Consider the following 144179-nt stretch of genomic DNA (forward strand, 5'->3'; position numbering starts at 1 on the left):
AAGTTCTTACATCTTTCAACACCTTCAGTGTCAGTGAACTTTGCTGATTCGGGGTGCTTGCTAGAGTCAAATAAATCATCAGAATGAATGCCATACGTATATTTGCTTATTCGCTCGGTAATTCCCAATGGTTCATGACCAAACATCACAGCTCCCTTAAGAACTGCCAGACCAGCATCATTAGGGACGATCATCTTTAATCCAGGGAATGCTTGTTTCACTGCCTTGTTGAGCATTTTCGACTCAGAAAACCCTCCAACCATCAAGATTGCTTCGACGCCTCTGTTTTCTCGTTTTTGCAAAACAACTTTCACATGTTCTACCGTGCTATCGATGGATTCTTTGAAGAAGTTTCGGGCAACTGCTGGGTCCATTTTCAGCTTATCTCCCAATAGGGACACCTTTAAGAATAGAGGTAACACAAATCAGGAGTTTTGTTTAAATTGCAAATTCACGCCTGTAAGACATGTTTTCCTAAACGTACATTGCTGTATGAATTATGCGTTTCCGACATACACAAACCGATAGGCCTGAAATTATGAAATATAACGTATTATTTTTATATTTTTAAATATCTTTGCGTGCTACATATTCTACGAGTAATAATAGAAAAATAAGTAATTCACTTTACCTGCTCCGAATAGGATGAATGGTCCACAATTTCCTTGAAATCTTTGTTAAGAAGTTCTTTGACAGTTGTGAAAAATGCAAGCGGCATGCTCATGACGACTTTCGAATCCTTGTCTGGGTCAATGATTCTCTTTTTAACCTCGAATCGTCGAAGAAGATCTAGGTAATCATCCAAGTGGTCTTCTTTGAATTTGTTGACGACAGTTTTATCTAAAATTTCAATTTTAGCAAGCATATCTTGAAGATTTTACATTGAAATTAAAGCATATTTTATTTTGTTTAATATTCGTAATTATTCAATAATACAATTGTTAACTGTTTAAATATAAGTGTACATTTATTGGTTCATATATTTGTTTATCTTAGCAAACAAGTAAGTACTTCCTGACATCCCTTGAACATATGTTCAACCAGCTTTTGCAAAAGGCCAAAAAGGGTCACTTGCTCTTTAACAGGAAGGGTAGGTAGGCTTTTTTAGGCATTATGTAAGAACGTTATTGACAGCATTGGAGAATGGCGTAAAGTCTTCTTCCATACAAAGCTTTAAATGATTTAAACTAAAAAATTAAACACGCACTAATATTTCTTTTTAATTTCTTAAAAATACCTGTCAAACAAGCTAGGAATTCTTCAAAGGAATCATCAACTTTTGTCCCACCCCAAGCGCCACCACTCGCCTTGTACAGCTCTTTGACGTCACCGGATGGCGTAATTTCATGAACAGTTATGTCGACAGTTCCACCTATGTATTGTAATAATACAATATTAAATAAATGTTATATGTGTGCATAAATGATTTACGTCAAGAGACAGTTCGCGTGAGAATGGTTAGCGTACACGACACTTTACATGCGAAGGGTAATAATAAGAACGGCGATTTACAGTAGAAAGGTTAGCGTAGATAACATTATACGTGAAATGATCAGCGAAATAAACTGATGTGAAGAGGTATGCACTTGGTTTCTTTAGATTATATCAGTAGTTGACCCTTTGTTTAGTTTAGGTCCAATAATGTAAAAACGAGGAACAGGTAAATCTACATTTCAATAAATATATTTAAAAAAAATGTATGTGAATTGTCATCCACACCGTAATGTCGTATCTTTAAGACGTTGCAACAAACCTCCAGCATCAAGCACAAGATACTGTTTTCCTGCTCGCAACGATCCCAAAGAGAGTTCATTCCCACTCCTCTCAACCGGAAGATGGCGACAGAAAAGTGAAGCAGCTTCCGGCTCAAGTGCAATAGACAGCATACCCGATTCTATACCCGCCTATGTACCAATAAAGTTCCTTTTCCATTAACTTATCTCCGAAATTATGACAAACAACCGAATTCAATTCCTAAATTGTAGTTTGAATTGAGCACTAGGGCAACCGACTGATATGTACATGTAACAAAAAAGATTGATCATTTATTTTTCATTTAAACAATGCACGTCTATTATGTTACCTTAATATGAAAACTGGAAATGCATCATATGATATACTTCTCTATATATACCTCCATTTTGTCATATTCAACAAACTTCACAAAAACCATTTCAAAATTCAACAACAAAACTTAAAATTTACGTTTGTGTTCGTCGGCTGCCCAAAGCTGAATAAGCTTAAACCATTGAATTTTGCACGAAACCGGCGTCTATTTTACTTGCGTCACCTCTCGGAGATATTTATCAATACAAAGGGAAAATAATTTTCTACTAATTCATTGCATTCAAACTTAAAAGATTTTATTATGATAATAAGTTTATGAAGCACTGCTATTCCATAATCACTATTTTAGGGGGAGACCAATACAAATAGTGTTGCCACAAATACATATCAGACATTATTTAATGTAAATTTCCACATTAAATTATTTCATCAGCTTTGATTTGTCTTTTTTATAACCATGGTTTATGCTGATCATTGATTCCCAAAAATTTCCCCGAAACTTAAGAATAATGAGGAAATGATATCAAATAGTTTTTCAAAACGTTACATAGAAGTAAATATGAAGGGTTCAGAAATTATACAGTATTTTTTGCTGCTCTTGAATGTTTTTCAGTCGAAGGTGAAGGTAAATAAGCTGACCCTCTACATTTGGATATTCCCTCTTACCTCTTCGGCAGCTTCCCGCATGAACTGTTTAGCTGCATTGTCCCATATGGCCGGGACAGTCAAAACCCAGTGTATTTCTTTTTGTAACACTGCGTCCGCTATTCGGTCCTTAGACACAGACAATAAATCATCCTTCAGATACCTATAAAAACAAAAAGTGTAATTATAGAATGACAATGTTTCAATTTGTTGAACACTTCTGTAAGTTATGGCACTGGACACACTTGAAATACAATGTAGCCTCCAACTCCGATTAAATATAAAAATGATAACCGGTTTGTCAAATATTGTCAAATACATTGGGCTGGTTAGAGTGGCCACACTAAGGAGTAACAACTAACAGCGTGCGCCCCTCTTCCTGGGAATCAAAGAATTAGGCCCGAAACATGGCGTGGGAAGAACAAAGTGGCTTAATTAAAGCCTAAGCTGATGCTTTTAAGTGTATTTTATCCATTTATTTATTCAATATTAACTTGAAAAGTTCACTCAACAAATTAAGGTGAGGCACTGCGCCCTCTTGTTGCGCTTCTAAAATATACTCTTTAATTTGTAACTCGGCTGTAGCTGGACAATAACTTACTTTATGGCCAACGCAAAAACGGTTCTTGCCAATAATTTCCGACCATTTTCATCTTCCAGTTTCGAATTTCGAATGAGTTTCTGAAATGAAATGAACGTGTGGATTCACATTGATTTTTCTTGTTAGTTCGTGAATATCTTTACCAACAATCGACAATTCTGGTACTGAGTGCAGACTTAATAGAGTCATAAACATTCAATATTGTACACGTTATAAATAATTTGCGTAAAAAAACAAACATATAATACTGTTTTTGGATCTAATTTTTACTCTCTGTTTTTCTTGTTCGTTTGTTTGGTTGATATTTTTCCGTTGAACAAACAGTAATTTTTTGGCTACAGAGTCTGTACCTTTTGTTGAAACTTTTTTAAACGGGTAAAGCAAATCGATCTTTACGTCGCATGAAACAGTAACGATATCCCAAAGCATTTGTATAGATTGCAATGATGTATAACTATACAATTCTTGTCAAGTTGTACCTGTTTCCATAATTTCATTTTGAACCTCCTGAAAAAATACCAGTCATTATGTTCTTCTTATTCAATAAGATCTGCGTATTTGGTTTCAGCATCAAAACCGAACGAATGCAAAGTTTTCCCATCGGGCTTGATCAGAACACAAGTAGGGCCTGAAAAATTGTTTTCATGGCAAATATGGCAAAATGTACGGAAAATTGAACCCCTGATCTTTAAAATATCTTTGAACAAAGGAATACATACGCCGAAACAATTAAACGTTTAATAATATTGCAAAAATAAAGATTGTATACATGATATAAAAACCTTTGATAAACAGTTTTAAGTTTCAGACCTTATTTGACTCTATGACTCTATGTTTCCAGGTTATGATTTTAATCTCTAACCTTAATTATATGTAGGTCAAGAATTTCAAATTAGGGAATATATATATATATGTATATATATATATGTATATATATGTCACTTCATGCGACGTAAAGATCGATTTGCTTTACCCGTTTAATATATATATTCCCTAATTTGAAATTCTTGACCTACATCGACATTCAAACCATGTGAAATAATGAACTCATGTCAAACAATAACATAACACTCAAAATTAATTGGTACCTTTTTGCGACTCGTGTCCTTGCCATTGCTTGGCGAATACTGACGTCGGGTCGCTGTCATACTCATACCTGAACGAGAACGCCCAGCTAGAGTACGTTGTCCCGAAATCGATCGCTGCTACCAAGAGGTGTTTTGACTATTGAAAAACAAAATTAAATGATTTGAAATTATCCAATGCTTTAAATTTAAAAATGTAGAGACAAGAACGGAAGACCACCGTATAAATCGGAACAGAAAACGACGGAAGAAAAACATACATAGGACTGGAATTTAATTGTTGTCGACTTCAAAATATCATTTATGCTTTTTTTTTAAAAACAAAATATGAATAATGTAGAATAGTTGTTCTAGAAATTCACTAAAATTTATGTCACTTAATGTTTGTTTTGTAATGGCGCCTTTGAAATGCAAGACATGTCTCGACTCGGCACTAAATTCGCCCAAATACAGTCTTATTTTCTGAAAATATATTTACTTCCTTGTTATTGAAATAGTTATTAAAATCTCTTTTTTCTTGTTCAGTGTTACAAATATGATGAAGAGGTCTATATTCGATAATATATCACAACGCATTTTAATGAATTGATTTAATTTAATGAATAATGCAAACTCCCTACTTACCATTTCGGCATTCACCTGCGGAATGAATATATCTTGAGTCTCGTTATTCCACGATTACAATTTACATCCGGGTTTGGAAAACTCGCTATCGGAATAAATAACAAAACTGAAGTGCGCGTAATCTTAAAAAAGCTCATAAATTATATGAAATGAATACGCACGTTTGCAAACTGGGTGTACTGGGAGTTTAATCAAACTATTATTATGTCAATGACTAATATAACGCTCGTCCACATAAAAATATGACTCGTGTTTCATCTGTTTGTACATAATGTTTATTTGTATACCTGCGCGGTGCAATGATATTCATACACTCTTATATGAATAAACCGATAGAACGCAGATGTAAAACAGGGTAGAACAAACTGCCCTTATTATCTTTTGCGAATATTGAAATGTCTGTACAAATGTCGTCGCTTCAGTGCTGTATTGTTAAATCTGCTGAAGGCAATACATGAGAATGTTATGTTATCATTTTCAGCTTTCTCTAGCCATGTTGTTATTTCCTTGTATAGGGTTTCTTTTTTGATTACTCCAAAACGCAATTGTTTTTGGTGCTTAAGTGTTCTTAAGTGATCAGTCGAGCAGCGATCCTGTAAATTGTTGTTGAACCAAATGTGATGATGCATCTGCATGTACAATCGAAGTATTTAGAAATGACAACACAAACAGTCATTTATTATAAAAGTGTAATACAGTACCAACATGTTTCATATCAAGCCCCTTCACCGAAATTTAGCGGTTTCGTTATGTTGAACCCCATAATCCATAATATCACGACATCCGGTCATTATTCTTTATAGAGAGAGATGGTTTATTTTGAATACATGTTCAATAAGCCATATGACCCGTGAGAAAAACAAAATACACGATTTAACATTTACAAATGACATAGCAAATGGAGCACGTAAGGCTTATTTAAATTTTACGATAGATTTTAAAGGTAACGAAGGACATGATAAGAGACAACGTAATACTTAAAGGTACAGAACGATATCATATACGGAGAAGGTGTTCATATTCCTATATTACTACATACAGTGTCAACAAAGTGCAACATAGAAATCTTAGAAAAGTGAACTCTTTACACATTGTACATTTGCACATTTCAAAAACAAAAATGTCGATCTTCAATACATACAAATCAAAGGACAAATTTACCAATACATATAGTGAAATGTAAGGCAACATATTAAAACAAAAAAAACAACAACAACAAAAAACAAAAATGAAAAAAGAAGGTAGTTTATCTTTGTAATCTTTTTCTAAATTTAAAAGCCTTATCTATGTATGTGCATAACTTTCTGAGTTGAGTAATATTAGTACTTTCGAAGAGTTGTTTAAGTTTATACATACTTGGATTGGACCAATAATATTTTGCAATGTATCTTTTACGGAGTTCAGTATATAAATTACATTCTATCACAAAGTGATATTCGTCTTCCAATTTATTGCATGCAATGCACTTTCTTTCTTGACGTGGAATACAGTTGAGACGATGCCATCGACCTTTTCAATAGACAGATTATGAGATGAAAGAAGTAACCTAGACAATTGCTATGGTTAAACTATTACATACGTTACATTTTAAATAATACTGAAAGCCAAAGGAAACAATGGATTTAAAGATTATCATGGTGTCCCTTGATAATGGCGGACGTGTGTTTAAAAACCAGTAAAAGTTAACAATGGGTGTAATTATTGCAGTGTATAGAGCTCGCATTGGATGTTTTGTGATGCCGCATAAAGTGAGGTGTAAAATGAAGGGTATTATTGTGACTAGAAGTGCATGTAGTGGATTATTAAGACTTGTTTTGGCGTGGTCAATACTAATTGTGGTGGGTGGAGACGTGGAACTCTATCCGGGACCTACACCAGGGCCTGCCTCAGGGTCACAGCGGGCTACTCGACAGAGCACACTCTCGTTCGCATCCGTAGCCGGTAGCCAGGATTATGACCTCTCGCGCGGGTTATTCTACTATAGATAATATTTTCTGTTTGCAATCAATGATAACGAAATATACATCAAAGTCTGAGTGGGGGAGGTTTTACGTATTGTTTGTCGACTTTAAAAAGGCATTTGATTCGTTAGTTCATCAACAACTGTTTACTAGTTTGGTAAGTAAAGGCATTCGTGGAAAAGTATTAAATGTTCTTGTATCAATGTATGCAAATTTGACCGCGCGCGTTAGAGTAAAAAAGAGAAATTTATCAGAAGCCTTTACTTGCAACATCGGTACCAGACAAGGAGATTTGAGTTCGCCGATAATTTTTAGTCTATATATAAACGACCTCTGTTCTTATTTAAGGGAAAATTTTAATAGAGGAATTTTCATAACAAATGATATCCACGACATTATAAGTCTGCTATTCGCTGACGACGTAGCAAATTGCGCAGAAACCGCGAATAACTTACAATTGCAACTTAACCGTATATCGGAATATTGTGATAACGCTGAAATGACTGTTAACTTAAAGAAAACAGAAATAATTGTATTTCGAAACGGCGGTCCGTTGAGAAATTATGAAACTTGGCTATACAAAGGTCAACATGTCAAGGCAACCTCCATGTATAAATATAAGGGTCTACTTTTTACCCCCCAACTTTCTTGGTCAGATGCAAAATACCAGTTAACATTGCAGGCCAGGAAAGCAGTTTTCGCTATCAAATCTTATGAAAGACCGTTTGGTCGTTTTAATAACAAGGAACTTTTTAAACTGTTTGACTCTATGGTGGTCCCCATTCTGACATATGGAGCGGAGATCTGGGGTTGTAGTAACGCCCCTGAAATCGAACGAGCTCAAAGTTCGTTCTGTAAAAATTTCCTCGGTCTAAATATAAGTACTAATAGTTGTATGGCACTAGGTGAATGTGGTCGTGCTCCACTTTGCGTGATATATTATTCAAAATGTATAAAATACTGGTGTAAAATTCTGCATATGCAAAACCATCGCTACCCAAACATTGTTACGTTATGTTAAAACGTCAAGACGATATTGGAAGAATAAATTGGGTAACAAAAGTTATTATTATTATATGTCATTATTTCAGTATGGATTTGGCTACGTCTGGCTATGGCAAGACGTAGGCGACATTAATCCTTTAACGCGCAATTTAAACTTCGCTTAATCGACTGTATGAGTCAGGGATGGCACGATACAGTTAATTCATCTTCAAGATGCGATCTCTATAAACAGGTTAAATCCTTACTAAATACGGAAAAATATCTTTCCATAAACTTGTCACATAAATTTGTCCGTGCGCTCACGCGATTTAGGTGTTCAAGTCACCGGTTAAATATCGAAGTTGGCCGACATCTTAACATAGACATAAATGACAGAATATGTGCGTCATGCTTTATCAACGAGAACAGGCTTTTATTAGAAGATGAATTTCATGCGTTTTTCATATACCCAAGGTTCTCTACTGTAAGAAATCAGTTTTTATTTAGCTGGTACACGGGTCGATCTGACCTACATGCCTTTTACAGACTCCTAAAGTCAGATAATAGTTTTGTTATTCGACAAGTGGCAATATTTATTTTTTACTTATTAAAAATGGCAGATTGAAATTTGTAAAAAAATTGTATTAAGCAATGACACCACTGTATTGTAATTAATGATGTTTATATTATAGTATGTATTTTGGGCCGGAGGCCTTTATGTACTGAATAAAGTTGAGTTGAGTTGAAAGTGCTGCGTGGTGAAATTTCAATTCTCGCGTTCCAGTTTTGTACATTTGTATCACACACACGTTGTTTAAAAATTCTTACAAAAACATTTGCATCACCAACACCCTGAGCTACCCAAACTTTATAAAATCCTAATGATGACAATAAATGTTGAAGTAATGTTACCCACGACACCTTATTTGGAAGCAAATACGCATCAGTTTTTAAAACTTCGTAGACAATTTTACAATACTTTAGGTCGTCACTAGTTAGAATCTTTAGCCAGTACTTTACAATTCTAATACATCTATTGTATGCTAAATCAAATCGACCGAGTACACCGTAAACAAAATCATTCTGTGAACAGCGTTTTACCTGAAGAATGCGTTTGCAATACAGTGTATGGATACGTTCGATAGTATTTGCCTTATGAAAACCCCAAACCTCGCTAGAGTAATTCAAAATAGGTACAATCAGCTTGTCAAAAAGGTCGAGTCTGTGTTTCACGCTCACGTTAGGAATATTGTATAAATATTTAATACAACCTAACACGAGATTTAACACTTGAGTACATACTTTTCAGAATTGTCATCATTTTACCGCGAATACCAAGTTTTATCAGTTTAGACCAAAGACTATTGCGTTCAACATAATTTAAAGCTTTGCTAAAATCTATGAAACTACAATACATCTTTTTTACCCTGATTGATCATAAAAATTATATATATTATCAGTAGTGCCCATTTCACTGCGAAAACCAACCTGAGCCTCGATGTAAACATTGTAATTTTCAGCCCATGATGTCAATCTGTTATTAAGAATGCGGGTAAAAAGTTTCCCCAAAACACTCTATAAATTAATACCCCTGTAGTTTTCCGGGTTAGGAATAGATCCTTTCTTATGTAGTGGCACTATATAACCGTCAGACCATGTTTCTGGAAAATGTCCAGTTTTGAAAATAACATTATATAGTGAGTGTTAAAAAGGGTGTAACACGGTGTTTCCATGTATAAAATATTCATTTATATAATTATCTGGACCAGCACTTTTACTGAGTTTTAATTGTTTAATACATTGATTTATCTCTGCTATACTAATTTCAGCATCTAATTCCAAAAACATAACTTGAAGTTCGTCGCTCATTAAAATACATGATATCCTCATCAGCCTGGAAAAATGGGTCGCCAGGATTGTTAACTGCTTTAAAATACACTTCAAAAGACGACAATGGTATGTCTGGAGGTTTTACATGCGCTGACTGTTTCAACATTTTCCAGTAAAGTTTAGCGTTATTATGTCTATATTGCTAGTAAGTGTTTGTTCTGTCGACGAGGTATGTTTTCTTACAGGATTGTATAGTACATTTGTATTCCGACCGAGCTTTAACAAGAAGCAATCTATTTTCATTTGAAGGACAATTGCGATATTTGTTTAAAAATGTTAAAAATATGCTTCTTTTTTGACAACATTCTTCAGTAAACCAGGGATTATTTCCGGGCTTTGTTTTATTTGAGTTGTTAGCATTATGATAAATAGAAGTTTTAAAAACGACCATCAGTAACATTGTTCATAAGCTTGGAAAATTGTGATAAACTAGAATCTACGTCACTACCCGTCGAACAATTATTCGTAAAAAGAGTCAGTTCATTCAGTTCAAATACATCGGTGCTAATTGCATTTATAAAATTATTCGTAAGATTAACTTTCCACTTATATCTAGAATTAATCTCTTCATACTTATCATTTTCTACGGTCTGATCACGTGATAAAGCGTCAATGTTAACGGTATTTTCAAATGCATACTCAATTAAACAATGATCAGATAAGGAATTTAGATCATGAACTGTAAATGAAGTAATGCAATCAAACACGGATTCCGAAACTAAAACATAATCCACTAAACTGCATCCTCTCGACCCTACGAAAGTAAATTTACCAATCCCCGCGTCCTCGCCACAACGACCATTCACTATGCGTAAACCTGTTTGTTTACAAAAATCTATAAAAGCAGTACCGTTACCATTGGTGTGACCTTTATCTTGAGAGAATCTAGGACGAGATATGTCAACCGTATAATCGTCATGTAGTATAAACAGGTCATTATTTAATTCAAAATCAATACAATCGGAGTTATCCGATGTACGGCTGTTAAAATCACCAGACAATAATATATTACACTGACCATCCGTAAATCCGTAAATGCTACAGAGTTTAACAATCTATCAAAAACATTTTCTAACTGTAAGTTAAATCTTCCGCTACTCTCAGGTACAACATAACATAAACCGATAATTTAATCATTATCTAGAAAGAAAATATTGCTGTCAAGCCGTATCCATAAAATGTCATCTTCACTTTGGAAAAAACAAACTTTTATCATTGACATATGTATCTTTTACATAAATAATTATTCCACCGGAATCACGTTAAGAGTTTTTACTTTTTTTTCCTATTTAAACAAAAATGCTGAAAGTTTTGTACATTTAAATCAATAGAATCATTAGACCATGTCTCAGTTAGCATAACTGTTATTTTTTTTATCAAATATGGAAATAATTTCAGGACAATGCAGTTTGTTACAATATTTAGACACTAAACACTGTACATTAAGGACGGCTATTTTAAGGTTAACCTTCTCCTGCAATTCCTAGCCAGAGTCAGCACCTCCTAATGCCACAGATTCACCACCAGGGGCAGAGTTAATGTTTGTACCCGGAGTATGTTGAAGGTTTACACGGCGCGCTGAAACTGACTGTGTCCGACGTGGACCCGGCTTACGTCTGGTCGTTGATCTAGGAGTATGTGAACCATCCTTACCCGGCTGGGTTTTAGACTTAAAAGTTGTGAGTTTTGTACCATTTTGTTTAGGGGCGTCACGTGTTTCCTTATGTTTAAAGAGTGATGGTACAACAATATCACATGGCTGCGGAAAGTCGGTCTCCATGTCTTTTTCGTGACTTTTGGATCGTGCCGTTGGAAAGGTTACATCAGGCGTAATTTGGGCTGTATGTCCTGAGGCATCAGCAGACGGTATAAAAAGTGACTCATTTTCTGCTAAAAAAATCCCGCTTCTCCTATGTAATATTGACCCGTGTCTATTAAATAGTGGCTCCGCCCTACAGAACCAACTATTTAATATAATACTTTAGAAAAACATATACAAGCACAATAAGTCTTAGTACTACAACTGTTACTACTGCAGCTATTGCTATTGCTACTACTACTATTACAACTAATAGTGATAAGGATGATGATAATGATGATGATGATGATGATGATGATGATGTTGCTATTCCCACTACTACTACTACTACTACTACTACTACTACTACTACTACTACCACCACCACCACCACCACCACCACCACCACCACCACTACCACCACGCTTCTTTCGATTCAATGCGCACCATATATTTGTCATTGTCACGTTCCGTTCGCACACAATTTAGTGCGGTTTTCTTGAAAAACAACAATTAAAAGTCATTTTATAGCCTTTATAGGCATCTTTTAAACAGAAAAAAAAACGAAAAAATTGTTTGTTTCATATTACAATGAAACAGACAATTATCCTCTACATAAACCCTGACAAATATAAATAAAAACCTCAAAATAGACGAGAAGGCAACGAATCATTTTGAAAAAAATTAAATCAATTTGCACAACTGACATGGAAATAAATGTGCTGAATAATTAAAAGTATTTAAAAATTTAAGACAAAAAACATAGTCATGTTAAAGCCTAAAGAAAGCTTTCTTAAATTCCCATTCATGATTCATTTACAATTATTTCATTCAGTTAACGCTATGCAGACGACAGATCTGCGCACAGTGTGCACGTTTTGAGCCCATGCATAATATTTTCAAGCCATGTATCCCAACAGGTTAAAAATACGACAGTGGGGAGTAAGAAACCAGTGGGATCCCAGCAACGTACAGCACAGGGGATCGAGAAACAAGACACGGCGGCTAAAAATAGCTCACCTCAGTCTGATGTGTCCGAATAGGCCAGTAGTGAGGAGAATTGTGGGATCAAATTTTGTTTATTCAATGTACAAGGTTTAATTGGTAACGATTTAACAAATTAGACTCAGAAGAAATGATTGCTTTATTAAATGAAAATGATATTCTCTTATTGACGGAAACATGGCTAAATGATAGTTATAACTGTCAGGTAAAGAACTTTCATTATTACCAGTTGAACAGACAAAATAAACATAAAGGTGCGAAACGCGATAGCGGTGGTGTAATTATTTATATACATGATAAACTGAAAAATAAAATTGAACTTTTTAAAACCACATGTGACAGTGTATTATGGTTAAAACTAAGTAAAGACCTGCTCCAGTCTGACGGGGATGTTTTTCTATGTTTATCTTACAATGTCCCAAGTGGCAGCAGTAGGGAGTTATTTAATGACTTAAATATATTTGATTTAATTACAAATGAAATGCATAATATTGAAAATGATTTTGAAAACTGTGTTTTCTTTGTTTCTGGGGACTTCAATGGGAGGGTTAGCGACAGACCAGACTTTGTGGAGGATGAATATCTTCACCTGATGGACCTACTGCCGGATGATTATTTGCCGGATGACATTTTACCTAGAAAAAAACAGGACAAAATTGTTAATGAGTATGGAAGATGTTTACTTGATTTTTGTAAAGCCACTGGTATGAGAATTTTGAATGGTAGGACAGATTTGGACAAGGATTTAGGAAAATTTACATGCATTAATTCACAAGGCAGTAGTAGTATAGATTTTGTTATGTGTAAAAGTGATAATTTTAATATTGTTAAAAAGTTTATGTTAATGAACCAAATATTTTGTCAGATCATTGTGTGGTTAACTTTGTTCTCACATCTTGTTTTAAAAGTAATGGTGACAAAGCATGTGAAGAAGTCTTAGTTAACAATTATTTTAAGTATGCATTGAAACCAGAGAGAAAAGAAATGTTTGCTAATACTTTAAATAGTGATAATGTGACACAGAAGCTTTTAACCTTTTGTGAAAATACAAATAGAGCAGAATATACTTGTGATGTTGACAGTAGTCTCTCAGATTTATGTAATACTGTTGATGATATTTGTGTACCTTTATTAAAAAAAGAAGCTAGAAGCTTGCAAAATAAAGTATCAAGTCAAAATGTTAATAAATGTTTCTTTGATGTTGAATGTAAAGATAAAAAAAACCCATATTTTTATAGATATTTGAATACATATAGAAATGTCCCAAATACAGAAAATAGAAAAGCTATGGTCCAAGCTAGATGCGATTACAAAAATACTGTCAGAAAGAAGAAATTTATATATGATAGTAACCAGACAAAAAGGTTAGAATGTGCTAAGTTGTCAAATGCTAAAGCCTATTGGAGACTGTTAAAAGTAAAAGTTAGTAAGCAGTTCTCTTCAAAATTGTCAGCCAATGATTTTTTGGCATATTTTCAAGCTATTAATGACCCAGACTCTGTGTTTATTCAACCAGATGAAGATGTGTAATATTTTGATGAAAGATATTTAGATGGTGAAATGCAGATAATGTTTGAGCTAAACATACCATTTTCATGTGAGGAGATTGTTAAGGCTTGTAAGAAGCTGAACTGTGGTAAGTCAGCTGGACCAGACTTAGTGCTAAATGAATTTTTGAAATATGGTATTGAGTCTGAACAGTTTTTGTCATGTTTAAGTACTCTTTTTAATAAATTATTTGAAATGGAATTACTTTCCAGAAAAGTGGTCTGAAGGATAGTTCCGTTGCATAAAAAGGGTGATGTAGTAAATGTAAATAATTATAGAGGCACTACTTTGTTAAGTACACTTGGGAAATTGTTCACAAAAATAATAAATGATAGATTAAGTTCTTGGGCTGAAACATATCATGTATATATAGAGGCACAATCTGGCTTCAGAAAGCAGATGGGAACGATAGACAATGTATTTGTGTTACATGGTATCATTGAGCATTTGTTAAACAATAAGAGAAAATTATTTGCAGCCTTTTTTGATTTTACCAAGGCGTTTGATTATATAGTGAGGTTTAAACTTATACAGCTTGGTGTTAGAGGAAAAATATTATATATAGTTCAGTCAATGTATGAGAATGTTAGATCTAGGGTCAGATATAAAAATGAATTAAGTGATGACTTTCCTTGTGTGCTCGGTGTTAGGCAGGGCGAATCATTATCGCCGTTTTTATTTTGTATGTATCTAAATGATATAGAAGAACACTGTATGCTTCATGGTTTTGAAGGGGTTGATTTAGATATGTTAAAAATGTTCCTGTTGCTATATGCTGATGATATTGTTATTTTATCAGAATCTAAAAGTGGGTTACAAAATGGATTATTACTGCTAGAAGATTATTGTAACAGGTGGAAACTTAGTGTTAATATAAATAAAACAAAGGTGATGGTATTTAAAAAAGGTGGCAATGTTAGAAGAAATATTAAATTTATGTACAAAGGACAAGAACTAGAGATTTTAAAAAAGTGTACTTATCATTGTATTTACACCTGGTGGTTCATTCAGTACAACGTTTGAAACCTTGTCAGGGCAAGCTATGAAGGCATCATATAAGCTTATTTTAGATCGTACTAAGTTTCCTGGTATATCAATAAGCCACTATTTGTCATTATTTGATAAACTTATATACCCAGTGTTGAATTATGGCTGTGAAGTCTGGGGGTTAAACGATAGCGTAAAGATAGAACGAGTTCATTTGAAGTTTTGTAAAGAGATTCTAGGTGTAAGAACCCAAACTCAGAACAATTTTGTTTATGGAGAACTTGGAAGAACACCATTAGTCACTTGTAAATCATGGGCAAAGAGCGTTAGAGATATTTTACAAACATTAGGATTTAACGAAGTTTGGTTATTTCAAACTGTTGGTGACGTTTATAAATTTATATATGAATTAATGCAGCGACTGCAAGATGTTTATGTACAAAACTGGTTTGCAGAAATTAATAACTCATCCAGAGCAAAATCATACGTGCTGTTTGCAGATTTTAAGTTACAATCTTACTTGTGTGATGTAAATATTGTAAAATTTCGGAAATCCCTTACGAGGTTAAGACTCTCATCACATAGACTAGAAATCGAGGCCGGTAGATGGCATAAACCTGAATCTATACCTGTTAGTGAACGAAAATGTCAAATTTGTAATATCCTCGAAGATGAGTTTCATTTTTTGTTAGAATGTACATTGTATAATGATTTAAGAAAACAATACATCAGTAAATATTATTGGAAAAGACCAAATGTACTGAAATTTGTTGAACTTATTGCTAGTGATAGGAAAGCTACATATAGAAAATTATCGATGTATGTACATAAAGCTTTTAAATTAAGAAATACTTTTGTTTATATCTAACATATGTAATAAGTTTATATCTGTATAACAGCCACTGTCTCCTCACTGTGATAATATTATAGTATTATATATATAATAGTTTGAATTATATAATAATATAGTGTTATATATATATATATTAAAGTTTGAATTATATAATAATATAGTGTTAGTTATTGTAAAAAAATAAATAAAAAATAATGTATCTATGAAATTGTATTTGACCACTGATCTATGAATTGTCATGATATATGTATATATGCAAAATTCTTGTATGCTCATGGGCCTATGGCAATTTTGCATTTAAAATAAACTAAACTAAACTATGTATTAATATTGTTAGGCTTAGCCATTTACCAGATTTCCTAACCGATCCCATTTTTGCACTTGACCCGACGTTTTGTATTTTCACCGGACATTTTGTTTTCATTTTGGGTATATCTTATTAGTAGCATCGTTAAATAGTTGTACACACCCACGCGGCGGGAGTACAATCAAATGAAACTCACACTAGGTCTGATGGTATGTCTTATAGCATCGTTAAATAAACATAAACAACCACACGACGGTTGTACAGACGATGGAAAACTCACACTGGGTCTGATGTCATGTCTTATGGTATCGTTAAATAAACGTACACCACCACGCGGCAGTACAGCCGATCAACATGGCAGCAGTGGTAGCAGGGTTACAAAAAATGACCCGCTATAAGTTATATGATTTTGCAAAAGGACATAATTCAGTTCATATACTACTCAAGTTTTTGTTTGACAGCAGTCTCTTGTTATTGCTTAACACGATACTTATCATTATATTGTCATGTTTTACGGTTTGAATAAATATTAGTTGATATCAGATATCTTGGCACTATTTCAAGATTTTACCTATCGACACAAACACACTTATTTGTTATTTATCTGAAGCAGGAAGTTATTCATTCAGTGTAATGTCACTCAAGACAAATCAAACAATTATTATCGAGTAGTGATAACAGTTTTTGGAACATATTTTTATGGTATTTAGTATTCACTTATTAACTCTTATAGTGTAGGAGAATGGCGACTGGAAAATCGTCTCTTCTTGTTGCTGCGTTCGATTTTGGGACAACATATAGTGGTTATGCGTTTTCCTTCAGAGATAACCCGCGTAAAGTACAAACTAATCACACCTGGTATTCGGGAGGGGCTAGCAAACTGATCTCTCTCAAGACGCCGACAAGCGTGCTTCTTAATCCAGACGGAGAGTTTGATTCATTCGGGCTTGAAGCTGAGGACAGCTATGCGAGTAAAGCGGAAGACGACGAACACGAAGGATGGAGATTGTTCCGGCGTTTTAAGATGGTTCTGCACAATAATCAGGTGTGTATAATAAATAAGTATTTGTAAGAGAAATGTGATAAAAATCTGGGCCTTATCGATATACAAAACATCCGACAATGCAATTAAGATAATAGGCCAGAAGTCATAAATATGGGCTAAAAGAAATTATTCATCCAACGTTTGTTTTATAGTAAAAAAAACCCGAACCAAAACACATTAAATGTGTATCTAAAATACAAAAAACTCTTATAACCAAGTTTCCCTTTGCGTTTACAAGTTCTAAAATCAAGGAAAGGGGTTTGCAGTCTTAGTTCAAGGTGTTTTAATTAATATACATGCGACTATTTCCAGAACCTTTCGAGGGCCACTACTGTTGAGGACTTAGACGGCAAAACACATCCTGCAATGCCTATTTTTCCATGTCGATAAAGTTTCTACAGACACACTTGCTAGAGTCGGTCGAAAAACAGATCGTAGGAATACGAGAAAGGGACATTTCGTACATTATCACTGTACCCACTATCTGGGATGACAATGCCAAAGAATTTATGAGGATGGCTGCTGAAAAAGTAAATCCACTTGTTCTCAGCAAAAGTGTATCACCTATGGTTTAACAATACTTTTTTCTCCTAATATGCGATAAAAATCATAATATAAGTGCCAGTAAACAATAGAAAAATCTTATCATTGTGTAAGTTCGATTTCAGAACAATACATGTGCTTGGCTTATAGCCTGACAATAAAACCAACCTCTCTTGTGATAACTAGTGTGAACTTTAGTGTTGTAATCGTGTTGATTCATTACGAAGTGAAAATTTAACATATTATTTAAAGGCAGGTCTTGATGGAAATCGACTGAAACTTGCCCTGGAACCGGAAGCTGCCTCGGTTTGGTGTGAGACTGTCGGTGTTGACACCAAAATTGCACTAGCTGATCCAGGCACTAAGTTTATGGTTATCGACTTGGGAGGTGAGAAATTGTAGTAATACCAAAACTTCTGACAGCATAAGCAAAAATATGAAAACATATATAATGAAATTGTTGAATAATTATTTGACGAAAACGAAAAGAGGTTAGAAAGAACTAAATCTGATTGATACTTTAGGTGGCACCGCAGACATATCCGTTCACGAGAAAAAAATCGACGGAACTCTGAAGGCAATACACAAATCGAGCGGTGGACCATGGGGTGGCGTATATGTGGACGCTAACTACATCAGATTCCTTGAAAGGGTATACATCGATCCGACCTGTCAATCAGACTAATCATTATTGACCAATGAGAAAGCTGCATATTATTCACCGAGTCCCGTCCGCCATCTTTACCCACACTCACAGCAGCGATAACTGTTGACAACCGGAAATTTTATTGAAGTTTTAAGACTTATTTGTGAAAATGGTTAAACGATGTAGATGGGGAATATGTTATGCGGATGAAAGGTATCCGGAGGGACTAAATGGAGGCCGATTTAAACGATTTCCTACCTATAATCCGACATTGAAAAGTGCAAATGCTGGATTAAAGCCTGTGGACGGCCACACGAGAAACTGAATGTTAACAGGATAAACCAGCACGAAGATGTCTGCTCGAAGGTTAGTAAATTAAAATTTGGTTTTATCGTAAAACGATCAAAATTCAATCATTTCAATTAAAATTCTGCATTCTGCAAATGTTTATTTTGTTTACTTTCTTGTATCCTAAATATTGACTTCCATGATCATGCTAGTTGAAACCTTAAACAGTTTCCATCAGGTAAAGAATGTGTCAAGTTTAAACTACTGTTTTATTGTATAATATGTTACTGACTGGCATTGTGGAGTCTTGTCACACTAATTACATTTTACTATTATGCATATTTAAGCACTTTCATGGAGGAAATGGACCATCTAAAGAGTATCCTGACCCATTATCAGCTGATGGCTGGAGAATAACATCTTCAAGAAAACTCCACACAAAGCGGTCACTTGGAAAGGAAATTTTTGGCAGCATTTATACACAAAATGCAAGTGTATGCATTTTATACAAGATATCACATGCCTGTACGTTAGAGTTTTATTTATCTTTATGGAGTGCGCGAAAGATTGAATAACATGTACCATGTAGGATAAATTGCAAAACTGAGACTGTATTATTTTGTAGACTTCTACTGCTTGAATGCAAACAAAAGATACGTTTAAGGTTAACCATTTTGAGACTACATGCAAAGGCCACTTAAATCTACCTTTGGTGTGCTTATACAAGGGTTTGAGCTGCGTCCAGAAATAATTTTCCCCCATTCAAACAAGGGTCATAATTCGTTAATAAGTTATGGGCCTTGATGTACAGGTTGGTATTGCAACACGCTTACCAAGTTCTAGATGAATATATCCAATGTTTCTTTTAGTTCTAGCCAAGCTATATTCTTGCTCACCGACGGAGACACCAAGGCCATAACGGTACACCGTTAAATGCCACTGTTCCTTTTTCAATACCAAACAACAGCATTATAGTTACATATATTTTAATACAAGTATTTGGTATGTTACAGAACAAAACACTCAAAAGAACTGAAGAGAACATTATTACACGGAAATTATTCAGTTTTTTTGTGTGTAAATTTGCATATAATTATATCAACTTTACAACAATTTCTTTCAGAGAAAAGCTGGTCCAGGATCCTGCAGACACTGTACAAGGAGTAGAAACACAGACCGAATGTCCATGTAAGTGAAACCAACACTCTAACAATGCCTGTGATCGTGTTGTCAGTTCTATTTTACTTCGGTCTTCACAGGTTGTGTGGTAATTTAATGGTGTGAACTCTTTCGGTAAATCAATAGGTGCTGCATTTCAATCAGAGGTATTCCCACACTCTTGAGAAATGGTAGGAGTCAGTTTTAAACATCTTGTCTTAAATGTAAAATTTATTAAGTATTTATTTTCAGGGACATCACCTTTGGATATGTTTGCATTTACCGCTCAGAATCTTCCCTAAAAGAACAGTTGTCACAAAAAGAAGTTCAAGTTGAAGAATTACAGTTTGCACTTTCATCAAAGTGTTATGAAATTCAGATTTTAAAGCAACTGGTGGGAATATTAACAAACTTTAAATGTCGATATATTTCTGCTCAAAGAAGCAAGAGTTAAAAATTGTTTAAATACTATACAGGAATCATATGATTTTATTTCTGCTTCTTTGATATAATTGAATAACTGTTAGTTTGTTTATGTTTGGAATAAAGCATTGTAAAGTGAATTGTGTGTTTGTAGTTCATTTATTTAATTAAATTTAAAATTTGGTGTGTGTATCCATCTGGCAAAGGACAGGTTTCCTTTTCCGACTGTGCTACTATGACTTGGTTCACTCTAACTGGCTTGATCTTTGATCCCTTTGGCACATTCCATTGTTGGGAAATACTTGTGTAACTTTGTTGATCAGGAACATGGGTGAAGTTGTACAAATTGAGTTCCTGAAGTGACTTGATTAAGCCAACCACGTGTGAACAATGACCGCTCAATCTATAAAAAAATGAAAACAGAGATTGTTGACAGAAGTTGTCAAAACAAAAGCATGATATCATGCTGTGAAATTGGCATGTGTTTATCCTACACTGACCCGTGAAGTATCATTTGACTTTCCAGATGTTAAATGTCTAAAACGAGGCAGTAACTAGAAATATGAAAACCAATAAATTGAAATACAACATATAGTATATTACTTCTTTCTCTACTCGACGACTTGCAAATATTTTTTTTTCGTTTTCCGTATTACGGCATGAAATGTAAAAGACATGGCGATCCAAAAGAGCTTATATTACACAATGTATATTTAAGAATAAAGCTACTGTATAATATTTTTTTTAAATACAATTGGAAATCCACATACCCTGCCTTTTATGAGCAATACGTATATCGTATGGAATCCCTCTCCACATCGACACTTAACATATGAGGCTTGTCGTTTTTTCTCATTGAAGGCCAGCATCTCGCGGTAACATGGCAGATACTTTCCTCTTCCAAAACTTTAATGTCATGAATATAACCTTGTAGAAAGTAATTTAATCCCTTTTGTAAGACCTTTCCCTATAATTTGGCTTTACCTGGTAAATATTTAACTGATATAATGTCCGGAATCTTCGCATGAGAATCGGATTTTGATGCTTTCGTAGCAGCGAGAGCCGCCATTTTGAATTTACGCTTGGGGCGCGTAGTAACAATATCTAAGGGGGCGGAGCTCATCTTGGCATCTCGGATCGATGTATTCAGTAGGAGGGCTATAGCTGATCTCAAGAAAAAGGAAATGTCCGACTACTTTGACGTCATCAGAGAGTTTGATACAAAGAAACGTTGCTTCAGTGAAAAGGCGAAAAGCAAAATTACGTTCAAAATATCGGCAGCTACAAGGAATCTTTCAGAAAAGTATACCGGACAGAAGCTAGAGCAAAGGATAGAATACCTTGGATTTGGTGATGCAGTTGTGTTGAAAGGTGGAGACAAGTTGCGGGTTGAACCAGACATCGTCCAAGCATGGTTTGACGACCCAATCGACAGACTCATAGTCCACTTAAACAACATACTCTGCTTACCAAAAATGAGTGCTGTTCAGACCATTGTGTTGGTTGGTGGTTTTGGAGAGAGCGCGTACGTACAGGACAGGCTTAGAGCTGAGATTCCGGGCACGCGTTTGTTTGTTCCTGGTGAGGCAGGCCTCGTCGTGCTGAAAGGCGTCGTCAGCTTTGGACACAACCCATCGATTTTTTCATCCAGAGTAATGAATTACACGTACGGAGTTGCTGTCAATATAATTTATGATGAGAAAATACATAGTAAGGACAAAAGGTTCTTAGCAAACGACGGACATTGGCGTGTACATAACGGAATCGCCGTTTATGCTCGTGTAAATACTGAAGTGCCCGAAGACCAACAAATTACGCAGGAGTTCATCCCTAAAATTCCAATCTATCGAACAACACGGGAGAACTCTTTATACGTGACCGAGTCCGGCTGTGATCTTCTTGCGGAGTTGAAAACTTCCCAGCCACGGGGAATTCCTCTCTCTGAGCTTAGATACAAGACTACATTTATGTGCGGTGGGACGGAACTCGCTGTAAAGTTTCGCGTAAAGAAAACTGGACAGGAGAAGATATTGAAGTTGAATTGCTTGAAAAAAGACATTTCCAATAAATTAATTCTGGATAATGAAATCTTGAATAAGGACTTTGTTAACCTGTCCCAATCAGCTCAATGTACAGTATAGAGCCGATGACCCATACCCATCCGTAGTCCGCATCTGTATTACGCATCCGCATTTCAAAAAGGAAACCAATGTCAATATGTCTTGAATAGAAAAGGAATATTGTATTTCAAAGTGATAAACAGTCTTCAAAAAGTAATTTGGTTTAAAAAAATAAAAAGTGTTTATTCATATTTACATACACAAATGTTTGATATGCAGTTTTACGTCGGCATTATTAATGGTTATTCCATGTAGAAAACAATCCGTTCTTAGTGACCACTGCTATATTTAAAAGTCTCATTCTATGTTTGCATTGCTTAATCACAAAGCACACTGCTCGATGTTTGTTGATGTGGAACAGATGCACATGTATGAAAATAATAACTAGCAAGTTTGTTTACACATTTTATGATTAAATTATCCCCCATTTATTCATTATTAAAGTGTTTTGGGTTGGTTATGGAGACTGACCCAATCCCCCCCCCCCGAAAAAAATAAAAATGTTCACAACGCCGGTAAGGCGGCATTCACAAGCTCTGTAAAGACTACTCCAAACTTAAGAAAGTGGTACGCGGTGAGCAAAAACTTAAAATGAGGCTAATGCGGTGCGCAGAAATTACCAAAACATGTTTCGGTTGAATCTGATAAAACATAGCTAAGTTAACAGTACGGAATGGGACGGTTGTTAAAGCTCGCTACTATAAGCTTTTACATTTGCTTGAATTTACAAAGCTGTGGACTGACTGATTCGTTTAAGATGCTTCGAGCAACTGTTTTTTGATTTTCAGCTTTTCTACAAATATGGACGACTATAAGAATAGAGGAAACAGTTATCATTCTTTAAGAGTATCGTTTGGCTTGTATGATCTCCTGTCAGATGTAAATTTCGGTATGATTAACAGGTGCCCAATGAACATAAAAAAGATATAATTTATTTTAAATAGATAAGTCAATGTGTCGCCGTATCACCCATGAATGAAGTAGAAAAACACAGACCAAATTTGCTAAAATTGTTTTTAACGTGCTGAATTTTACATGTGAATCTAAGGATTAACAATAAATTTCACCGTACTGATTTTGAACACTAGGATTATTTTTTCTCCCGCTTTACTAATTTCATAATGTAGTCGTTCTTTAACTGTTGTAAAAAGGCACTTGTCATGCTATATATTTACTTTTTTTGACTCAAACTGTTTAAGAAATTCTATATTATCATTTCATCAACGTCAATCTAAAATGGACACAAATATGAAAACAAAGGCATGCAACATCCTATATATTATGACAGATACGTAACGCATATAAAACGAACATTTATTTATATAAAATACTTAAAAATAAATATATGTTTAACATTTGTTCATCGTGTTTTATATTACTGGTTATGTTTGATTTTTGTTTTACTATCTCTTTTACAATACAAAGTATTGACTTCTTTATGCAATAGTAATAGATTTTCACAAGATTACCGGTCAAACAATCTAACAACTCAAAAGACCCATCAACCTATGCCCCACCCCTAGGTCCAGCATTCGTTCAGTTCTTTGATGTCACCTGAATCCGTAACTTCGTGCACCGCTATGTCGACAGTTCCACATTGCCATATAAATATTTTTTTATAAAATGTTTTGTGTAAACGATTTTTTTTCGTATTTGTGTTATCCCCTCATCAATGAGGAGGAATATGTATAATGTTTGTCGGAATGATCGTCTGTTATTTAGTCGGACGGTAGAGCATGTCTGCAAGTTCCGAACAATAAATATGCCGAACGAACGAACGAACGAACGATTGAATTAATGGATGAATGAATGTACGAATGAATGAACGAATGAATGAATGAATGAATGAATGAATGAATGAATGAATGAATGAATGAATGAATGAATGAATGAATGAATGAATGAATGAATGAATGAATGAATGAATGAATGAATGAATGAATGAATGAATGAATGAATGAATGAATGAAAATGAATGAATGAATGAATGAATGAATGAATGAATGAATGAATGAATGAATGAATGAATGAATGAATGAATGAATGAATGAATGAATGAATGAATGAATGAATGAATGAATGTAACGTCCGGCGGCTTAAATTCAATAAACGACAAAATCTCTTGCGGCTATTCGGATCATTAGCGTTGGCCAATTGCATGACATATCTGAAGTTATACACCAACATCTAATTCTTAAATCGACGATAAAACTTTTTGAATATAAAATAGCAATGTATATATATATATATATATATATATATATATATATATATATATATATATATATATATATATATATATATATATCTTGTGCTTACAACTTTCACTCTCCCTTCTCATTGGTTAATGAAACGCACCTAGTGAATATACATTTGTATATTTATGAAAAGGCGACCTTAATTTCATCGTTTCTATTCGTGTCATTTTCGTTTAAAGATTAATAATTTAAAGTCATGCTTTTCTCAAAGTTGTATTGAAAGTCAATAGAAATGACAAAACTTTCACTGGTGAAACTGGAACACAATAGGATAGGAACATAATCGTGACAAATATAAATAAAAAACAACATAGAAAAGAAGGAAAGGAATCATGTTGACAGTTAAAATCAACTTGCCCAACAAACTTTGAAATAAATACACTGAATGATTTTATTTAAGAATTTTTAGAAAGTGGACGGTCATGTTTAAAGCTATAAAAAGCTTTATCAAATTCCCACTGTTTCATTCACAAATGACTCAATCAAAAAACGCATTGACAGACAATCGATTTGCGCACAGTGTGCACTTTTTGAATTCAATACTTTGGCTGGGAACCCATGCATTCGTTGTTCAAAATATGTATTAAAAAAGTTAGGCGTAGCCATTTTTTTCCGATTTCCTGACCGACCACATTTTTTGAATTCACCTCGAAAATTTGTACTTCCGCCGGTCATTTTGTTCTCACCTTTATTTTTTTCTCATTATACCCAAAAGGATTGATCTTTCAGTACTTTCTTGCACTGTAAAGAGGTGTAGTGTTTTATGAATCTTTTCAGTTAACGTTGACTCAGACGACAGGGCGACAATTTCCAGTGTGAAAATGATATTCAGATAAAGTATAAATTAGTATATACATTATTTAAAAAATCCTGATCTTCACACCCTACTCATTTTTTTGTGAAAATCAAAACCAAATTATTTGTTTGGCCTGATGGGAGAAACCACAATTTGTTTTATTTAAGAGTTGCTATTTACGCCATCGTCCCAACTTATTAAGTATTCAACATTTAAATCCGTCAGGTGTGAGTTTTGTGTCAAAATGGGAGACTGTAAACGTTTCTGTAAAATAGTTTCTGTGTTTCTTATCTTAGTGGACATCGCAGTTGGTTGGCTGAAATTCTATGAACTATTTCTCGAAATTGATGAAATTCAGAAAAATAGCACATTGCATGGTTTGGAGATACCTTGTCGAAATATAAATGCATATTGGAAATGGACAATTCCGTTAGAATCTCTTGGAACTTTTCTCAATTTTGTGGAGATTTACTACGTATCTCGCCATACCAAAGAACGGCAAGAAGAGAAATTCAAACGTATGTTCAGCTTGATTGTAGCAATTTACATACTTTCCGTTTTTCCTTCGTCTAGCATCGAAATTGCGTACAGGACAAATTGCGTATGTGCGGCACCTATAACCCTTACTGGATGGAGGAAAAACGTCACAGATATATTCAGAGTGCTCCTCAGCGGAGTAGGAGTCGTCATCCTACAGTTGATTTTGCAGTTCGCGAACATCTTCGCTCGTCTAAGAAAGACTTGCAAGCTTTGCGACACTGCCTGTTTGTGTTGCGAAGTAGATGACAACAACGAAGATAGAGGCTGCTACATTTTCTTCAGTGTGATCCTGTTTCTTGTGTATCTTGCTTTCTTTACTGCAGAAATTATCCTTATTGCGTGTGGATAATTAGTTCGGGAATATTTACCAGAGGAGCTTAATATGTTGTGTAATGTAAAAAAAAACACTAAACAAATGATATACACGAAGTAGGTCAATATTTGTTCTACTCTGCTAACTACGAACGATTGAGCCTTTTATTTATTGGTTGTTATTTTGGTTACCATGCTTGATGCCAATTGTCGACCGTTGCTAAACTTTCTCAACACAAGTATACGAAGAAACACTCTTGACAAGAAATGAACACTAGTAATGTTTGGGAATGGATTTTAATTTTATAACATTCAAACAACTGTTCATTTGTCAAATATATATTTACAGAAAATAATTATGTTCATGGTGATTTATTTTTGTACTTCGAACAAAATATGATATATGTAACATTTAAAATGTTGCTCTTAAAATACTTGGACAATAAATTTTAACATTTTGTTTATTATGATATTAACACTTCTTTTAGATTTATAAAAATGTTTTGAAATTAACCGTGTATTATTATGCACTAGTAGTTATGCTGGAAATAAAAAATTAACTAGAGTTGTCAAATTTGGCCTCTTCTGTGCGTCAGAAATTTTAATATCGCTATTTTATATTATACAATATAGCAAGAGAACCATGGTATGTTCTTTCACTTTCTTTAAAGTCGTAGATCCGTCGGATCGGAATAAGGTGCTGATATCTTTGACCGTCAATCCGCGTGTCTAAGGTTCGATCGCAGCCTCAAAATAAATGTATTTGAACTTTTTTTCCGGGATGGACTTTAAACGGAGCCCTCGTGTCAGTTCCTTTAATTACCTCTGGCAAGCTTCGAAGAACAGGCTAGCGCTAACCGGGGATAAAGTATTTTGTGTACTTAGCCCCACATTCTAAAATAACTGATATCATCATAGGGGCCGACGTCCATATTCAATTAACGTATACATACATCCACGCGGCAGACGCACAGCCTAACGACTTAACGTTAAAATCTTGGCAGCCAGTGTAATAACAAATGACTGACTAAAGAATAAATGTCATCGATCAATGCAAAAGAAATATTAAAAATAGACACAATGAAATCCATGAAACACTCGGAGTTTTGTAATGAAATGCATTTAGTGTAATACTTCGTAGTTCATCTACCACGGTCTCAAGTGTTATTGTATTGCTATCTTATGCTATTTTGCGTTATCATATATCTTGACTCGAATTCAAATTTTTATATAAAATCGACATTTTGTAAAAACACACAAACTAATTTTTAATCTGAACCAGGAAGTAATCTTTTCCGTGTTAAAACAAATGTGAAGAACAATATAATTATCATCTTATTTAACTAATATTTTCCGATCTCTTTACATAATCACTTCATATCATCAATTGCTATAGTGAAGAAACATGGCGATATTGAACTCATTATTTGTCGTGGCTGCGTTCGTCTTTGGGACAACTTACATTGATTACGCGTTTTCTTTCCGATATGACTCGCTCAGAGAGCACACCAATTCTTTCAGAAGGTGATGGAAAACTATTACCAATTAAAGCAACGACAAACCTTTCACTTGACCCAAATGGCAATTTCAAATCTTTCGAATTTGAGGCCGACGACAGGTATGACATTAAATCACCTGACGACAGGCACGAAGGGTAGAGATTTTATATCAACACAAGGTAGAGATGCTACCGTAGTTTGGGTTCAGAGGAGAGGCGCAACCGTTGCGTTATTTCAATATCGAAGAGAAATAAGAACACCAAAATGTAAAAACTGAATAAAAATAATGCCAAATAAGTCAGGGGAGGACTCCCTTAGCAGCCCCCGCCGCATTCTCCATCCCCTTAATATTTAAACTAAAAATTCCAAAAAGGAGATTTGTAACAAAATATGTAATAACTCTACCCGCTCTCTGGGATGACAATGCCAATGAGTTCATGGGAAGGATGGACGAAGAAGTATCGTATTTCCCTTTTCACTAAATACTACTAGTCATGATACCATATTTTATATAATTAAAAAGCATATTGAACGTCAAACAATACCATGCAAAGCGCGTTGCATCAACCAAACCTAATTATTGCTTTTTAAGTGCGATGTCAGGGTGATCGAAGATAGGTTCATTAGATTGAGTGCGTAAATTAACATTGTTTTCGAAATCACACGAACTGTTTGTATAGTAATACTTATATAGATGTCTACGAGAAGAATTGGATGGCACGCTGAAGGAAATCCACAAGACAAATGTTGGGCAATTGGATGGCAACCATCTCAAATTCCGAGAATATATTTTTGGTGCAAAGGTTATTAATGCCCTTCAAGCTAAAGAAATTTGTGAATATAATTATGACCTTGGCTTTAACTTCACTCCGAAGGACAGAGTAACGTTAAAACTATCGGCACATTTTAGAAAGCTTTGTGAGAAATACACCGAAAAGCAATTGAATCACACAGGATACAACGGCTTAGGTGGTTTTCAATGTTCAATAACCATGAAGACATACCCTGCGCCCAAAATTATGAAATAGATAACTCTATGAACGAAATTCGGGGTATTTCCTTAACAGCCGCCATTAAGCACGTTACGACATTTGCAGCGAATGTTAATTAATCTGAAAGAAAAGTCAATCTTCATTGCAGAACAAAGTTTAAAATAGCAGTTTTATGGGTTTTAGTCAAGCATTAAGATTTCACATTGGTCCAAGGAACTAGCTATTTTGCATGCATAAATAATTGCGTCGATTTTTTCCCCATTAGGACGATATAGAGTGACATTGACCCGTGTCCATACCTCAAAGGCCAAGGACACACGAAACATTTAAAGGTTAGGGTACACATGCTTGTGCCCGCGCTATAACGTACATTTGCATTGATGTTATACCATACAACTTGGTACAAATGTCGTCCTCATTCAGACTGTGTGCAGTGACCTTGACCCGTATCCGTATCTCCAAGGTCAACGTCACACGAGACATTTAAATGTCAGAGAACACTTGCTTGTGCCCCCGCTTAAACTTACTTATGCATTGATGGATACCATATAGCTTGGTTAAAATGCTTTCCTCATTGAGACCATGTGCAGTAACCTTGACGCGGGTCAAAACCTCGAAGGTCAAGGTCACACGAGACATTTAAAGGTCAGAGTAGTAATGCATGTGTTCGCTCTATAACTTACATTTGCATTGATGGATTACCATATTATTTGGTTCAACAGCTGTTCTCATAAAAACGATGTGCAGTGACCTTAACCCGGGTCCATATATCAAAGGTCAAGGTCACACGAGACATTTAAATGTCAGAGTACACAATTTAAAGTGTTTGTTAATTGAAAGTGTTAAAACAAGTTGCACATATTGATACTTTGCGCACTCTGCTGGGCATTATCATTAGTGAAACCAAGTTTAATATCTTAATAAACAATGGACACTATTGTGATAATATATTTATATCATGTGTTCATGTGTTTTCTCTTCAAATGCACTAAAACAATACTATACACACGCATATATATATATATATATATATATATATATATATATATATATATATATATATATATATATATATATATATATATATATATATATATATATATATCACTTTATCGAAAAACTTGTTATTTCATCGATGTAATAATACTCATTTCCCTTCCTTTTGAGGCCAATAAAACCTTGCCATTGATCTTATCTACACTACACACAATCTGAATTATTGTCACAATTTTTACAAGTATTATTTTATAACATGTTCATATTTCCAAGAAAGTTTAGGTTACCACTCAAACAACTTGTATTTCCTATTTTCCCACTCTTGACTAATGGTAGTATACAATTTCGGTCAGATTTAACGTACCAGTCAGGTTCAGAGAAAAACTTTTATAAAAACAACGGTGGGGGATATAGCCGCGCTTTGGACTGCCTTGTTAAGAAAATAAAGATTCAATGATTAAAAGGTACACTAAAAGATCGCCTTATGATTTGTGAGTGTGTCTACAAGAACAAACCATAATTTAAACACTGATTTTCCGCCCAACTACAATGACTGCTAACATATTGTGTTAAAAAGAACATAAGATATAATGTTGAACCTAATGTCACTAACGTATGATATCAATATATGTATTTAATACCATTCTTATGATCTTAGACTACCATGTTACATTTCAGCAAAATAGTTTATGTATTTAGATATTTGACTCTATGCCTAAATTTCGTCATACAAACGCAACATAAGACAAAAAGTCAATCGGAATATGCGATACTTTTCCAGTGGCTTTCTCGGTACATTCGACGTCTATTTCGGTCCCTCCAAATATCATTCTTACTAAAACCTCGCGCCCACCTCCAGTACCAGTCATTGAAATGTCACATTGCCCAACCTTTCGGCATCCAGGATCAGTAACTAGTAGTGGAGTTTTATTTTCTGTCGCGAATACCTCTATTTGCACAGTTGACGTGTGACTAGGTTTTGTGAAGTATGTTTCTTCAGACTGGGCCTCTCCGACTTTCAGCGACTGTCCCGCCACAACATGCCTATCAAAGAAATTCTGACATCTATCAACACCGTCAGTGTCAGTGAATCTAGCTGATTCTGGATGGTTGATAGGATCAAACTCAGGATGCAATGCAATTCCATACGTATATTTGCTTATTCGCTCGGTAATATTTCTGGGCTCATGTCCAAACATCACGGCTCCCTTAAGAACTGCCAGACCAGCTTCATCAGGAACGATTATCTTTAATGTTGGAAACGTTTGTTTAACTGCCTTGTTGAGCATTTTCGATTCAGAAAACCCACCAACCATCAAAATTGCTTCTACGCCTCTGTTTTCATTTTTTCTCAAAACATCTTTCACAAGTGCTATGGTTCTTTCGGTAGACTCTTTAAAAAAGCTTCGAGCAACTATTGGATCAATTTTCAGTTTATCCCCAGTCAAGAACACCTTTAAAAAAGCAAAAACGCAAATAGGGAGTGTTGTTTGCATAACAATTTTACTCGTTTAGGTTGATAACTTCAATTTAGTACGTTTCTTGATAAATAATAGGTGTCAGTCGGTAAACTTCAAATTGATTCGTCTGTATTTGTTGATATAGTAATTTCTTGTTATTCATGGAAAATCAAACACAAGCGTTTCATTTTCTAAAATGTAAGTCACGTGCAGAAAATAATATTGGTTACAAAAGGATAACAAGCTGCAATACCATACCGAATTTGTATAGGTTGACTTTTTCACCACTTTATTGAAGTCTTTGTGTAGGCGTTTCTTAACAGTTGTAAAAAAGGCAAGTGGGATGCTCATGACCATTTTAGTATCCTTGTCGGGATCAATCTCTCTCTTCTTAACCTCAAACCGTCTAAGAAGTTCTATATAATCATCCAAGTGATCTTCTTTAAACTTTTTGACGACACTTTTATCTAAAATGGACACTTTATATTTAGAGATGCAACCATGTATTTTTAAAGTGTAAGTTATATATAAAAAGTAAAAAAAAAACACGTAATGTTTCAAAAGAAAACGTTTCATATTTAAACGTTTCTGCGTCAACTGATATTTATCAGTAGATAAATAAACACGCATAGAAAGGAAGTGACGCCAACGTCATACGCTGATGAATGACAGCACGTGCCAAAGCAGCAAAACTAATGACATTGATAAAACATTCATATGAAATAGGACCAAAAATATGAACGTAGAGGTAATATGTAAGTGGTTTGATAGCCTATTAGAGGGTGTGTAATAACAAACATAGTAATAGACATACATAGTAAATTATAACATATATGTGACCCTATTAAATATCATAAAGAAATGTATTATTGAGGATATCCGGAATCATAGACTTAAGTTTTGGTATCGAAAATGTCCTTTGAATAAACGGCCTAGCTTATTATTAATTACATCTATTGAGAGAAAAGAGGTATAAAACTTATGATCTTAAGACGCAAAGTGTGTGTGGGTCGGGTTAACATGTGAAAGTGAATTGATGAAACATTTTCATATAAAAAATGTTTGCATTTACTGTACGAGAATCATTTTGATTAGTTTGCCGGACATATGTTTAATTACATTTGTTGCATGTAACAACCTAAGGAAAATTTGGTTTATGAGCTAAAGTAGGCTTAACATAATGTAAATAACTGACACTTCATTTATCTGACAATTTCAAAAGGTCCCACTATTTATGTACTGTACCAATGTTTGGTAATAATGAATTTAAGCATACAGTAAAGTTTATAACTGAATTATTTTTTTTTGTAGTAAAGAAGGGGTAATCCTGTGATATATTGAAGTTTTGCATATGAAATAGAAACTTATTTGTATTTGTTATTTCTTTTTGAAATTAACGTGTTCTTTTTATTGTGTATTAGTTCTTAGCATTTTATGTATTTTATGTTTTATGCTGAATTAATTATTAAAATTTGTTCCATTACATTCGAAAAAATATACACAATCGAATATTATAGAACTGAAATACCTGTCAAACAAGCTAGGAAACTTTCAAAGGAATCATCGACCTTAGTCCCACCCCAAGCGCCACCACTCGCCTTGTACAGCTCTTTGACGCCACCAGATGGCGTTACTTCGTGCACCGTTATGTCGATGGTTCCTCCTGTTCATTGCAAAAACTCTATTCCATATATTGTTATGTGTAAACATGAATTAAGGTACACGTGAGAAGGGTTAATATAACTGACGGTTTATGTGGGATGGGTTATCGACACAGACAAACGTAAGGTAATGAAGAGGACGATTTATGTCAGAAGAATAAGCTTGAAAAATCGGATTTGTATGAAAGGTTAGCACAAAGTCAGATAAAGGGTATACAACGATTTACGGAAGGACAACTAGCGAAAAATTGTAGTTTAGAACAACAAACTGATTTGATAGGAGCAAGTACGGTTTGTTCACACGAACGTCTCTGTATTTCATGCAAAGTTCACCATAACTGATATTCCAAAAATGCAACAAACCTCCAGCATCAAGTACAAGATATTGTCTTCCAGCTCGCAGAGATGCCAGGGAGAACTGATCCCCACACTTTTCAACCGGAAGATGACGACAGAAAAGTGAAGCAGCTTCCGGCTCAAGTGCAATGGTGAGCATATCCGGTTCTATTCCCGCCTGTATATCAATTAAGTATTAACAATTCATCAAGTACGTCTTATGCCAGGAAGGGGTATTCTCCGGAATAATCATATTCCAAAAGTATGGAACCAGCATACTAAGTTTGATTGAAAGAATTTAATAACAACGATGGCACCATTTTATTTGTTTTCACAAATGGATACCAACGCGTATATTTACCCCCAAAAAGGTCACAAAACTTCAAAATACGTTTGTATCAGCCAGTTTGTTTTATTTACTTTATTCCCCGAAAAAAAACATGTTTGCAAAATAAATGTAAGTCGGTTTATCCGTTGAATAGATATGCGGTTAATAGATGATGTGTTCCTCTTTGAACACAAAATTGAAACTTTACTGGTATTTTATCATACTACCTCTTCGGCAGCTTCCCGCATGAACTGTTTTGCTGCATTGTCCCAAATGGCAGGAACTGTCAAAACCCAGTGTATTTCGTCAGGTAACACGGTGTCCGCTATTCGGTCATTAGAAACAACCCATAGGTCTTCCTTGAGATATCTTTTTAAACACAACAGCATACTTGCAAATATACAGTTAATATAATAAAAAACCCACTTTATTCTAATTGGATGAATTGTGCTGTATAATATGACATATAACTTGCGGTTGAAATATACTTGAATGTTCTGCATCCTCCAAATTAGATCGATATCAAAATGGAAACTTTAAGAACAATACTACAATAAAAACTACAGGGACAAGCCCAGTAGTCAAACATTCAAAAATAATCCCTGTAAAGAGACAAAAGGCAAAGGCCTTATGGCATAACACTAGAGAGACAAACGTATACACACTACATACAACAATTAGGAAAAGCAACAGAAAGAACATATTACACACTCATAAAAATAGCTTTACCGAGTGGTCGGACGGTCAGTGCAATACGAGGCTACTGGAACAAGAATCTACTGGGGGCTTAAACAGTTTGTACGGCCATATCCTCACACTTGTCTCAATATTTATTCATTATTACAACAAAGAAGTAGATACACACACGTATAAACACCACATACACCAATCCAAACATCACAAACATACTACACACGCATCATAATATTTTAAATAATGGGATTACTGCCTTATTTTCCGACATTACAGATTGGGGGCAGGAATCTACTGAGTGCTTAAACTAGTGAATGGTTATTTCACATTTGCCCCGACAAGTTAGTTTGAGAACAGTAACCATTTTATCATTTTTTAAAGTCATTCAGAGATATGATATAAACATAATGCAAAATATACCTTGATAGAATAGGTGTATGTCTAGTGTGTTAATATGTTACCTTACAAAGGAGAAACCCTTACTTTATGGACAACGCAAAAACGGTTCTTGCCAATAACTTCCGACCGTTTTCATCTTCCAACATCGAATTTCGATTGAGCTTCTGAAAAGAAAAATGAGTGAATGTACAGGCAATGATGTAAATTGTTCTTCGTCTTTTAGTGTAAATTTTGAAAACCACTCGTATTGTTGTCATTGTATAAGTGTTCCGAGTACCTGTCGATTTAAAATAAAATAGAACCCATATTGCTGTATTATTAGCTAATTGTTACATCCCAGTGTCTTGTCTGATCCATTTTCATGCTGGTATGTGTGTTAATCTGGGACTATCTTAAAAATTTGATGGAGACCTTATAGCAAATGAATCTTGATTTTTGAATCTTTATCTTTGAAACTTAAGCTTTCTCTGTGTCACTGTGTGCAGACTACTATGCTTAGTTTTGGCATTACTGGATACACTTGCTACCTATTCCGCTGCTCGTTATTTTTTTGGAATGGTTAAAAACTGATATTCGATATTTGGTTTGTGTTTCGCAAATTAATAATTTGATTCTTTTCTGTTTTTTTGTTACACTTAGTACCATGCTTTTCAGTATTTTCGAAATACGAACCAAACTAAAAAGTTAATTGAATTTAAAAATCGTACAAATCACCAAATTAATGATAATGTTCAAAAACATTAAATGTAAACACTAAAAAGTATGTGTTACTACACACACATGTCAAGGAAAGTTATACCTGTTTCCATAACATCATTTTAAACCTTCTGAAGAAGTACCAGTCTTTATTTTCGTCTTCTTCAATAAGTTCTGCGTATTTGGCTTCAGCATCAAAACCAAACGAATGTAATGTTTTCCCATCAGGCTTGATCAGGACACAAGTAGGGCCTGAAAATAATAATGTTGTTACGTTGTGTTGCTGAATATTCGATAAAAGGGCATTGCAAATTTAACCGAAGGTCCATTATGTATGCATGCACTTTCATTTCTTTTATTACTTCAACCTACATCGAACTCCAGTCAATGTTTTTTGAATGAGCTTAAAGCTGTCTACATCTGAAACGCTTAGATAATATTCAAAATAAAGTGTACCTTTTGAAGATTCGTGTCCTTGCCATTGTTTTGCGGAGACTTTAGTTGGGTCGTTAGCGTAGTCATACCTGAACGAGAACGCCCAGCTTGAATAAGTAGTCCCGAAATCAATGGCGGCTACCAACAGGTGGTTCGACTATAGAAAATAAGATAAACTAATTTGAAATCTCCAAAATGATTGATGAAATGGTTGTGTGATTGATTCATTTCCGAATTATTGCCGTTGTTGGGAATCACAAATGGTTCAAACAATTTCCATATAAAATTTGAACAGAAATCCGAAAACCATTAGTCCGAGAAGAAAATATACACCCGAAGTGTTAAAGCCCATTTTACATTCAACCTACTGTGATTTTGTATGGAATTAGCGAGGCTGAAACAGAGGGGGTCGATATATGATTGGAACAGGTGGATATGAAAGTTGCATGGAAGAGTTCAAATATATTACGACCACCGCACGAAATAGCAAACAACATTTATTAACTGTTTTACATAAGAAATTTCAAAGACGTTATGCGACAAATCGAACACCTAGAATAAAGAAGAATATCCAAACTCAAAAAAAAAAAATATCTATATATATCCAGTTATTTTCATTTGTATATATAATTTAATCCGCATGAAATATCTAATACAATTTATGAGCACTATTTAAAATCAACATCACTTTCAGAATAATGTTCACAGAAAGCTAAGATGTAATCCTCAACTATAAATTATCTATCAAACATTTTATCAATGTCCGTACACTGGTGAACAATTTTTTAAGGAAACTTCAATTTTATCAAAGACTAATGATGCGAATGAGTTTCTCATGTGTATCAAATAAGAATGTTCCAGAACATATTGAAAAAATCAATAACTTTCTCTAATGTTTTAATCTGTTTTCTTAAACTGCTATTCGTGGTATAAACAAAAAATGCTAAATTTTATTAACAAATCATGATAAATTAGGAAAATAATTCATACTACAGATGGTTTTTTAAATATACATGTTATAGAAACGAATATTGAGAATTATTGAAGCAAATACTTTAAGTATCAATATTAAAGATAAACATATTTTAAGTGTGTGTAATAAACCGTGGGGAGTGTATTCACTAAAGTAAAAGATAAATGAATATGAAGAAGTCGAATAAACTTCAAAATGTTGAGAACAAAACAAGACACATTTTCTTTAATGATGAGTCATTTTTTTCCAGCTGTGTTAAACTTCTTAAAAATGTAACACGCTGGTTGTTCAACACAATTTTGTTCTCTTCTATCAATTAACCAGATGCATCATCGTCACTGGGATCTACAGCCAACTTAAAATAGTTGTCGACGTCTGGTGTCAAGAGAACTTGTGTACTCATAAATATTGCTTTCAGTCTGTCAAAGTCATTTTGACAGTTGTCATTTCAAATGAACTTAGATCTTTTCATAGGCCAATTTGACAAAGTTTTATCAAATACTGACAAGTTATTAACGATTTCTGGTAATAACCAGTAGCATGACAAAATAGCATCAGTTGTCTTAAACATGTCTTAAACGGCACTGGAAAATTAGAAATAGCTTTTACCTTGGCAATGATAGGTTTGACTTGACCCTGTTCCACAACATATCCAAAAATGTTACATTAGCATGACAAGGTTCACTTGTCATTGTACAAGCGTTTATATATAGGTTACAAATAAGATAAAAGAAAAGGATTCATTTAGTCATTATTAATAAACATAACTGATGTATTATACAAATGTGTCATGTAGTTTAAAAATCTGATTAATTTGCAAAATGGTTAAATGCAGCATCTAATAAAAGGAATTCTTCATGAAATGGCATTTCACATAGGAGATTATGAAAAGATCAAGTACACTTAAAGTATATGTCTATATTGATACTAAAGAATCAGTGATGTTTGCTTACATTTTCTCAATTGCAGCAGTAGTTCAGATTAAAATATAACAATGGACTACCAGCTTTAATAAACAAATACATGAAATACCGAAACAATGGTACATATTAGATTAAAGATATTAATCATTGAACTCTTTAATGAGAATCAATATTTTATGAAGCTCCATGCATCATTTCTATGACAAGTTGAAATTGACTATAAATTCCTTAAGTGTCAGCGTGAGAAAAACGGACGATGCCATTAAATTTTATTCAAAGAGATTTTTTGGTATTTTGTTTAAGCAAGTTTATTTTCTTGTCAGTTTATTTTTGTTTTTAAATTATTCAGATATATTGTGCCATTATTACTTGCATATTATTGCAATTATGTTCGCATTTTTCTGCGGTATTCGTTGACCGTTTTGTATGAAGTAAAGAGTAACACCCCTGAATTCAGAATAAACCTACCTCTTAACGTGTTGCACGTGTTTTATTGATTTGCCACGGAAGTAACTTATAAATATTTTGTACTATTTTGTTGAATATTTACCATGTAACTTGTTGGACCGATTTAATAAAATATGTCATTAACTCTGCCTTTTAAAAATGATACAAACAATTTTATTAAAATGAATTGTGGAAGTTCAATTTTTTTATGAAAAAATACCTCCAATCTGACAGCTGTGCGGGAAAATGACGTCACTTTATTGCATTATGGGACAGTTTGGTAAAATTTACCCGGGTAAACTTTTACCCTAACCTGGTAACTTTACCGCCTTGGTAATGACTTTTATATAAACGCATTTACCGCCATGGTTATATTACCACGGAATTTACCGGTGGTTTTACTTACCGAGGTAATTATTTATCATTGTTTATACAATTGGATGCATGTGTTACAAAGGATGACATCTTGTTAGATCGATTTATAGGCGAAACTAGCAAAAACCCTTTTAGAATATCAAAGTTTGTCACATATTTTGCTCTTCCATTTTGTCTATGCAATCATAAATACTCTGTAGGGGAAATGAGTCACATATTTCGCTATACGGTTATCTGTGCATATTCGTTATTGCATTAACTTGATTAGATTAAGTTATTATCCAACACTTGTTTATCTTTGCCTAAAGCCCTTTCAAACACAGTTGTATTTTCAGGATCATGTGTTTGTTTCCTGCATTAATTTGTGACTTTGACGAGAATGAATTATATATATTGCAAAATATATAGAAAAAAACAGCTTTTTATCTGATTCTTAAATGTCAACAATCCTACTACATTAAATGAGATGAGATTCGATGCCCAAAAGACAATCTCAATTTAAAAAATATTACATTTCTGAGAGCATATTTACTTCCTTGTTTTTAAAATAATCATATCATGTTCTTGTTTTCTTTTGTCAGGGTTAACAATAATTCAATTATGTTAATACCTAACTATAAGACTATAAACGTTTTATCGCGAAATAAAGATATTTAAAACAATATAATGTAATATTACTTACCATTTCGACAACTAACTTTCCGAACTAAATACGAGTCTTGTCATGTTATTCAATGGAGACAATTTACATCGAGGTTAAGGTAATGCGATATCATATAAAACAAGTGTGCGTTATCTTAAAATAGCTAATATATATATATTGTACTTTAGTATGTAAACTTGATTATGTGTGTAACAATGAAATGTATATGTTTAAAATATGACTAATCGTTAATAAAAAATGCATGTTAAAGAGAGAGGATCTCAAATCGTTGTTTATTTTTCGTTTTTAGATGACGAGTTTAATAAATTTGATGTAAAATGAATACGAGTTTGAGATTCTATTTATCACATAACTCATTTTTGGCCAAAATCTAGTTTCTTCAATACACATAATCCGCGTCCTTGTAAAATTTTACTTTATGTGTTAAACTGCTGCTACATCCGCAGGAAGGAAAATAGTCCCACATAAAAACAGTTTATTTACAACAAAAAACATTTTCAAAGTTTTCGTTTAAAAAAGAAAGAAAAAAAAGCTTCTTTATCAACTGCAACGGGATGTGAATACTATTTTATACTAACCTACAATAATTAAAGTGACACTCTTATTTAAAAAAAGTTAAAACACATGTATAACAAACATCAATTTTGATAAACCTTTAACTACTTACTAAATAATGCATTTATGGAAAAAATAATTACTGCTAACAAGATTATAACCGTGTATTTAATACCTGAAAACGCAAAAATATTAAATGAAAGCTAAAAGATTTACTGCGGTCTACTATAGTCTCAAAAAGTAGAAATACTGTGTTTTATGCTCATTTCTTTCAAATTAAACTCGGTATCCTGTATAATAACCATTGTTTTCGACATTTATTTATCCTTTTAGGAATATTAAAATAATATTATTAATTGTGGCTTATCTTATTTGGGAGTAAGAGCGCATATTTAAGTTATTTTAAGAAGAATTTTTCAGGTTCTCTTCTAGGCAAGCATTGTTTATATAAACATATACTTGTTGTAATTGAAGAACTGAGCTTATTCCAGAACGCATTCACATCCAGGCGCTGTTGTGTAAAAGAAATGAAATAGTGTAATGTGAGTTAAAAGCCATGAGCAATGTATACAAGATTGCGCTTTTTCAATTCTCGTAAAAATATAGGATGGAAGGTTTTCCATATTTTCGCTATTTGAAAATATCTGTAAAAAATAACATAACAAGACTTTGTTTGTTTGATGGTCTTAATCATTCGGCCACAAACGCATTTATTGTCAAAGAACTGTATCGTGTAATGTATCGCACTGCGCGCGTTCACGTTTGTTTTCCACAAAGAAACATGCTAAAGTAAGAGAAACAATAAAATTATATTTTGATAAACGCCTTTTTTCAAACGGTGAGTTTATCAGGATAGTTTAAAGACACTTGATTCAACAGCGTAAACATACATAACACTAAGAAAAACAGAAGCACATGTACAATCTAGAGAAAAGGATATGAACGAAAAATAAACTGACTTTAAAAGGTCTTCTCCAAACCTTAGCAAAAGTATATAGTTAGTGACGGACATGTACAGTGTACAGCTTACAGTGAAGATGACACGATGATATTGATATTGTAGTGTTATCTAAGTTAATTGTTAAACATGATTTTGCTTTATTTAATATTATTAAATATTTATAGAGAAATTATTTACAGACGACGTACACTGACAATATAGTTGTTAAAATTTAAACATTTTTGTGTAATAAACAATGTTAAAGTTATCTTAGTTTATTTTCAATAATCGAATACAGAAGTCGTTGATTCTGCTCGAGAATAGAATGAGAAAGTTAAAGAAGAAGAAAGGGGAAGAAGTAGGAAGTAGGGTAGGGAGGAAATGAAATATTTCCAGTGTCAAATATTCTACTGAGTCCTGATTAATTATGTTGAATATCACATATTTACAGAAAGGAGACAATTCAGGGTGGGGGTGGCTAAAAGTAGTTGGATGTGACTCTTCAATGCCTATCAAATCTTTTGACATTTGAATAAAGAGGTGAACTGCATCGAACAAAGTCAAGTCTTATTTTGCTCTTCTGTTAGGGCAGTTTCACCGTACAGTAAATTGCGAAGCGAAGTCTCCTTTGATTAGATTAAAGAAGACATATAGGAATATAATGATACGTTGTCTCCTGAGTTCCACACGAGCAGAGGGATGAGGGAACAATATTTTTAATTCAAAGCTGATGGTTCAATGAAATGCATTTATTCTGTAAGAGAGTGCGAATGACCTGTTATCGACTTTTTCCATAATTAAACAGATTATTTGGTTTTGGATTATCTGACTTAAAGTAAATTGCCAATTCCCTTCATCAGAAAGAAAAATAAGTGTTTGTGAGATTCAACAAACGGGATATCAGTGTCAAACATGTGCACAGGCGGATGAATGGGTTTGTTCCGATTCCCAGGGGTGACCATTGATTCAGATATATTAGGATTGGACTTTACAAGCCACTTATCAGTCCTAATAGATTGTTGTTGATGTCTGTCAGTAGTTTTAAAGCTTGAGTCTGGGGGGGGGGGAACTATAACAAATAGACTTGTATCACGTATTTAATATATCGCCAATATAAACAAGAAACAAAAGAGGGCCCAAAATTGAGCCCTGAGGAACTCCAGCTTCGATTGATTTTAATGCTAAAGTGGCTCCCGGAATTACCACACATTGGCGCCTATTTTCTAAGTAGTTGGTGACCACAATGGCTTTAAACTGAATTTTAAGGAAATGCATGGTTGTCATATACGTGAAACGCTAGAATTGCATTTTTCCAATCTAGAGTGTTTACATTGAAATGTATATGGAATAAATTAAAACTGATTAGTAAATGTTATGCTCATAAAAACGAAATTCAAACTAGCTCGAAATAAAGAAACATAATTCAATTAAAAGCCGCTTGTTCACCAAACCGTCCGTCAATGGGAATCATAAAACCACACAAAACGGTAAAACAATCAATCATTTTAAAGAAAAGGAAATATAAAACAACGCTTTAAGATCGCTCATTTAAGTGATTTACTATCAAAATAGTTATGCTTTGGAACAAAATGGAACCCGCGAAAAATCAAGTTGCATTCGAATACACGTTTACAAAATTTATTGTCGAAAGGATGACATGAAATTGAGCCGACTTGGCATTACAATGATCTCTGGCAAAGCGTCTGATCACGTTCACAGAGAGATCCGATCTTACATTGGAAACGAAATATTAAAACGAACTGCTTGTTCATTTTCACAAATGCTTAGAAGAAATATGCATTGTATACCTTGAATACCCCCATCGTTTTGTGTTCAAATGCAATTTAACAAAGTTAACGTTCTGAAATGATAAGTATTTGCTTGTCTCATACAGTAAACATGTTAGCAAAATTTATATTCTTTTAAAAATTCGTAATAACGTGTTATCAGAAATAAGATGACGATAGTACCACTTGCACACACAGAGGCTAACATATATATGACAAAAAGTCAATCTTTATATGCGATACATTTCCAGTTGCTTTCTCGGTGCACTCGACGTCTATTTCCGTGCCACCAAATATCATCCTTACTAAGATAGGTCGCCCGCCTCCGGTTCCAGCCATTTCGAGGGTATATTTTCCAACTTGTCTGCATCCAGGATCAGTCACAAGAACTGGAAATTTATTTTCGGTTGCAAATACCTCAATTAGCACAGTTGACGTGTGGCTTGGTCTTGTGACGTATGTTTCTTCAGACTGGGCCTCTCCGACTCTCAGCGACTGTCCGGCTAGTACATGTTTATCAAAGAAGTATTGACATTTATCTATTCCATCAATGTCAGTGAATATTGCTGATTCTGGATGTTTGGTAGAGTCAAAAGCAGGATGAGTTAAAATGCCATACGTATATTTGCTTATTCGCTCGGTAATTCCTCTGGGATCATGTCCAAACATCACGGCTCCCTTGAGAATTGCCAGACCAGCCTCATCAGGGACGATCAACTTTAATCCAGGAAAAGTTTGTTTAACTGCCTTGTTGAGCATTTTCGACTCAGAAAACCCGCCAACCATTAAAATGGCTTCCACGCCACAGTTTTCACGTTTTCCCAAAATATCTTTGACATGTTCTATCGTGCTATCGATGGATTCTTTAAAAAAGCTTCGAGCAACTGTGGCGTCGATTTTCAGTTTATCTCCAGACAAGGTCACCTATTGGAATAGAGGAAAACTTATAACGAGTACTTCTTTGCGTTACATTTAAAATGCTACAGATAGTTTTCTTTAAGTAAAATTATTTTTGTATGAAAAAAAATATCAAAGGAGCATACATTGAGGGAATTGAAATTGATAAATTAGCATGTGTTGCCATCTTATTCCATGTTAATTATTTTGAAATCGAAGAGAAGCGTTTTCTTCTCTAAAATATGAATCAAGTGCAGAATAAATTATTAGTTATAACGAGCATCTATACCATAAAGAATATGAAAAGGATGACTTTTACACCATTTATTAAAGTGTTATGTAGTTTAAATTGGAATTGATCAGTTTGTATATTGTTTCATGGTTATGAGTGGAAAATCAAAGGCTCAAGTATAATTCACAATATAATTTGAGAAAAAAGGGTAACAGATGCCATACCGAATTCGAATAAGATGTCTTCTTGACTGCTTTATTAAAGTCTTTGTGTAGTCCTTTCTTTACAGTTGTTAAAAAGGCAAGTGGGATGCTCATGACGAGTTTTGTATCCATGTCGGGATCAATTTCTCTCTTCTTAACCTCGAACCGTCTAAGAAGTTCTGTATAATCATCTAAGTGATGTTCTTTGAATTTTTTGACGACACATTTATCTAAAAATCAAGAACACGTATTCATAAGATGAGTAACGCATATAAAACTGACATTTTTTGTATTAATTACTTTTACATAAATACCTATTTACGCAAATTTAAATATATCCCTTTTAATAATATTGATTATCTATTATTTTTGTGTGTTCTGTTCTAATAAGTGGTTTAACTGAGCAAGTTTGTTTCTTGAAAAATCCTTAAAGGATTTCAAATACACATTTAAACACGTACGTTTTTATTTATTTATTAATATCTTAAAAATACCTGTCAAACAAACTAAGAACTCTTCAAAGGAATCATCTACTTTTGTCCCACCCCAAGCACCACCACTCGCCTTGTACAGTTCTTTGACGCCACCAGATGCCGTAATTTCGTGCACCGTTATGTCGACAGTTCCTCCTATTTATGAAAGTAATTTTATACTATAGAATAATGTAAACATGAAGTACGATACACGTTAGAAGGGTTATTATAATTACGGTTAAAAGTAGAAGGGTTATCGAAAAAGGACGGTTATTTTGGAATGGTTTTGTTATGTAAAAAAACATTTTATATGGTAAGTTTAACCTCAAAGGGCGATTTTCGTGAGAAGCTTATTTATATGCAGGACGATTTATGTGAGAGGGGTTAACGTAAAGGTTCGGAACCGTATGTTAATATAAAGGATCGGATATTTATGAAAGGTAATCGTCAAAGATCGGATATTTAATATGAAAGGTAAGCGTCAAGGATCGGATCAGTATGAAGGGTTGGCTTAAATGATCGAATGTATTTGAAAGGATTGTATACATATCAATTTTTGGCGTAAAGGATCGGCTATGAATGAAAGATTAGCTTAAAGGATTCGATTCGTCGTAAGAAGTAGAAGCGTAAATAATGGTTTACGGTAGGACGATTGGCAAATAAGAATATTTAGAATATTTATATATTAATATTTTTTATAAACAAACCTCCGGCATCAAGTACAAGGTACTGTCTTCCAGCTCGCAGTGAAGCCAGGGAGAACTGATCCCCACTCTTTTCAACCGGAAGATGACGACAAAAAAGGGAAGCAGCTTCCGGCTCAAGTGCAATGGTGAGCATATCCGATTCTATTCCCGCCTGTGTATCAATTAATTAACAAGTATTTATCAAATTGGTTTGGAAGGGGTATTCTTCGGATGCACATCTTTACCGTAGTAAGGCAACGGTAGTCTCAGTTTGATTGAAACTTGTTAATATCAGCGTGGCTCTTTTTCACAGTGCTTCCAAACTAATACCTGTTATGCAGCTGTTGATACCCATCAAACGGACTCAAGTTAAGCTGTATCGTGTGTATCAGATTAAGTTCCAATCAGGCTAGTCTTGTTAATAATAAAATTAATATTTAAAAACATGTTTGTTTTATGCCCACATCAGTTAAGATGGGCATGCATGTTTGCAATAATGATACAATTTATGTCGGTCTGTTTATCGGATGGTGCGTAGGACGTTAGATCATTTCTTCTCCGAACTATTACTGTAATTTAAAAAAAAATTGACCAAGGACACAGAATTATCACTGTTATGCTACCAGTACTACCTCTTCTGCAGCTTCCCGCATGAACTGTTTTGCTGCATTGTTCCAAATTGCAGGTACTGTCAAAACCCAGTGTATTTCGTTTGGTAACACGGCGTCCGCTATTCGGTCATTAGAAACAACCCATAGGTCTTCCTTCAGATACCTATTTTAACAAAACAACAACAACAATCATGTTGCTATCGAGACATCCTACAGTTTAATCACATGTTTTCCTTGTTTCCAGTTAAAATTATTCATCACGTATTATTCTGAATAGCATATATGTAATAAAACAATATCACCCTGCATGTTTGTATTCAATTCAATTAGAAACATTGCTTACTTGGTAGAAGTATAGCAATACATACATTAGGATCTTATTTTGTTTTACATAAATTTATGCATTTATTTGAATGAAGAAGTTAATTTAAACATTTAAATCATAAGAGGAATTTATATTTCCTATTGATTTAACCCCCCCCCCAAACAAACAACAATCAGTACGTTTTGTATTTAAACAATAAATGCGTCACGAACATATAATGATGTCATCTTACCGGTTGTGACGTCACTCTTTTCATTAAAAGTATAGAGTTTATGTTGTGAAATCATCTCAGTATTCACTCTACATATAAGCGAACTTTAAAGCGCTTGGAATATGTATTTGTTTTAAATTCTTCCGGGTACTACATTTCTGCAATGCATGTAGCGCTGGAAATGGCATTGCTTTTTGTGTAGGGCTAATCATGAGCGCAGTTCTTTTTATTTTTGTTTTAACTGGGAAAAAGTGATAAAATGAATCCAACACTCTTATTATATAACTCACAAATGTATTCAGCACCTCTTTGAATTTTGTGAGTCAGCTCGACTTTGTATTATATGAAAACTCGCTCAGAATCCTCTATATAACAATTGTTCTGAATTATTAACCAGTGTCAATTTTGCTCTATATAGTTTGATATAGTATAATTTGATATTCGGTATCTTCTAAAATAGATTATGAGCATTACAAACTATCTAGCCCGTAATATTATGTGAAAATTAACCTAATGCAATATATACCTAGATGTGATAGGTGTTTGCCTGGTTTAAAAGTATGCACCTTATAAATCGACGAGTGACAAAAACTTACTTTATTGACAACGCAAAAACGGTCATTGCCAATAATTTCCGACCATTTTCATCTTCCAACAACGAATTGCGATTGAGTTTCTGAAATAAAAGTGTACAGGCAGTGATGATTTTAACCTTCATCTTTAAGTGTAAATCTTGAAAAACCATCGTCTTGTTTTGATTGTATTACTGTTTTGAAAACCTATCCACATTTTTAAAAAAAAATGTATCTTGTTGTATTATAAGCTAATTGTTTCATTTCAGTATTGTTTAATCCCTTGCCACCCAAGTGTATTCTCTGATAGAAGATGTGATGGAGCCCTTAAAGCAAACCTATCTTGATACCTAAATCTATATCTTTGAAAATGCTCAGTCTTCAACACCTTTAGATACCCACGTGCGACCCATTTCATTACTCTCGATTCAGCCTAGGGATGGAGCCTTTCGAAATATGTCAGACATTAATATCCGACGATGTTGGATAGACTGTAAGTTTAAATCATGACTATTTACCCTTTTTCCATAACTATATCTTCGTTTGGAAAAATTAATATGCTGACCAACATCAAAAAAACTCACCAACATGAAAGAATAATTATTTTCATATATACACTATTCATTATGTCAAGCTAATCAAACTGTTAAAGGAGAGTTGTACCTGTTTCCATAACATCATTTTAAACCTTCTAAAGAAGAACCAGTCTTTATTTTCGTCTTCTTCAATAAGTTCTGCGTATTTGGCTTCCGCATCAAAACCGAACGAATGTAATGTTTTCCCATCAGGTTTGATCAGAACACAAGTAGGGCCTAAACATTAAATAAGAGTGCATTAAAAAATAAACCCCATGGTTTATTTTTTTTTATTTGAATCTTCAAGATATAATGTTTGAAAAGCAAAAACACATCATGATACAACCATGGTAACATTGTTATCAATTTTAAGTCATTATTTGACTCAATGTTCCCAGCGTAGGATGGAAAGCCAACAACATACACATGCATGTTTTCTTTTATTACTTTAAACTATATCGAAATCCAGCCCATGTGTTTTAAAGAAAGTACTCATAACTGTCTTCATCTTAATAACTAAGATAACATTCAAAATAAGGTTTACCCTTTGTAGACTCGTGTCCTTGCCACTGTTTTGCGGAGACTTTAGTTGGGTCGCTATCATAGTCAAACCTAAACGAGAACGCCCAACTTGAATACGTTGTCCCGAAGTCAATGGCTGCCACTAAAAGATGCTTCGGCTATAGGAAAACAAAATAATATAATCTGAAATATCTAATGTTATTCATGAAATTATTTAATGCTTGATGATGTATGTAGCCGTATAGAAGGAAAAGAGGAATGGTAGAACCATTTTCCGCATAAATTGAAAACCAGAACCTTTAGTCCGTGAAGAAAACATCCAAATTAAAGAAAATTATAACTGCCTTCTTAAAACCCGTTTTCCATACAACCTATAGTTTGGTCGTACGTCAGAGGGGGCTGGCAAAAGTTTTTTTAAAACTGGTAAATTTGAAAATCTCGTAGTACAAAAATGTGTTTAACGACAGAGTAGAAAAAGAAAAATAGTTCAAATAGCTGCAAAACCTTGCGACTATCATAAGATATAACTATTGCCCTATGATTAACCCACGACGATCGCATAAAGAAGGTTCGATGGTGAAACGCTGATAGTATTATGGTGGACTTGTCGCGGAATCGTAGGAATATCGATGCACATTCATAAAAGCGTCGGATGACCTATAGTGGAACCAACAATCGTACGAAAATCGTAGGTATATTGTAACACAGTCGAAGGGCTTCTTTGTGCAATACGACGAAAGTCCAGTCTTAAAAAACATCGTGAGTGTGCGTGTGCCTGTGTGCGTGTACGTGTGGGCGTGTATCTACGGGTGTATGTGCGTGTGTGCGTTTATAAACGTTTGTATGCAGGTTCGTGCATTTGTGTGTGGTTTTATGTGCGTGAGTGTGTCGTTGTATGTGTGTTTGTGCGAGTGCGTGTGGGTGTGTGGTCGTGTGGTCGTGTACATGTGGCCGTATGGGTATGTGTGAGTGTATGTGTGTGTGGTTGTGTGTGCGTGTGCGTTTGTCCTTGAGCGTGTGGACGTGTGGGTGTGAACAAGTGGGCGTGTGGTTGTATGTGCATGTGCGTTTGTTCATGTATGTGTGGTCTTGAAGTCGTGTGCGTTCGTGTCGGGTTATATGCGCGTGGGTGTGTGGGCGTGTGGGTGTGTATATGTGGGCGGGTGGGTGTGTGTGCGTATGTGCGTGTGGCTGTATGTGTGTGTTGACGTGTGGGCGTGTGCGTGTGTGTATGTGCGTGTGTGCGTGTTGTCGCATGTGCGTTGCGTTTGTGTGTATGTGCGTGTGGACGCGTTGTAGTATTTGCGGGTGCGTTTGTGTGTATGTGCGTGTGGGCGTGTTGTAGTATGTGGGTTTGCGTTTGTGTGTATGTGCGTGTGGGCGTGTTGTAGTATGTGCGTTTGCGTTTGTGTGAACGTGCGCGTGGGCGTGTTGTAGTATTTGCGGGTGCGTTTGTGTGAATGTGCGTTTGGGCTTGTTGTAGTATGTGCGTTTGCGTCTGTGTGTATGTGGGCATGGGCGTGTTGTAGCATGTGCGTTTACGTTTGTGTGTATGTGCGTGTGGGCGTGTTGTAGTATGTGCGTTTGCGTTTGTGTGTATGTGCGTGTGGGCGTGTTGTTGTATTTGCGTTTGTGTGTATGTGCGTATGGGCGTGTTGTAGTATGTGCGTTGCGTTTGTGTGTATGTGCGTGTGGGCGTGTTGTAGTGTGTGCGTTGCGTTTGTGTGTATGTGCGTGTGGGCGTGTTGTAGTATGTGCGTTTGCGTTTGTGTGTATGTGCGTGTGGGCGTGTTGAAGTATTTGCGGGTGCGTTTGTGAGTATGTGCGTGTGGGATTGTTGTAGTATGTGCGTTTGTGTTTGTGTGTATGTGCGTATGGGCGTGTTGTAGTATGTGCGTTTGCGTTTGTGTGTATGTGCGTGTGGGCGTGTTGTAGTATGTGCGTTTGCGTTTGTGTGTATGTGCGTGTTGGCGTGTTGTTGTATGTGCGTTTGCGTCTGTGTGTATGTGCGTGTGGGCGTGTTGTAGTATTTGCGGGTGCGTTTGTGTGTATGTGCGTGTGGGCGTGTTGTAGTATGTGGGTTTGCGTTTGTGTGTATGTGCGTGTGGGCGTGTTTTAGTATGTGCGTTTGCGTTTGTGTGTATGTGCGTGTGGGATTGTTGTAGTATGTGCGTTTGTGTTTGTGTGTATGTGCGTATGGGCGTGTTGTAGTATGTGCGTTTGCGTTTGTGTGTATGTGCGTGTGGGCGTGTTGTAGTATGTGCGTTTGCGTTTGTGTGTATGTGCGTGTTGGCGTGTTGTTGTATGTGCGTTTGCGTCTGTGTGTATGTGCGTGTGGGCGTGTTGTAGTATTTGCGGGTGCGTTTGTGTGTATGTGCGTGTGGGCGTGTTGTAGTATGTGGGTTTGCGTTTGTGTGTATGTGCGTGTGGGCGTGTTGTAGTATGTGCGTTTGCGTTTGTGTGTATGTGCGTGTGGGCGTGTTTTAGTATGTGCGTTTGCGATTGTGTGTATGTCCGTGTGGGCGTGATGTAGTATGTGCTTTTGCGTCTGTGTTTATGTGCGTATGGGCGTGTTGTAGTATGTGCGTTTGCGTTTGTGTGCATGTGCGTGTGGGCGTGTTGTTGTATGTGCGTTTGCGTCTGTATGTATGTGCGTGTGGGCGTGTTGTAGTATGTGCGTTTACGTTTGTGTGTATGTGCATGTAGGCGTGTTGATCACAAGCATATATTCATCAATGTCGAAGCGCTGTATCGAGTACTTTAAAGCATAAGAGAAACAGTAAAATTATACATGTATTTGATAACTCATGATTGTTTAAGGTGTTATTTTCAGTAATAAGTATTCGTAGATCTTTGCCAAGTTTGTTTAATTTGATCAATTACAACTTGTTTGACCAGTTAGTCCAATGGTTTTGTAGTGTGCGTGTAGTGTTATTTCATACACGAATAACCAGATTCATCCAAAATTGATTGCACATGTTTTTAACCATTTGGAGGCGTATTATGTGGATAAAGACATACACAACTTAGTTTGTCATCATTATCTGTGAGTCATTGGTGATTTAAATAGCATATGAAATGCATGTCATGTTAAATATGACTTGTATCTTTATAATGTATGTTAAAATCTTAAGTTACATAAATTTCAGTAAGGCCAAAAAAAAATTTGTTTGTTAAGGGTAACGTTCTCAAAATTTCTAGGTAGGGTAGGTAGGGATTTTTTTTATATATATTTTTTTTTTCAAAATCTGTCGTAAGTTCAGAGTGTTTCCTTGCACATGGCAGTCTTTCCTACATTACTGTCATTCCCTGACTTTGTTTTATCATATAAACAATAGTTCCGATCGTCCAATTCGCATTTATCCACCCTTCGTAACTCTCTATTTGCTAACGAATATTTTTTTGCTCAGAAACGGAAAAAATAGTTAGTGTCGGCGCATGTTCGGTTACCCGAAAGAGACATATTTTTTTAGGCCTAATAAAGGAAAACAGACCTTGATGCGTTTTTCAAAATGAAGTGTGTAGTTCATATGTTATACGGACTAGAACTGATATTAAAATCGGCGTAGTTGACCTGATCCACGTGCCTCAGAAATTTCATTTAAAATTACACGTTTTGTTATAGTTATTAATCGCTCCGCGGTGTGTTAAATACCGTAACACACGATATAACACCAGAACCATGAACATGACAAATGCAATCCGTTTTCTCGAAAACGGACGTGTACCACCTGTCGGATTGGAGGTCTGATTAGAAGTACGTTGTTATAAACCCATGGGTAGCAGGTTAGAATACACGCTTCAAAACTTTACCGTTTTACATTAAACAGGGATTGGGGAGGGGTGTGTGCCACAACTTTGTGCACGTTACAGAACATGGTAACTCTAACCATGGTTATATGCATTTGCCTCATAACCTTACATTACTGATACTTTCACTGGGGTCGGCTTCAATTGATAATTCGCCACGTACGCACACCTTTTTGTGTTCTTGCGGAAGTTCGCATTGAGTCATTTCAAAACACATGATGTATGTCTTTTGAATTGCTATGTGTCTACGATAAATAGACAGAACACCACTAAATGATAATTAATAAACATCTAATGCAACCGTTCACAAAAAGTTCATTTAGTAGAAGAGGAAAATAAAAAAGACCCTGATCCGGACATGACTCCGTCATACTCCAACATCTTCAACATTGGGAATTTAGGTGTGTTGTCATCCCAGAGAACAAAAATCAGTAACATGAAAGCAGACAGATAGTTAAATGATGGAATATAGTTAAGGGCGTTTGGGGCGCTTTAGCGTCTCTTTGCTATCATTTATAACCGTAAGGTGTATCTAAAAATGATATAAGAATGTATATAAGGACTTAATATTCTTGATCTATTCATAGTAAAATGACGAAGAGCTAAATATAGACAGTTGTGTTTGATAATTAAAGTCATTTTACCTGATAGACCTATCGATCATGTGTAAAAGATGATACAGATATAGTTTGAAGTTCAATGTACAATTGATACTTCACATATTTTTGAATTTCATCTATCATTGTGAAAAGGATGAATATTTCACAACTATTTGATACATGTCAAACATTCGGTTATTTTTGCACTCACACGTGTATCACCTTGTCATTCTTTCGTTGACACATTTTCATCCTACCTTTGAACATTTTTATTGGATATACGTGAATCTGTTGCATCCTATGCCTCACGATATGACAATTCGGTTTAATATATTGTAAAAAAGTCACTTGACTATTTATCCAAGACATGCAGGTTCAATTATCCGCATCAAAATTTAAAACTCTTTACCGTCTTCTGAGATGAACGTAAAACAGGGCAAGCGATGAGGTGGACAATGGGCGCGTATAACACTTCACTCTGGCACACGATAAAGAACAGGGTAGTCTTCAGCAGAGTATAATTATGTATAAGCGTTTTGACTCACATACTTATAGGAATGAAAGTCTCACTAAGACCAGGGTTAAAGTTTGAAAGCGGCGTTAAATAGACGTGCATACCTTTAGAAATGGAAGTAGTAATGTTAGCATACGATTGTCATATTGTGCGATGTTCCGATCTGGGAGGTCAAATTCAACGCTTATGATTCTTTCGGATTTATAAGAATCTTTTCAACAAGCAAATGAGTAATGTTTGGACTATAGAAGCTCCTAAAAAGGTGTTTTTTTGATCCAAGATACATGCTAAAAAGGAAACCCCCACAGAGAGAAACAGCACATTTTTATATTTATATTATATACATTGTCTCATGCATTTCATGGAAATCGATCCGACTACAGAAACAAATCAAGTTTAATATTAATGTAAAATACAACAAAAGCAACAACATCAACAACAACAACAACATCAACAACCAAACATACACATAGTGAAGAAAACATAATAACATTATTATTTCCTAACTTATTCTTATTTAGATTATATTTTTATGTTTGAAATTCTGTTACATTTTATGAAGCACGTTTTTGCAGATTTCGCCAAAACGTGTTCGCGCCGATGTTTATTTTCGTCAAAAAATGGAAATCACAATTGACGTCAATATATTGTAAAGTGATACATTAATATATACAGTTTAAAAAGTTTTGAACTTTTTTTATTTGACATTGCTTTTAAGAAACTACATAAATTATCTAATATACTATTGTACATTAGTTTAATTTTGAGTTGGAACATTGTTGCGCCTGACTCATCTTCCATAGGAGTGGAAGGTTAATTTTCCAGCACTGCTCACATGATCGGAAACACGTGACCGGTATGCAAGATAACGCTTTGTAATGCAAGGAATACTTTTTCCTTGTCTTTTGCAATGTTCATATTACCAAAATGAAATGATATTTCTGCAAACCTTTTGTTGGAAAAAGTGATACAAATAAATGTCTATATACCACTTGTACTAAATACGCTGTTGATATCTACGACAAAAAGTCAATAGTGATATGCGATACTTTGCCAGTGGCTTTCTCGGTACACTCGACATCTATTTCCGTGCCACCAAATATCATTCTTACTAATACCTTACGTCCAGCACCTGTGCCAGCCATTGGAATGTTGCATTGCCCAACCCTTCGGCATCCAGGATCAGTAACTAGTACAGGAGATTGACTTTCTGTTGCGAATACCTCAATTAGCACAGTTGACCTGTGGTTTGGTCTTGTGACGTATGTTTGTTCCGACTGGGCCTCTCCGACTTTCAACGACTGTCCGGCTATTACATGCTTATCAAAGAAGCTCTTACATATATCAACACCGTTAATAAAAGCGCGCTTCGCTGATTCTGGGTGCTTGCTAGAGTCAAAACAAGGATCCATTGCAATGCCATATGTAAATTTGCTTATTCTCTCGAAAATATCTTTTGGCTCATGTCCAAACAACACGGCTCCCTTGAGAACTGCCAGACCAGCTTCATCAGGGACGATCATCTTTAATGTGGGAAACGTTAGTTTGAATGCCTTGTTTAGCATTTTCGACTCAGAAAACCCGCCAACCATCAATATTGCTTCCACGCCACTGTTTTCTCGTTTTTGCAAAACATCTTTCACATGTTCTATCGTGCTTTCGATGGATTCTTTAAAAAAACTTTGAGCAACAGCTGGGTCGATTTTCAATTTATCTCCAGATAAGGTCACCTTTAACAATAGAGGAAACACTGATAAGGAGTATGGTTTGTTGTGCAAATGAACTCATATAAGTCGTTTTCTTCAAAATGAACACATATTATGTGTCGAAAAAGTATAAAATGTAATGGACATGTGTGTATATTGTTCGATGGTAGTGTGTTGAAAATCAAAGGGAAAAGTTGTTTTTTTCTAAAATATAAATAACAATAACATTTGAGTTAAACAAAGATTACAAATGCCATACCGAATTCGAATAGGATGACTTTTTGACCGCCTTAGTTAAGTCTTTGTGCAATTGCTTCTTAACAGTTGTAAAAAAGGCAAGTGGAATGCTCATGACGACTTTTGTATCTTTGTCGGGTTCAATGTCTCTCTTTTTAACCTCAAACCGTCTTAAGAGTTCTATATAATCATCCAAATGGTCTTGTTTGAACTTTTTGACGACACTTTTATCTAAAATTGATACTTCATATATACAAAGACAATCAAAAACACATTCATTTATTAAGTACGTTTTTTTGAAAACACTAATATTTCTTCTTTTTTTATTATTGAATATTTAATAGTTTTGTGTCTTACCCTTTTCATAAACTATTTAACTTAGCAAGTTGGTTTCAATATACCCCTTAAAGATAAACAATACGGACTGTAATTTAAATGAAATACCTGTCAAACAAACTAAGAATTCTTCAAATGAAGAATCGACTTTTGTCCCACCCCAAGCCCCACCACTGGCCTTGTACAGCTCTTTGACGCCACCGGATTCTGTAACTTCGTGCACCGTTATGTCGATGGTTCCTCCTAGGTATATGTATAACAGTAATAATGTTAGCAGAATGGACGACTATTATGAAAAAAATGGTAATGTAACGCACTGTTTAAGCGTACAGATTATGTGTTTATCTGCTTAAATGGTCTTAAATGTATGAGGGTTAGCATATTTAATGTTTAATGGTAAGACAAATTACTGACCTAAGAAAAAACTTATTGGATATGGACAATTCAGGTTTGTTCACGTTAATGAAGACAAATTACAGCAATTAATGACCTTTATTTTGTTCAGGGTTAATTAAAAAATGTTATAGTGAGTACAATGTATATTTCTTTTTGAATATTTGATCAACATTAGTACAACGATGTCTTTTGTCATCCATGCAATTACATAACTAAAATCAATATTTCGATCTAGTACTTTGAGAAAATTGCAACAAACCACCAGCATCAAGTACAAGATATTGGCTTCCAGCTCGTAAAGATGCCAGGGAGAACTGATTTCCACTCTTTTCAACCGGAAGATGACGACAGAAAAGCGAAGCCGCTTCCGGCTCAAGCGCAATAGTCAGCATATCCGATTCTATTCCCGCCTGTGTATCAATCAAGTCATAATAATTTATTATAAAGTACTTCTTTTGTCTGGATAGTGGATCACAAACTATACCCAAAGTATTGAACCAGTAGTCTTAGTTAGACTGAGTTGTTTAATAACAGGCGGGGACTCTTTTGCATTGTCTTTAAAATGGATACCAACACGTGTTGTTAAATAGAAAATTGACTTCGTTTGTAAGTCTAGTTTTACAATCATTATAAGGTTTGCTGAATAATTTGACCAAATTAGAATCGAATCGAATCGAATCGAATAGAATAGAATAGAATTGAATAGAAAATGTAAAATATCCAATATATTGTACCATCCAAATGAAACTGAGAGCATGCATTGATACATTTTATTAAATATTCACAGTCATAATTAATGCCGGTCTGTCTGTCAGTCAGATGGTCGGTTTGTTGGTTCTGATGGTCGGTAAATGATTTCCTCCTCGAACTTCTACTATAACTTGGGAAAAGTTTGACCAAGTTGAATCAAACCTCAGTGGTAGGCTAAAAGAAGTACCTCTTCGGCAGCTTCCCGCATGAACTGTTTTGCTGCATTGTTCCAGATGGCAGGTACTGTCAAAACCCAGTGTATTTCGTTTTGTAGCACTGCGTTAGCTATTCGGTCATTAGAAACAGCCCATAGGTCTTCCTTCAGATACCTTTTTCATCCAAACAATAATTTTGCAATAAATATAATTATAATAAAGTGTAGGATTTGGCTGAAAGGTATGACATTTGGCACACAATTAAAACATGCATTAATATTTTGCATTCTCCAAATCAAGTTTAAATGTGTATAATGAAATATCGAAGCCTTTAACGAAATATTAACATAATGTACTATATATCTAGATATCATAGGTGTCTAATCCCCTGTCCAGTTTACTATTATGGTACCTTAAAAATCTGCGAAGACAAAAGCTTACTTGATGGCCAACGCAAAAACGGTCCTTGCCAATAGTTTCCGACCATTTTCATCTTCCAACAACACATTTCGATTAAGTTTCTGAAATAAACTTATACAGACATTTATGTATATCGACCTTCAATGTAAGTGTAAATCTAAAAAAGCACTCGTTTTGTCATTGTATGACAATCATTGTATTATTGTACCGCGTATTTGTCGAATTTTATTTCAAAAATGCATATTTCTGTACAATAAGTTGAACTTTACATTCTAGTATTAATGTATTATCCTATGTCATCATGTATATAAGTAAATCTAGGATTGTCTGATATACTATTTGCTGGAAGCCTTACAGCTCAATCACTTATTGCTCTTGAATATATATCTTTGAAATCTCTGTAAAACTATGTATAGTCCAGTTTGTTCATTGTTTTACATCGTTTCGGAATCGATTAATCGTTAATATCCGAGGATGTTGGTTTGTTTGTCGGCAAGTATATTTTCTAATCAATAATGTAAATATTTACGAATGTATTTGAACTTGGTACGTTTAAAAAAGTGCAAAGCATGTCAGTGAATAACAATTGGATTTTTAAAATACAATCAAAGCTGAAAAAAAGTAAATTAATTAATTACAAAGAATCAACTAAACATTATAAATGTTCAGAATTACTTTCACATATGTAAACAAAAAGAATGTTACAAAATTTAAAAGAAAAGGTGTACCTGTTTCCATAACATCATTTTAAACCTTTTAAAGAAGTACCATTCTTTATGTTTGTCGTCTTCAATAAGTTCTGCGTATTTGGCTTCAGCATCAAACGCGAACGAATGTAATGTTTTCCCATCGGGCTTGATCAGGACACAAGTAGGGCCTAAATATTCAATTAAAGTGCATTGAAAAATTTACCCCATAATATAATGTTTATATCTTCAAAGTTAACTCATACACCTAATACAATTAAAAATCAATATTTGAAAAAAAAACATGATACAACTATAGCAACTTGTCGTCAAGTTTAAAAGTCTTAATTGGTTTCAATATTCCCAGCGAATAATCGTAGATAAAAGCCAACAAAATCGGTATATGCATATACTCCCATTTGATATATTACTTTAACCTGCATTGAAATCCAGCCGATTTTTTTTACAATGGGCTCAACGCTGTCTTTATCTTACAAACTAAGATATCATTCAAAACATAGTGTACCTTTTGTAGATTCGTGTCCTTGCCACTGTTTTGCAGAGACTTTCGTTGGGTCTCTATCGTAGTCAAATCTGAACGAGAACGCCCAGCTTGAATACGTTGTTCCGAAGTCGATTGCTGCGACCAAAAGGTGTTTCGACTGTTGAAAAACAAAATTAAAAAATCTGAAATTTCCACTGTTATTCGTGAAATGTCTGTATGCTTGAAAAAAAATCCAATTGTATGTCGCCGTATATTTGGGAAACACGATTTGTAGAACCGATTTCCGTATAAAGTATTGAAAGTATCACGTATTGAAAACCAGAACCTTTAGTCCGAGAAGAAAACACCATAATTATAAGAAAATTACATTCTTTAAGCCTGTTTCATAGTACAAAAATGTGTTAAACGACAGAACAAAAATGGAAAGATAAGTAAAGGATGTCGAAGCAAACTCTTAAGACTGTCATAAGATTATTGTCCTATGATTAACCCACGACGGTCGCATGAATATGGTTCGATGGTAATAGTATCGTGGAATGGTCGTGGACTCGCAGGACTATCGATGAAAATTTATATAAGCGTCGGATGACCTAAAGCGGAACCAAAAGTCGTACGAAAATCGTAGGTATATTGTAACAGAGTCGTAGGGCATCGAACGACAGACCTACACAATGGGTCTGACGTCGAAAAAATACCTACAAGGCTTAACTATGTTTGAATTTGTTCAACACTCAACGACAAATTTTCGTACGGCTGTCTAAGTTATTGCCCCAATACTTATGTCATAAACATGCTATAAGCCTGTTTTATACCTGTTGTAAATCTGTCGTAAACTTATTGTATGCCTTTTGTGCGACGTAAATGAAAGGGACTTAGTTATGTCCATGCAATAATAATAATAATGATAACAATATTGAAAACAAATATTAAAACAAAAGTGTGTATCGCAGTTTTAAAAGGCAACGTCACTTTATTAGTAAAGACGCCCAAAGACAGTCTTTATATCAGAAAATGAATTTCAGACAATGAATTCACCTTCTTGCTTTTAAAATAAATATATATATTCTTATTTTTGTCTAATTTTATGGTTTGAAATAATATATAAACATAAAAATACATGACTGAAAAGCTCATGTGCGAATTATAACAACGCAATTAAATGATTTAATTAAATGAAAGAAATTCGCTACCTACCATTTCGGCATCAAACTATAAGGAGTCAATGTGTTTATAGTCTTGTTATTCCTTTAAGACAAGATAAATATCCAGGTTTGATCAATGCGATAAGTGAATAAATAAGATATAAATCTTACATGCACGTTATCTTTATAAAGCTACTAAAGTATAAAGAAAAAATGCAAGGAGTAAACATCACATAAAAACAGCAACTATATTTCATTGAATATTTGAGTTAATCTCTTATTCTTTAACATGTACGTATTTCATTTGGAATAGAATAAAAGGTGAAATCAATCTGTAAACTTTAAAGTCTATTTAATGAATTTAACCATTGCGCCAGTGTAATAGACTACGTAGAAACAGACATTTAGTGCCCTTTTCTTTGTATTTTTGTCAATGTTCCTTGACGACCCTTCATTAATTACTGCCATGCGTAGATACAGTTATTGCTGTTCAATATCAATACACATCCATAAGAAGTGTAAACTGCAGATCTTTATATGGGACTAGTAGCTAAAAATTTTATAAGGCTGAAGTCTTTAAAACATATTTAAACCAAACGAGACAATTATTTGCCCAATCCGCGAATAACTTGTAATACACTTGCATGCACTCGATCTTCCATTAACTATTTAGGTTAATTTAATGATTAAAACACACTTCTTTAGTTTGGAGTCGTAAACAACTTGTTATCAACCGTTTTTATTATTGTGAAGCAAAATTGACACATATCACTGGATATTCAGTGCTCATGAACTACTTATTGGTGCTGAACGTTTTACTATGTATTAAAAGGGAACGTTAGTGCAAAATCTAGCTGATGATAAACCGATAATCGAAACAATAAATTATTTTTATCTAATAAATATTTTATTCTCTGTATCAGTGTGTGGTACTTCGAATTGCATAAACTGTGCACTGCTACAAATATAGGTTCTACATAATTTATTGTTCCTCTCTGAATATATTTTTTAACACTTACGCAATCATTTTATCTATATTCTTACAGATGATATCAATTATCTTCATCCGCTACATATTTGAGGGCAAGTTACACCGATTCGGAAGTGCGTGCTGATTGTTGCATGCCTTTAAATAATCACCTGTCAGTGTTTCAAAGCATGGTAATAGCATCTCAGACCGTTTTCTACGTTCCTTGTTTATGGTATTGTTTGTATTGATTTCTCTTACATTATTACGATATTGTTTGAACTCATTCACCGGCTGTGGTCATTTTACCGAATACACTGTGGTTACATTCAACCAATTATATTTCTTCTAATTAGAAAAGTAACTTTTTTCTTTCGTTGTTTTTTGTTAAGTACATAAGTGTGGGCTTTCTCCCACTATATAGTGCTCGGGTTCGTGAAATAAAAGAATCCAGTGTCACCCTGCGTGAAAATTGGTCAATTGGCTATAGTATATATAGGAAATATATTAAGTGGTGTCTGACCTTTAGACGGAAGTCATCCGCCATCGTAATTTCATCTCCGCCCAGTGTATCATTTAGAAAATAAGAGTGCAGACAGAAGACAACAAATTTTTGCTACTAGTTTATTTATTTTCTGACGGCAAAGAACACTCTTTATGTCCAATAATTACATTTTCTTACGGAATTAAAAAGTATAGTCTAGTTTAGGAAACTGGCCTCACTGGTCGTGAGCGAAGAGGGTGTGAAAGACAACAAAGCCTTGTTTTATTCTCCAGACGTACCTACTTTCAGGTTGTTTGTGGATTCAAAAACAAAGTTCTTGTTATCATGTTGCATTCAATTGGACAAAAATATCTCGGATATCATTAACAAGTTAAAATGAGTTGAGGAAAAATAAATGAAAGGGAATCGTCTAACTGTGCATTTATTTTTAAATCTGATAATGAATCTTGAAACGATATTTAAGCAATCAGTAAGAATTTCTAAACAGCTAGTAAGATTCTGTCAATGAAATAAACTTCCACTGTGTAGTACAGATTGTTCGATGAGATCATCGTCTCACAAGTCGCAAAATGTGTTAGAAGAAGAGCCTATGAGAAAGCTACCTCTTGCATGGTCGCTATTTTTGTACTGGATGATGTGATGTACAAACATTGGTTGGTGGTTTTGTTAGATTCATGGATTGCAATGTCGAGAGAAAGGGACACGATTGTGAACGCTGAATATTAGGCAAAATTCCGAGGAAAAGGGATGAAACCTTTGTCCTATTCTTTTCAACACTTTGAGATGATGAAAATGTATATTAATTTTCTTACACACGAGATGTGCTCTGGTGACCTTTAGAACATTCTCGTTATCACGGTCCTTTTCAAATACTATACTTAAGCGATTCCCGCCGGTTTTATTTTACAAAGTTTGTTTGTTACTACGGTTTTCACATTCGCCTACACTGTGACCACGGAAGGTATCACATGATAAGAGAGCTGTTTAAAACGTCAAAGCCGACAATAGCCGTACCACCACTAACCATCTCCCGGATATGACATGGAGAACGGTTTCAATCAGACCCTAATAAACCTGATCGGCAGTTTAACGGCGGAGGAGAAGGATTGGAAGACATAGGTACCTGCTTTGGTGCATGCGTATCATGCAACTGGGCATGAACGTACAAGCTTAACGCCTCAAGCTTTCTTTTGTTGGCCGACACCAATGATTGGTTCTTATAATAATGTCAGGAATTTGAAGTACCGTTTGCATTTTCCATACAAGGAAACCAGTCTTGAAATACGTAGCAGGGCCGGAGTTGGAGCCAGTTAAACATCTTTTGGTCAGGAATAATGGCATTGAGTGCAGTCAGTCAGACTATCGATGGGACCATGATGTGTAACTTGTGCTTGATCAGCCCAACACGGATATCCCTGTGTTCGTGTCAGAAAGGATCTGTGCAGGGGTTCTGTGAAAACGTTTTATAGGGATTTGTTTTTGCAGCGTCCTGGTATTCCCTTTATACCATTGATGTGAGCTTCACTCCAGTGATGGTGTTGGTTCCTGCTCGGGAATGACGGTCAAATTTTAGACGCTAGCTTTTGTGGTGTTAGATGTGAATGATACTGCTAACTGGTTGCGTTCGGGCATGTCGACATAAATTGCAGATATGGCATGATTGAGATATCTTCTAAGTCATTTATAGTCACTATATATAGTTCTGGCGGTTGTAGCCTATTTACAAATGTGTATCGTCAGTCTTTTCTTTATTTGTATATTCTTCAATTTCACCTCATTTCCATTATCGCCCTTATCAACTTTAACTTTCACTTTCAGTTCATATTTCACCTTTAACCTTTCCATGAGGAATTCATGTAGTTTTATCAGTCTTGTAAGAAAAATTGACCTCTCGGTAGACTATTTCAACTCTCCAAATTCTTAATGCGACCGTACATATAATAATATACGTATTTTTTTCGTTAGTCTTAAACAAGAAATATCATTGTGAGTTTTAGTGTATAATATTGACGACACCTTGCATTTTTTTCTCCTTCTTGTGCGTTTTAATTCCGAAGCATATACATTTTCTTATAAGTTAGTTTGGACAAACATTTGGTGAAAAAGACAATTCAGTTAATTTGAATTACATTTAGTTATTAAATTTAGATAAAAGATCAAATATTATATAACTAAAGGTCACAAAATGTATAAACGTATAGATAAAACGAAATCATCTTCGTAAATGACGCAAATCAATGTATAAACCTGTGCATTTATAATGACTATTCGTTCAGAAAAATATTATGGTAGTTTTATCAGTACTAATAATTCACTAAATGTGCATAAAAATGTGACGCTAGGCCTGCAGACTTTTATAACCGTATCTCGGAAATCACATCGGCAGATCGACATACCATTCTTAACTTTTGGCGAAATAATGCGCGCACGGGCGTATCAACCCCAGCGCAGTTAGAACTGCGGTGATCACCGACCTAATAAACATTAACATTAACATTAACATCGAAAATACCTAGTAGGCAATCTGCTCTAATAGCTACGGATTGCATTCTGAATATTAATTAGCTTGCTATAAGTAGCGCTGAAATTAGTTTTCAATATATTTTATGCTGTTAATAAAGTTCTAATAAGCTGCGATTTGCGTAATATAACACAATTGAAATTGTACAAAAAACAATTATTCTGATATCGGCGACTTACAGAACGCAATATAAAAAGCAGAATCCGCAAATAGTTTCAAAATGAACGCGTTCTAAATCAAATAAATACATATATTATGATATAAACCTGTGTTTAGATTTTGCTTCGGCCGGGGACCGATACTATCTACATGTACATTGTAGTTAAGAATAGAATGTGGGTCATCGTACGGACAGGTTTATTCCCCGTATATACACTTTGAGAAGTCATTAAAATCCGAAAAAATATCGATCTTATTATTATGCAATTAAATGCTACTAAGGCGTACAATATCAATTCATAGTGTTTTAAATGAAATTATAATACTTTTTTTATCCTACAATCAGTTGTTTGGTGATTGTGTTTCATTTATATACATTCATTTATATTTTCTATATTTTGAATTGCCGAAATCGGCTTTTATACTTGAGATTTTTTATTAAGGTTGTTAGTTTGAACATATGTTTGTAAAATGTGTGTCGGATAAAACCATTCTCTTGTGCAAGTACATACTCACAACTTTTTAACCATTACTAAATGAATATTATACGCTTTTAACATTGAAATAAAATAGCGTCAAACGTTGACATGCTATCGACCTGCTACATTTTGTGTCATAGTCATGTGATGCCGAATGAAACGGAAAGTATGTGAATATTTGATATAAGTGTCAGTAATTTCAGTCCAATATCTTGAGTATGTAGCATAATGCATGTGCATATTAAAACAAAACTTTATATAAATCTGTTCATTTTTTCCACGATTGACAATGTTGAGGGCATTATTAAGATACATGTACATCAAACATACAAGGAAATAAATAGTATGTGGGTGATTCGATCCAGAGTGATTTAGCGCTGTAGAAAGAAGCCCTAAACATAATCCAAATTAATATGTCAAATGCATTTGCTGGGATGCATTGGGTTTAGCTGGCATACCCTGCTAGTAAATTAAATGCGCCTTAGTCAAGTTTGAAGAGTAGAATATATATGTCCAATGTATTTTGTTGGTTTAGCTGGCATACCCTGGTAAGACTGGTAGTTAATCAAATACGCATAAGTTAAGTTTAAAGTGTAGAGTAGATTTTACTAAAAATTTCTTAATGCTTTATCCGTTACAGTGCATTGTTAATGAAACTAAAGCTCCGGATAAGGTTTTATATGATATTGAGTATTACTCCATACCTTATAAGTAACTATTTGATGTATTCCACATCTCAAGTGACTTATACTTCATGATCTTATTGAGAATCAACATTAAACTCTCGCGAGAAAAATTAAGAGCAAGCATATTTTAGAGATCGAGATGTTTATGTTAATAATTATGTTTTTACATTACATGACTATACTCTTAAAACGTTGCAAGCCAAAAGCCATTCATGCTTTAAGCGCTTTGATTAAAGATGCACTTTTACTCCCAAATAAGATTTACCACAATTAATACTATTGTTTTAATATTCAAAAAGGATGAATAAATATCAAAAACAGAGGTTATTATAAAGGATACTGAGTTTAATTTGAAAAATAAATCAGCATACAACGCGGTATTTCTACCTTATGAGAATATAGTCGACCACTGCAAATCTTTTAGCATGCATTCTCCAATCATTAAATATTTTTGCGCTTTCTGCTTTTAAATTCATGCTTATAATCTTGTTATGGGTAATTCTTATTTTCCATAAATGCATTATTTAGTAAATAGTTAAAGGTTTATCAGTCAAAATTTATGTTGTAATTTGTATGTATTTATTTTGAATAAGAGTGTCACTTTAATGGTGAAAAGAGGAAAAACAGCAAAATCCATTTGATCTAAACAATTTTAAAGTTTATATTGATGTGAGGGATATAACTATATTCCTTATCTTAATCCAGATAACGACAAGATCGTTGAGATATTATTTACTTTGAATATGGTTAAAAATAGAGACCCCAAAAGCAATAGACAACCAAAGCCTTATTAAAATAGAAAAAAATCGGCATTGCTGGGAATCGGGAGAATACATTACATTAGTGCCGCCTGCTCGCTAAGCCGACGGTCAATGCTGATCACAAAACAACCCAAATACAATCGTTTTAATAGTTGATTTTACTTCTATAAGGTATTAAGAACGAAACAACAACAACACGGAAGCTTTAAAAAATGCTTCACTGTCAAATAGATATGCTAAAGAAAAACAAAAGAAGGTTCAAAAGGTGAAGAGCATTGGAATAATATTGATCTAAACTATTCGTATGTGTATTATATACGTATTCATCGTGCTTTGTTCATATAATTACAAACAATCATAATAATCATTTTTGTTCAAAGGTTTACTGTCAAACTCAGCTGCCATACGTTCAGTTCAAAGACATCAGATTTTACATTTGAAATCAAATATTTCTACAAGGAGATAACTATATATATATTGCAAGTACTTGAACTTATGCTTCGTTGTTTGCCTGGAGTCCTTTCAATACTTATTGTTTTACCTGCATAAAACATGGATTTTTGAACTTAAATATGAAATTCTGCAATCTAATTTTTTGTCAGCAGTCTTATAACACTGTAAACCAATAATAAAAGACTGTTAACAAAAGATCTGAGCACAGAATCGCATTTTTCCACTCGAAAAATAATGTTTTATAACTAACGGTTTAAGAAAAATGCAAAAAACATGAATTTTTTAACTTAAATACGAAATTCTGCAATCTAATTTTTGTCAGCAGTCTTATAACACTGGTTTCCATGGATTTTCGCAAAAATTGGCTCGTTCCAAGACAAAAAATAAACAAGTTGACAAAACGTTCAATCTGTGAGAGTGCAGCTTTAATATAGCAATCTTTTTCTGTATTGCTTTATTTCTAAATTCAGATATAGATCAGTCCGCATGTTTGTACGAAAGTTAGTTGACAAGAAAAACTGGTTATTTCTTATTTTGTATTCATGATTAAGATTGATTTAAATACAATACCATTGTCCATCTACATGGTAAGAGTAAAGTGTGGTATTTCGTCTTGATTTTTTCAAAGCACAAATACGTTCGCTTATTAATATGCTTAAACAGAAAATGATGTCGCAAGAATAGAGCTAATTATAATGATATTATACAGGATATGACGTCATTATTTTAAATACAGCAAATTTCGTTAAAAGGATAATATTTTGATGTTTTTACTACATGATATCTAAATGTGCATTCTTCTTTTAAACATAATTAAAACGATCGGATGTATCAGTGGTTTCAAAATATTCTTGGGACAACATTTCTGTAATGCATGTAGCGCGAGAAATGGTTTTGTAGTATTCGGCTCATAACTAGAGAAGGTTAAACGATTATTTTTACTGGGAATAGCATGTAATATAAGGATCTGACACTCGTCATCAAATAATACATATTTGTATTCAAATCGTCAAGGTATATGTAACTAACGCCAAAGGTTTACTTACTTACATATTTCCTGAACTCGTTGAATTAAATTGTGTATTAGATGACTCGTGGCAGAGCCTGTTTTTTATAATATTTTCTTTCAAGCACAACTAAACTTACACACAGTTCTATTATAAAATGAGAGATATTTGCTTGTCTGTTGCAGTGTACATTTACGGAACAAATGAGATACTATAAAATGCATGTTTATGTAATATGTACACTGACCTAATTATATAACAAGCTCGTCGTCATTCACATACACGACAAAAAGTCAATATTAAAATGCGAAACTATGCCAGTCGCTTTCTTGGTGCATTCGACGTCTATTTCCGTGCCACCAAATATCATTCGTACTAAAACCTCGCGGTCAGCTTCAGTATTGGCCATAGGAATGCTGCATTGTCCAACCTGTCTGCATCCTGGATCAGTTACAAGAACTGGAGTTTTACTTTCAGTTGCGAATACCGTGATCACCGCTTCATGGTTTTGAGGTATGGAGTATATTTCAACAGCTTGGGCCTCTCCGACCTTCAGCGACTGTCCCGCTATTACATGCTTATGAAAGAAGTTCTGACATCTATCTTTACCGTCAGTGTCAGTGATCTTTGCTGACTCAGGGTGAACTTTCTCATCAAATAAAGTATGAACACAAACACCATACGTATATTTGCTTATTCTCTCGGCTATTTGACTGGGCTCATGTCCAAACATCACGGCTCCCTTAAGAACTGCCAGACCAGCTTCATCAGGAATAATCATTTTTAATGTTGGGAATGTTTGTTTGACAGCCTTTTTGAGCATTTTCGACTCGGAAAACCCACCAACCATCAAAATGGCTTTCACGCCTGTGTTTTCTCGTTTTTGCAAAACATCTTTCAAATGTTCTATAGTGCTATCGATGGATTCTTTAAAAAAGCTTCGAGCAACAGTTGGATCGATATTTAGTTTATCCGAAGACAAGGACACCTGAAAGAAAAAAGGAAGCACGCATAAGGGGTATTGTATGCTTTGCCAATGAACTCATATAAGTAGTTGTCTTCAAGCAAGTTGATTCCTGTGTACGTACTATGTATCCAAAGAGCACAACGTGATATTCTCGGTATTATTATGTCTGTATGTGTCGCCATATTATAGGAGAAGCAAAAGCAAGCACTTTATTTTCTAAATTATGATTCACGTGCTTAATAAAATAAAAGTAATAAAATGAGAGCAAGCAATTATACCATACCGAATTTGAATAAGATGACTTTTTGACCGCTTTTTTAAAGTCTTTGTGGAGTCGTTTTTTAACAGTTGTAAAAAAAGTAAGTGGAACTCTCATGACGAATTTTGTATCCTTGTCGGGATCGACGTCTCTCTTCTTTACCTCAAACCGTCCAAGAAGTTCTATATAATCATCCATGTGGTCTTTTTTGAACTTTTGGACTACACTTTTATCTTAAATGGCCAATACATGTGTACCAAGACAATCAACAACACGCATTTATAAGACAAATGCCGCATATGCAGCAAACATTTATTTGATTTATTTTCCTATACGTATTTTGAAAACATTTATTTATCGTTTTCTTATATTATGATAATTTATTAGTTTGGTGTGTTATAAGTTTCATTTAGTTGTTTTACTTAGCAACTTGGTTTCACTACATCCTTAAAAATACATACAACTGGATAGTATTGAACTGATATACCAAACAAGCTATGAATTCTTCAAAGGAATCATTGACTTTTGTCCCACCCCAAGCTCCACCACTCGTCTTGTACAGCTCTTTGACTCCACCAGATGGCGTAACTTCGTGCACCGTTATGTCCACAGTTCCTCCTGTGTTTTGTTATAACATCATTTTGTTAAATGGTACAGGTAAATATAAATAACGGTTAACGTAAGAAGGCTTAGTGTATTGACAGTTTATGATAGAAGCGTTAAAAGAAAGGTCGGTTTATGTGGGAAGGATTCGTAATATGAAAGACGGGTTTTCATGAGAAGCGTATGATCAGAACGGTTAATGTTAGAAGATCCAGCTCAAATGATCGGCTACATATAAAAGGTTGGCGTAAAGAATCGGATATGTATGTGCAGCTAGTGTAAATAACGGTTTTCGGTAGTAGGGTGAGTGATTAAGTGTACACGAATGGTTTGTTAAAGGTAATAATGACAAGTGCATATTTGTATGTATTTATAAATATCAAAATATTTGACCTTTTCTCGGTTAAAGATTGATTATACGATGTAATTATATCAGAAACTGGTAAATACACAATAAAAATGAATATCTTAACATTAACAGTGCAAAGATATCATTTTTCATCCATACGTAGCTTAAATTAATATTTTGAACTATTATAATGTAGTACTTAAAGAAATTGCGACAAACCTCCAGCATCGAGTACAAGATATTGGCTTCCAGCTTGCAGAGATGCCAATGACAATTGATCCCCACTCTTTTCAACCGAAAGATGACGACAAAAAAGAGAGGCAGCTTCCGGCTCAAGTGCAATGGTCAGCATATGTGATTCTATTCCCGCCTATGTATAAATAAAGTATATTGCAATTTATCCCCAGAACTTCTTATGTCCGGAAAGGGAAAGGGAAATCTTCGGAATTACAAATTATATCTAAAGTATATAGGACATTGTAAAACAGAACAGAGTAGAATATAATATATCTGGATAGCATAAAACTGAATAGCATAAAACTGAATATTATAAAATAAAAGAGAACAATATGCAATAAAATACTATAGCAAACTACATACATGTATAAACAATAGCATAGAAAAGAGAAGTGTAGAGAAGAATATGATATAGTTAAATAAAATAGCCTTAAACATAATAAAATAGAACAGAGTGGATCAAATAGAATAAAAATATAATAGAATTGAACATGATGTAATAGAATAGCAAAGAACAGAGTAGTTTAAACAATGCTTAAACATATTCATTATTCAACAGCATGATATAAAACTAAACTAACCCAAAAGTCAGTATTAAAATATCAAAAATATATTATATTAAACAAAATGTTATTGGAGCATGTATTCAAACATACTATCAGTGTTATGCTACATCAATTTAGATAGTCATTAATGTTCGTAAAAAGTAATGTTAGTCAGTTTGCATGTCAGTGGTTGGTCGGTTGGTTCGTCAGTCGGTAGATCATGTCTTCTCCGAACTATTACTATGACTTGAAAATGGTATTAACAATGATTAGCATAACTACCTCTTCCGCAGCTTCCCGCATGAACTGTTTTGCTGCATTGTTCCAGATGGCAGGGACTGTCAAAACCCAGTGTATTTCTGTCGGTAAAACAGCGTCCGCTATTCGATCATTAGAAACAGCCAATAGGTCTTCCTTCAGATATCTATTTTAACAAGACAGTACATACAACATACAGCTATAACAGACACTGGATTTTAATGCAATTAATATACTAATTGCTTTAGTATATGCCATTTGACTTACAGCTGAAAAATACTTAAACTATAAGGATAATTATACAATGAGATCTACAAGGGGCAAGCCCTGTAGTCGAAAATTAAAAAAAAGCCTGTTAATAGACACACGGCAAATGACAAAATGACAATAAACTAGAGGCAAACACGTGTTATCATCACAAACAGACATCAAAATAGCTTTACGGATGAATGATCGGACCGTCAGTGTAACACGATTTCACTATTAGTGAGTATAGCCGTAAGCTTACACGAGTCCAATTAATTATCAATAACACCAAAATTGAAAGTGTAAGCCTCATCGTCCCAATTAATGTGTTAGAGGTACTAGGTATGGACCAAAACAGTAAAAACTAGATACACAATTGTATAAACATTACATGATGCAATACACACACCACATACATTCTACGCACGTTTCAAAATAGCTTTACCGATAGATGATGGGTTTACCGCCTTATTAACTGCCATTAAAAGCGGTCTTGAACTAGTTTTTCTAGCACACCGGATAGGCATTTCCGGTGAATTTAGCCGTGCTGGAAAACTCCATCTGGCACCCCCCATGCCAGATGAGTCACGCGCTGTGACGTAATAATTTCAATTTCTTTTATAATATACGTTATGTAATCATAATTATGAAATTTAAATAGATGAGTTCCATTTACATTAACTTGACAAAAATAAACTTTAAAAAACAAAACAAAATAACCCTGAAAAGACGTAATGTCGATGGAACTTATTGACGTAAGCAGTGAATACAAATTACTGCGCGTCATGACGTCCGTAAACATCATCGCACGCGCTTTTTGATGATATGTACAAAAATGCGCCTTTATATATATTTTCTTCACAAAATATGTAATTAAATGTATGCTAGAAAGCCTCGTTACCTAGCAGCGCAGGTGCCTTCGGGTCGGATTTTTCTATCCGGAACGGAAACACATGACAGATATTGTTAGTATGGTTATAACCCGACAAAAAGGTCTGAAAATCACAGGCGTTTTTTTATCAAATGTGTCAGCCATTAAAATATGATATTAAAATAAAAATATGATATTAAAATAATGCAAATATACCTGGTAATAATAATGTTTGTCGGGTTTATATATGTGATACCAAATCCATGAAGGACCAAACCTTACTTTATGGACAACGCGAATACGGTTCTTGCCAATAACTTTTGACCATTTTCAGCTTCTAACATCAAATTTCTATTGAGTTTCTGAAAGAAAAATGTACAAGCAAAGATGTAGATTGACCTTCACCTTTGCATTTGTATTGTTGTCATTGTGTAACTGTACCAAGTAACAGTAGAAATTTATTTAAAATATGCATCTTGCTGTATATTTAGATAATAATTACATTCCGGAATTTTTGTCTGATCCGTTGTAATGCTTGTAACTGTTTAAATCTGGTATTATCTTATCAGTGACCTGATTAAGGCCTTTTAGAAAACAATCTTGATTCTTGAATACACATCTTCGAAACTCAAGCTGTCTCTGTGTCACTGTATGTAGACTTAAATGATGATTGTTTGGCATTGTTGGATACCACATTTTGTTACTCGTAATGGGTCAGTCATTGATATCCGACGAGTATGATTCCTTAGTCCGTATGTCTTTCCAAAATTAATAATTTCATTCGTTACCCTTTTGGTTAAACTAATGTTTTGGGATGTACTATGCTTGGTCAGTGTGGTGTGAATTTTGTTTTTAAAATACAAACAAAACTGAAACAGTGAATTAATTTTGAATGAAATGAAAAATCACCTAGATTATGGAAAAAATCACTGCCATTTATTGTAGATGTGTACACTTTAAAAGTATTTTAAAATATTCAACGTTATAAGGAAAGTTGTACCTGTTTCCATAACATCATTTTAAAGAAGTACCAGTCTTTATGTTTGTCTTCTTCAATAAGTTCGGCGTATTTGGCTTCAGCATCAAACGCGAACGAATGCAATGTTTTCCCATCGGGCTTGATCAATACAGAAGTAGGGCCTAGAAATAGTTATTGTGTTGCATGACAAACGGCATATTCGAAAAAGGGCATTGAACATTTAACCAATAATGTGAGCTTTCATTAAACCATCAATGAATACAACTTGAACAGTCAGAATTTAATGTTTAGTATTACGGCAAACATAATATCCCATGAAAACTTTAAAGCTTAAAACTGTACTGAGCACAATGTTCCCATGTTAAGATCTGTAATAAACGTCAATGAAATACCATTCGATATACCCATTATATATGGGTTTTTTATGCCTGTCAAATTCCTTCTCAGTGAAAAGCTGTGAAAATACAGTACTATATTGAAAAATCCGTATCATGATACTGTCGTTTTCTGTCGTATCATGCGAGTACCATGTGTAATCTCAGAACTACTTTCGCGTTGCTAAAAATAGAGTGACCAAAAAACTGGTAAAACCTGTCAACTTTTAAAAACATTAAATGATCTAACTTTACTCACGTTCCAGAAGCATGTAAATATTTAAGAACATGGTTCTCATCTATCTAGACAGCTACTTCAGTGGACTAGTTGTTCATTTCGAAGTTCATAAGTTGTTGCATTATGCACCGTTTATTATCATAATATAGGCAGCTCGCCAATACAATAAAGAAAGCGAATTCGCGTCATAGATAGAAATAGCGATTGAGTCACGAACTTCCCTCGATTCTGCATATTATGATCGTCAAAATTATTTACTTTGTTAATAATGGCCACGTTATGTTTACAGGAAACGACCATAAGTGTAAACCCGTAAAATAAGTACCGTTTTGTTGTTGTTTTTTGAGCTGTAACATTTACTAATTGTTTTCGTATAAGAATTTGTTAATTTTGCTAAACCTCAAAATATTTTGTTCTTATTTTGTTCAATAAAGTGAATTCTGTAACTTCTGTCTTCGTTTCGCTATAGTAGCCTCCCTTGACTCTCATTACACAAACACATTCGAATTCATACGCGCATTTGACAGACGGCGGTAAATTTAAATCAAATTGAAACCGAAGAATAAAAAGAAAGAATAAATATGCAGGTACATAATAAATAGAATTTTACGATAAAACGCTTTTTCTGGTGACCTGTATCACGACTCGTTCGGTAAGTAAACATATATCTGTCTCGACCTGCGGTCTCGACAGAAACGTGTTTACACACCGAACTCGAAGTGATGCAGGTAACCATAAAAGCGTCCTATCATGATATACCCTATGTTCTCTCGTTTCTTTTTTTATTTCAACCTTAATCGAGCTCCAGTCAATGTGTTTTAAAACAGCTTAAAGCTGTCCACATATTAACTACTATGATTAAATTCAAATTAAAGTGTACCTTTTAGAGATTCGTGACCATTCCACTGTTTTGCGGATACTTTCGTCGGGTCGTTATCATAGTCATGGCTGAACGCGAACGCCCAGCTTGAATATGTTGTCCCGAAGTCGATGGCTGCTACCAAAAGGTGCTTCGAATATATAAAAAGAAAATCATTTGAAATATCCAATGTTATTCATGAAATGACTGTATGCTTGATGAATTGCTTATTGTATGCTGACGTATTTATGGGGAAACACGAATGGTAGAACTATAAACACACTTAAGCCTCCAAAACCAACAAAAGCAGCAACAATTTTTTTATTTAATACCAGTTCTAAAAAAATCGAATAAGTTATGCGACAATTTTAATAATAAAGAATAAAGAAAAATGCTCAATTGCAAAATGTTTACAAATTGCATTTATTTATCCGGTTTTTTTTTAATTTTCCACAGAATATATTCCACATAAAATATGGTACACAATCTATGAGTATTATTCCAATCCAACAACACTTTCAGAATATTTCCCACAGAAGGTTTAATAATTTATTTTATACCAAGATTTTCTAAATGTCTTTACACAAGTGATTTTTGACAAAGGCTTAGCTTTTCGAAGAATCTTCGACCAATGATCAGATTAGTTATCCCTTGTATAGCAAATAAAAATTTACAGACCATACATCAACAATTTTAACTTACTTTATCTATCTATTTAGAATATGGTTTGTTCTAAAACTTCTACTTGTGGTATCACTTACATGAATATAAGGCACTAATAATGAAGCTTCTACATTTTTAAACACTGCACTAAATTGAAAAAATAAATTACTTTTTATACATGTAATACTTTGCCTTTCTAAGAAATGAAAAGTTTAATAAATATCAGAAAAAACGAATGTTTTTTTGTTTATTTGACAATCAGATTAAAATGGTGCTATACTCTTTTTTCAAACGCATTTCTATCACATGTATTTTTAAAAGAAAGTTATATTACATACAACATGTGATAGTAATGCGTATGGGAAATGAGTAAAGCACATTTTTCAAGAGACATTATTGAACCATATGACGTCAATGCTATGTAAATGAAACATTAATAGGCATAATCATATTGATTAAACAAACTTCAAACGGAACAGAGAATCTGCAATTAGATTAACTCTTTCCTTCATATGTTTCATTTGAAGATTATTTTCCTGCAAAATCAAACTCTCAGCAACCTTTAATTTGTTTCAATAAGTGTAAGAAACTGAGGGGATTGTGATCACTAAAACAACAATGGATGATTGTGAAATAGTCAAATAAACTTCAAAATGTTGAAAACAAAAATAAGTACTCTTTTTTAACGTAGCATCTGTTTTCGGATATTTGTTTAACTTTTTTTATAAAATAAGCTGGATGTTTAACTCGTAAATAACCTGTTAGAAAATGTCTGACATAAAGCTTGACCTTTAATCGGACTGAAATGGTTTTGGAAGTAAAAATGTAAACAAATAACACAACAACCTTTAAAAAATTCTTAGTTTTATTATTCTTTAGCGGAATAATTTCAGAGAAGCGTGTTGAAGCACACATGATTGTCACAAGGGATTCAGTTGAATCAGACATAGTTCCAGGTAGGGGACCAACACACTCTATAGTGGTTCCACTTAAAGACACATCGAATGCAGGAATAGACTGTAAATAGGGTGTTGTATTGTCTGGTAGGTTTCTCTACCTTATCGCAAGTGTGGCATAACTTGCAGTTACTTGAAACATCTGCTTTGAGACAGAAGTTGCTAAGTGTTTTATAATAAAGTCTTCTTATCACCAAAATGATCTGACATGGTTGTTCCATGCGCTTATCTAGACATTTGCAGGTTATATGATTTTCGGACCACAATTTGGTAGTTTACAGTCCACTAATCTTCAGCGGTGGCCGCCATTTTTATCATTAGAATCCCATTCCTTTTATAGTCACAGGCTGGAAACTGTGACGTTTCATCTTCACATAAACAAAATTGTAATTTAAGGATCATTTGTTTAGTTACTGCATAATTCTGTGACTTTGACGAGGTCAAATTATATCTGACTATGTTTTACACTCTCGTCCTTGTTTTACAAGGGTCTACCACATCATTTTCGGTCGAAAAACAACAACTTTACTTTTGACTTGCACTACCGCGTATGTCCTAGTTATTTCCCCAACATTTACCTGTCGTATACCTGTTGTATATTTATTGCAACGTAGGTGCAAGGGGATAATAATTGCTAGAATAATAGTTTTGTTATTAAAGTATTAAATGACAACGCCCCAAAATTCGTCACTAAATGAGCGAAGATGCCACAAAGACACTCACAGTTTAATTTTAATCAATTAATTTCTGACCACGAATTTACTTCCTTGTTTTTAAAATAGTTACATTATTTTCTTTTTTTAACTTTTGTCAGCCTTAACAATTATATAAAATTGTTAATACCTAACTAAATGACTATAAACGCTCTACCGGTTAATAAAATGATTTATGCCATAAATGTAATATTACTTACCATTTCGACATCTATCTATGGGGAATAAAAAGCCATGTCATCAAATGAAAACCATTTACATCGAGGTTTAGGGAATGCGATATCATATGAAATAAGAGCGCATAATCTTAAAATAGCATATGATATATTAAAATTAAGGAAGTAAACTTCAAATTATGTATATAAAATGAATTAGTTTGAAATCTGACTCATCGTGAATAACAAATGCACGCGAAAAATAGAGGATATCAATTCATTGTGTATTGTGTGTCGAATTAGTTAGACGAGTTCCTTTTTAAACGATATAAAAAGGCTCTGCTGACGCATTGATGCAAAATCTTTACGAGTTTAAGATCCTATTTATAACATTACTCATGTTTGGTCGAAATCTAGATCAAAGTTTCTTCAATATATATTATTATCGTGTCCGAAAAAGGGTGTTAAGACTAATTCCCCTCATATCTCTATAAAACGCAATAGAGAAAGGAAGAAATATATATCCTTTGCTTACACGGTAATGGTTTATTTCTGAAAGGAGCTATACGTATAAATGTAAAAATAAATATATGTTTTCCTAGAAAGAGAGCCATGCGTACGGAATTATACCTCTTTGTGTAAAGTAAAAAAAAGATATGTTTTTTATGCGGAAAAATCTCGCTGAAATGCTGTCGGAATCTTGTGAAATGGTTGCCGGATATTTTTACGCTGAAGATCTGTATAGAACAGTTCAATTGAAAATGATTCTAACCGACGTGTTCTATAAGGTTCCCGGCAGACATAAATATACCTTAGTCATTATTTAATATTTCATCATCGGTAATGTTTGAAGAGTGCATGCTATGTTCCTTGCAATCTATTGACACAGTGGCAAAAATAAAAGATTCGACCAACGCCATGTTTCTTTGACAGTGTGTATGAAACATTTTCTGTGAATAGGTTACTAAATTTGGATAGTCATTACACTAATTTTAAAAAAGGGTAAATAACACTCTTGCACCGTAGGCTATGTTAACAACATGCAAATGAGTACATTGAGGTCAAAGTTTCCGGATGTAAACAGAGTATAACTACTATGTAGCTAACATGTCGGACACTAATAATATGATGCACGTCCATATACATACATACAACACGTATTTCACATTAAAAACGTATATTGACGGCACAGTTATGTAAATAGTTTTTGTGTGTAACAGGGTAATATCAACCGTTCTCCGAAGCATGAAATAGTATTCTGTAAATTTTCCAACATTTGAAAGTAGCGTACATTTATTGATGAATTGTTGTATTTGTCAATGAACTGTGTATACATTTATATACATTTATATTCTCATAGCATATACCTTACTCTGTAGCAGGTATTTTTTATTTTTGTTTGAGACATTGTTTAGAGCATCAAAATGAAATAATAACTAACTGTGACCGCGAATGTCATACTCTACATACTCTACATACGTTTTTAAATAGTTCGCTTAGTAAACACAATAAATGGCTAAATGGAAATTTGACTGTTGTTTTCGTCAGAAGCTTTGGAAAGATGTATTGATGCATATTCAATGTATTTACGAAAGGTCTCGAGTCGAGTTAAACTCGCGTTCTAATTGAATATCTTGATGCTAATGTAATTTTCTTTTAAAAACACTGTTTAAATACCACACCACACAATAACAGAATATATCAAACCATACATTGCAATACAAAACCAAAACATAGCATAGAATAGCGCAGCATGGCATAGTAAAGTACAACGTATCATACCATATCACACAAAACCATAACATTCTAAGCTATACTTGTATAGTCCCATGAAAATCAACTATTGAATATTGCAGCGTGTGACATGCTATATTAAATTACGATAATATTATAAATATGGTTAAATTCTTTCAGAAATTTAAAAGCAAATTTACTCCATCAAATTTATTGAAAATTCTTTCATTTAGTTTTTGCATTGATCGAAAATTGATTTGCTCGCAATTCGATGGTTTGTAACATTTTTCAACTGAAAATTCAGCTTGTAAACCAATGCATTGCATTTTCCAAGCATATGTGCTTATATAATATTAAAGCAATTTGTTTCCATTGTTTTCGAAACAAACCGCTGATGTTGCATTAATCTCAACTTCAAAACTATTCGACGTTTTCATCTGCCATGATTGATTTTTGTTTCAAAATGGGCTACTGTAAAAGTGTGTATAAAATAACTTCTGTGTTTCTTATCCTAGTAGACATCACAGTTGGTTGGTTGAAATTCTATGAACTATTTCTTGAAATTGATGAAATTCAGAAAAATAGTGCATTGCATGGTTTGGAGATACCTTGTCCAAATATAAACGCAAACTGGAAATGAACGATTTCGTAGAATCTCATGGAACCATTCTCAATTCTGTGCAGGTTAACTACATCGGTGGCCATACCAAAGAATGAAAATAAGAGAAATTCAAACATATGTTCAGCTTGATTGTCACAATTTGCATACTTTCCGTTTTCCCTTCTTCTATCATCGAAATTACGTACAGGGCCAATTGCGTATGCTCTGCACTTATTACCCTTACTGGATGGAGGAAAACGTCAGAGATATATTAAGAGTCCTTCTCAACGGAGTAGGCGTCGTTATCCTACAGTTGATTTGTGCAGTTCGCGAACATCTTCGCACGTCTACTTACAAACTTTGCACCACTGCCTGTTTGTGCTGCGAAGTAGATGACAATAACCAAGATAGAGGCCTCTACATTGTCTTCAGTATTATCCTGTTTCTTGTGAATCTTTCTTGAAATTATCCTTACCTCGTGTATATGATTATTTCTGGAATATCTACCAGAGGTCAAAATTGCGGCTATCCTCACACAGATTAAGCATTGAAAGAGGTAGATGGAATAGACCGCAATCAACACCATTAAACGAACGCATATGTAACCATTTGTAATTTATTAGAAGACGAGTATCATTTTGTTATAGAGTGCACATTATATACTGAACTCAGAGTTAGATATCTTCCTAGGTATTATAGACAACGTCCCAGTATGCATAAATTAATGGAACTTTTTAATGTCGAAAATGAAGCAATTTTGAAAAATTTAAGTATGTATATTTTCAAAGCATTTGAATTAAGAAATACTACGTTGAATCCCATGTAATGTGTTTAGGTTTGTTGTAATTGTCGTCTATTTGTTTGTTAAGAAGTACACAGTGTTAGTGCACCCCTCTATATCTGCATAAGTATGTATTTATTTATATATGATTTATTTATATCAATTCTTTTTCATAAATTGTGTTATTGCTGCTTTTGTCGCCATTGTGTATGTACATGTTTTGCCAGATGGGTCTATGACCTTCCTGGAAATAAATGTTCTGTTCTGTTCTGTTATAACATACAAAAATCTGTTGATTTGTCCAAATAAATATACTTAAGGAAAAAGTCGTGTCCATTGTGATTTATTTCTATACTTTGAAATACATTTGATATCGATAACATGTAAAGTGTTGCTCTTAAAAAAGCTCTGACAGTAATTATTAACTTTTTTTTGGATACAAACACTTTTTAAAAGTCGTAGATCCATCGAATCGGATAATGGTGTTGAGATCTTTGATTGTTAATCCAGGGCTCGAAGGTTCGATCGCAATTTCAAAATAAATGTACTTTGCCTTTTTTCGGGAGTGACTTTAAACGTGACTCCCTCGTGTCAGTTCTTTTCGATTATTCTGGAGCACGTCGAAGAAAAGGGTAGCGCCAACCAGGATTAAAGTAGTTTGTGTACTTTGCCTCACAATCTCACTGGACATATATCATTGTGGCCGACACCCATGTTTAATGAACGACAATATCCACTCGGCAGACGTACAACCTAACGATTTGAAGTATAAATCTTGGCGGCAAGTGTTATTACAAATGACCACACATAGAATAAACATTCTCATTCATCTGGCCCCAATTTTTCGAAACTTCTTAAGCTTAACAGGCTTAAGTCGCTAATTTCAATTAGCCAAAATACATATTGAAAATGGATTCTGATAAATGAAAAATGGATTTTGATAAATGAAAAATGGTTTATTTTGATAATGATACCGATTATTCCTACATAATTTCTAACAATTCTTGAAGAAGTAAATATAACACATTTTATAGAACAACAAAAATAGTGCGATTAGCTTTATCCTGTTATAAGGGACTTAAGAAGTTTGGGGCCAGAGGTTTAATTATGATAAATCATCACTCTGGTGAACGCGAATGAGAATATACGACATCAATCAATACAAAATAAAGATTTAAAATAAACATGATAGTGAATAAAGAATCACGCGAGATTGGCAATAAAAAGCATTTAGTGCAATACATCTCAGCTTATACTGCTCCTGTAATTGGACAATTTTCCGTGCACACCAATTCCGGAGGTGATGAAAAACTGATATCTTTTGAGCTCCGACAAGCCTTTAACTTGACTCAAATGACAATTTTACATCTTTCGCATATAAGGCCGATGCCAGGCATGACATTAAATCAGAAGACGGCAGACACGAAGGATGGCGCTTGTTCCGGCATTTTAAGATATTTACATAGATACAAGGTAAAGTTGTTTGATGAGTTTACTGCTTTACTGAATTAAAAACAGAACAACAACAACTAGGACACTTTAAAATACGCTTTACTATAAAATAGATATGCTACAGAAATAAATAGCAACCTCCACATAAACACGGCACATTCTGTTAAACAAATTTATATAATCAGGTTAAACGAAAAAGCAGTTATAGTCCAGTGCATTACATAAAAACTGAGCCGACTCCCTGATAACCACAGCATTTAAACTCATTATTTTGACAAGCTTTTTAGCAAAATATATCAAATATTTATAATTAAGTTTGCCTTCAGTGGAAAATAATTAAAACGAATACCAAATACATGTTGATGGTGTCAATAAAACATAAACGAAACTATGGTGTATGAGGTAAAATGCTTGATATCATTCGGTCGACATTTCCTAACCTTTTAAAGGTTTCGCCTTTTTCAGCTATATATTGTCATTTTAACTGTTCTAAACAATTATTGTAGAAAGTTAAGTAGAAAAAGCAAACCAAAAAACATAAGGTTTAAACGTAAAAAATGTTGGAATTCTATTAATTTAAAATTGAAACTATGAATTATATTCGTAGTCATAGGCCTTTGTTCATATGACAACATACAATCATTAGGATCTTTGGTGTTCAAAGGTTTACTGTGAAACTTATCTGCCACACGTTCAGCTCAAAGGCATCTTATTTTACATTGGAAATCGAATATATGTTAAAGGAGTAACTACTTGAACTAATGTTTCATCATAGTTTGCTTGGAACCCATTAAGTATTTATTTTTTACAAGTTAAACCTTGTTTTCGGTTAAATATAGCCATCACGATTTTTCAGTATTTCTTATGGTTTGTCATATATCCCTCCACATGTTTGTATGCAAATAATTTGGAAAAAATAAATATTTCATTGGCAATATTCTAGAAAGTCAAACGTTTATTTTGTATAAATGATTAAAATTTATTTGAATACAAAAGTACATTGTCCATCAAAATGGTAAGAGGAGTGTACATATACGCAGCAATCGAGATACTATATAGTGCATGTTTATGTAATATGTACACTGACCTAATTATAACAAGCTCGTCGTCAATCACATACACGATAAAAAGTCAATATTAAAATGCGAAACTTTGCCAGTCGATTTCTTGGTGCATTCGACGTCTATTTCCGTGCCACCAAATATCATTCGTACTACAACCTCGCGGTCAGCTTCGGCACTGGACATTGGAATGCTGCATTGACCAACCAGACTGCATCCTGGATCAGTAACAAGAACTGGAGTTTTACTTTCAGTTACAAATACCGTAATCACCGCTTCCTGGTTTTGAGGTATGGAGTATATTCCAACGGTTTGGGCCTCTCCGTCCTTCAGCGACTGTCCCGCTATTACATGCTTATGAAAGAAATTTTGACATCTATATTTACCGTCAGTGTCAGTGATCTTTGCTGACTCAGGATGAACTTTCTCTTGAAATAAACTATCAACACAAACACCATACGTATATTTGCTTATTCTCTCGACAATTTTACTGGGCTCATGTCCAAACATCACGGCTCCCTTAAGAACTGCCAGACCAGCTTCATCAGGGATAATCATCTTTAATCCAGGGAATGTTTGTTGGACAGCCTTTTTGAGCATTTTCGACTCGGAAAACCCGCCAACCATCAAAATGGCTTTCACGCCTTTGTTTTCTCGTTTTTGCAAAGCATCTTTCAAATGTTCTATAGTACTATCGATGGATTCTTTAAAAAAGCTTCGAGCAACAGTTGGATCGATATTTAGTTTATCCCCAGACAAGGACACCTTAAATAAAAGGGGAAGCACGTATAAGTGGCATTGTATGCTTTGCAAATGAACTCATATAAGTAGTTGTCTTCAAGTAAGTAGAGTCCTGTTTACATAATATGTATCCAAAGAGCCCTACATGATATTCTCGGTATAAATAAGTATGTATGTTTCGCCATATTATGGGAAAAGCAAAGACAAACACTTTTCTAAATTATGATTCACGTGCTTAATAAAATTTAAGTAATACGATGATAGCAAACAATTATACCATACCGAATTTGAATAAGATGACTTTTTGACCGCTTTTTTAAAGTCTTTGTGTAGTCTGTTTTTAACAGTTGTAAAAAAAGCAAGTGGAATTATCATGACGACTTTTGTATCCTTGTCGGGATCAACGTCCCTCTTCTTTACCTCAAACCGTCCGAGAAGTTCTATATAATCATCCATGTGGTCTTTTTTGAACTTTTGGACTACACTTTTATCTTAAAGTGACACTACATGTGTACCAGTGCAATCAAAAAACAGGTAAAAATCAGTTAAGCATTTTCAGCAGACATTGATTTGTATTAACTGCATTAATTTATATTTTGAAAACATTTATCTATCATTTTCTTATATTATGATTATTTATTTGTTTTGCGAATAATTGTTTCACTTAGCATATTAGTTTCACGTTATCCTAGAAATACAAACAATTGAATATTATTGAACTGAAATACCTGTCAAACAAGCTATGAATTCTTCAAAGGAATCATCGACTTTTGTCCCACCCCAAGCTCCACCACTCGCCTTGTACAGCTCTTTGACGCCACCAGATGCCGTAACTTCGTGCACTGTTATGTCGATGGTTCCTCCTGTGCATTGTATTATCAATATCTCGTAAAAGGAAAAAAATATCTAAACATCATCAGTGCATATATCGTTTGTTTTTTTCATCTAGGCATTACGTCGCAAAAATCATTATTTGAACTAGTACTTAAAATATTGCGACAAACCTCCAGCATCGAGTACAAGATATTGTTTTCCGGCTTGCAGAGATGCCAAGGACAATTGATCCCCACTCTTTTCGACAGAAAGATGACGACAAAAAAGAGAGGCAGCTTCCGGCTCAAGTGCAATCGTCAGCATGTGCGATTCTATCCCCGCCTGTATGTAAATAAAGTAGTTCAATTTATTAGGGGTGCAAACGAATATTCGAATATTTGAATATTCGAGCGAACGTTTGATATTCGAATGTCGAAATCGGTATTCGAATATTCGATGTTTGGTATTTGTTTTTAAACCTTTGGCCTACAACTGTGTTGTTGTATATATTCGCTTGTCTTGTTTTTACAACGATTGATCCCTAATAGGCGTGAACATGATGACACTATACACGCGTCACATAAGGGATACATCGTCGGGGACTATAAGCAGTACCCGTAATTTTACAAAAACTGGCTATTAGACAAGTGACATCAAACAAGTTTCAATTATTTTCGGTATGTTCGATATAAATGACCATGCCAATAAAGGATATAAGGAACCCGCCACCAAAGTGGTGTCATGGCTGCCAGTTAAGCTGTGCAATATTGATCAGATTGCCGTAATGATATGAATGGCATATGCTAGTTATGTGCTGTAAACTGTTTTCCATGTTTTAATATAACGTTCCTGCTTTGAAATTATTAACTGTTTTCCATAGCGTTTTAGGATATTGTTGAGATGAGTCAAAAGACAGGGTTATTTTCGTTTTATTATTAAATAATTCCCGAGTAAGTTTGGTTATTCTATAGTTATATTTAGAAGAGATCAATTCCAGCACGAGGCTGCTCGTCTTACAGAACGACCATCCGTTGGTGCATCACGGCTTTCAACCGGGAATTTACGATAATTGCCTTGTTTATAAATATCAATGCTGTTTTACTTTTTGTTGTTTATTTATTTTTGCAAGGCTAATTTTAAGACGCTAATTTTGGGGAAAATCAGCGTCGGTCGCGTGTACCGGCTATGATGAAGGCCCCGTCTATAACTGTAGCAAATACAAATAGTAGTAATTGAATATTCGGATATTCGATCGAAAGAATTACCAATGGTTTGATTTCCAAATTTTGCCATTCCTTTGCATCTCTAAAATTTATCCAGAACTTCTTGTGTCCGGAAATTCAGAATCACAAACTGTATCCAAAGTTTATAGAACATGGTAAAAAAGAACAGAGTAGAACAGAACATCACTAAATAGCATAAAACTTAATATAATAAAATAAAAGAGAAAATAATACAATATAATACAAAAGAAAAACATATAAATTCGCAATTCGCTTTGTCGACATCTGATATCTCTATTTTCCGGTTGTTTATTTTTTATTTGTTTAATGCGCCATCGGTTTAGATTAATGTCATTAATGTTTGAAGTGTTAGTCGATCTGTTTGTTTGTCAGGTGGTTGATCGGTTGGTTCGTCAGTCGGTAGATCATGTATTCTCCGAACTATTACTCTGACTTAAAAATGGTTTTCCCAAGTACAAGCTTAACATAGCTACCTCTTCTGCAGCTTCCCGCATGAACTGTTTTGCTGAATTATTCCAAATGGCAGGAACTGTCAAAACCCAGTGTATTTCTGTCGGCAAAACGGCGCCCGCTATTCGATCATTAGAAACAGCCAATAGGTCTTCCTTCAGATATCTATTTTAACAAAACAGTCAACTTGCAGTCACTACAATATAAAACCTGTAGAAACTGTAGGAACAATTATACAATGAAAACTACAGGGACACGCCCTGTAGTCGAAAATTCAAAATTTAAGTCTGTTAAGAGACACACGGCAAATGCCAAAATGACAATGAACTAGAGGCAAAAACGTGTTAACATCAGAAACAGACCGCACATACATCAAAATAGCTTTACTGATGAATGATCGGACCGTCAGTGAAGCATGATTTCAGTGGAACATGATTCTTCAGGGGTCTTAAATTAGTGAGTATGGCCGTAACTTCACACGCGTCCAAACAATTATCAATAATAACAAAATTGAACGTATAAGCCTCATCGCCCCAGAACTCGAACAGTGCATGTGTTTAGAGACACTAGGTATGGATCGAAACGGCAAGAACTAGATACACCGACGTAAAAACATCACATGTAGCAATACACACACCGCATTATTACTACGCACGTATCAAAATAGTTTTACCGATAAATGACTGGCTTACCGCCTTACATACCGATAGGAACACGTGTCTACTGAGGGCTTAAACTAGTTTGTATGGTTTTAACCCGACAAAAAGGTCATATGCGTTTTTATCAAATGTGTAAGCCATTAAAGATTATGATATGAACATAATGCAAAATATACCTGGATATTATAAGTGTTTGTCTGGTTTATAACTATGGTACCTTATAAATCTATGAAGGAAAAAACCTTACTTTATTGACAAAGCAAATACGGTTCTTGCCAATAACTTTTGACCATTTTCAGCTTCTAACATCGAATTTCTATTGAGTTTCTGAAAGAAAAATGTACAAGCAAAGATATAACTTGACCTTCTTATTATCTTATCAATTATCTGATATAGGCCTTTTAGAAAACAAGTGTGGTTCTTGAATGTATATCTTTGAACCTCAAGCTGTCTCTGTGTCACTGTGTGTAGACTTAAATGCTGATTGTTTGGCATTGTTAGATACCATGTTCAGTTACTCGTTAGTGGTTCGGAATGGGTCAGTCATGGATATCCGACGATGATGGATCGTCAGTATGTCTTTCGAAAAATAATAATTCCATTCGTTACCTTTGTGGTTTAACTAATGTTTTGGGATGTACTTTGCTTGGACAGTGTAGTTTTAACTGTTGTTTTTTTCAAAATACAAACAAAACTGAAACAGTGAATTAATTTTGAATAAAGTGAAATATCACCTAGATAATGGAAATATTCGAAGGCAATTATTGTAAATGTATACACTCTAAAAGTGTATTAAACTATACAAAATTTTAAGGAATGATTTACCTGTTTCCATAACATCATTTTAAACCTTTTAAAGAAATACCAGTCTTTATGTTCGTTTTCTTCAATAAGTTCTGCGTATTTTGCTTCGGCATCAAACGCAAAAGAATGTAACGTTTTTCCGTCAGGCTTGATCAGGACACAAGTAGGGCCTGAATAGTCAAATGCATTGAAAAATTAACCCCATAATCTAAGCTTTCCTTTATTCTTTAACGAACTGAATCATACACCTAAAACAATTAAAAAATCATATTTGAAAAAAACAACGTTTTGATACAACGATAAAAACTTGTTATCAAGTTGAAGTGCTTATTTGTTTCAATGTTCTCAAAGCAGGATTGTTGATAAAAGACAACAAAATACATATATGTGCTTGTACTCCGCTTTCTTGTATTACTTTGACCTATGCCGAAATCCAGCTTATGTGTTTTATAATGAGCTCAAGCTGTCTTCATCTTAAAATCAAAGAAAACATACAAAATAAAGTGTACCTTTTGAAGACTCGTGTCCTTGCCACTGTTTTGCGGAGACTTTCGTTGGGTCGCTATCATAGTCATACCTAAACGAGAACGCCCAACTTGAATAAGTAGTCCCGAAGTCGATGGCTGCGACCAAAAGATGCTTCGACTATAGAAAACCAAAATATAATAATCTGATATCTCCAAAGTGATTGATTGTGTACTTGACGCGATGCCAATTAGATGCCTTTGCAGGGAAACACAAATGGTGAAAACATTTTCCATATAAAAGGGAAACAGAATACGAGAATGAAAACATACACCCACAAAAAGAAAATTGTTATTATCTTCTTAAAGCCCGTTTCCCATTAAACGTTCTGTGTTTTCGTCGTACGATTATAGTGGGCTACGCCAGATGGGTCTGTCGCATGTTTAGAAAAAGGTGGATTTGAAGGTTGTGTATTACAATCAAATGTGTTGTCTGTTGTTGAAAAAAGTCATGGCTGTCGCAGTCAAATAGTGCGACTGTCGTTAGATAATATTATTATTAATATAGAAATAACCATTGACAGTCGCAGAAAGGAAGTACGATGGTGAATCTTTGGTAGTACTATCCTGTAGTGTAGGTCTATTGTAACAAAATCGTAGGGCATCGAACGACAGACCTACAATCTAGGCCCGATGTCGAAAATTATTTGCGAGGCTGAATAATATTTGAACATGTTCAACACTCCACGAAAAGGGTCATCGACAGATTTTTTTTTCGTAAAACCTTTATTTCGTTCGGGAAACTGTCCTAGATTTTTACTTTTTTCTGTTAGGGACCTGTTGTATAGTTGTTGTGTGAGTATGTTAAAGAAACTTAGTTCTGTGCATGCAATAATGATAATAAAAACAATATTTCTGGAATTTTATTTTGTTATTGTAGTCTTAAAAGGCAACGCTACGTTGAATTCGTGGCTTAATAAGTAAAGACTCCCTAAAACAGTCTTGGTTTTCTGACAACGAATTCACTTGCTTGTTCTTAAAATAACTATATTCTTATTGTTTTTATTTCAAATATTATAAAAAAACATATAACAACATGACTTCGGAAATAAATTGAAAAATATATGTGTAATACAGCAACACATTTTAAATGATTTAATATCATGAAAGAAATTCGTTACTTACCATTTCGGCATCTAACTAGAAGGAATCAATGTGTTTCTAGTCTTGTTATTCCTTAAAGACAAGATATATATTCAGTTTTGATCAATGCGATAAGTGAATAAATGAGATATAAATCTTGTATGCACGTTATCTTTATAAAGCTACTAAAGTGTAAACAAACAAAACATGCAAGGAGCATCGGTTGAAAACAACGACTATATTTCATTGAATATTTGCATTTGCGTTTATCTCTAATGCTCTAAATACACGTATTTTGTTCAGATAGTAATCACAAGGTTAAATATGTGATTTTAACCATGATGCCGGTGTTATTTGCAAGTCCTTATTAAGATACTAGTAGCCAAAAAATCTGTTTTGCTAACGTCCTTTAAACGTATTTAAACCATACGATAAACTTATTTTCACAATCTGCGAATAAATGTGTAATACCCGACAAAAATTTGATCTTCCGTTCAATATTTGTGTTTACATTATGCTTGAAATACACTTCTTTTATTTGGAGTCCTATAAAACTTGTTATCAGACATTTTTATTGTGAGGCAACGTTGAAACATAAAACTTTTGATATGCTGTGCACATGAACTACTAAAGGGCCTGAACATTTACTACATATAAAGTTTAGAGTTATACCCGTTCAGATTCTAATGATAACACCGATAATCGAGTCGATGAATAAGAGCGTATTCTGGGATTTTAGTGTAATTCTTTCTCCGGTTCAAGATTAAGTTACATCATGTGTACGTGGGCGTTGGCATGTGTATGGTGCATGCCAGCTATACAAAGAGATTTGAGCAGTTTTGGAACATAACAAAGCGTGCTTCTGTTACTCGTGTGCATTTACCAAGTGCTTCAGACATAAATGTAGCCGGCACCAGTAGCTATTCTTGTCTTTAAAAACGCCTTTGAACCATAGTCTTTCAAATCTATCATAAAATAGTGACAGGAAATCGCTTATATAAACGTTAATTTAGGAATCATAAATACATCTTATTGCTATATAAACTTATTAAACATTTAGATACCGTCCAAGTTAAACTTTTGTATATAACCTATGTTATTCGTAAGCAATTTAAAACAAATCATTATGCATTGAGAATTGTTGTAACCCATCGCTTATCTAAAATTGAAATTGTTGCGCAAAAAGTACGTGTCGCAGAAATCGCTCTTAATCTTCGCGTGGTTTGAGACAGAGTGCGCCCAAACTCCCAGCGTACAAGCTCGAGTTTTTAAGTCTTAACTGGCAGTGGCTGACAAGTTCTTTGATCATCCTGGTGGTTTCCATTTTCTGGTTCGTACGCTTTCACTTTCTCAACGGTGGTAAGCTGCATTTACTATGATTTATCGTTCCGGCAAGGAGAATGTAGACGCGGATGCTTTGTCCAGTCTTCAGAAAGTGTGTGCAAGATTTCTGATGCCGGGAAGGAATGTGTAGTTTTTCCGATGTCATCATTTTTCACATCTTGCTTAAGTTTCATTTCTTTGATAGTGTGTCCTTTGATCAGAATGTAATTGTTGACGAGGATGCTTATACTTCAAAAATTGGTTCACCATTGTCATCTGAGAACTCAAAGAAGGAGCAATCCTGTGATACAGTCATCCACTGTGTAGTACATATGTTTCGATGAGGTCATCGTCTTCCACGTCGCAAGAATTCATTAAGAGAAGAGCCTGTGCGACCGCTGCTGCGGGAATGGTCGCTGTTGATTTTATAGGATGGTGGAATGTACAGACGTGGGTTAATGATTATATCTTGGTTCTGTTGTCCTTACATGGATAGTAATGTCGAGAGAAAGGAACACAGTTGTGAACGCAGTATATTGAGGATAAGAGGGCTGCAAATCTTGTCCCGATTTTAGAACACATTCCCTTACTTTGATCAAAATGTTTACCAATTTACTTACACTCGACTTGTGCGCTGGGGAACATTCTCGTTATCGCGATCCTTTTCACGCGCTATACACAAGCGACCCCCGGCATTGTTGTACACGTTTATGAATCACTACGGTTTTCACAGACGCATACACAATGACCACAGTTGGAACTTTAAGAGTCAAGTGAGCTGTGTAAAATGTCAACGTCGACAATAGCCGCACCGCCACTAATTATCTCCCGGAAATGACATGGAGGTTTCAGTCAAATCCTAATAAACAAGATCAGCACGTAGGCGGAGGAGGAAAAGGATTGGAAAACACATGTACCTACGTTGGTGAATGTAAATGATACAGCTAGGCAATACGGGTTTTACGCTACACGCTTTATTAATTTTTGTTCTCATAAATTTATTTGTATTGCACATGACTCTGTTTCAGTTTATTTAATCGACAAGTCATCCTATGTAAGGTATTTTAAGTATCGTTTGCAGTTTGCATAAAAGGCTGTTAGTTGTGAATTAAGCAGCAGGGTCGGAGCCAGAGCCAGTTGAACATTTTAGTCAGGAATATTGGCCTTGAGTGCAGTTAGAAATAAGATTATCGCTGGGACTGTGATGTGTATCTTGTGCTTGATCAGCCGAACACGGATATTCTTGTGTTCCGTGCCAGAAAGGATCTTTGCATGGGTTGTGTAAAAACGATCTAACGGAAGATTGTTGTTGCCGTTTTCTGGTATCCCTAGTATCCTTTTTATGATAGTTTGGCTCGACGGATAGTGTTGGTTCCTGCTGTGAATGGTACTGCTAACTGGTTGCGTTCGGGCATGTCGTAAGATGTTGCAGATATGTGAACCTTAGACGGCTTGATTGAGATATTTTCTAAGTCATTATTATTTTACTGTAACATAAACATATTACTATGCTTATTGCGTTCAATTTAGGACCTTCACTACATATAGATGTGACGGTTCTAGTGTACTGACATATGTGTATCGTCAGTCTTTTCATTATTTTTATTTTTTTATTTTCACTTTTATTTCCATTATCGTCCTTATCAACGTTCACTTTCACTTTCTGTTCATGGTTCATCATTCACGCATCCGCGCATTTCTGTTAGACTTATAAGGAGACAGCATTGTTTGTTTTGTTGTCATTGATTTTTGTTTTGCGTGACTATTTCTCTCAAAGTCAGCACGCCTTTGTTGGAAGCCGTAAGTACCACGACATATGTTGTTGACATCATATAAACCATATTATTTATGAAACAGAAGCGTAAATAAAATTTCATTAATATGAGGCTGCCTGTCAGTCAAACTGGCCGGACGATACCCGACTGACCAAACAGCGTCCAGATTAGGTGGGGCTTATATGTTGTCCGTTGCTATCCGCCATGACCTCCGACAATCTGCACTTATCAACAGCAGTGTAATTACTCTGTTTTCTATATATTAAACACAAAATACGTTTTTTTTAATAACTGAGAGATAGTAAAGACAAGGAAATCCATAATACTGACATTTTTCCTTTTTGCTGCTCAAATTATGCATTTTTTTGGAATTTGTTTGATATCAAAGTGACCTTTCGGTAGACTATTTCAACCCTCCAAATTCTTAATGTGACCGTACATATGATAATTTACGTATCTTTTTCGTTAGTCTTAAATCAAGAAATACCATAATGAGTATAAGTCGATAATATTATGAAATATTTCTCCATTGTGTGCGTAAAGTTTTAAAGCATTTACATTTGCTTTTAAGTTTGTTTGGACAACTTGTTAGTTGCAGTTAATTTGAGTTACATTTTGTTATTAAATTTAGATTAAAGATCAAATATCATATAGCTAAAGGTCACAAAACGTATATACGTATAGATAAAGCAAAATCATCTTCGTAAATGACGCAAATCAAATGTATAAACATGTGCATTTATAATGACTATGGTCACTTCTAACTCCTACATGTATGTTCCTTGTAGGAACAGTTTCGCATTTCATTTAATACGGATATTTATTCATTGAGAGGAATATTACGGTATTTGAATCAATAATAATAATTCACAAACTTGTATAAAAGGTTATTTTATAAAGTTGCACCCTAACTCCCAAATAAGATTTACCACAGTTAAAACTATTGTTTTAACATTCCAAAAAGGATGAATACATGTCAAAAACAGTGGTTATTATGAAGAAGAGTTTATTTCGTATCCAAAAAGCCTTACGGCCCATTAGGACAAACGCAATATTTACAAATATTTACAATGTAATATACACATACATGCTTTGGAGGAGGCACACAATAATTATTTAAACGATGCTCTAAAGAAAACAATGTTACTTTATAATAGTAAGATGTCTAACATCGTCAATACAATCTTAATATTATAGTACTCTATGCATCAGACTTGAAATTACAACAAAGGAAGGATACCGAGTATAATTAGAAAGAAATGAGCATAAAACACGGTCTTTCTACCTTATGAGACTATTGTAGACCACTGTAAATCTTTTAGCATTCACCAATCATTTAATATTTTTGCGCTTTCTGCTATTAAACTCACGGTAACAATCATGTTATCAGTCATTATTCTTTTGCATAAATGCATATTTTAGTAAGTAGTTAAAGGTTTATCAGTCAAAATTTATGTTTGGTATACATGTGTATGCATTGATTTTGAGTACGAGTGTCACTTTAATGGAGAAATGAGGAAAAGCAGCAAAATCCATTTAATCTAAACAAACGTCAACAATAAATTGACTTTCGTAAAGAAAATTAATACATGTTTTGTTTCCCTAAATTTGAGGTTTACAATAGAGACTTTCTTTCTACTGTAACAAAATTCCGATGTTATTTAGATATTAATTATTAAGTTTAGACAATAAATTATTTCTACCTGAATCAAGCACTGACTTTAACTCATTATAATAATTACATAATTTAATGTTAAACTAGCTTTTATTGCTATGTTTTAACATGTTTCATGCAATTTTTACCAGATTGTCAGGTATAAATTCTGTATAATTATCGTCTGCTTCTGTGTTCATGTCGGAGGACCCTACTGAGGGGTCACGTGACACTGTAGGCGTAGCCTTATCGTAATCGGCGGCGTGTCAATTATTATTGAAAACCATTTGTATAATGTTTGTTTATTGTTGGTCAAGGTCATTAGTCACTCACAAGTATGACGTCATGTTTCTGGCTTTAGTCATTATATCTAAAAACAACAACTATTTCTGTCTGTTGACGTCCACATGTATACAACAAATATGTATATGTTAATGGCGTGACAGCTGTTTATAAGGGTTGTTTGCACAGACTCAACTGAGCGTCTTGATAAATAGGTGTGAGCTGCATGTGAGATATATAATATCCCCTTAAATAACTAACTGCCGAATGGGCAAGGCACGAGTGCGAGTATAAATAAGCTTACACACCACAACACCACCACCGTGATATATCTATCAAGCTGATGCGGTAAGTAGCCAACAGCGGACATGCAAACTTTATCAAATAGAGATGTCCAATGACGTTGTATTTCTACAGTTTGCGGTCGTTTTGAAGACGGTTGAGCACGTAAAATGTGACATATGATGGGTTTTCATACTTTATCATCAATGTTCACATGTGGCATGTACGTTACGATAATGAAAAATAAGTATGTTATTTTGTTCGCAGATTATCAAACAGTCAGTTTGTTTTATTTCGTTGTTAGTTGTTTACAAAGGGGGGGGTAAAAGAAAATTATCAATGTATTGATAATTCGTTTATTAACTTTTATATCAACGATTTCCGGTCACTATTTTAATGTATATTTTAAGGTATACTGATGCATAAAAGAGGTTTTTGTGAAGGTTAAAGTAGCTAACCGTCCATCACTACAGTAGTAATATATGTTTTAAGGTCACATGTGCATTGGCCTTTGTATTTTAGCCAAATGTATGCACAACTTCTTAAAGTTTCATACAATTTGCTGCAGCTGTTTTCCTATACATTTTGTATTTATTGTTATTGATGTTGCACAGCAATAACCGTATACGCGCATTTCAGTAATCTCGGTAGTTTCGTTAAGGAACAAAAACACACACAACTTCATAATCCTGATTAAAAACACAAATACATGTACTAAAATCAGGCAACCTTAAATATCTCTTTCTGCGTCGTCTTTTACACGTGCGTCATTGTATCATTCATTAACTAGATATGAATCTAAAATATTATTTATATAACGTGGTAATCGGTATACGAATAATCTGTATGTAAATATTAATAATTGGACGTAGAATAACAAGCCATATATTTTTTGCCGCGCGTCATATTACAAAGTATCCGTCATCATAAATATATAGTTTGTATTGTTGTATAGATCTGAAAACATAATTCCCAATAACCTAAATATCTCATATGCAAGTACAATTCTATACATTTGTATTGATAAGTGCTCAATTGGCTATTTTGTATTTTGAAACTCTTCATTTGTTTGTATTGACATTATAAAATTACCTGATACCTGCTATAATCTTTATCGTCAAGTTAAACATAGCGCACACAGATTTATAACTCATTTATTCAGTTTCGAATTCTTCATAACAGGATGTATTTTTTCTCAATTGAATGACAGAGACATATTTATTTCGAATATTTACATTTTGAAACGGTAAGTAGGTAGTTTCTTTAATGTGATTAAATCATTTAAATCTTGGACCATCACTATGTATAGTTTGGCAGTTGTAGTGAATGTATATACGTATATCATCAGTCTATCTTTTCAATACTTTTATTCACTTTCACATTTATTGCGATGATCATTCTTATCTACTTTCACTTTTTACTCATGTTTCAGCTTTCAGCTTTCCATGAGGAATCCACGCACTTTTATATTAGACTTAGAAGGAAACAGACGCGTTTTTTTATGTCGTTAATTTTCATTTGCGTGGCTATTTCTCTCTCTTGTACCACGAGTGCCACAACGTAGTTTGTAGGCATCATACGAAATCCATTATTCATCGAACAAAAGTGATACAACATTCCAATTATCATGGAAAAACGACATTATTAACCCCATTTGCATGAAGTATGTTTACTATTAGTCCCAGCCATTAAACACAAGCAATTATGACGTCATTTTTTCGCTTACTTCATAATTACTATGAGACTTGTTTCTGCCTCTCACATGTATAAATTCTTATAAGGGCGAATTAGGTGACTATGGAATATGATTAAACATTTTCAACCAAATGTCTTGATATAGTAGTGAGTTACATGTCTGAAATACATGTTAAGCTGTTGCAGTACGGAGCCGACAACGGATATATATATACATGCATAATTAACCGTATGATCATGTCCAATTACAATGCGTTTTTTTCTGTTTACAGTCGTTTTAAAGACAGTTGAACACATAAATGGTGATATGCAGGGCTTTCATACATTTTATCAATGTAAACAGGTGGCATGTATGTTCCAATAATGATAACTAGGTTATCAGTTACTTGTATAACTTAGTTGTTAGTTTGACAAACATATCAGAAGGTAAAGGAAGAATTGTTTTAAGTTTTTAATCAGATATTATATTTATAATCATAGAATCCGTTTTCTTAACTTAAAGCTCAAATACCTATAAAGAGTTCCCAAAAAATAAAATATTTCTTTTGCAGAAACATGAGCGACAACTTGCCACACCAGACAACAAAATTGTTGTATGCGTATACGCCTTACGATTTCGGGCCACTTAATGTGATAGATACGAGGCAAATCAATAATTTTGAAGGCGGAAAGTACTACTTGACAACCCCAAAGGAGCCTATCGTCGTCTACCGATTGTATGGAGGCAATGCACGAGAAGGGGGTTAATACTGGACCGTTGAGCCACGTGACGGCAACTTAGGGTATCGTATGGACGCGGCCGTAATGCCACAGTGGAATTCATTGGAGCATGCAACTAAAATGATCATTCCGCCTGGCGTGTTGTTATTCGAAGGCCAGGTTGCTAGACAGGTCACTAGGGAACGATCCTTGCACGGCGGCGGTTGGCAAGTCTTTATCCCAGGAAATATCATCAACAACCTTGCCGAAATCCAGCCAGGCAAGTTAAGCGGAAGAGCCAATGAGCATACCGTCAAAAGATACTTGGACCGAATTAACGAAGACCAAGACAAGCTTATGAAGCGTTTTGAAAAGGAATTCAACGAACGTTTGCAACAAAGAGCGACGAGCAATGGAAGCGAATTGCGACGATTGCCAGGTCGAATTCTGAAATTCATTCAAGGCAGCGACGGAGGCCAAACGGGAGATAAAGTTGAAGCAGGAAAGTATTCCTGTCATGGGAGGCAAAAGGAAAAATGTATCGGTGTCTGTCCGAATTGAATTTGTTCGCTCCGAGACGCGAACATACCAGAGTGGGAAGACCATCATTAACGAGACGACCAACTACTACAACCGAATAACAGAAATAACAGAAACATACTCTTAAGGCTCCCTGACACTAAAAAGATGGTATTCAAAACATCGACCAACATAAATGTTTTATAAAGACAGTTCATGTCTGGAATTTCTTCTCAAAAATTATTAAGAAACTGTTTGATTATTGATTAAATATTATTTGTTTTTGTTTGTATTTGGAATTTATTAAGATAAATCAATTTGAAAACATTTCGAAGTGAGGATATCATTTTAATTAGTTGCATCTTCGAAGTAATGTTACACACTTAAAAACAATCGTTTTGTATCAACCATTGACATAAATGTTTGTTAGGACAAAATGATATTTGTTCGATCAGAGAAAAAATGTATGCTTATCAAATATCGTATTAATTAATGTACAAACTATAAATAACGAATGTTATTAAACAATCAGAGATAATATCGACTTTGTAGTAATTTACGAGGGCTTTACCAACATAGCGTATACTTGTTATCTGTAAATATAGAATAAAAAGAAAAGGAAACTATATATAGGTATTTATAATAATCCCATGCAGAAATTCCTGCACCTTTAATGACAGCAAACAGAAAGTTTTTTTTAAAACAGACATTTAAAAGCCAACATACATTGCGATAACGCCGACACCACAATAACGTCGGTAACTGATATTATCGTATGTTACCAAGTGCATCTTCAATTGCAGTATGTTATAAATTACACCTTTTATTGCATCTACCAGTTATCGATTACGTCTTCTGTTACAATCAGTAACCAATAAAATATTCCATAAGAATCAGTTATCTCAATAATCTTCTCTATTTCCTTATGATTTAATGTTATTTAATACCTAAAATTATATCACGACTTTTAGAAATAACAAGATATCCTACAGGATGTTTAATTTTACCAATTGTATCATAAATTTATTTTGCCCGTTTACAAGTACTTATAAAGTGCTTGAAATATAGAAAAATCAAATGAGCAGACCGGTAATTAGGCGGTTTGTAACAACTTTGGAAACCTTATGTTTCTTGGGTGCATTCTCAAAGGTTGTCAGCCATAAATGAATTTAATAACCGACGGTTTCTCTGAATTCATGTTAATGTGTTATTGCAGCAGAATGGGCCGCAATGTCGTTTACAATTAAATAAACTGTGTGTGTGCATTGTTTAATTGGAAAGCCATCATTACAAACACGGGTAACTGTCAACTGAATTCCCTGCACCAGCTATACGTGGTTATCAATGTGCCACGGTGTAGTCCCGAGGAATCAATGACACGTGTGCTACATCTGCAAAAAAGGTAGCCGACTGTTTTTATTTAAGTTTTGATTGTAAACAGAAGCCCAATCTAATAAGTGTTACCAAAGAGAAACGTGTGCCTGCAAGAAAGTCAATCTTTATCAGATGTTGCTGCAGCTCACCTGAGAGTAGTTTGCATCTGAATATGGACGTCATCGTATACAACGTCCGCAAAGATGTACGAGGGCAAAATGGGCATTGAGACTGCGAAGAAATGTACCATCAGTAGCGACATTAAGACCAACAATTATTCTCGGCAGCAATGGCACCACGCTCTCGACATTCACTGCCTTTGACATGGATGCGCCCATAGGATAACACGTTTCGCCTGATGGACACGTGTTAATCTGCTGCAATTACTCCAACACTTAGATACCGGTTGAGAAGTAAGGCATTACGAAGTTGGTAATATTGTCCAGAAAATGAGACGGCCGGAGGTTATGGACACGTTTCTGTTATCTTCAGCAGGCGGACGTCTTGACATATTGCTGGCGGATTCGAGGAAACACTTTTCGTAATCGGAATGAATAAACTTATACATTCAAAACCTTTGTAAGTTGATAATGTGGGATAGAACTTTTGTTTTTGTTGCAACCTTTTCTCTGAACGTGTAAGTATTTTATTCTAGTCAACTATGAAATGTTGGAAAACCCTACCAAAATAATTGTTATGCAACTTACTTGATAAACACTTATTTATACTTAAAAATTAGTTCGGTTTATTGCGACCAATTTAAGAACTATGGATTCTCTTATCTAGATTTTGGTGATAGCAAATTTCCTTCATAGGGGAGTGGATGCACTCATAAACAGCAATGGCTAAGTTTCGTAATTTGTTGGTGTTGATAGTTTGTGTCTGTTTTCAGGGATATTTAGGTAAGTATATCTGTTCATATCCCAGGTCGAGACATAACTTACTAGACCATCTTTAAACACAATGTTTAAGCAGTTATCTTACAGAGTATTCTAAACGTTAAATGACTTGTTTTAGTCGTTTAGTGATATGATGTTGCTCTCTTGTTCGGAGTCAATTCATTTTGTGACGAAGTAATTTACGCTCGAGTTATTTCGCAGTGTAAGAACAATCAAGAGAGTTTAATACTTATGTGAAAAACTACAGAAACAAGCTCGGTAGCAAAAAGTTTAAACATAAAACGGTGCCGGTTTAATGGCACTGGGTAAACGCCAAAGACATATAGAATACAAAAACAAACAAAAAATCACAAACAAGAAACATGGAAGAACAGCACAAAACTCCACAAAAAGCCTTGGGACGGTCAGTAAAATGTCAATTTTAATGTTTAAGTGCACAAACCTCACTCATAAATAAAGAAAAACGTAAAAGATAAATCTTATGAAAGTATGCATTAACTTGAGGAAACGTAATAATAAAACAAATAATAATAAACTTATAGATAAACTCCAAGTACTACTATAATTAGAGATCGCTACTCTATCTGCAGACGGAGAAATTCAATCCATAGCTCGTAATGAAACTTTTAAAAGATACGATGCAGTCATTGTTTGAAACTTTTTAAGCCAAATCGTTATTGTGGCTATGGTTACATCTTGTCAAAAATGTTAGAACGTTATGATAATTATTGGGTAATGGCATTAATGTACTCTTCAGTATTAAGTTTTTTCACTACATATTGAAAACAAACAAACATTTTTATTATGTTTTGTTTAACCGATAAACTATAAAAACGGTAGGTTCGGTGCCTTTTTTTGAGGTAATGGTCGTGTAACCCGAACCAGAAGTATTTTGAGGCCTTAATATTTACCCCTGGTGAAATCAGAATGTTCAAAGTGTACACCTTTGTTCGGAGGAGTTAATCAACTATTTTCTCAGCTTGAATTAATTTGGACTAAGAAATGCAATATGTAACTCGAAATCGTCATTATATAAAAAAGTAATAAAGAAATTATCATACATTAGTATTCAATATATTTGTATAACAATCAAACATTGTTACATTATAAAAATCAGTTTCTATTATTGCTGCGGATGCTTTCAGGGATAATGTGGTTATATTTAATCAGATCCAATCGGGGAAGCAGTTAAACTAACTAGATGACTATTGCTGATTTTAAACATAACTCACCTATACGATACAGAGCATCCCGGTGTCGTTTTTTGAACACTGTCCCAATGGATCTGTCAGGCACGATGACTCGTGCTACATGTTTTCACACGAGCTAGCGAACTGGGCTGAGGCCATGGTAAGTGTAGAAAATAATTAAAGTTAATATCTGTATAGCTTTGAGTTATATTTTTAGCAGTTCAGATCTCTGAAGTCTTATATTGCTTAGGGAAGGATGTGGAGTAAACTGTACACACTGTTATGTATTCTATTTTCTCCTTAAATAAAATCAACTGTTTTTGAATACTCTTGATGCCGTTTCCTTGGTGAGAGACATGTAGGAACTAGCTGGCCACCTAGCCTTGATGCATTGGCTTTTCTTTATAGGTGAGGTGTACTGCACTGCTTACGGAGGACAGCTAGCTTTTATACAGTCTCCAGAAGAACAAATGTTCCATGATGAGGGTTCGAACGCTTGCCGTAGCCTAAACTATTCGTCGTAGTTGGTCCACGCCAGCCCGCCATGGCGTCCCGCGATTTCCTAATCGTCCACATGTATTGCAATAGCTCGGACGCTTTAGATAGATTGGCCTGAATGTATATTGACATATATATAATAAAAGCATCGGTCCATTTCTCGATCGTGCCGATTTTATCCCTACATCCCTCGGCCTAGAGAGCAACTGGCCTTCCGCCATCAATTGTAAGGTTGCTCCAGAACAGAAATCGGTAAGCTCGAGCGAACCGTTCAGAAGCAGAGTCAAATTTACGAATTCTCCCCTCCTGATCTGACTTCTAATTAGGTCGGGGACGTGGGCTGCTACGTCGTCGGGGGCTAACCTTATTGGACTAGGTCCCCTCGGCGCGCTAGGCAGATGTGTAATGGGGGAAGGCAGGGGGGGGGGACGGTGGAGGACGCTGCTACAGGTTCGGGGGTATTCCCCGCTACCACACCACACCCTATGTTAAACGATGTATTTGTTTCTAACGCATTTTATCTTTGAAGAATCTCTTCAAAGTCAACAACATTTTTATTACCTTTGGATACGTCGCCCAGCGGGCTACTCAGCTCTTCCTCTGGCTTCGTTTCCGCTTGCCTTGTTTTCCTCCTCTTAACTCCTTTCCCCCGTCCTGGAATTTTCACAAACTTTTAACTTAACTCAAAAATAAATAAATAATATTGTTTCGGTATTTTTACCACGTGTTACTCCTTCGAAGGTTAGCGAGAAAAGAACGTGCTAGTTGATTTCCGGGAAACCACGTGTGTTTACCCGTATCTAGGAAGTATTTCCGAGAAATCGTAGAAAAAAAGAGAAAACAATTTATTCCGTCTTAATAAATGAAATTATTTCCATATGTAAATATTTTTTTTTATTATTCATTAGAAACGATACAAATTCAAATTATCATGGAAAAACAACATCATTAACACCATTTGCATGTTTACTTTTGGTCCCAGCCATTAGTCACACACAATTTTATGACGTCAATTGTTTCGCTTACTTCATAATTACTATAAGACTTGTTTATGCCTGTCACATGTATAAAAATAGATGACTATGGGGGATGATTGAACAAATTCAACCAAATGTCTTGATATAGGATTGAGTTGTAAGAAATACATGTTAAGCTGTTACGGTACGGAGTAAACAACTGATATGCATACTTAAAGAGACACTCTTATTCAAATCAATACACACACACGTATAGCAAACATACATTTTAAGTGATAGACCTTTAACTACTTACTAAATAAAAATAATAATTACTGATAACAGTATTGTAACAGTGTATTTAAAATCTGAAAACGCAAAAATATTAAATGAGTGGTGATCATTAAAATATTTACTGTGATCGACTATAGTTTCATAACGTAGAAATAACGTCTTTTATCCATAAACAAATTAAATTAAACTTGGTATCATTGATAGGAATCATTGTTTTCGACATTATTCATCCTGTTTAGAATATTAAAGCAAAAGTTTCATCTTGGTAAATCTTACGTAGAAATAAGAGTGCACCTTTAACAGTATGATCCAATTACGTTGCGTTTGGAGCTGTTTTGAAGACAGTTGACCTATTTAGGGCTTTCATACATTTTATCAATGTAAACATGTGGGATGTATGTTCCGATAATTATAAATAGGTTATCAGTAACTTCATTCGTATATTATCAACCATTATATGTATTGCTAGTTTGACAGACAGAACGGAAAGTAAACGAAATAATGTAAGTATTTAATCGAATATTATATTGATAATCATAAAATACGTCTTCTTAATTTAAAGCTGAAAAACCTTCAATGACGAGTTCAAAGAAAAACTGTTTTTGCAGAAAAATGAGCGACAATTTGCCGCACCAGACAACAAAGGTGTTGTATGCGTATACGCCTTACGATTTCGGGCCGCTAAATGTGATAGATACGAGGCAAATCAATAATTTTGAAGGCGGAAAGTACTACTTGACAACCCCAAAGGAGCCTATCGTCGTCTACCGATTGTATGGAGGCAATGCACGAGAAGGGGGTCAATACTGGACCGTTGAGCCACGTGACGGCAACTTAGGGTATCGTATGGACGCGGCCGTAATGCCACAGTGGAATTCGTTGGAGCATGCAACTAAAATGATAATTCCGCCTGGCGTGTTGTTATTCGAAGGCCAGGTTGCTAGGCAGGTCACTAGGGAACGATCCTTGCACGGCGGCGGTTGGCAAGTCTTTATCCCAGGAAATATCATCAACAACCTTGCCGAAATCCAGCCAGGCAAGTTAAGCGGAAGAGCCAATGAGCAAACCGTCAAAAGATACTTGGACCGAATTAACGAAGACCAAGACAAGCTTATGAAGCGTTTTGAAAAGGAATTCAACGAACGTTTGCAACAAAGAGCGACGAGCAATGGAAGCGAATTGCGACGATTGCCAGGTCGAATTCTGAAATTCATCCAAGGCAGCGACGGAGGCCAAACGGGAGATAAAGTTGAAGCAGGAAAGTACCTTGTTCACAAGGAAAGTATTCCTGGCATGGGAGGCAAAAGGAAAAATGTATCGGTGTCTGTCCGAATTGAATTCGTTCGCTCCGAGACGCGAACATACCAGAGTGGGAAGACCATCGTTAACGAGACGACCAACTACTACAACCGAATAACAGAAATAACAGAAACATACTCTTAAGGCTCTCTGACACTAAAAAGATGGTATTTGAAACATTAACCAACATAAATGTTTTATAAAGACAGTTCATGTCTGGAATTTCTTCTCAAAAGTTCTTAAGAAATGTTTGATTATTGATTAAATATTATTTGTTTTTGTTTGTATTTGGAATTTATTAAGATAAATCAATTTAAATACATTTCGAAGTGAGGTTATCATTTTAATTGGTTGCATCTTCGAAGTAATGTTACACACTTAAAAACAATCGTTTTGTATCAACCATTGACATAAATGTTTGTTAGGACAAAATGATATTTGTTCGATCAGAGAAAAAATGTATGCTTATCAAATATCGTATTAATTAATGTACAAACTATAAATAACGAATTTTATTAAACAATCAGAGATAATATCGACTTTGTAGTAATTTACGAGGGCTTTACCAACATAGCGTATACTTGCTATCTGTAAATATAGGTTAAAAAGAAAAGGAAACTATATATAGGTATTTATAATAATCCCATGCAGAAATTCCTGCACATTTAATGACAGCAAACAGAAAGTTTATTTTATAACAGACATTTAAAAGCCAACATACATTGCGATAACGCCGACACCACAATAACGTCGGTAACTGATATTATCGTATGTTACCAAGTGCATCTTCAATTGCAGTCAGTTATAAATTACACCTTTTATTACATCTACCAGTTATCGATTACGTCTTCTGTTACAATCAGTAACCAATAAAATATTCCATAAGAATCAGTTATCTCAATAATCTTCTCTATTTCCTTATGATTTAATGTTATTTAATACCTAAAATTATATCCCGACTTTTAGAAATAACAAGATATCCTACAGGATGTTTAATTTTACCAATTGTATCATATATTTATCTTCCCTGTTTACAAGTACTTATAAAGTGCTTGAAATATAGAAAAATCAAATGAGCAGACCGGTAATTAGGCGGTTTGTAACAACTTTGGAAACCTTATGTTTCTTGGGTGCATTCTCAAAGGTTGTCAGCCATAAATGAATTTAATAACCGACGGTTTCTCTGAATTCATGTTAATGTGTTATTGCAGCAGAATGGGCCGCAATGTCGTTTACAATTAAATAAACTGTGTGTGTGCATTGTTTTATTGGAAAGTCATCATTACAAACACGGGTAGCTGTCAACTGAATTCCCTGCACCAGCTATACGTGGTTATCAATGTGCCACGGTGTAGTCCCGACGAATCAATGACACGTGTGCTACATCTGCAAAAAAGGTAGCCGACTGTTTTTATTTAAGTTTTGATTGTAAACAGAAGCCCAATCTGATAAGTGTAACAAAAGAGAAACGTGTGCCTGCAAGAAAGTCAATCTTTATCAGATGTTGCTGCAGCTCACCTGAGAGTAGTTTGCATCTGAATATGGACGTCATCGTATACAACGTCCGCAAAGATGTACGAGGGCAAAATGGGCATTGACACTGCGAAGAAATGTACCATCAGTAGCGACATTAAGACCAACAATTATTCTCGGCAGCAATGGCACCACGCTCTCGACATTCACTGCCTTTGACATGGATGCGCCCATAAGATTACACGTTTCGCCTGATGGACACGTGTTAATCTGCTGCAATTACTCCAACACTTAGATACCGGTTGAGAAGTAAGGCATTACGAAGTTGGTGATATTGTCCAGAAAAAGAGACGGCCGGAGGTTATGGACACGTTTCTGTTATCTTCAGCAGGCGTACGTCTTGACATATTGCTGGCGGATTCGAGGAAACACTTCTCGTAATCGGAATGAATAAACTTATACATTCAAAACCTTTTTAAGTTGATAAAGTGGGATAGAACTTTTGTTTTTGTTGCAACCTTTTCTCTGACCGTGTAAGTATTTTATTCTAGTCAACTATGAAATATTGGAAAACCCTATCAAAATAATTGTTATGCAACTTATTTGATAAACACTTGTTTATACTTAAAAATCAGTTCGGTTTATCGCGACCGATTTAAGAACTATGGTTTCTCTTATCTAGGTTTTGTTGATAACATATTTCCTTCGTACGGGAGTGGATGCACTCATAAACAGCAATGGCTAAGTTTCTTAATTTGTTGGTGTTGATAGATTGTCTCTGTTTTCAGGGATATTTAGGTAAGCATATCTGTTCATATCCCAGGTCGAGACATTACTTACTAGATCATCTTTAAACACTGTTTAAGCAGTTATCTTACAGTGTATTCGAAACGCAAAGTGACTAGTTTTAGTTGTTTAGTGATATGATGTTGTTCTCTCGTTCGGAGTCAATACATTATGTGACCGAGTAATATATGCTCGAGCTATTTCGCTGTGTAATAACAATCAATAGATGTATATACTTATGTGAAAAACAAGCTCGGTAGCAAAACGTTTAAACATAAAACGGTGCCGGTTTAATGGCACTGGGTAAACGCCAAAGACATAGAAAACAAAAGCAAAAAATCACAAACAAGAAACATGGAAGAACAGCACAAAACTCCACAAAAAGCACAGTGCATACATACTATATATAACAAACTAGGTATGTTTATCAAGGATTGTTAGATACCGCCTTCGAACAGTCAGTAAAATGTAAATTTACTTGGGATTTAAACCAGTTTAAGTGCACAAACCTCACTCATAAATAAAGAAAAACGTAAAAGGTAAATCTTATGAAAGTATGCATTAACTTGAGGAAACGTAATAATAAAACAAATAATAATAAACTTATAGATAAACCCCATGTACTTCTATAATTAGAGATCGCTACTCTATCTGCAGACGGAGGAATTCAATTCATAGCACGTAATGAAACTTTTAAAAGATACGATGCAGTCATTGTTTGAAACTTTTTAAGCCAAATCGTTATAGTGGTTATGGTTACATCTTGTCAAAAATGTTTGAACGTTATGATAATTATTGGGTAATGGCATTAATGTACTCTTCAGTATTAAGTTTATTTCACTACATATTGAAAACAAACACCCATTTTTATTATGTTTTGTTTAACCGATGGACTATAAAAAACGGTAGGTTCTGTGCCCTGTTTTGAGGTAATGGTCGGGTAACCCGAACCAGAAGTATTTTGAGGCCTTAATATTTACCCCTGGTGAAATCAGAATGTTCAAAGTATACAGTGTACACCTTTGTTCGGAGGAGTAAATCAACTATTTTTCTCCACCTGCTGAACTGTAAACGGTATGGATCGGGTTATTACGAAACTATTAAACTGGTCAATGGAAACAGCTTGAATTAATTTGGACTAAGAAATGCAATATATAACTCGAAATCGTCATTATATAAAAAAGTAATAAAGAAAATATCATACATTAGTATTAAATATATTTGTATAACAATCAAACATTGTTAGATTATAAAAATCAGTTTCTATTATTGCTGGGAATGCTTTCAGGGATAATGTGGTTATATTTAATCAGATCCAATTGGGGAAGCAGTTAAACTAACTAGATGACTATTGCTGATTTTAAACATAACTCACCTATACGATACAGGGCATCCCGGTGTCGTTTTTGAACACTGTCCCAATGGATCTGTCAGGCACGATGACTCGTGCTACATGTTTTCACACGAGCTAGCGAACTGGGCTGAGGCCATGGTAAGTGTAGTAAATAATTAAAGTTAATATCTGTATAGCTTTGAGTTATATTTTTAGCAGTTCAGATCTCTGAAGTCTTATATTGCTTAGGGAAGGATGTGGAGTAAACTGTACACACTGTTATGTATTATATTTTCTCCTTAAATCAAATCAACTATGTTTTTGAATACTCTTGATGCCGTTTCCTTGGTGAGAGACATGTAGGCACTAGTTGGCCACCTAGCCCTGATGCATTGGCTTTTCTTTATAGGTGTACTGCACTGCTTACGGAGGCCAGCTAGCTTTTATTCAGTCTCCAGAGGAACAAGTGTTCATCCAGAATGAAATGAAACTATTCCTTGGTGAGTTACGAAAACACCACTGTAAAAGTACAAAATAAAATACAATTTGGGTTTAACCTTCGGGGCATGAGTTAATGGAGACAGTTTTCAATAAAAAAATATACGTTACGTCAATTTCTAATGTTAGTCGAATTAACTGTATTTTAAGGTTCAATGATTGTACGTTTATATCTTTGATGACTTAATGTATTTGCAATGTATGATTGGTTTTAAACTTTTGTTCCTGACTACATATGAATCCTAGGATTTTGCACATCGGCAATGGTCATGGCAAGGATGCCGATGCCAGCAAGACAAGGATAATACTGTGACTCGAAACAGACGAGCTCAACCAAAACTTTGGCCCACCAAATTCTCAGACTGACATTGATCAGTACTACTGATAGGGCAGAATGGACGCCGTCCATGAGGGACTGGGACTGGTCCAACATTGTTGAGAAAACATTGGTAGTAAAATACATATATATAGTTGTGTGTGGTTTCCTAGGTTCACAGACGGACTCAGCCCATTACTATTGGCTAGGTGGGACGGATGCCGTCTCTGAGGGGGAATGGTATTGGGCCAACATTGTCGAGAAAATAATGGTAGTAAAAGATATGTTATATTCTCCTTGTTCAAGTGCACGTTGATATAGTTCGGTAAATAAATATTGACCTGGCATTAACCTTTCATCCAATTAATTTTGCACCCTGTCAATATTTTAGTGGTCCTCGGTCAATATTCCAATTTATTCTACAAAGTTTCAGTGAACTCTGTCGATCCGCGTGTTTAAAAACGTCCTGTCAATATTTCAGTACACAAATTGGAAACAAGGTGAGCCAAATGACAACCACGCCCACACAAATCATCACCAGGATTGCCTGGCTATCTACAGTGAGACCGGACTCTGGGATGATGGGTGGTGCGAAACCCAGCACAATTTCATTTGTGAAATACAGTGAGTACCGTTTTGTAGTAATTTCGAACACAAACAATGGGATGTAAGTGAGAAATGTTTTGTAGTAGTTTGAAATATATACAGAAATCGAGAGTGAGAGTTGTCTGCAGCCTAAAATACTGATCACGGTCTTAACTTTTCTTCAATAATTCATTTCTGTTCTATTCTGAATATAAAGTTTGAAATTAAAAAGAAACAAAGCAAGTTTTATTATATGTCTGAATATCCAGTTTTGCACAAAAATTACTATTACAGTTTAAGAACACGCCTGTATCAATTTTGAAAACATTTTCTACTTATAAAGGTATTATGTCTTTTGTAGGTTGGATGTGGAAACCTCTCAGATAATTGGAAAATAACAAAGCAATCTGAGCTAAACATATTCGTTTATACCACATTAAAAAACTTTTAAGACAAGATAGAATAATATTATTGCACAAATACTGAATTGACATAATTATTACAGAATAAACAATTTTGAATGGTAAACTCCAATGAGCACAATGTTGTTGTTTTTTTATAAAAATGCTCCTATAAATACAAAAACAAACAAACATTATAGCATACCTTTTACCACGCAGCGTAACTGTTTTAATACAAGTCTGCTCATATAGGGTATTTATATATTATGAATCCTACTGTAGTATTAATAAAGCACTCTATGCAAGTCTATCATCTTCTTTTTAATAATATAAATGACAATAATAGCTTGAAATTAACATATAAACATGCATTCATTATAACAAATAACGAATACAAGATCGAGAAGCCCAATTTGTACTGACCTGACAGCGGCTTTGGACAGTCAGTTTCAGCTCGTTTGTCACTGCGCCGTTCTTGCCAGCGGAATAAGTCAGTTAAAGAGAAAATACTGTAAACGATGGTTTGCGGTAGATACCATGTAGAAGTCTGTGATACGTGAAGTACACTCCACGAAATATTGCTGTAATAAAGTTTCAAAGCACAACGTGATACATTTACCAAAGACATATAACGATACTTCGGCCGGAAGGACGTGAAGAAATGGGCGGAAGCATCAGGAACGGTGAAAGCCGTCTGAAACATGCGTGGGGCACCCAAAAGTGGCGCTGAATATGGTCGGTGGCGACCAGTACCGGCGTTTGTGACCTACTTTTGTGTCGCAGAGCTAAATGGCTACAACGCGAATATAAATGACAATAGAAATCGGAAGGCGTACGTTAACTGCCTGCTTGACAGTGTTTTTTATCACAGACTATTTTCACATTAAAGTGGACATCTTTGGCCTTGAGGGCAGAGTTTTCGACCACCATGATATCGGCGGAAAGAGCTTTGCCGTAGTTCATCATAAAAGCAAGCAGAATATATCATCGCATATCACCCTTTACTTCGATATGATTTCAGGATATTACTTCAGAATACTATGCACGGACATGTCGTAAAGCATGACAATGAATAAACATCACATCCATATTGACATGCAAACAATTTTCACGAATAGGAAAATCGCGTTCGCTTTTAAAAGGGGGACGAGGGCGTGAACCATGTTTTCCGACTCACGAAGTGAGGTGCTTATATGTAATCGTGGACAACATTTAACAGTTTCATTAAAAACTTATATATATATGAAATATAAATGGCCGTATTCCTTTTTTATTTACAATTCAAAATCATAAAAATGTTTCCTTTAAACAAAAGCATTAACCAAAAGGGTCTGTATTATGAAGATTACCATCTATTCATAGTTAATAAGCTTTTGCGAAAACAAATGACAATTTATATTACGATTAACCCTGATTATGGACTTTATATACGGCAGTATCTAGTTCTTAGGGTACTCCAAAGTGCATCGACGATTGCTGACCTCGTGCGTCAAACGACGCCATAAAATTAACAAATGCAAACGTTCGTATCTGTATACATTTAAAACACATCTCGTATACATGTATCAAAATAATATGATAAGAAACCAAAACAAAAATGACAGCACATCACTTGTATTTATAAATGGATGAACATTACATATTTCAACAAATATATGTTGCATAATTTCTAAAAATAAATAAATGAAACAACACACAAATACAAAATAATAAAAATCTAATAAACAAATTGTACAATCTAGAACATAGTAGTTCTTTCCATAATCAGTAAACGAGGTAATTCAAAAACGCACATCACTTTGCTTTGGACATCCGGTGGAAGACAAGCTTCACCATTTAAACCGCAGGCTCCTCGCTGAATGTTAAGCCAGACAAGCCAGAACTGCTGGGAGGAGGTTTCGGATAAACCTTCACGCATCCGCTACCACACGTGCGAACATTGTTTGGCAAGTGACCTTTACCGCCGCAGTTGCTCGCTTCGTAATATGGTATAAATCTCTGTGTACCCGCAGTACTCGTGCATTCGCTGCTACATGCCCACGTGGCAACGGCTGCGTCACAATGCTTGTAACAGTTGTCAAGCTGTCCACACCCGACCCGCAACCAGTGGTGATGGGCGTCAACGGAACCGAGGTATTTTATTTCTTTGAAGCCATTGCCTTTAGAAACCACTCGGCAGAAACAACTGAAATAATCAAAAGGATAAAACGTTTAAGGCAAGACATTTTAATTGTTATCTGAAAATACAACATACGTCCGAACATATGTAAACGTCAGTCTTGATTTAATTCAAACTGTGTCTTAACCTTACAAATGCAACACTGTCAACGCCGCGTGTTGTTTTCATCAATAGCATCATCATGAAAGCTACAGGGACAAGCCCAGTAATCGAAAATTCAAAACTTCATGCCCCGTTTAGGGGCTTAAACAAGAGCTCAAACTACAATGAATCAGAAACATAAAGCTATAAACACAACATACACAAATACAGACACCACAAACAGACCAAACCAATCATCAAAATAACTTTGCCGATAAACGATAACATACCCTCATTGGAACGGACAATGAAACCAGATCACTGTACCCGAGTCTACTTGGGGCTTAAACTAATGTTTATGGCCATAACCTCAAACTTGTCCCAATATTTATCAATAATTATGAAAATATAAGCCTCATCAGAGCACACATCAACATGAAATAAATGAAGAATCAAGTAAAAAAATAAGGTATAATCTGACAAATTGATTTCAGGTACTCAACAAACGGATGAAAACATTACTTGTAAACGAACTAAGTCGAATTATCCCATTAAACGAATTACATCATTATGTCGAATTCATGATCCCATGTAAACGAGTGACACCGTTAAGTCGAATTCATGATCCCATGTAAACGAGTGACACCATTAAGTCGAATTCATGATCCCATGTAAACGAGTGACACCATTAAGTCGAATTCATGATCCCATGTAAACGAGTGACACCATTAAGTCGAATTCATGATCCCATGTAAACGAGTGACACCGTTAAGTCGAATTCATGATCCCATGTAAACGAGTGACACCGTTAAGTCGAATTCATGATCCCATGTAAACGAGTGACACCATTAAGTCGAATTCATGTTCCCATGTAAACGAGTGACACCATTAAGTCGAATTCATGATCCCATGTAAACGAGTGCCGTTTCTTTAATCATCTAAGTTCAACAGTTACCATAAGAAATAAATATTTATAGATTGGTTATAGGTAACGGTCCTCTTATAAAACATAAACATATTCACATCAATTCAGCGCAGTTTGCGTTGACGGTATTTACATCCGGAGCACTTTGGCCATTTTTTTTCAAAAACAACCTCGGATGTATTTGGACGGTTTACATACTCAAAAAGTGGTACGTTTAAGTCCGCTGCAAATAGATTGCGTACTAATCTTATTTAGCAGTTAAACTTCATGACTTAACCCTTGAGAATCTTAATTATTTTTGCAATAAAACACTTCTCTGGCAATCAATTTAAACTGAGATCAATAAATATAACTCTTAACAACTACATATACTATTCAAAAAATTACGAACTACTTCAACTGATGAGATTGTTTTCGATAAAATGGCCGAGGAGTTCCGAATGCGTTAGTTACTATCCGACTATTTTACGGCTGCCAAGATTTTAGGTCGCATTGTTATCACGAACATGCATAACATTAACATAACATAACATTAACTCCGATACAGACAAATGTATACATATACGTATATAGATACGAAAATACGCGCTGTATATCGCTTATGAATCTTCACAACCTTATATTTACATCTTTGATATCTAGGAAACTTTCAAGATAAACAAAAACATATTAAAAAAAGTCAACCATTTTGTCAAATAAATGTTATAAATATTATCAATACTAACAAGGCTAGTTCACAGAACTTACTTTTTCGTGTCTCCGTAGACTGAAGTAAATGTTGATACCAAAACACAAGCCAAAAATGAAAGGATGACTATGGATTTCATTATGTACAAACTTATAATTGAGCTTTCGTCTAAGTGCTCTGTGTTGTGCTGTATTGCTTTAAACGTGTTTTCTTTTTTGTATTTATACCGTTTGGAACAGGACTTCACCACGCATCAATGACTGTTGACGCTTACAAATGCTTACGTCAATAATTTTGTTTTTTATGACTTGTTTATCTTTTCTACCAAATTAAATAGTGGGTTAAAACCATTACAGTGGTGTGCAGTCGCTGTTGGGTTAAATTTAAAGTAAAATCATTGTAGCCAATCGATGGTGTATAAAGGAGTGCTCAAACTTAAAGTACAACAAGTTTATTCAAATCAGTTTATCGATAGCTTCGATCCCCGTCATTTGATCGTTAAATCTAGGGATCGGTTAAATAGTGTAAAATACACTGAATTCTGAGAATATCTGATCTTGAAAAGATTTTATGTATGCTACTAAGTCATTTTATTTTTACTTAATTTGAAAAGAACGATCACGAATCGCGACAGATTCTCAATTAAACATACTTTTTGTGTCGCCTGAAAAGACGACATATAGGGGTTACTTTTGTCGGCGTCGGCGGCGTCGGCGGCGGCGGCGTCGGCGGCGGCGGCGGCGTCCGTGTCCCATTTTCGCTTGTCCGGGGTATATCTCCTAAACTATTAGTGGTATCAACTTGAAACTTCATATGTACATAGATCTAATTGAGGGCAAGTGCAGTGTATAAGAACTGTTACTCTTGCTTCCATATTTTTAGAGTTATTGCCCTTTGTTATTTTTCATGCTTAAAGTTTTGTCCGGGGCATATCTTGTAGAATATAAGCGGTATCAACTTGAAACTTCATATGTAGATAGATCTCATGGAGGCCAAGTGCAGTGCACAATAACAGTAACTCTTGCTTTCTTAGTTTTAAAATTATTGTCCTTTGTTAATTTTCATGCTTAAAGTTTTGTCCGGGGCATATCTTGAAGAATATAAGAGGTATCAACTTGAAACTTCATAGCTAGATAGATCTCATTGAGGGCAAGTGCAGTGCACAATAACAGTAACACTTGCTTTCTTAGTTTTAAAGTTATTGCCCTTTGTTAATTTTCATGCTTAAAGTTTTGTCCAGGGGATATCTTGAAGAATATAAGAGGTATCAACTTGAAACTTCATAGCTAGATAGATCTCAATGAGGGCAAGTGCAGTGCACAATAACAGTAACTCTTGCTTTCTTAGTTTTAAAGTTATTGCCCTTTGTTAATTTTCATGCTTAAAGTTTTGTCCGGGGCATATCTTGAAGAATATAAGAGGTATCAACTTAAAACTTCATAGCTAGATAGATCTCATTGAGGGCAAGTGCAGTGCACAATAACAGTAACTCTTGCTTTCTTAGTTTTAAAGTTATTGCCCTTTGTTAATTTTCATGCTTAAAGTTTTGTCCGGGGAATATCTTGAAGAATATAAGAGGTATCAACTTAAAACTTCATAGCTAGATAGATCTCATTGAGGACAAGTGCAGTGCACAATAACAGTAACTCTTGCTTTCTTAGTTTTAAAGTTATTGCCCTTTGTTAATTTTCATGCTTAAAGTTTTGTCCGGGGCATATCTTGAAGAATATAAGAGGTATCAACTTGAAACTTCATAGCTAGATAGATCTCATTGAGGGCAAGTGCAGTGCACAAGAACTGTTACTCTTGCTTCCATATTTTTAGAGTTATTGCCCTTTGTTATTTTTCATGCTTAAAGTTTTGTCCGGGGCATATCTTGTAGAATATAAGAGGTATCAACTTGAAACTTCATATGTAGATAGATCTCATGGAGGGCAAGTGCAGTGCACAATAACAGTAACTCTTGCTTTCTTAGTTTTAAAATTATTGTCCTTTGTTAATTTTCATGCTTAAAGTTTTGTCCGGGGCATATCTTGAAGAATATAAGAGGTATCAACTTGAAACTTCATAGCTAGATAGATCTCATTGAGGGCAAGTGCAGTGCACAAGAACCGTTACTCTTGCTGCCATATTTTTAAAGTTATTGCCCTTTGTTAATTTTCTTGCTTAGGTTTTGTCCGTGGCATATCTCGTAAACTATAGGAGGTTTCAACCTGAAACTTGTTCCGTAGGTATATCTGATTAAGGGTTCAAATGCCACCTACACTTGAAAGTTAAATGGCAACATCATTGTCTATAAATGAATAAAATGCCAATATAACAACTATAATGTCGACAGTAAATCATTCGTCAGGCGACACATCCGACTCGTGGAGTTCTAGTTGTATATTCTAGCTTAAACATATTATTCTTTTTTGGCGATTTGTTTTTAAAAAGCCATGAACAAAAGTATGTTGTTTGATCTTTTAAATACCATATTATGTTATTGATATTCTGTCTGGTGGCATATTATAAGTGTAAAAGTATCCCAGCACATACACTCATTTCATGATCAATGTTTAAATAACTTACCCTATTTGGGCTTTGTAAATGAGATAATTCCCTTCAAGCAGTATGCTCCTGTATAGATTTGTAACTTAGGCATGGTTGCTTATTATGTATTGTTTCAGGGTGTATATATCAAGTTAAATTCACGATCAAATGACTGCTGTCTTCGTGTTTAGAGATGTCCAAGCTTATGCTTGGGTATTTGATTTACATGGTACTAATGGGAGAATCGCCCCGCCTTGTCACTGTTCGGAGGCTGCTTCGAAAAATCGATTTGATTTGATTATGAAAGCATATATGCTATTATGTGTTATGCTATTTTTCATTTACATTTTATTTCAATTCAAAATTGGTTATGTAGCGAATAGCGTCATGTTAATCGCATTTAGACTGATTTATGTGAAACTAAGCAATTTTAGTAATAATTTAAGCAATTCCATTATGTGTCTTTCATTGATCAGTTTAATTACTTTTGAGTTATTATATACAGTTTCAAACTTTCAATATCTTAACTCTTTCCTGCATATATGGATTGATTATATATAGTCATTAGTTGACACTGATATTGATATAATTCTCAAAAATAATGTCACGTAAAGTAAGTTTACTTTTAAAAACCTTGTAATATAAACAGCATTGAACCTTAGCGCATAGATACATCAAGCAACCGAAATAAAAGAGGAGTGACGGAGGATTGAAAAGTACTATATAAATGGCTGATTAAAAGATTAAATACAAGGGATGGGGAAAACACCGTGTTATGTCACATTGCATCTGATATTGCAATGCACATACAATGTACGCTCTTTTTTATTAAAGTCAGTAACTTAAATACAATCCAAACTTCTAGGTAAAGTTCATGTCGAATTGGAAAAATACCCAAATTGTGGTTATTGTTCTACTTATCAACTATGTAATACTTTCATGATAAACAATAAACAGTTATTTCATGGTCACTTTGGTAACATTCAAAAATGCTGTCCCAAGGTGGAAAGGATAACATCTGAACCGAGGGCGTCAGTTCGGAATGTCATCCCCGACACCAAGGCACAGCAGTTATATTTGTTACTTAATAAATGAAATAAAAGAACTGTTATGTGTCAATGACTGGAACAGCCCATGGTACTTTGAAGAGAGGCTTGCCACGACAATGATGAGCGGGATCCATTGAGAGACTATAAGTCATAATTATTGACCAAGAGCAAGTCTTATAAGCAACATTTTACAATGTCAAAACCTAGGACACACTTTATCTCATTTATGTCACTTAATATTATAGTATGGAGTGTTCGGGGTATTATGGCATCGGCATGCTCTCTCTCGAAACTACTTGATAACAATACGATTGGTGACGCCCTGCCTGTGCATAAGTTGTTACCTCACTTATACAGCGTTTGACCGAATTATACCTCATACTACACCATTGATGATTTGCTGGGCCATCTAAATGTTTTTAAATGTTGTAAAGGAGGAACAGCACTTCTAATAAGGAACAATATTGGTTGTGAAATAAGTAAAATTACAACCATAGATAATGATAGAAAATCAGCGGCCGAGATTATTTCTCACAAATCAACGTATATTTTCTTCATATATATGCCTTTTTGTAATGATATTGAACTATACAAGGAGACCCTTTAAGCCGCTTTCTATTTTTGTGCATATATCATTTGTTTTCACTAGCGGATTTAGAGGGGGGGCGCATCCGGCGCGCGCCCCCTCTAAAATCGTCAAAGTTTACTTTTTATGTCAATTTAGGAGATAAAAAATAATAAAATACGCCCATAATGCATCATTTCCAACTACAAATTGTTAATTTTTCTTGATTGCATAACCCCCAATCCATATGCAAACAGTTTATGCCATACACTTTCGGTTCAGAGGGAGGGGTGCATGTCAAAAGGTTGCGCCCCTAAGCTACGCCCCCTCTAACGTTGATTCCTGGATCCGCCCCTGGTTTTCCTTTAAAATTGCCACAGTACGCTCTTATAACTTAATTATAACTGTTCTTAAAATTTGTTTAGCGTAAAATTGTAACTTATGTTATAACTGTTAAAATAGATAAAGTTAAAACCAAAAGGACGTAGAATATATTTTATTTAATTTCCGTTTAAAATCAAAATTTATCTTACCAATTAATTGATTACAAAAAGCAATGTTTTCACTGGTACTCAGTGGTACCTGGTGACTACCAGTAACACTAGTGAAAAAATGATTATGTGATCCCGAGTTAAAACACTTTAGGATTTTTTATTTATGCTATAAAGTTAGAAAAGAGTCAATTAGAATAAAGGGCAATAGTTTGTTACAGTGTAAGGTGTATTTTTCACCGTGTGAAAATCAAAAGCTATATTTCACAAGTGGCGTAGACATAAGTGAAGTATAATCTGTGTACTTTGTGAAGTGTACTTTTGTGTTGAACTGAAAAAAAATCTTAATATACATACAAGCCTAAAAAGGATATCAAATGCTAGTTTTATTGTAGGGTTTTCAAAAAAGTGCCATATTGTCCACATCTTGTTTTGTGTGCACTGCAGTTATACAGTACGTAAAAGGGGCTAACATGCATAAGACAGTGAAAATATCAAATTGAATTTCTAATGTTTAAGTAAGTGGCATATCGTTTTATTTAATTACGAAATCTCTATCAATCAGCGGAAAGCATATTATATTTGGTGTTAATTGAGAAAATCGTGTTAGGGGAGTTCACTGCGTATCATATTAAAAAAATGGTGTCATGTAGCCATTTGCAAGTTTCACGACATAGTCAATGTCTAAACATCTGTCCGAATTTCAAAGCGAAAGTAAGGAAACAAGATAAATTTCCTGCTGTAAATACACTGAATCCTGAGAATATCTCACCACAGAATGCCAACAAAAGGACAAAGAAAACATGCGAAAGTGGAGGATAAAGCTGTCACTCTCTTTAGAGAATATTTGAGGATCAAAACTGTCCACCCTGAGCCTGATTATGGTAAGGTCATCAATTCGGACGTCAAAACATCCTCAACTGCCCAAGGAAATACAATGATTATTGAGAGTTGAGATGTGAACGAAACAATAAACATGATGAAAATAAAACAACAATAAAGACTGTGTACCAAAGTCAGTCCCTAATTTTAATGAATCATTCCTTTCAAGATTGTAAACTTATTTATCATCCTTACTTTAGTATATATACAAAGCTTGTTTCAAATACTAAATATTTCAAGACTTAGTACATCTATTGCAGAGCATTAAAGATTTGAAAGTGAACAGCAATAACGCTAAGAAGATTGTTTCCTTGAACAAAGTTCTGAACAATCAGCACAACAGAATTCAAAGACAACTATTTTAACATCTGCACAAACAAGATTTCTATTTTGTTGTTTTTTATTTTAAATTTTTGGGAAACAAGTGACTATAGATTTTGCAGAAATATTCTTGTTTAGCAAAACTACATGTAGGTAAAATCATACAAAACACATTATAATTCAGGATCTGTTGTGTTTTACAGATGGAGCGATTGCATTTCTTGAAAAGATGGCGAAAGACATTGGGCTACCAAGTAAAGTAGTAGAGGTAAGTATAACGCGAACCTTGGATGAATAATTAGAAACATTCATGCCAGAATGAACATGTAAAAAATTTGTTAATGTAAATAAATGGTATTATAACAATATTCATTTTCATGAAGGTACATGGGAAGGAACAGTTTTGTTTAACCAACAATCTTGTTGACCTCTCTAACAGAGAGTGCTGAATACAGGACACCTTTGCCTTTACATTTATTACAAGAAACATTTATGTAATTATGCAGGTCCATGAAGGAAGAAAGATTCTGATAATGACATTGGTGGGAAAGGAGCCTGGATTGCCAACCATCTTATTGAACTCTCACACAGACGTGGTGCCAGTCTACCCAGTAAGTGGATGTTGTTATTAAAGTGGCATAGTCATTAGTTCTGTTTTAAAATTATATATAGTTTGTTTCAAAGTGTTAAGACTATTTCTTGGCTGCCTTAAATATAACTTGAAAGTCCCAATGATAGTGAAAATATTGTTGCAAAAGTAGATTAAAGCTACAATGATTGATATTGTCTTTATTAAAAGTATCAAACATGGCAAGTGTTGAATCATTATTAGCTCAACTGTTTAAAAAATATGAGAGCTTCACTACTCAAATTGACATAGGTGTCGGCGTCTCATCCTGGTTAACATTTTGCATGTAAGCACACGAAAGTCAATATCTCATTAACTTCTTGACGTTTTCCATCAAAAAAAATCCATCAAAATTTATTCAAGGTTTTTAACATTTTTGACCTTTGTAAGCTGCACTCTCACAGATTTACTGTTTTTACAACTTTTTTATTCTTTGTCTTGGAATGAGCAAATTTTTGTGTAAATATTAGCAAACCAGTGATATAAGACTGCTGACAAAAGATCAGATTGCAGATTTTCATGTTTCCGTTCGAAAATTAATGTTTTATGGCTACAAGCGTTATTAACGGTTTAAGAAAAATGCATAAAACATCATTTTTTTAACTTAAATAAAAAAACTGTTATCTAATTTTTTGTCAGCAGTCTGATATGACTGGTTTCCATGCATTTTCGCTTAAATTGGCTTGATAAAATGTTCAATGTGTGAGAGTGCAGCTTTAAGGAAAACAATTATTGTGAAAGCATTGGTGTCATCATCAGCGCTGACAGGTGTGGTATGCAAGAACCTTGGCAATATCTTAAAACCTGTTCCTCTTGCAACATCTTATGATTCATAAAAGAATCTCATTTGTCAAAAAATAAAATGTATGTTTACAGAAAGAGTGGAAGGTTGAGCCCTTTAGTGCAGATAAGATGCCAAATGGTGACATCTATGCAAGGGGGACACAGGTAATAGAATTATTGGAAAATTAATACAAGGGAAAACAGGTAAAAGAAATATTTGAAAACAAATTCAAGGGGGAAACAGGTATTAGAATAGTTTGAAAACAATTTCAAGAGGAACGCAGGTATAAGACTAACTGAAAAAAACAATGCTATTTCTTGAACATATTATTCTTATTTCAAAATTAATTAAAGTAGTCTGCAAAAGGGAACACAGTCTGCGGCACAGGTATTAGGATTATTGGAAAATCTATGCAAGGGGAACACAAGTATTAAAATTATTGGAAAATCGATACAGGTTGGGGGGGGGGGCACAAGTATTAGAAGTATTGGAAAATCGATACAAGGGGGCACAAGTATTAGAATTATTGGAAAATCGATACAAGGGGGCACAAGTATTAGAATTATTGGAAAATCGATCCATGGGGGCACAAGTATTAGAATTATTGGAAAATCGATCCAAGGGGGCACAAGTATTAGAATTATTGGAAAATCGATCCAAGGGGGCACAAGTATTAGAATTATTGGAAATTTGATACAAGGGGGCACAGGTATTAGAATTATTGGAAAATCGATACAAGGGGGCACAAGTATTAGAATTATTGGAAAATCGATCCAAGGGGGCACAAGTATTAGAATTATTGGAAAATCTATACAAGGGGGCACAAGTATTAGAATCATTTGAAAATCGATACAAGGGGGCACAAGTATTAGAATTATTGGAAAATCGATAAGGAGAACAAAAATACAAGAAGCATTGAAAAACCAGCACAAGGGGAACGCCATAATTAAATTGATTTTAAAATCAATGCAATGGGGACACAGATATAAGGAAATTGTTGGAAATCAAAACAAGGCAACGCAAGCATTTGAAAAAAACAAAACAAAGAGAATACAGATCTTAGAATTAATGGAAAACCCAAACTATGTTTTGATACATAATTCTAATTTCGAAATAATTTACAGTAGCTTGCTAAAGGAAACGCAGGTATTAGTGTTATTGGGAAATCGAAACAAAGGGTACAGATACATAGGCATTACTGGAAAACAAGTAAAGGGTCACAGGACACAGAAATTAGAATGATTGGAAAATCAATGCTCTTTCTTTATTTCATTAGTCTTATTTCAAAATTAATTACAGTTGTTATCAAAACTTTCTAGCCAACTTCAATCATAGTTCTTATTAGGAACAATCGCAGTTTCATAAAATGAGGATTGGTCTATAGTGCTACACTGTACCTTTCATAACAGAGTAAGCTAAATGCATTTAGTGCACAACCATTTATTATTTTAATATACAAACCTTCGATTTTAGCGTTTTGAACATGTGTTTTGACGAAGGTTGTCCTATTTGTTTCAGGACATGAAATGTGTAGGCATTCAGTAAGTTTGTTTTTCATCTTTCTGTCTTTGCTCATATTTTTTATTGAGTGGATTGTTGTACATGGCTCATCCAAAGGCATTTGTTAATTAATCTATTTTTGCTTTGAGCGACTTGTGATAATTCGGTTCTGTTTTATGTTTAAGGTATTTGGAAGCAATCCGGAAACTTAAAGCTAAGGGATTGTCTTTCAAAAGGACCATACATCTCACGTTTGTCCCAGGTATAAACTTATTCAGATTACATCATCATCAGCATCAGCACCATGCAGATAGGTAGGTGAATAGTAGGCCATGTTTCGGAGGGGAACTTTTAAAGTATCTTTGCCAGCAGTGATGTTTTGGGGAGGAATCAGATCTATACCCTTTTTTTTTCGATTTAACCTGTCAATATATTTTCCAATATCTATCGGTGACCGGGGTAAAATGAAAGTCAGGTGACATTTGGCAATTTTCCTGTATTTTGTCAAGACGAGGGTGTTTATCATTACGCTGAGATCCAGATATTCCAATATTTTCGGCTATATTGATGTAAAATGAGTTCATTTTATTATTTTATTCACCACCAGCTTTTGACCAGAAACCAAATTTCCTATGCTGTCTCTGAGTATTATTGGGATATCCGATTTATTTGTAGGTTTCTGTAAGAGAAAAAGTTTAATTGTCGGGCAGAAGTCTTTAGATTTAGGTCCTCCACTACATTGTTCTTGGAAATAAACAGCTATAGATTATTTTTTGATCTTGGTTAAAGATTTCTAAACTTTGTGTAGTTTAACCAGCTTTAACTCAGTGTAACAGTTTTAATGTTCTGATGTCTGCTATAGGTGTTTCTTGCTTGACGAGCCTTGTAAATAAATTTACGTTACCTAGAATTCATGTAAGGAGGTGCATTCCTTTTTGGGCATTTCTGTTTTACTGGGGCATGCCCATCAATGACTTGTTTCAATAGATGTTTGTGAGCCCCAATATATATCGTCTATGTCCTCAAAGGTATGGGCAAGCAAGATGGAACGGTTCATGGGAAATATGTTCGTTAAATGATTTGTTGGCAAAGTTCTAAACCTTGTATGACCTGAAAGTGACATTCCTTTTCATTAATGGCTCACGTTGTTGTCTTAAAATAGTTGCTCTTGGGTTGTGACAGTCGCTTAGGCCGCAGTTTAAGCTGACAGTCATGTCTTTAGCCAAAAATAGAACCATATCTAGAATATGCACGTGTATGCTTTAAGCGCGGGATAATAAGCAACTGCAAAAACCTTGGTTTTGTGCAAAAACTTTAAACCTTGGCCATTGTTGAAAAAAGCTTACAGGTTAAACAGGCAAATTACACCAACTCAGAAGTGCCTACTCATTGGATTGTGCTTTAATTCACACGAGACTGTCTATGAAAGCATGGTTATACCAGCTCTATACCATCAGCTTACTTCCATCTGTATACGTTTTGAAGCTGAATGGCTTGTGATTTCAAAAACGGGCTGAGCATGCTGGATCTACTTGATCTACTTTTTGTTAACATTTTTTCATCGCATTGTTTTTCCTCACACATTACCGTGGTTACGTTCAGTGGTGACGTTCAACCACTTTTTTCCTTTGTGAAACGTAACTAATATTTCTTAAGTTGTTAAGTACACATGTGAAGCTTTCTTCCAAATATAGTGTTGAGAGTCGTCAAGGCCTTGAAATCAGTGCTATCTTTAGTGCGAATTGGTACATTTACTATAGAATATATAGGAAATTTATTTAGTGGTGTCCGACCTTTACCTTTGACTTTAAGTTTAAATGTATCGATGTCTATATCTTTGGCTTTACTAGTCAAATCTTGCCCTTTGATCAATTTAATGAAAGACGACAACAGTTGAACGTTGGCAACCACTTTTTGTGCTTTTGTTACTGTTTTACGTCTGCAAAAATGTTTTGAATAAAGTAAGTCTAATGGATTAGCTTACTCATATACACATGCATTTTTTAAGAAAATTCATTTCCATTACAGATATTACGAACAAGATATCAGTGTTTCTCTTGAATGAAATGCTTGATGTTATAGTGTTGTGTTTGTTTTCAGATGAGGAGATTGGTGGAATACTCGGAATGAAGTTGTTTATCAAGCATGAAGAGTTCAAGAAACTCAATATTGGCTTCGCCCTCGATGAAGGTATGTTAACTTATGCCTGCAAATAATCATTGAATGTAAATATCAGAGAATATATAACTTTTTATTGAAAACAATCACGGCCATCCTAGATCAGTTTGACACATCGTTGATATACTTTCTAAAATTATATATTTCAGAACTTATCCTGATATCAGGATTAAAGGCTTATAACTTAAAGGGGCTGTCTCATGTATGATAAAATAGCGAAATAAAAGAAAGAAAATTGTCGAAAACTGACATAAACTTGGCATCGATGTGTACAATGCATTGAAACTTACTAACTGAAGTAACACATAGTTTACAATTTATTTAAGTTTAGCAGTTATTTCGTATTTTTCCATTAAAAAAGATTACTGGGTTTGTCTACCAGGTAGAATTCATTACTTATGCGTGATTGGCTATTCGGTGTTATCATGTGTTATTACCGAGGTAGGTGTATAGCTTAATTGTGTCACCCAATTAGAATAAGCCTTTGTAGCGCAGTGAGTAAGACGCTGGACTACAATTTTGGCGACGCGGGTTCGAACCCGGTCTCCGACACAATTTTTTTTTACATTTTGGTACCTTTTTTAACAATTATGATATCAAAGCGTAACACATTCTATTAGATAATTGTCCTGAGGTTTGTTACAGAAAAAAAATAATTTTGGTGCCAATCTGTGACACAGTCCCTTTAAGACTATTTTACAGAGGAAAAGATTCTCTATTTGTGAGAATATTTTCACCAGAAGCTGTAGGAAATGCTTTGATTTGATATTATCCTTTAAAACCATTCCAAACGTTGTCTAAGCCCCTTTAGCCTGCTTTAGACATGAAACAATCACGCTTAAATATACCCCGGCGTTTTTACCGCACTGACAATTACAAACTGTTAGAATCCCTGATATATATACGTACATGACATAAATGTCGAAGATTCTGGCAGAATAATCCTTCAGAAAGGCAAAATTCATTGTCTTGCATTCTTAGTAATTACTTACCTTTATAAAATGATTTCAAACTTGCAATGCATAATAAAAATGAGTTATAATTACATGCTGAACCATTTATTATGTAGAATAATGTGCTTTATTCTGGACCTTTGTAGGACTTGCAAACCCAACTGATGCGTTTACTGTCTTCTATGGCGAGAGATCTCCTTGGTGTAAGTTAAGATAGAAGTACAAGTAAATGTACCATGTCTTTTTTGAGCATTGTTTCTTAATATATATTTCGTTAATCAAATTGGTTATTTAACCATTTCCAGTGCACTTTTTCTAGTTTTTGAATGTTTTATGTGTGTGAGACTGTCTTAAACATTAATGTAAACTAAAGAAAATTATGGCTCAAGATTTGATTTAAGGGAAAATTTCATTTCAGGGGTTATGGTTCGCTGTCGTGGCAACCCTGGCCATGGGTCAAGATTCATTGAAAATACAGCTGCTGAGAAACTGGTATAAATGATTGTATTCCACTTCTCTTTTGAATTAAAAAAAGTAAACTAATTTAGGTTTAGGAAATTAAGTTCTAAACATACAGACCACAACATGATTCAATTCAATTCATGTTTCCTTTAAAAACATTTAATTGTTACAAATTATTGTAAAACTAGTGAAATGATGATGTGGAATCAGAGAGAAAAACAAAATATATACATTTAGCTAAATTTGGAAACATAGTTATTTCTTGACACTAAAACTGTTGAACAGATAAGTGTTACAGTTGCACTCTCACATCACAGATTTACCATTTTTACATCTTTTTTTTATTTTTTGTGTAGGAAAGATCAAAGTTTTGCATAAATATCTGCAAATCAGTTATATTAGATTGCTAAGAAAAGATCAGATAGCAGATTTTCATATTTTTTCGATCGAAAATTAATGTTTTATGGCTTAAACCGTTACGGACGGTTTAGGAAAACTGCATAAAACAGCAATTTTTTAACTTAAATATAAAATCTGCGATCTAATTTTTTGTCAGCAGTCTTATATAACTGGTTTCCATGGATTTTTTGCAAAAATTGGCTCGTTCCAAGACAAAAAATTAAAAAGTTGTCAAAACGTTCAATCTGTGAGAGTGCAGCTTTAAATCCAATAGTTTTTAATGTGTTAACTTGCTAAATACAACTGCTTTACTCTTCACAATTGTTGAAAAATATTGTTTTTCTTTTTAATTTGTTAAATGAGGTAGTTTTAGAAATGCAATAGTGTTTACTCTGTTAAATTGTTAAATTCAACAGTATTCAGTCTATTTACTTGTTAAAAGGAATGCAGTAGTGTTTACTCTATTAAATTATAGAAATCAATAGTGTTTAGTCTGCAAAATAGTAGAGTGCAATAGTGTTTAGTCTGTGAAATAGTATAGTGCAATAGTGTTAAGTCTGCTGAATAGTAGAGTGCAATAGTGTTTAGTCTGCAGAATAGTAGAGTGCAATAGTGTTTAGTCTGTGAAATAGTATAGTGCAATAGTGTATAGTCTGTGAAATTGTAGAGTGCAATAGTGTTTATAGTCTGTGAAATAGTATAGTGCAATAGTGTATAGTCTGTGAAATAGTAGAGTGCAATAGTGTTTAGTCTGCAGAATAGTAGAGTGCAATAGTGTTTAGTCTGTGAAATAGTAGAGTGCAATAGTGTTTAGTCTGTGAAATAGTATAGTGCAAAAGGTGTATAGTCTGTGAAATAGTAGAGTGCAATAGTGTTTAGTCTGCAGAATAGTAGAGTGCAATAGTGTTTAATCTGTAAAATAGTAGAGTGCATTAGTGTTTAGTCTGTGAAATAGTAGAGTGCAATAGTGTTTAGTCTGTGAAATAGTAGAGTGCAATAGTGTATAGTCTGTGAAATAGTAGAGTGCAATAGTGTTTAGTCTGCAGAATAGTAGAGTGCAATAGTGTTTAATCTGTAAAATAGTAGAGTGCATTAGTGTTTAGTCTGTGAAATAGTATAGTGCAATAGTGTTAAGTCTGCTGAATAGTAGAGTGCAATAGTGTTTAGTCTGCAGAATAGTAGAGTGCAATAGTGTTTAGTCTGTGAAATAGTATAGTGCAATAGTGTATAGTCTGTGAAATTGTAGAGTGCAATAGTGTTTATAGTCTGTGAAATAGTATAGTGCAATAGTGTATAGTCTGTGAAATAGTAGAGTGCAATAGTGTTTAGTCTGCAGAATAGTAGAGTGCAATAGTGTTTAGTCTGTGAAATAGTATAGTGCAATAGTGTTTAGTCTGTGAAATAGTATAGTGCAAAAAGTGTATAGTCTGTGAAATAGTAGAGTGCAATAGTGTTTAGTCTGCAGAATAGTAGAGTGCAATAGTGTTTAATCTGTAAAATAGTAGAGTGCATTAGTGTTTAGTCTGTGAAATAGTAGAGTGCAATAGTGTTTAGTCTGTGAAATAGTATAGTGCAATAGTGTATAGTCTGTGAAATAGTAGAGTGCAATAGTGTTTAATCTGCAGAATAGTAGAGTGCAATAGTGTTTAATCTGTAAAATAGTAGAGTGCATTAGTGTATAGTCTGTGAAATAGTAGAGTGCAATAGTGTTTAGTCTGCAGAATAGTAGAGTGCAATAGTGTTTAATCTGTGAAATAGTAGAGTGCAATAGTGTTTAGTCTGCAGAATAGTAGAGTGCAATAGTGTTTAATCTGTAAAATAGTATAGTGCAATAGTGTATAGTCTGTGAAATAGTAGAGTGCAATAGTGTTTAGTCTGCAGAATAGTAGAGTGCAATAGTGTTCAATCTGTAAAATAGTAGAGTGCATTAGTGTTTAGTCTGTGAAATAGTAGACTGCAATAGTGTTCATCTATGAAAGGTAAGAGTGCAATAGTGTTTAGTCTGTGAAATAGGTAGAGTGCAATAGTGTTTAGTCTGTAAAATAGTAGAGTGCAATAGTGTATAGTCTGTGAAATAGGTAGAGTGCAATAGTGTTTAATCTGTAAAATAATAGAGTGCAATAATGTATAGTCTGTGAAATAGTAGAGTGCAATAGTGTTTAATCTGTAAAATAGTAGAGTGCAATAGTGTTTAATCTGTAAAATAGTAGAGTGCAATAGTGTTTAATCTGTAAAATAGTAAAGTGCAATAGTTATTAGTCTGTAAACTTGTTAAATGCAATAGTGTTTACTCTGTTAACTTGTTAAATACAATAGTGTTTTAAGACTGTTAACTTGTTAAATACAATAGTGTTTTAAGACTGTTAACTTGTTAAATGCAATAGTGTTTACTCTTACTTATATTACAGAGAAAGGTCATAAACAGCTTCCTAGATTATCGAGGAATGGAAGAGAAAAAGTAAGGCATGATCAACAGAAATTAAATTGGTCATAATAATATTATCTGTTTTAATTTTGTAATATCAAGCAGTTGACAATATATTCACATACCTTTAAACAATTAAAACCCCATAATTTCCAAATGTTTTGTCACCTATTGCAACACTGCAGCATTCATCAGTGCTTGGACAGACAGATATAAATGTAAGAAAGTTACTGCACCTATTACTGGAGTTATTGGAATTATTAATAATGTATGCAAACAGTGAACTATGTATTGTTTCAATATCTGTTTAGTTAAGTAACTGTTGTGTACCCTTATTTATTGTCAAGTTTTATATTGAATAAGTGTCGTTTGTATATTTAAGTATTACCTTTATTTATCTGCACGCTAATTATTGCATGGAAAGAGGTGGACTGGTTATATATCTGATATGAGAATTGATCATTGAACGAAAAAAATGGACACAGTCGTCGCCAATATGGTACATGTTGTTGTCGTTTTCAGCAACATTATTGCTAATGATAACGTTCTTTTGGTTGATATAAAACTGGTGTATCCTACTTCATGCCTTCTCCATAAGTTCATTAACATGTGTGTCTATCCTTCTTCTATTATCTTCAGACTGAAGAGTACTGGGTGCCTTACACTCGGTGATGTTACTACAGTCAACCTTACCCTGTTGGAGGTGAATGATTTTGATACACTTGTGTTGTTCTGTAGCATTAGAAAAACACCTTCACAAGTAAACAGCATGTAGTACAAGAAGTTTTACACTGTTTGGGCTAGCACAAATACCTGAACACTGTGCAGTCATAGATGCTCTCTTTTTGCTTTTTTGGAAAAGTATCTAACTTATTGAAATAATGTACTCATAATTATCTTCAAAAGAATAAGAATAATGACTGATTTTCGAAGAAAAGCGTCGGGGTATTTGCATAGCCTTCGCATCGTTTGTGTCTTCGGTGACGTTATAGTGGAAACTTATTAACCTTGGAAATAAACACTTTTCAATCAGTTCAAATGAAACTTATTACACATGTTGCCAGAGACAATACACTCAAGAACAACCTAAAAATATGTAATTTCATACTCAATAAAGTGTTCGTTTATATGTTTGGCGAACATTATTCTGTATACTTCTTTTATTTTCCAGGGTGGAGTGCAGTTCAATGTTGTGCCTAATGAACTTTCTGTTGGTAAGAATGTTGTGGATGGAAAACATTACATCCTTACTCTTCGGGATGTTTGTATAATTTCAAAATAAGGAGATAGCATGATTTCATATGAAATTTCTAAGACGAAGCTTTGCCCTTTACATTTTTAAACGTAAGGGGTGGTATTCAATATTCGACTTAAGTTAATCTAATGACCATACATCATTGACTTCATTCACTCTATTGGTCAGTTATTAATAACAAGTAATCCCATTAGCTATATCGTTCTTAGATCCAATTAAGACCAATATTGAATACCAGTCAAGATCTGTGGCAAAAGTTCAATCCTGCCTCTGTTAGGTAAAGTGCCAGGAATATTTGAGTTTTGCTATTAAGATATAAATCCTGCATCAATTTCAACTTTCTTGTGACTGTTTCGGCAAAACTAGTACTTGCTTCATTGTATTAACCAAAAGTATCATAATTATAGGGTTCGACATAAGAATCACGCCGACACAAAATCTGAAAGAGTTTGAAAAGAAGATTAAGACATGGTGTAAGGAGGCAGGAACTGACGTCACGTACACTTTCGCACAGGTATATCAGAATAATGAAGGTTTAAATACCATAAACTACGAAATAAATATCAGTTTTTGTTTTGCACATTCATAAAATTCACGTGTCCAACAAAGAGAGGATGCAAGTTTTTGTTTAGTTTTCTTGGAATTATATAATTGTCTTTATTTATGTTCGACGTGTGTCATATTTAGCTCGTCGTGCTTTAATAGTTTTTGGTGCCAGCTGTGTTGTCATACAAAAAGGTCAACCTTTCCTGCAACTCAAAAATCACTCCGGTAAAAAATCGCACATGGTTCCACTGACAAACTGTTTGAACTCTGACTTAACAATTGATAAGATATGTCCCATGATCGAACGAGGAATATGTACTTGTGTTGGCAACTGACGGCGGTGCTTTTGTAAACTTCTTGTCCTTTCAGTTACATTCAAAGACCTCTTGGTGAATTTCGTCTAACAAAAGTTTTTCAAATTCAACCATCGAAGATCCACTCACAAAATTCTGTAGTTTTAAATTTGTAGTTTTAAAGAGCAACAGAAGAAGAAAATAAAAACATCCCTGACATAAATAACATTTGTTACTAGGCTACCAAATTAGAATATTAATCCCGGAAAATATGCTATGTTTAAAAAGATTGAATATATTGGATATGAATAACCTTTGCAGAAAAACATGGATCAGACGTTAACGAGCACTGAAGACTCGGACCAGTGGTGGAAGGCCTTCCATAAAGCTTGTTCAGATATGTGAGTTTGGGTCTGGCTTTGCACTTTGCAACTGCAAGTGTTATACCAACTGAAGATCTAACCTGATATATACATTGGATATGTATTTGATTGGCTATGCTATGGTAGTTGGACAAGTGAGCAAACTTTCCTGGGAAATGAAAAGAAAAGTTTCAGTGTGTTTACGATTTACATCAAAAGCGATGCAACAGTTTAAATATCAAATGAATTTCACATTTCAAATTTTAACATAATTTAAACATACAAAACGCTAAACAAAAATACAAGAATTGAAATGTATCATATATTGCTCTTGGTAAGTTTAGGAAATAGAACAAGTTTACACAATTTAAAACAGCTAAGTTTCAGTTCGTTGAAACTGCTTTTTACAATGAAAAAATGAAATGAAAAACGGATAAAGTATCTGTTTAACAAAGGATTCGGCAAAATAAAAGTTATAAAATTAACATTCACGAGTTTAACTCTTTATGAATAAAGAACATGTCTAAAATGTAAAAGTTAATGAATTTGAAAAACCGTTGGCAAGTTAAATATAGAAAATGAAAATATTTTAATTCTGAATAAACATAACCTTCGGAATGTGAAGTTTTTAGCTGTACTGGCCAAAAAATATCCATTAGAGCTTGGTTCCTTTCGAAAACCAGCCAGATCCGCCCATGCATGCCTAGATTATGGGCCTTGATAGTATGAAAAATCAGTGTGTCTGTAAACAATTCCTTGTTAACACGATACTGCCTTCAGATTTGGTTGTATCTTGATGAAACTTGTACAGTATCTAGATATCCATTAGAGCTTGGTTCCTTTCGAAAACCAGCCAGATCCACCCATGCATGCCTAGATTATGGGCCTTGATAGTATAAAAAATCAGTGCGTCTGTAAACAATTCCTTGTTAACACAATACTGCCTTCAGTTTTGGTTGTATCTTGATGAAACTTGTACAGTATCTAGATATCCATTAGAGCTTGGTTCCTTTCGAAAACCAGCCAGATCCACCCATGCATGCCTAGATTATGGGCCTTGATAGTATAAAAAATCAGTGCGTCTGTAAACAATTCCTTGTTAACACAATACTGCCTTCAGTTTTGGTTGTATCTTGATGAAACTTGTACAGTATCTAGATATCCATTAGAGCTTGGTTCCTTTCTAAAACCAGCCAGATCCACCTATGCATGCCTAGATTATGGGCCTTGAAATGATTAGATTATGGACCTTGATAGTATAAAAAATGCTATTGTGTAAAAAATGCTTGCGAACATGATAACAGTTCAGTTTTGATTGTATCTCGATGAAACTTGTACAGTATTCAGATATCCATAAGAGGTTGGTTCTTTTCGAAAACAGTGATGTTGACCACACTAACCCAGCCAGTAGAGCATAGGCCCTTTTGGGCCTCTTGTTTCATACAAAAATGATGTGTAGTTCGTATATAAGGAAAATGCTGTTTTGAAACATTTAAAATAAATTAACATTCAACGTTGTTTTTTTTCAACTGTGGGAGTTCTGAGATACAATTTTGACAGCCCATAAATGTTGTCATATAATGATTATTTCAAAGACAGATTAACTTTTGTTGACAAAATTCTTAAATTTTAGAAAGGATTATAGGAATTACCCTCAGAAACGCATTCAAAAGTAATAAAAAATTTCAACGTATATTTTATTACCCCTCGAACATATGTACATGTAGCCTTTGTTTCCAGGGGAATGAAGTTGGAAAAGGAGATCTTTCCAGCGGCTACAGACAGTCGCTTTCTTCGGGAGGTATGTGCATATCTTAAAAAATATAAGTTGGATAATGCAACATGTACTTCTTTAAAAGAAATGCGTTTGTATGTTAAATGTTTTTCCTATCATTATTTCTGATGTAAAACGTTTCAAAGAAATTCATAAGCCTGTGAACTGTTTTATATATAGTTTATTTGTTTCATGTTCAAATATGAGGGTCCTTCAAAGAGTTTATGTTAAATAACATGAATACAATTCCAACTCAACATCCCCTACCATCCCCTTCAAAGCAGCAACTGTTCTACAGTCAATAGTTTTATGACATCAAAAAAACGTTAACATTATTGGAACTTGACAACTATCAACTCCTTCCGAGCATCAACTTGCTTTACAGTCAACAGTTGTATGCCATCCAAAAAAACGTTAATATAATTCACACTCGGCTTCTTCTACAAACTCCTTCAGACTAGTAACATGCTTTACAGTCAACTGTTGTTTTGCCATTCATTACGGTGACAATTTTATACTTGATAGACCAGCTATAAATTCCTTAATCTATGTTTTATGGACGCCATGAATGTCAGACAACTCTTCATACATATTCTTACGTTTACATTAATGGAATAGCAAATTCTCTTAAATACATTTTAATGACACAAGTGCTTATTCCATTACAAAGTCTTAATATTGACCAGTGTATACAACAGGGGGTATACAACTTCAAAATTGAACCACTCTTTGTTTATACATGTACACCAGTTCCTTGATATATTCTGATGTGTGAACAGACATGACATTATTTTTGAATGATTATTTTTGGATGTAAATTTTTAAGTGAAATGGAATATTATTTGTTATTACAAAACTTTTTGAAGTGCCGTTGTATTCGATGAAAAATTATAAATGCATTTTGTGTGTGAAATGTTCATAAAAGAATATTTTTATTTAAATTATTTTAAATAGGTACATATGTATGTGAACTATTAAATACAGCATTATTTATGTAAATTATGTGAAATAAGATTTTTATGATGATACGATTTTAAAGAAGACAAGAAAATGCTATAGATCCATAAAAACGATAAATATGAGCAAAAATGTACCTTTCAGGCTGGCTATCCCGCAATCGGATTTTCGCCGATGAATAACACACCGATTCTCTTGCACGACCACAACGAGTTTTTGAACGAGGATGTGTTCATGAAAGGCATCGATATTTACTGCGGGATCATTCCTGCTATGGCAAATGCTTAGCTTGTCCGCTGAAACTATGTGACACAGTAATCTTGATCAGTTTGAACAATATTCGGCCACGGACTTGAGTAATGGTGTGATAACACTATTTATAAGTTAGTTGTTTGATAAACTGAGTTGTTTGATAAACGGATTGTTCCTCTCCACTATCCCAGCAAGCTATGTACCAGTGTGTGTATACCACGTGATAAATTGCGTCATAAATGTTACGTCGGAAGGCAATATTTTTCTTCGGATGAAGACTTTAAACAAAGATAACTTCACTATTTCTTTACCATTTTAGATGAAACATAGCGCAGTCTATGCCACTTATGGTGCCCCGTCTTGGGTCTTTTAACAGAGTTTGATTGAGAGTTTAGTTTCTTAAAACACTTCGACAAACCTTTTCACAATACGGCCGTCTGACATAGCACTGTCAAAACATTATTTTGGAAACAGGTTTGTCGAAGTGTTTGATGAAACCAATCACCATATCAAACTTCTGTAATAACAGGAAGGCTGGGCTCTTAAAGCGGCATAGACTGCCCTTTGTTTTATTTAAAATGGTGTAGTAAAAGAAAAGTTATCTTTGATTTAAGTCTTTATTTTAAGCAAAATGTTGCCTTCTGACGTAGCATATATGACGTAATTCGTGGTATACACACACTGTGTACGTTTTATGTACCGAATCACATTTTCATTAATACAAGTACTAGTGTTCATGCATCAGGAAAAGGAACTTTTTCTGGCTTATACATCTCAATAAACTGATACTCACGTCTATGTATGCAAGTATATGTGACTCATTCTGCTATCACATTATCGTCAATCAGAAATTCGTAAAACTGTGTGTATTTTTTAATATGATTGTTTTTAGACTATCAACGAATAATAGAGGCCAAACTCTCTCAAAAACATCAGATTGAAAGCATCAGATCCACATGTCTAAGCTTAAAGTATCAGATTCACAGGCCTATACTTGAAAGCATCAGATTAACATCCTATGCTTGAAGCATCAGATTCACAGGCCTATACTTGAAAGCATCAGATTAACACCCTATGCTTAAAGTATCAGATTCACAGGCCTATACTTGAAAGCATCAGATTAACACCCTATGCTTGAAGCATCAGATTCACAGGCCTATACTTGAAAGCATCAGATTAACACCCTATGCTTGAAGCATCAGATTCACAGGCCTATGATTGAAGCATCAGATTAACACGCTATGCTTGAAGCATCAGATTCACAGGCCTATGATTGAAGCATCAGATTAACACGCTATGCTTGAAGCATCAGATTCACAGGCCTATGATTGAAGCATCAGATTAACATCCTATGCTTGAAGCATCAGATTCACAGGCCTATGATTGAAACATCAGATTAACACCCTATGCTTGAAGCATCAGATTCACAGGCCTATACTTGAAAGCATCAGATTAACACCCTATGCTTGAAGCATCAGATTCACAGGCCTATACTTGAAAGCATCAGATTAACACCCTATGCTTGAAGCATCAGATTCACAGGCCTATACTTGAAAGCATCAGATGAACACCCTATGCTTAAAGTATCAGATTCACAGGCCTATACTTGAAAGCATCAGATTAACACCCTATGCTTGAAGCATCAGATTCACAGGCCTATACTTGAAAGCATCAGATTAACACCCTATGCTTGAAGCATCAGATTCACAGGCCTATGATTGAAGCATCAGATTAACACGCTATGCTTGAAGCATCAGATTCACAGGCCTATGATTGAAACATCAGATTAACACCCTATGCTTGAAGCATCAGATTCACAGGCCTATTCTTGAAAGCATCAGATTAACACCCTATGCTTGAAGCATCAGATTCACAGGCCTATACTTGAAAGCATCAGATTAACACCCTATGCTTGAAGCATCAGATTCACAGGCCTATGATTGAAGCATCAGATTAACACGCTATGCTTGAAGTATCAGATTCACAGGCCTATACTTGAAAGCATCAGATTAACACCCTATGCTTGAAGCATCAGATTAACACCCTATGCTTGAAGTATCAGATTCACAGGCCTATACTTGAAAGCATCAGATTAACACCCTATGCTTGAAGCATCAGATTCACAGGCCTATGATTGAAGCATCAGATTAACACGCTATGCTTGAAGCATCAGATTCACAGGCCTATGATTGAAGCATCAGATTAACACGCTATGCTTGAAGCATCAGATTCACAGGCCTATGATTGAAACATCAGATTCACACGCTATGCTTGAAGTATCAGATTCACAGGCCTATACTTGAAAGCATCAGATTAACACCCTATGCTTGAAGCATCAGATTCACAGGCCTATGATTGAAGCATCAGATTAACACCCTATGCTTGAAGCATCAGATTCACAGGCCTATGATTGAAGCATCAGATTAACACCCTATGCTTGAAGTATCAGATTCACACGCATTTGCTTCAAAGCAACAGATTCACAGGCCTATGCTTGAAAGGAATGATGCAGATTCATTGAGTATTAATCCTGTCAACATAAAGGCATAGTTTGTTTTTTATGTAATGGAATGAGTTATTTCGCCACGAAAAAATCTCTATCACAAAATAATAAACAGTTTTATAATTATGCGATGCGAATTATCACAAAATGTTTTGGTTGGACTTGAAACTCATATGTGTGTTCATTGCTTTGGGTTTAATTCCATATACGTTTATTTTGTCTAACAATGTGCAATATAACAACTGAAATGAAATATTTTGATTATATATCTAACAGCGTAAAAAATAATTCCAAAAAAAGAGAAAAAAACTCATTTTATTTGTTTTACACATTGCCACGTGTTCGTTAATTATATCTCCATAAAGCAAAACTGTATGCCTATTTTTAAGCAGATAATGCTTTATTTCGAATAATAAAAATTAAAAGTTTTATTGACTTATTTACTGGTAGTATCATGAGATAAACAGTTGAAATTCATGACGTAATGCTACTGTCCTGGTCTCAGTATCTCGAAAATACTTAAGTCATATCTCAACCTCAGACACAACTTTACTTCATTACATCATGGGTTATGTCAAATCATGTATTTACTCTTTTTAAAAGTGCATTCTTTCAAGTATATGTTGATTAAAATCTTTGGTCAAGATTCCAAAGAAAAATGATTTTATAGCAAGAAAAGTAATTGAGTACAACTCATTGTTATTGAGCAATTACTCAAAGACAGTTTGTGCTCTAGAATAAAGTTTCTATGGCATATTGACAAAAGGTCTTTATCAACACATTCTATGAAGAATATGCTTTTAAAAAGTAAAAAAAGCATACAGTTTTAAATAACTTTGGATGTTATATGCTAAACGAGTTGAGAATAATTTTTGACATGAGTATATTTGTAAAATCGGGGCCTAGACTGTCATGACCTTTGCTTCGAATAGCGGCGAGATAATAGGGGAAGTTAAAGAGATATCCCTTTATTTCGTATGAATAGACATGTGAGAACTACTGGGACAAGCTCAGAAGTCAGAACATGTTAGTATAGTACCTGCTTATATGTACAAAGTAGGTGCCAAAAGGACAATGCACAAGAGGCACATACAAACACCACAAACAAATCTTACATGCATTTAATACTGGTTGAAAGAGTGAAATATAAGTTGAAAGGGCACACTATAGGCTGAAAGGGCACACTATAGGTTGAAAGGGCACAATATAGGCTGAAAGGGCACACTTACAGTTGAAAGGGCACAATATTGGCTGAAAGGGCACAGTATGGGTTGAAAGGGCACAATACAGGTTGAAAGGGCACAATATAGGTTAAAAGGGCACAATATAGGTTGAAAGGGAACAATATAGGTTAAAAGGGCACAATATAGTTTGAAAGGGCGCAGTATGGGTTGAAAGGGCACAATATAGGTTAAAAGGGCACAATATAGGTTGAAAGGGCACAATATAGGTTGAAAGGGCGCAATATATGTTGAAAGGGCGCAATATAGGTTGAAAGGGCGCAATATAGGTTGAAAGGGAACAATATAGGTTGAAAGGGCACAATATAGCTTGAAAGGGCGCAATATAGGTTGAAAGGGCGCAATATAGGTTGAAAGGGTGCAATATAGGTTGAAAGGGAACAATATAGGTTAAAAGGGCACAATATAGCTTGAAAGGGAACAATATAGCTTGAAAGGGCACACTGTATGTTGAAAGGGCACAATATATGTTGAAAGGGCGCAATATAGGTTGAAAGGGCGCAATATAGGTTGAAAGGGCACACTGTATGTTGAAAGGGCACAATATAGGTTGAAAGGGCACAATATAGGTTGAAAGGGCACACTGTATGTTGAAAGGGCACAATATATGTTGAAAGGGCGCAATATAGGTTGAAAGGGCACACTGTATGTTGAAAGGGTACAATGTAGGTTGAAAGGGCGCAATGTCGGTTGAAAGGGCACAATATAGCTTGAAAGGGAACAATATAGGTTAAACGGGCACAATATAGCTTGAAAGGGAACAATATAGGTTAAAAGGGCACAATATAGCTTGAAAGGGAACAATATAGGTTGAAAGGGCACACTCTATGTTGAAAGGGTACAATGTAGGTTGAAAGGGCGCAATGTCGGTTAAAAGGGCACAATATAGCTTGAAAGGGAACAATATAGGTTAAAAGGGCACAATATAGCTTGAAAGGGAACAATATAGTTGAAAAGGCACACTCTATGTTGAAAGGGCGCAATATAGCTTGAAAGGGCACATTGTAGGTTGAAAAGGCACACTCTATGTTGAAAGGGCTCACTATAGGTTGAAAGGACACATTGTAGGTTGAAAAGGCACACTCTATGTTGAAAGGGCTCACTATAGGTTGAAAAGGCACACTCTATGTTGAAAGGGCACAATATAGCTTGAACGGGCACATTGTAGGTTGAAAGGGCACACTCTATGTTGAAAGGGCACAATATAGCTTGAAAGGGCACATTGTAGGTTGAAAAGGCACACTCTATGTTGAAAGGGCTCACTATAGATTGAAAGGACACATTGTAGGTTGAAAAGGCTCACTCTATGTTTAAAGGGCTCACTATAGGTTGAAAGGACACATTGTAGGTTGAAAAGGCTCACTCTATGTTGAAAGGGCTCACTATAGATTGAAAGGACACATTGTAGGTTGAAAAGGCACACTCTATGTTGAAAGGGCACAATATGGGTTGAAAGGACACATTGTTGGTTGAAAAGGCTCACTCTATGTTGAAAGGGCACAATATGTGTTGAAAGGGCACTATATAACTTGAAATGGCACAATATAGTTTGAAAGGGCACAATATAACTTGAAAGGGCACAATATAGCTTGAAAAGGCACAGTATAGGTTGAAAGGGCACAATATAACTTGAAAGGGCACACTATAGCTTGAAAAGGCACAGTATAGGCTGGAAGGGCACAACATAGCTTGAAAGGGCACAATATAGCTTGAAAGGGCGCGATATAGCTTGAAAGGGCACAGTATAGCTTGAAAGGGCACAATATAGCTTGAAAGGGCACAGTATATGTTGAAAGGGCACAATATAACTTGAAAGGGCACAATATAGCTTGAAAGGGCACAGTATAGGTTGAAAGGGCACAATATAGCTTGAAAGGGCACAGTATATGTTGAAAGGGCACAATATAACTTGAAAGGGCACAATATAGCTTGAAAGGGCACAGTATAGGTTGAAAGGGCACAATATAACTTGAAAGGGCACAATATAACTTGAAAGGGCACAATATAGGTTAAAAGGACACATTGTAGGTTGAAAAGGCACACTCTATGTTGAAAGGGCTCACTATAGGTTGAAAGGACACATTGTAGGTTGAAAAGGCACACTCTATGTTGAAAGGGCTCACTATAGGTTGAAAGGACACATTGTAGGTTGAAAAGGCACACTCTATGTTGAAAGGGCACAATATGGGTTGAAAGGGCACTATATAACTTGAAATGGCACAATATAGCTTGAAAAGGCACAGTATAGGTTGAAAGGGCACAATATAACTTGAAAGGGCACAATATAGCTTGAAAGGGCACATTATAACTTGAAAGGGCACACTTTCGGTTGAAACGACACATTGTAGTTTGAAAAGGCACACTCTATGTTGAAAGGGCACAATATGGATTGAAAGGGCACAATATAGTTTGAAATGGCACATTATAGGTTGAAAAGGCACACTATAGCTTGAAAGGGCACTATTTAAGTTGAAAGGGCACACTGTATGTTGAAAAGGCACAGTATAGGTTGAAAGGGCACACTATGGGTTGAAAGGGCACAACATTAGTTGAAAGGGCACACTGTAGGTTAAAAGGGCACAGCATAGTTTGAAAGAGCACACTTTATGTTGAATTAGCACAATATAGGTTGAAGGGGCACTATATTATAAATTACGGGGCTAGTAGTTGACCCGATATGGGATATAGGAAACCATTTCGGTTGAGAGCGAAGCGTCGACAACCTGTTTACATGTTTAAATGTTTCATTTATTAATCGGAATCGGAATATACACGCCATTTTGGTACGATATAAATTTGGTGACCCAATATGGAAAACTATTGGGTCACCGCGTGACCAGTCCTGGTCAGGACCAATGGCGTTGCGTCATTTATTTTGGAGGCGTTATATAGGATGATGCAAGAAAACAAATATTTTAATGCATTATATATGTAAATGCCTTAATAAATGTGTGTTTTTTAATAATAGCTACGTGAGTACACAATCCCCAGTAAAAGAAGCGCCAAAACATCGCTTATCTTTTTTATCTGTATATTAATCCTGCGCATTTTTTGTGATGATCATTTAAGTCAAATGATGTAAACACGATAATGCATTGAAAAAAAATCAACCTATAGTGTAAACCTTAAAAAGCTTTATTTGAATGCCATAAGAGTTTCCACCGCAGTGCTCTTGTCTTCTAAATTTCAGCATTTTAAAGCTTTTTGCAATTTTGAATAATCCATTCTTTTTTTAGACTATTTGGAGATTATGGTTTGCCTTTCAGATCTCAATATCGGAAATTTATTTCATATAATTCTCAAGAGTTTATGAGAAGAAAGTACCAAGCGACATATATATTACATTTTAATTCAATGTTTATTCCCCCGAATGAGGGCATATTAGAATCGCACCGTCCGTCCATCCGGATTTCTTCTAGCTGATAATATCAATAAATGACGGGATAACCACATAGGAACAGTCAGTAAAGTTCAACTAGTTTTTTTCATAAAATATGTCTGTTTTAATCTATATACAAATATCTCTGCCCCTTTCGTTTGAACGAACCTCACAGGAAGCACGTATGTTTCACAACTATATATAACTGCGTACACATTGCATACCACCTCCGTAATCTAGTTGTTACGGTTCGAGCGCCACAGGAGTCCAGGGGCGTAGTTTCCTATAGGCCGTGTAGGCCGCGGCCTACACAATTTTCAGAAAAACAAGCCAAATCTGCAATAAAAATTTAATTAATATATCTGAAACTAGGTATTTCAAATCAATCGTTTTCCTTTTCACTAAAATACACATTCATACGACATTAATGTTACGTATATAATTTGTCGAAATTTGCATACCAGTAGTCTGCGCTTTGACGCTGTTCATTACATACAACATTTATTTAAGGTAAAACATAATGATATTGATATCGTTACTCTCATTAATGTTTTTACAACAAAGAAATATACGCTAAAACGCACCACCTAGCTAAAACGAAATACCGGGGATGCATGCCCTCGTGACCCCCCCCCCCTCCTCAGAAAGTGGCCTACACATATACTTTCGTCAAGCTACGCCCCTGGAGTCTGTTCTGGTATGGCCGTTCGCTGACCCAGCAGCTCAGTATACGTATACAGGAACAGGAATCGGGGGTTATAAAATGATTAAAGTTTATTAATCCAGGTGTCTCATAAGTCAAGCGGACTTGCCCTTGATTGGGAGGGCTGAATTATAATTAAACACTGCTTTGCACTGCCATTTTTCTTGTGCTCCCACCTATTCACGTCGACAAAATATTAACTGCCGAGTCATTACAAAATGTGCAGTGCACCGAGTGACAAATAGCATGTACATCCTGGTGCGACCTAGTGTTCGTTGTGATGGCGGATACACCACGATATTCGAGTGTGTTGTGTTCTGGGTGAAGGCGGATCCACTATGACTTTGTGTGTATTGGGTTCTGGGTGAAGGCGGATCAACCATGACTTTGTGTGTATTGTGTTCTGGGTGAAAGCGGATCCACCATGACTTTGTGTGCATTGTGTTCTGGGTGAAAGCGGATTCACCATGATTTTTGAGTATGTTGTGTTCTGTGTGAAGGCGGATCCACCATGACTTGTGTGTATTATGTTCTGTGTGAAGGCGGATCCACCACGACTTTCGAGTATGTTGTGTTCTGTGTGAAGGCGGATCCACCACGACTTTCGAGTATGTTGTGTTCTGGGTGAAGGCGGATTCACCACGACTTTCGAGTATGTTGTGTTCTGGGTGAAGGCGGATTCACCACGACTTTCGAGTATGTTGTGTTCTGGGTGAAGGCGGATCCACCATGACTTGTGTGTATTGTGTTCTGGGCGATGGCGGATCCACCACGACTTTCGAGTATGTTGTGTTCTGTGTGAAGGCGGATCCACCACGACTTTCGAGTATGTTGTGTTCTGGGTGAAGGCGGATCCACCATGACTTGTGTGTATTGTGTTCTGTGTGAAGGCGGATCCACCACGACTTTCGAGTATGTTGTGTTCTGGGTGAAGGCGGATCCACCATGACTTGTTTGTATTATGTTCTGGGCGATGGCGGATCCACCACGACTTTCGAGTATGTTGTGTTCTGTGTGAAGGCGGATCCACCACGACTTTCGAGTATGTTGTGTTCTGGGTGAAGGCGGATCCACCATGACTTGTGTGTATTGTGTTCTGTGTGAAGGCGGATCCACCACGACTTTCGAGTATGTTGTGTTCTGGATGAAGGCGGATCCACCATGACTTGTGTGTATTATGTTCTGGGCGATGGCGGATCCACCACGACTTTCGAGTATGTTGTGTTCTGTGTGAAGGCGGATCCACCACGACTTTCGAGTATGTTGTGTTCTGGGTGAAGGCGGATCCACCATGACTTGTGTGTATTGTGTTCTGTGTGAAGGCGGATCCACCACGACTTTCGAGCATGTTGTGTTCGGGGCGATGACAGATCCACTAAAACTAAAACTTTCTAATGGATTATGGTCTAAAAATAACAAATATGTTTTAGTGTGTGTTTTATACTGGATAACCATGCATAAGGTATACTAGTCTTTGCATTTATGTTAAAGTTAGCATTTAGAGGTTTGAAATCATTGAATAAACGCCCAACCCACCAAGTTTATTTCGAAATAAGTGAAATATTTAAAGCCTGTCAATCGACTTCACACATATAAGAAGTCGAATGCCAGTGTCAACAAATTTGCGTATACTTTTACGCATCACGTGGTACTAAATTCTGAAGAAGCGGATACCCTGTAAAACATCCATAAATTTACAGTTTCAGTGTGTGTATGTCACGTGATAAATTGCGTCATAAATGATACGTTGGAAAGCAATATTTTGCTTCACTACATTTCATCTATGATATAATACAAAATTTTAAGAACTACTTCAACTGATGTACCGGCATACATCCGAGGTTGTTTTCGATAAACATGGCCGAGGAGTTCCGAATGTAAACAAAGATAACTTCACCATTTTAAATGAAACATAGCGTAGTCTACGCAGCTTATGGGGCCCCGTCTTCGGTAATTTACCAGAGTTTGATTGAGAGTTCAGTTTCTTAAAACACTTCGACAAACCTTTTCACAATACGGCCGCCTGACGGAGCACTGTCAAAACCTGCATTATTCTGGAACAGGTTTGACGAAGTGTTTGATGAAAATAATTACCTTATTGAACTTTGGTAACGAAGGCGGGGCTCTTTAAGTGGCATAGACTGCCCTTTGTTTTATTAAAAATGGTGTAATAAAAGAGTTAAAAAAGTTATCTTTGATTTAAGTCTTTATTTTAAGCAAAATGTTGCCTTCCGACGTAGCATATATGACGTAATTTATCATTAGGTATACACACACTGAGTTTACATTGGTTTCACTTCGACACACCAATTAAAGGATAGCTTTACATTACGATTGCAAAAACGACGCGGTTACAGACGCTTTTTTTTTTGAGAGATGAAACATACAATTCGAAGCCGCCTTTGCATTGGTCGGTACAAATTTACCGTCTCTTCGAAGCAATATGACACTTCGATCGTGATTTGTGTAAATGGTTGACAAGCACACTTAACTAAGTGCATTTGTAGCTTAGCAAAGTGGATTATAATATCCGAGTTGAAGTCAAACACTTGTAAAGTTCATGGTCATTTGTCATTCGGAGCTCCTCGGCAAGTTTCCATCGAAAACAACATTGGATGTATATGGACGGTTTACAACGTCAGAAATCTTTACATTTAATACGCTGCATTTACATCGCCTAGTAAGTTCAATTTAGCAGTTAGACTTAATGACTTAACTCTTGTGAATCCTTATTATGTATGCAATTATATACTTCACTGACAATCAATTTAAACTTAGATGTAATAAATACACGTTAAAACACTACAACCAATAACATTTCAATTAAAAAATACGAACTATTACTACCGATGAACCGGCATACATCCGAGGTTATTTTCGATGGAAAATGGCCGATGAGTTCCGAATGGCTCATTTGCGTATGTGGTCCAAGGTAGTATGTGCAGTAATCGACAATTGTGTCAGCTGAAAACAAACAGAGACTGATCGACAGACACCGTTCTGCTGGGTTACAGCAGATCTCGTGCGAGAACTCTTTTTTTCCAGCTTATCTTTTGGCTTTGATACGCGGTTGGCCCTGAAATCAATTGCTAAACCACATTAAACTACTCCCCATAAAACAGGATGGAAATACATTATAAAGGGTTATCGCGTTGAAGTGTTCATAAAGAAAACAGTAACACATCTTGCATTTTGTGCACATTCTGCAGTGATAAAGAACGATTTGCATCCAACTATCGAAAAGCTAAACCCTTAGAAAGAGGACCAATGTCACTGAGTCACTTCTTTTCAAGTTCTGTTCTAATCATCGAATCTTTCGGGCAGTGTTTAAACGCTCCTTGATTTAATGCGGTAATTTTGTTTGGGAAGAAGTGATTATTTCTCACATAAATCTGTCTATAGTTTTTGAAATCCTTCGCTGCTCCTATAGTGTTCGATACATGCGTATAATCTGAAAACCGAAGTAGATAACATTATACAGTATGGACATAAAAATTCCATAGCGATTGACGGCACAATTCAAAGCCGCGGAAAGAAGTTCAAAATCAACATTTAAGAGATGAATTTTCACAAGTTGTCGTCAAGTGGCCACGTTGATAAATTCACTCCATAGGCGTAAAATATTAATTGTTTATTGTTCCCCTACCATGCCAAAAACTTGAATGGACCGTATTTTGGTATGCCCCCAAAGGAGTGGGGTGGGGGCCATATACTTATCGCACTCTTCATAAGCCCGTCTGTCTGTTCGACCTCCGTTAACACATTGTCTCAGCAAAGA

General features: G+C 34.8%; 10 protein-coding genes and 1 pseudogene across 11 annotated transcripts in view; 4 read left to right on the forward strand and 7 right to left on the reverse strand.

The window, feature by feature from the left end:
• Positions 1-5075, reverse strand: part of LOC128217020 (heat shock 70 kDa protein 12A-like) — a 6758-nt gene extending 1683 nt beyond the window's left edge. The window contains exons 1-9 of one of the 2 annotated variants that reach the window (XM_052923827.1): positions 5023-5075; positions 4402-4537; positions 3793-3820; positions 3314-3393; positions 2734-2875; positions 1754-1904; positions 1238-1372; positions 632-840; positions 1-401 (exon numbers count right to left, since the gene is read on the reverse strand). The exon at positions 1-401 is cut by the window's left edge and continues 1683 nt beyond it. In XM_052923827.1, the coding sequence (XP_052779787.1) occupies positions 1-401; positions 632-840; positions 1238-1372; positions 1754-1904; positions 2734-2875; positions 3314-3393; positions 3793-3820; positions 4402-4427 (1172 nt within the window). In that variant the 5' untranslated portion in view covers positions 4428-4537; positions 5023-5075. Of the gene's footprint in view, positions 402-631; positions 841-1237; positions 1373-1753; positions 1905-2733; positions 2876-3313; positions 3394-3792; positions 3942-4401; positions 4539-5022 lie in introns of those variants that run through there. The other variant, XM_052923828.1, reaches the window with a different exon arrangement.
• An 11477-nt stretch (positions 5076-16552) lies between these two features.
• Positions 16553-22599, forward strand: LOC128216122 (heat shock 70 kDa protein 12B-like; annotated as a pseudogene).
• Positions 22600-30118: 7519 nt separating this feature from the next.
• LOC128218045 (heat shock 70 kDa protein 12A-like) lies at positions 30119-39459 on the reverse strand. The gene is made up of 9 exons (XM_052925564.1): positions 39380-39459; positions 36001-36136; positions 35648-35796; positions 34933-35012; positions 33984-34125; positions 33456-33606; positions 32960-33094; positions 31690-31898; positions 30119-31425 (listed from the first exon to the last, which is right to left on the reverse strand). Exons 1-9 carry the CDS (start codon positions 39380-39382, stop codon positions 30697-30699), a joined length of 1734 nt encoding a protein of 577 aa, XP_052781524.1. The 5' UTR covers positions 39383-39459; the 3' UTR covers positions 30119-30696.
• A 3385-nt stretch (positions 39460-42844) lies between these two features.
• On the reverse strand, positions 42845-51843 carry LOC128216124 (heat shock 70 kDa protein 12A-like). Its single transcript, XM_052922711.1, has 9 exons — positions 51772-51843; positions 47973-48108; positions 47517-47665; positions 46878-46957; positions 45767-45908; positions 45156-45306; positions 44470-44604; positions 43997-44205; positions 42845-43567 (listed from the first exon to the last, which is right to left on the reverse strand). The coding sequence occupies exons 1-9, from the start codon at positions 51841-51843 to the stop codon at positions 42845-42847; spliced, it is 1797 nt and encodes a 598-aa protein (XP_052778671.1).
• Positions 51844-53889: 2046 nt separating this feature from the next.
• Positions 53890-60720, reverse strand: LOC128216125 (heat shock 70 kDa protein 12A-like). Its single transcript, XM_052922712.1, has 9 exons — positions 60697-60720; positions 58086-58221; positions 57602-57750; positions 56895-56974; positions 56486-56627; positions 55808-55958; positions 55261-55395; positions 54839-55047; positions 53890-54603 (listed from the first exon to the last, which is right to left on the reverse strand). The coding sequence occupies exons 1-9, from the start codon at positions 60718-60720 to the stop codon at positions 53890-53892; spliced, it is 1740 nt and encodes a 579-aa protein (XP_052778672.1).
• A 4721-nt stretch (positions 60721-65441) lies between these two features.
• LOC128216806 (heat shock 70 kDa protein 12A-like) lies at positions 65442-76156 on the reverse strand. Its single transcript, XM_052923472.1, has 9 exons — positions 76062-76156; positions 73551-73680; positions 72080-72219; positions 71362-71441; positions 69987-70128; positions 69142-69292; positions 68458-68588; positions 67995-68132; positions 65442-67732 (listed from the first exon to the last, which is right to left on the reverse strand). Exons 1-9 carry the CDS (start codon positions 76062-76064, stop codon positions 67019-67021), a joined length of 1629 nt encoding a protein of 542 aa, XP_052779432.1. The 5' UTR covers positions 76065-76156; the 3' UTR covers positions 65442-67018.
• A 5540-nt stretch (positions 76157-81696) lies between these two features.
• LOC128216126 (heat shock 70 kDa protein 12A-like) lies at positions 81697-89333 on the reverse strand. Its single transcript, XM_052922713.1, has 9 exons — positions 89244-89333; positions 86866-87001; positions 86378-86526; positions 85800-85879; positions 84917-85058; positions 83391-83541; positions 83115-83249; positions 82669-82877; positions 81697-82410 (listed from the first exon to the last, which is right to left on the reverse strand). Exons 1-9 carry the CDS (start codon positions 89331-89333, stop codon positions 81697-81699), a joined length of 1806 nt encoding a protein of 601 aa, XP_052778673.1.
• A 12682-nt stretch (positions 89334-102015) lies between these two features.
• LOC128216127 (uncharacterized) lies at positions 102016-102846 on the forward strand. The gene has a single exon (XM_052922714.1). The coding sequence runs from the start codon at positions 102016-102018 to the stop codon at positions 102844-102846; it is 831 nt and encodes a 276-aa protein (XP_052778674.1).
• Positions 102847-104274: 1428 nt separating this feature from the next.
• Positions 104275-108227, forward strand: LOC128216128 (galactose-specific lectin nattectin-like). Its single transcript, XM_052922715.1, has 6 exons — positions 104275-104314; positions 106350-106453; positions 106704-106794; positions 107282-107379; positions 107590-107732; positions 108055-108227. The coding sequence occupies exons 1-6, from the start codon at positions 104275-104277 to the stop codon at positions 108089-108091; spliced, it is 513 nt and encodes a 170-aa protein (XP_052778675.1). The 3' UTR covers positions 108092-108227.
• Positions 108228-109745: 1518 nt separating this feature from the next.
• LOC128216754 (uncharacterized) lies at positions 109746-112141 on the reverse strand. The gene is made up of 2 exons (XM_052923409.1): positions 112027-112141; positions 109746-110279 (listed from the first exon to the last, which is right to left on the reverse strand). The coding sequence occupies exons 1-2, from the start codon at positions 112104-112106 to the stop codon at positions 109931-109933; spliced, it is 429 nt and encodes a 142-aa protein (XP_052779369.1). The 5' UTR covers positions 112107-112141; the 3' UTR covers positions 109746-109930.
• Positions 112142-117286: 5145 nt separating this feature from the next.
• LOC128217993 (aminoacylase-1-like) lies at positions 117287-135506 on the forward strand. The gene is made up of 16 exons (XM_052925482.1): positions 117287-117488; positions 118011-118075; positions 118314-118418; positions 119312-119383; positions 120738-120760; positions 120905-120981; positions 122820-122909; positions 123997-124053; positions 124269-124342; positions 127120-127169; positions 127776-127839; positions 128308-128350; positions 128799-128905; positions 129552-129631; positions 131333-131393; positions 132468-135506. The coding sequence occupies exons 1-16, from the start codon at positions 117383-117385 to the stop codon at positions 132609-132611; spliced, it is 1218 nt and encodes a 405-aa protein (XP_052781442.1). The 5' UTR covers positions 117287-117382; the 3' UTR covers positions 132612-135506.
• The last annotated feature ends 8673 nt before the right edge of the window (positions 135507-144179 follow it).

Source organism: Mya arenaria, chromosome 14 (genome assembly GCF_026914265.1).
Source record: "Mya arenaria isolate MELC-2E11 chromosome 14, ASM2691426v1".
Taxonomy (NCBI): Eukaryota; Metazoa; Mollusca; class Bivalvia; order Myida; family Myidae; genus Mya; species Mya arenaria.

Excerpts from the sequence above, each read along its gene's own strand:
- LOC128218045 (XM_052925564.1), bottom strand. Across the intron at positions 33,095-33,455 it reads TCTTGTACTTGATGCTGGAG|GAGGAACCATCGACATAACG; the intron begins GTTTGTTGCATT and ends TGCAATGAACAG. Across the intron at positions 31,426-31,689 it reads AGTCAACCTATACAAATTCG|GTGTTCTTGACTGGGGATAA; the intron begins GTATGGTATTGC and ends GCTTTTTTAAAG.
- LOC128216124 (XM_052922711.1), bottom strand. The coding sequence starts at position 51,843 with ATGGTTAGAGTTACCATGTTCTGTAACGTGCACAAAGTTGTGGCACAC. Across the intron at positions 46,958-47,516 it reads AAATGATGTTATGGAAACAG|AAACTCAATCGCAATTCGTT; the intron begins GTACAACTCTCC and ends CTTTTATTTCAG. Across the intron at positions 45,307-45,766 it reads TGCGGGAAGCTGCAGAAGAG|GCGGGAATAGAATCGGATAT; the intron begins GTAGTACTGGTA and ends ATTGATACACAG.
- LOC128216125 (XM_052922712.1), bottom strand. The coding sequence starts at position 60,720 with ATGGCGGATGACTTCCGTCTAAAG. Across the intron at positions 55,959-56,485 it reads TGCGGGAAGCTGCCGAAGAG|GCGGGAATAGAATCGGATAT; the intron begins GTACTTCTTTTA and ends ATTGATACACAG. Across the intron at positions 55,048-55,260 it reads ATTCTTAGTTTGTTTGACAG|ATAAAAGTGTCGTCAAAAAG; the intron begins GTATTTCATTTA and ends TATCAATTTTAG.
- LOC128216806 (XM_052923472.1), bottom strand. Across the intron at positions 68,133-68,457 it reads AAGAATTCATAGCTTGTTTG|GTAAAGAAGAGAGACGTCGA; the intron begins GTATATCAGTTC and ends GGACGGTTTGAG. Across the intron at positions 67,733-67,994 it reads AGTCATCTTATTCAAATTCG|GTGTCCTTGTCTTCGGATAA; the intron begins GTATGGTATAAT and ends TTTTTCTTTCAG.
- LOC128216126 (XM_052922713.1), bottom strand. The coding sequence starts at position 89,333 with ATGCAGCTTACCACCGTTGAGAAAGTGAAAGCGTACGAACCAGAAAAT. Across the intron at positions 86,527-86,865 it reads AGGACACGAGTCTTCAAAAG|GCCCTACTTGTGTCCTGATC; the intron begins GTACACTTTATT and ends TTGACTATTCAG. Across the intron at positions 82,878-83,114 it reads ATTCATAGCTTGTTTGACAG|ATAAAAGTGTAGTCCAAAAG; the intron begins GTATTTCAGTTC and ends TGTCACTTTAAG.
- LOC128216127 (XM_052922714.1), top strand. The coding sequence starts at position 102,016 with ATGAGCGACAATTTGCCGCACCAGACAACAAAGGTGTTGTATGCGTAT.
- LOC128216128 (XM_052922715.1), top strand. The coding sequence starts at position 104,275 with ATGTACGAGGGCAAAATGGGCATTGACACTGCGAAGAAAT. Across the intron at positions 106,454-106,703 it reads CGAACTGGGCTGAGGCCATG|GTGTACTGCACTGCTTACGG; the intron begins GTAAGTGTAGTA and ends TTTTCTTTATAG. Across the intron at positions 106,795-107,281 it reads TGAAATGAAACTATTCCTTG|GTTCACAGACGGACTCAGCC; the intron begins GTGAGTTACGAA and ends GTGGTTTCCTAG.
- LOC128216754 (XM_052923409.1), bottom strand. The coding sequence starts at position 112,106 with ATGAAATCCATAGTCATCCTTTCATTTTTGGCTTGTGTTTTGGTATCA. Across the intron at positions 110,280-112,026 it reads GTCTACGGAGACACGAAAAA|TTGTTTCTGCCGAGTGGTTT; the intron begins GTAAGTTCTGTG and ends TGATTATTTCAG.
- LOC128217993 (XM_052925482.1), top strand. The coding sequence starts at position 117,383 with ATGCCAACAAAAGGACAAAGAAAACATGCGAAAGTGGAGGATAAAGCT. Across the intron at positions 120,982-122,819 it reads ACATCTCACGTTTGTCCCAG|ATGAGGAGATTGGTGGAATA; the intron begins GTATAAACTTAT and ends GTTTGTTTTCAG. Across the intron at positions 127,170-127,775 it reads CGAGGAATGGAAGAGAAAAA|ACTGAAGAGTACTGGGTGCC; the intron begins GTAAGGCATGAT and ends TATTATCTTCAG.